Source organism: Dicentrarchus labrax, unplaced genomic scaffold (assembly GCF_905237075.1).
Source record: "Dicentrarchus labrax unplaced genomic scaffold, dlabrax2021, whole genome shotgun sequence".
In the NCBI taxonomy this organism is placed as follows: Eukaryota; Metazoa; Chordata; class Actinopteri; family Moronidae; genus Dicentrarchus; species Dicentrarchus labrax.
Genome location: NW_026136722.1, coordinates 6,332,959 through 6,452,696, shown reverse-complemented (window position 1 = coordinate 6,452,696; position 119,738 = coordinate 6,332,959). Strand labels below are relative to the sequence as shown.

General features: G+C 37.7%; 6 protein-coding genes and 1 pseudogene across 33 annotated transcripts; 6 read left to right on the top strand and 1 right to left on the bottom strand.

Moving 5' to 3' along the window:
• Window positions 1–652: 652 nt before the first annotated feature.
• LOC127356461 (interferon-induced protein 44-like) lies at window positions 653–32,598 on the bottom strand. 14 transcript variants are annotated; one of them, XM_051388223.1, is made up of 11 exons: window positions 27,860–29,176; window positions 27,375–27,441; window positions 27,154–27,257; window positions 13,676–13,749; window positions 5,161–5,244; window positions 4,991–5,024; window positions 3,846–4,044; window positions 2,000–2,149; window positions 1,464–1,635; window positions 1,242–1,342; window positions 653–1,130 (listed from the first exon to the last, which is right to left on the bottom strand). In XM_051388223.1, exons 5-11 carry the CDS (start codon window positions 5,165–5,167, stop codon window positions 969–971), a joined length of 825 nt encoding a protein of 274 aa, XP_051244183.1. In that variant the 5' UTR covers window positions 5,168–5,244; window positions 13,676–13,749; window positions 27,154–27,257; window positions 27,375–27,441; window positions 27,860–29,176; the 3' UTR covers window positions 653–968. The 14 variants fall into 14 exon arrangements, with proteins under 14 accessions (XP_051244183.1, XP_051244185.1, XP_051244186.1 ...); XM_051388225.1 differs by lacking the exons at window positions 13,676–13,749; window positions 27,154–27,257; window positions 27,375–27,441; window positions 27,860–29,176 and adding exons at window positions 7,128–7,216; window positions 7,347–7,363; XM_051388226.1 differs by lacking the exons at window positions 13,676–13,749; window positions 27,154–27,257; window positions 27,375–27,441; window positions 27,860–29,176 and adding an exon at window positions 7,347–7,371.
• LOC127356459 (interferon-induced protein 44-like) lies at window positions 9,990–12,287 on the top strand (annotated as a pseudogene).
• Window positions 14,670–17,341, top strand: LOC127356460 (interferon-induced protein 44-like). Of its 3 annotated transcripts, none has more exons than XM_051388215.1 (8): window positions 14,670–14,813; window positions 15,195–15,235; window positions 15,319–15,353; window positions 15,448–15,646; window positions 15,913–16,065; window positions 16,258–16,429; window positions 16,528–16,628; window positions 16,720–16,866. In XM_051388215.1, the coding sequence occupies exons 2-8, from the start codon at window positions 15,197–15,199 to the stop codon at window positions 16,822–16,824; spliced, it is 804 nt and encodes a 267-aa protein (XP_051244175.1). In that variant the 5' UTR covers window positions 14,670–14,813; window positions 15,195–15,196; the 3' UTR covers window positions 16,825–16,866. The 3 variants fall into 3 exon arrangements, with proteins under 3 accessions (XP_051244175.1, XP_051244176.1, XP_051244173.1); XM_051388216.1 differs by having other exon boundaries at window positions 14,671–14,813; window positions 16,528–16,656; window positions 16,700–16,734; XM_051388213.1 differs by having other exon boundaries at window positions 14,673–14,813; window positions 16,739–17,341.
• Window positions 32,599–36,869: 4,271 nt separating the features above from the next.
• LOC127356456 (interferon-induced protein 44-like) lies at window positions 36,870–45,498 on the top strand. Of its 4 annotated transcripts, none has more exons than XM_051388209.1 (9): window positions 36,870–36,967; window positions 37,351–37,418; window positions 41,765–41,831; window positions 41,935–41,968; window positions 42,882–43,080; window positions 44,190–44,333; window positions 44,521–44,692; window positions 44,808–44,908; window positions 45,094–45,498. In XM_051388209.1, the coding sequence occupies exons 2-9, from the start codon at window positions 37,353–37,355 to the stop codon at window positions 45,196–45,198; spliced, it is 888 nt and encodes a 295-aa protein (XP_051244169.1). In that variant the 5' UTR covers window positions 36,870–36,967; window positions 37,351–37,352; the 3' UTR covers window positions 45,199–45,498. The 4 variants fall into 4 exon arrangements, with proteins under 4 accessions (XP_051244169.1, XP_051244168.1, XP_051244171.1 ...); XM_051388208.1 differs by having other exon boundaries at window positions 45,037–45,498; XM_051388211.1 differs by lacking the exon at window positions 41,765–41,831 and adding an exon at window positions 42,479–42,711 and having other exon boundaries at window positions 36,951–36,967; window positions 45,037–45,498.
• Window positions 45,499–48,176: 2,678 nt separating this feature from the next.
• Window positions 48,177–71,091, top strand: LOC127356455 (interferon-induced protein 44-like). Of its 5 annotated transcripts, none has more exons than XM_051388203.1 (9): window positions 48,177–48,450; window positions 48,538–48,576; window positions 49,093–49,125; window positions 49,254–49,287; window positions 64,951–65,149; window positions 65,623–65,775; window positions 65,929–66,100; window positions 66,197–66,297; window positions 66,440–67,060. In XM_051388203.1, exons 1-9 carry the CDS (start codon window positions 48,357–48,359, stop codon window positions 66,599–66,601), a joined length of 987 nt encoding a protein of 328 aa, XP_051244163.1. In that variant the 5' UTR covers window positions 48,177–48,356; the 3' UTR covers window positions 66,602–67,060. The 5 variants fall into 5 exon arrangements, with proteins under 5 accessions (XP_051244163.1, XP_051244164.1, XP_051244166.1 ...); XM_051388204.1 differs by lacking the exon at window positions 66,440–67,060 and adding an exon at window positions 70,146–71,091 and having other exon boundaries at window positions 48,178–48,450; XM_051388206.1 differs by lacking the exons at window positions 64,951–65,149; window positions 65,623–65,775; window positions 65,929–66,100; window positions 66,197–66,297; window positions 66,440–67,060 and adding exons at window positions 56,466–56,664; window positions 69,344–69,493; window positions 69,620–69,791; window positions 69,888–69,988; window positions 70,146–70,322 and having other exon boundaries at window positions 48,337–48,450.
• Window positions 53,906–76,611, top strand: LOC127356458 (interferon-induced protein 44). Its single transcript, XM_051388212.1, has 9 exons — window positions 53,906–53,947; window positions 73,925–73,972; window positions 74,322–74,369; window positions 74,488–74,521; window positions 74,648–74,846; window positions 75,085–75,234; window positions 75,391–75,568; window positions 75,659–75,759; window positions 75,901–76,611. Exons 2-9 carry the CDS (start codon window positions 73,927–73,929, stop codon window positions 76,060–76,062), a joined length of 918 nt encoding a protein of 305 aa, XP_051244172.1. The 5' UTR covers window positions 53,906–53,947; window positions 73,925–73,926; the 3' UTR covers window positions 76,063–76,611.
• An 839-nt stretch (window positions 76,612–77,450) lies between these two features.
• Window positions 77,451–107,157, top strand: spag9a (sperm associated antigen 9a). Of its 6 annotated transcripts, none has more exons than XM_051388192.1 (32): window positions 77,451–77,992; window positions 82,165–82,285; window positions 84,793–84,863; window positions 84,979–85,067; window positions 85,433–85,583; window positions 87,813–87,899; window positions 89,040–89,175; window positions 89,331–89,424; window positions 89,514–89,635; window positions 90,574–90,585; window positions 91,013–91,027; window positions 91,319–91,376; window positions 91,492–91,644; window positions 92,131–92,182; window positions 92,334–92,464; window positions 92,964–93,020; window positions 94,304–94,468; window positions 94,698–94,827; window positions 97,063–97,152; window positions 97,275–97,382; window positions 97,543–97,729; window positions 97,846–98,061; window positions 99,319–99,529; window positions 99,975–100,091; window positions 100,689–100,769; window positions 100,993–101,060; window positions 101,216–101,367; window positions 101,538–101,709; window positions 101,943–102,056; window positions 103,131–103,307; window positions 104,419–104,556; window positions 104,784–107,157. In XM_051388192.1, exons 1-32 carry the CDS (start codon window positions 77,693–77,695, stop codon window positions 104,900–104,902), a joined length of 3,894 nt encoding a protein of 1,297 aa, XP_051244152.1. In that variant the 5' UTR covers window positions 77,451–77,692; the 3' UTR covers window positions 104,903–107,157. The 6 variants fall into 6 exon arrangements, with proteins under 6 accessions (XP_051244152.1, XP_051244151.1, XP_051244153.1 ...); XM_051388191.1 differs by having other exon boundaries at window positions 87,810–87,899; XM_051388193.1 differs by lacking the exon at window positions 90,574–90,585 and having other exon boundaries at window positions 77,452–77,992; window positions 87,810–87,899.
• Window positions 107,158–119,738: the final 12,581 nt, after the last annotated feature.

The window sequence follows — 119,738 nt, the reverse complement described above, 5'->3', positions numbered from 1 at the left end:
GAAAAAGCATTGTCAGTGGACATACATTTACAATCTTCCACAAATAAATGTTAACACTTCTATTTTTACCTCTCCAATTTCAAAATCTGTTTTTCTACTCTTGCAAAACTGATCATATCGGGCTGAGTTTTGGCTGCGGTGTGGACTTCATGGCATATTCCTTAGAGGGTTGGGTTAGGATTTGACTCAGGGGTCTGAGAGATGGCCCTAGGCATGGAGAGTGTGCTAGAGGAAACTTGTTTATTAAGAAAAACGTGAATGCAATACTTTTTCATCATGTGTCATAGAAAAAACAGAAAACAATAGAAACAAGAAAGAGAAAGAGGAGTTAATAGATAATTAAAATAGTTGGAATCAGTTATCTTTCAAACATATTCAAAAATAGGTGGAAAGTGTTTTGTTGCTTTTAACTTTAACGTAGCTTAACAAATATTACTTGGACCACAGAAAATTGTAAATTAACATTTAAAATCCAGGAATTGACATTATAGACACTACCACTGACCATACACGGTCCAGCCAATATACTAGGTTTAGACCTAGTCTTGGTTACATACATACATTAAATGCAAATTTTGCTTTTACTATCCATACAGCCATGAGGTTTTGTCCGCTGCAGCTAAAATAATAAGAAATATAGACACAAAACAAATGTTTTAACACATTTTTATTTCACATAAACAAGCATCCTTTTTGCACATCCAGGTCTTGAACATCTTACTAATACAGTACTTTATTCATCAAAGTAAAATAACAAGCAATAAGATACATTTTGAGAAAAAATTCCGATTTGACTAGGAAGGTTGTGATAAAGAATCACATGATAAAGTGAATATTATACGAATTAAATAACAATGATATGATGATATAATGATGAATTATGATAATAAAAAATCATCATAAAACCATGTAAATTACAGTTTAAAATTCTTTCAATCATGCAAGATTTGCTTCAGCAGTATGTAGGTCTACAGGTTGTCGAGGAAGTCTTCTCCAAAATTGACCATCTGTCTCAGTGCAACCAGTATCAGCACATTAATGTCATCATTCGTCTCGATTTCTGAGTTGTAGTTCTTCACAAGAAAGATGCAGTTCTCTGGAATGCCCAGTGTCTCGCTGAATTTCTCAACCTAAGTTTTAAAGTAACAGCATCTCCATTGATCAATAATTGCAAAGTGATGACCAAACGAGATTCTTGTTTCCTCTTAACCACAATCCCCAAGCCACCAACAGAAACATACCTGTTTCTTCAGGTAGTCGCTCTTGTAGACGTTGTTTATATTTTTTTTGGCCTCAGGACAGGCCAGATCAACTTTAGTGAGGACAGCCAGATGGGGAATCTCTGCCGATACAGAAACCTAGTCAGTATTTCAATCATTTATTTTGCTGGTATTTAAATTTTTTTTTCTAAAATTATTTTTAACAGTCTGAGCACAGTAATAACAACTGATGCCTGCTCTTACTCATTTTACTGGCTGCTAGTCTGATGTCTCTCATCTTCTTTATAACTTCATCAGTTAATAAAGACACCTTGTCAGCAGGACAGACAGAAACCAGAACATGAACTCTATCATCCAACGTGGGAGATGATTTGTAGTGCTGATCACTCTTCGTCAACTGGTTTTTGGGGTTGAACTAGAAAACAATAAATTAAAATAATGCAATTTTATGAATTTTTAAGTAGTTTTTAATGCATTTTTAAGTAAAAAAATGTGTTTAATGCAAAATAATAAAAACATTTTGGAGCAGTTTTTCTCTAAGTTATGCTTTTCTTGTGGACATGCAGAAGGATGTACATGCACATGGGATACACATTCCTGCCAATGATTTGAGCTTATTCCACAGGTCTATTAGGTGGTGGTAATGCACCCGAAATACAGCAATGCAAAGTCAGGAAAGATGGGGACTGCTACCTGCAGTACTAAACATGGATGCTTAGTAGTTTCAAGAAAACCCCACAGAGCCACATTAAATAATCTCAGCTTTCAAAGGATCATACCTGGTAACCCTCTTTCACATGTCCCTTCAGGACAAGTTGGATGTCTTCCACATGAATTCCATGTGTGTTGTATTTCTCAAGGCCCATGGTGTCATTGAAAATAAAGGAATAATAGCTCTCTGGATCTTTTTGGATTTTGTAGGTTGTGTACTGTAAAGAAGAAGGTACAGTTATTTCCATCATGTTAGCTAATTCCACTAACACAAATATCTACTATTTTGCTATTCATGCTCAGCTTTGAGATGTTAGTATGCGGAGGTAAACCTGGAGGCTATGAAACTTGAACATACTCAGAAAGCAATTTTCACATAATTGAATGGGTGCCACGTTTTATTCCAGTATCCAGCTCTTATAATACATCCGTGATGGTACTTACTTACTTCCTGTTTACACATTAGCCTACAATTTAACTGGATGTAAAGCTGGAAAATAAGTAAGAAACAAGGATTTGTTATTTCTGCACACATTTTATATATTGTGTAAAGTTTTTGTTAAATTTTCTGGTCTCCCCTCTCTGGTCACATTCATCAAAGAGGATCTTTTAAACACCAGACTATCCACTGGTCAACTTTTTCACTGGTTTTCATTCAAACAGAAAGTTTTACGGAGTTATTAGTTGGATGAGCAGCAGAGCTCCATGGGATTTGCCAGGGCCGCCATAGAAGCTGAGACAGTGTCACAAACTGTCAGTACATCTGGCAAATGTCCACTCCCTGGTCATCAAGATGATTGAACTGCTGCTTCTAAACAGGACATTAGAAATTCCACAAATATCTGTACGGTAGAAACACTCCTCATGGATCATAAGCCACTCCTGGCCAATCAGCAATTCCAACCCTTGCAGCATTAAGGATTCAATGCTGGGCTCTCATTCCCATATCATACAACTGCTGAAAATCAAATACAAGAAATGAGCTGATCATGAAAACGCTGATGCTTTCTCACGCCTACCCCGAGCCTTGACAGACAACATAGCAAAAGAGGGAAGCATTGTCCAATTCTCACATGTGGAGAAGCTACCAGTGTGTACCAAAAATATTAAGAGAGCTACTTTGAAAGATCCTGTACTGAGCAAGGTGTGGAGCTACACCATGAATGGATGGCCTAGTTATGTACAGGATGAAGCACTGAGGTCTTACTTCATACTAGGGCTGCCCCCTAATAGTTGACTTGATTGTTAGTGGATGTGAACAGTCTTAATCGATGCAATTGTCATTAGTCAGATACTTGCAGAAAAACAAAAACAACGATAAACTGGGACCAAAGTATCAGGGGATTGTTGCAGCAAGGATGTTTTCTTGTGTAACACAGCGGGTCAGTGGATTACAAATTTCCTGACCGACAGGAGGCAGCTGGTGAGGCTGGGGAACATCACATTCAGCATCTAGACAATTAACACTGGCACCCCCCTGGGGTGTGTGCTATCCCCACTGCTCTTCTCCCTCTACACTAATGTCAAATTCCTGAAGTTCGCAGTAGACACAACAGTCATCGGCCTCATCCAAGACGGTGGTGAGTCTGCATTCAGGCGAGAGGTTGAACAGCTGGTCCTCTGGTGGTCAGAACAACTTGGAACTTAACACGCTCAAAACTGGAGATGACATTGGACTTTAGAAGGAGTGGAGGGACTTTGTGGCTGTTGGCTCGTGGTCTTTGTTAATAATTTTTTGTGATCACCATTCACTTAATGAGCCTGCTCTTCACCGTTTTGGTTTTGTCTTTGTCTTGCTGAATGTGGTCAGACGCTTAATGCAATTTTACGTTTAAATTTATGTTCAGTTTTTGATATGTTTTAACCCCTATAAAATTCTCAAAGAATTATTAAACATTCAACAGTTATTCCTACTTCTTCTGTAAAGCTCCTCCCAGAGGTGGCATCTGTGAAAGCTCGGCCAGTAATTCTGCCTTTTAAAACACTTTCAACAGAGTTGATGAAACTGGACTTTCCGGCACCAGTTTGTCCATGAATCAGAATTCTGAGATGTTTGACATCCTTGTTTCGAGGTTGGTAAGATTTCATAAAGTCAAGATTGTCCTCGTTGTTCCTGTGAAGAAAAAAACACCCATTAATAAAACACTGCATTATTTTGATGTGTAAATGCATAATAGGCATATTGTTATTGTTGCTCTGTTCTCACACACACCAACCAGCCAAAGCAACAACAAACCATTTGAATAATGAGTTCACTCTGCATGATTTAAGCCCTGATTTTCCACTTGCCAACAATTTCTGTAGATTGACAAATCCAATGAGATCAGACGGAAATTGCTCGCTCCTGTGGGGATCATTGCTATGTGTGACCTGCTCAAAGACAAGATCAGAGGGCTTGCCGATGCCTCACAGATGCACAAAATATCTAGCAGCCTAAATATCCAGTCGTGTCGGGGAACCTTGCAATGAGCTTCAGCCAGTGAAAGCGGACACAGGTAGCCTCGAGTTTCTAGAGTTACGTGTTTTTATGGACATGTTGAGTTTGGTACAGGAGCTTTTAGTTCAGTTCAGACTCACAATATTTATGATTTTTAATGTTTTGTCACCATTATGGAAACACTGTGACTGTATGATAAAGTAGTCTGATGTTGACTTTTATTTATTAGTTTGATTAATGGTTTAATAATGTGTACTGTTTACTGACGCTGGCTAATGGCTGTATGCTGTAAAAGGTTGCTCTTCATGTGCATGTCTAGTTAATTAGAAATAATGTGCTTGTTATTAATGCATTCATTAATAACTCCTAAATCATAGTTTGGAGACCAGGCAAACTCGAGGTTATCTTGTAGTGTGTGACACCCTGTTGCTGAGCCGTCATGTAGTGTGAAAACTACAAAGACTTCTGATTACAAGACAGAAAGTGGTGTAGTGTGAACAGTACAGCAAGCTGACGACTTTAAAGGTTATGCACTGTGACCAGGCCATAATGTATTAAGGATCAGAAACACACACCAAAAGCACAATGGCACCACACTGACTTCATGTTTACTCATACTCACTCTGGCAACGTCCTCCATGGCTCACTAAATAACCCTGAGAGGCAAATGACATATGTTGACATACAGAAAGACAAATTTGGGTTTTAACTTCACCAACATCATGCATTATTTTCAAATTTTGCAATATTTAGAACATCTGCATGGTGAAAATGAGACAGGTCAAGACTTACCTCCCATAGCTGTAAAGGACAGGTTCTCAAACTATGGTCCTCTGGTGGTGCGCAAGCTCCCTCTAGTGGTATGTGGAGGAATCTCTGAAATATTAAAAAAACTATTGTTAACTATGAGATAATGATATGAGATTACTGAAATGGAATTAAAAATCAGTTTTCATTCATCCATGATTAGTTAGGAGTTAAATGTGATTTCAAGATAGTGAGTGGAGGTAAAATGAATAGTTAAAAACACAGCAATTGTAACTCCAAATGGGGACTTTTCTACAAGCTCTGGTTCTGTTCAAGATCCATTATTAACGTGTAAATGTGCATGAATTTACCCTAATTGGTGGAAAAAGTATAAAGATTGTTTACTTGATTTAAAAATACTCCATTACAATTAAAAGTTCTGCTATCGATATTCAACTTAAAGATATAATACGTTACATTTCCACATTAAAATATAAACAGTAGACCAATGTTATGTAATGAGCTGTGTACTAACATGTTCACATCCTGAGAAATCTGTAATTGTATTCAGGTAACGTTTCACTGGTCGCGTCCAGTTCCCTCATGTGTCAGCATTGCGGTTGTCTGCCACAAATTGACTTTTAATCCAGTTTTAACTATATATTTTATGTATTAAGTTGTTAGTCATTGGATGTTTGTATCTTAAGTTGTCAGAGAAACAAGTTGCATGAGCAGGACACTCACACCTTTTACTATGTTATATGAGGTTTCTGTTTTTTGTGTCTAGTGTATCTGAGTATTAAATCCCAGACTTAATTAAAACACAAAAAATATTGTTCAGGTATCTCAAAGTTATATCGAAGCATACTACATTTAAAGGTCCAGTGTGTAACATTTAGGAGAAAATGCTAAATAAAATTCATAGGTATGTTTAGTGTAAAATCACCTGAATACCTGAAATAATTATAATAAGCCATTTTTATCTATAGACACTGTGGGATGTTGAACTGTGTTTCTACTGTAGCCCAGAAGGGACAAACCAAATACTGGAGCGTTTGCATTTTTTGCATGTTTCACAGCTATTGTAGGTTCTCCTTCAGGCTTTCAACTACACTGCTGGATGCCACTAAACCTTACTCACTAGACCTTTAAATAAAATTCAAGTCAGTATCCAAGTTAAATAAATAATCAAAATAATCAAAAAAGTTCATTTCTTCAGTACATTAAACACGCCTTTCTTAAAAGTATGTTTTTGTATAAAATAAACATCAAAAGAGGCAGGCATTACATCAAATGAAATAAATAAATAAAAAGATAAAAAGTACCCAAACTAAACAAATGACATTTTGGCCCCACAATAACAATAGTGAATTTCACTTTCAATTTTGTTTTTATTTCACTGTTGCTTCTTTTAGTTAGCCAACAGTGTGACTTAAAATAAATCTACACATTTAGAGGCCCATTTTAGTGTGTGAAAGTACTAATAGTTACAGTAACAAGCCACAAACAATATTTCACTTTGAAGTGTAGTAAAAGTATAAAGCAGCATACAATTTAAATACTCAAAGTACAATTCTACCTAAATTCCGAGTAAAATTACTTTAATACTCCACCACTGATTGAACTTTGAGACCATTATTGTATTGTCAGTTTAGAACATTTATGTTTGACTAGTATTGTGAAAAATAATAAGATTATCTCCGAAGACCAAATCCAGGAAGTATATTGCAAATCTACTGTGGAACGTTACAGTGACAGCAGAGTATGACACTTACATCTTTTTTTGTATTGTGGTGATCAGTGGTGATGATACAACAATTAAATAGTTTGTTCTATATTTCTTCAATACCAAAACCATTGTAGCAAAATTGTTATCTGAGGAGAGACTGTCTGTCTGTCTGTCTGTCTGTCTGTCTGTCTGTCTGTCTGTCTGTCTCTCTCTCTCTCTCTCTCTCTCTCTCTCTCTCTCTCTCTCCTCTCACCCCAACTGGTCGAGGCAGACGACCACCCACCTAGAGCCGAAGGGTCTGTCCTAGGTTTCTCCTAGGTTTTTCCTTGCCACCGTTGCCAAGTGCTTGCTCATGGTGGTACTGTTGGGTCTCTGTAAATAATGTTGTAAGGAGTTCGGTCTAGACCTGCTCTATTTGAAAAGTGTCCTGAGATAACTTCTGTTATGAATTGGCGCTATACAAATAAAATTGAATTGAATTGAATTAATAGAAAGTCTTTACCTTTACTTGTCTCTGGACAGACTGCAATGCAACACTCCTCCTCTTTTTTTATTTGTAGCCAACCATGTGACTTAAAGGAAGTCCACACATTGTGTTAATCATTACTGACTGAATTTAACTCATTGTGCAGCATACAGGGTTATTAAAATTTGCTGAAAATACAGGATTGCTCCCCTAATAATAACTGCCAATCTATCTATAGATAAATCTTCAATTTATCAATAGATTCCTGAACTCTTCCTGTCTCTTTGGTCTATCTGCATTTGGCTCATGCCTTGACAGTAAAGTCTGTCCAAAAATGAACATAGAACTTAATGAGGTTAATCATGTCAACCTGCAATGTGCTGGTTCAGCTATAGGTGCCTCCAGCCAATGTGCTTGACAATCAAATAGCTCTGCGTCATATCAATAAAAAAATGCATGCATTGAAGCTGTTCCTTCAACTAATTATGGGGCTCCTGGATAGCTTACCTGGCAGAGCTGGCACCCCATGTATCAAAGCTGCGCCCTTGTTGCAGCAGCCCAGGGTTCAAATCCAACCATTGGTCTTTTTTCTCTTATATAATAAAAACTAAAACTGCAAAAAAATATTATTTAAGACTGCTGTTGGTTTAATTTTTTGTTTTTGTGGTTGATTTGGATTTAATACCTGATTCAAAATGTTCTTTGAATAGTTGCAAAAAAAAGAATCTGCCATTTGTGAAGGATTATCAGCCTCATAATACAGAGCTCCGACAGCTCAGAATGGTTCTGGAAAGTCCAGTTTAATTAACTCTGTCGACAGTCTTCTACAAGGCAAAATCACTGGTCGAGCTTTGGCTGGTGCAACTTTTGACCACAGCTTCACCACTGAAGTATGAATCACTTGTACCATTTTAAGGTAAATGTATTAATGTTCTGTAAATCTTCATGACATGTAACAAATCTTTCACTGTGTATTTGAATTTATTAAATATTTTATGTGCAACTGCAATGTTCATTCACATGCTGCAGGGGCAAACGTAGCTTTGTTGGCGGATGGATGGATGTAGTATTTGCATTGTGGGATACTGTCACTTGAATACAATGTATTTTCTTTATATTATACACAGTCAATCTATTGCTGTGTGCGTCATTTTGGGTAGATGTTTCATATCAACTGAGTAGTAATAAATAATTAACCTCAGAGAAGAAGATCCCTTTCAAAGAAATCATGTGACCAAAAAGAAAGTGAAAGGAAGTCAATAGGTTTTCAACATGTTTAAAAAGCTGCAGGATCACACTAGACATCAACTCAAAAGACAAAGAGTCACACCCCAGTGACTTGGTAATTCACCAGTTCAGTACCTATTTCGTTCCAGAACAAAACATTTTACTCTTTTGTGTTCAATGACATCATGGACTTTGAGGCTGAAAAAGGAGTTGGTGTGGAGGACATCAAACTGGCCACGAGGGGGAAAAAAAGCACAAAGTACAATTACTGAATTACTTCAGTTATTTATTAACTTCGTTAATCTTTGTTGTCATTATTTTAGTAACACAATCCAGCTTTGTGATCCGTTTTGAATAAACAATTGTTCACATAAAATATATTCTTATATAAAAGAAACTATTTACTTGCCCAAGGCATTCTTTAATTAAATTTCATATTGTTTTCCAGTTCAATCCTCTCTTTACAATATCTGTAGATGATCACAGCTACAACAAAATCCCCACTCTAAATGACAAAGTTCATGTTCTGGTTTGTGTCGTCTCTGCCAACACAATACATTTGCTGAGTGATGAAACTGTGAAAAAGATGAGGGATGTCAGACTTGCAGTCAGGGACATGGGTAAGGGTTAAGGTTAGTTATTGGGTTTTTAATAAGTTGAATCAAATAACCTGACAAACATGATCATCATTGACTCACATTCTGCTCTGCATCTACAGATATTCCCCAACTCGCTATTCTCACCAAAATTGATGAAGCATGTCCAGAGGTTGAAAGAGATGTAAGAACGTGTATAAGAGTGAGTCCCTGAAGAAAAAGGTAAGTTTCGGTTTGAGATATTATTCAAGTTGGAAGTTCTCCTCCTCCTCCTGGCTTTAATATAACATTGTAAGTGGACAAAGACAGTTTCTTGTCCTGATAAAATGACTTTTTTCATGCTCTAGAATGAAACATAGATGTGTTTTCTGATATGAACATCCCGGTTTGGGTTAGTGGGTACTTAGATAATTAAGAAATAATGACCTCAGAGAAGAAAGCCTTTCAAAGTAATCATGTTACCAAAAAGAAAGTGAAAGGAAGTCAAGCTATAAAGCTGCAGCATCAACTCGAAAGACAAAGAGTCACACCCGAGGAACTCTACAATTCACCAGTTCAGTACCTACTTCGTTCCAGAACAACTTTTTGAGGTAAGATTTTTTTTTTATGATATCTATCCTCAAATGCAGTAGTAAATTGCATTGTAAGAATTTTGTAATTTAAATATAGTAGCTTGAAGCTTCTTTGTTGATATGATTTTGCTTTAGTTTAATGAGCTATACATTTATTTTAAATCTTGTTTTTTTTTAAATGGGTGCTGTGCATGAGTCACTTTCTATTTTTATTTTATGTTAAGTATTTTCATTAAAAATGAATATATGCAATTTATAATATGATATATATTATCTACAACATTGTTGCACACTGAGTCTGGTTTATCAGTGATAAGTTGCAGGTCAGTCCAGTTATCTTAAATTATTGTTTGAATTATTCTCTGTTATAAATAAGTTATAAATTAAAATATCTTATTTTGTAGCAATGGGAGGAAAATCATCTCAACCTGTCAGCCCCCCTCCTGTGAGTAAGACATTTAAAACATTTGATGAATTAATTTTTCATGTTAGTTTGCTTTGTTAATGTTTTGTGCTGTTTGCTGTCAGCTTTTAGAGGACAATTGGAGGACAATACAATGGGGGTAAGTATGTGTTATTTTATCTCTTATATAATAAAAACTAAAACTTTAAAAAAATATTTGTTAAGACTACTGATTCAAAATATTCTTTGAATAGTTGCAAAGAGAACTATCTGCCATTTGTGAAGGATTATCAGCCTCATAACACAGAGCTCCTAGAGCTGAGAATTCTGCTTCATGGACCGGCTGGTTCTGGAAAGTCCAGTTTCATCAACTCTGTCGACAGTCTTTTATGAGGCAAAATCACTGGTCGAGCTTTGGTTGATGCAGTCTCTCACGACAGCTTCACCACTGAAGTATGAATCACTTGTGTGTGTGTTTTACCATTTTAGGGTCGATGTATTAATGCTCTGTAAATATTCATGATATGTAACAACTCTTTCACTGTGTATTTTGATTTATTAAATCTTTTATGTGCAACTGCAGTGTTCATTGCAGTACAGATCAGGCTAACAGCAGTGTGAAAGTAGTTAGAAAGAGACAAATTGTTATGGTCATTGATCATTATGTTGTATTTTTGTCATTATACCTGCACCTTTCTGTTTTACAGTACAAAACTAACAAAATCCAAAAAGGAGAACCAGGAACATTTTACCCTTTTGTGTTCACTGACATCATGGGCCTTGAGAAGGACACTAATAAAGGAGTTGGTGTGGAGGACATCAAACTGGCCATGAAGGGAAACATAAAAGATGGTTATAAAGTACAATTATTGAATTACTTCCATTATTTATTCACTTCATTAAACTTTGTTGGCTTTATTTCAGTAACACAATCCAGCTTTGTGATCCGTTTTGAATAAACAATTGTATTCACATAAAAATATATTCTTACATGTAATAAACTATTTACTTGCAAAAGTCATTCTTTAATTAAATTTTGTATTGTTTTCTAGTTCAAGCCTGCCTCTACAATATCTAAGGATGATCACAGCTACAACAACAACCCCACTCTAAATGACAAAGTTCATGTTCTGGTTTGTGTCGTCCCTGCCAACACAATACATTTGCTGAGTAATGAAACTGTGACAAAGATGAGGGATGTCAGACTTGCAGCCAGGGACATGGGTAAGGATTAGGGTTAGTTATTGGGTTTTTAATAAGTTGAATCAAATAACCTGACAAACATGATCATCATTGACTCACAATCTGCTCTCTATCGGCAGGGATTCCCCAACTGGCTATTCTCACCAAAATTGATGAAGCCTGTCCAGAAGTCAAAAGAGATCTAAGGAATGTGTATAAGAGCAAGTCCCTGAAGAAAAAGGTAAGTCTCGGTTTGAGTTATTATTCAAGTTGGAATATATTTTTTAACACAAAAATTCTTTGTTAAGCACTTTGTTGTAATTTCTCATTTGTCAAATTGTTCAAATTTAGATGGAGGAATTCAGTGTGTCACTGGGTATTCCACTGAACTGCATGTTTCCTGTGAAGAACTACCACTCAGAGATCACCACAGATGATAACATTGATACACTGATACTGAGTGCACTGAGACAGATGACTGATTTTGGAGAAGACTTTGTCAACAACTTATATAGACCTACATGCTGCAGGGGCAAATGTTGCTTTTTATGAGCATGAACAAAGCAAGTTTGCAAACAGGAATATGATAAAGCTGAAATTATGGCTATAAGAAGGATCTTATAACCTGTGTTCTAGTTTGCAGGATAAAGTATGGATAGACTTAAAACCTACATGTGCATATTAAACTGGCACTTTAACTATGCTTTCAGAGTTTCATTGCAGTGTTAGCTATGCTTTTTTTGATCCTGTGGTAATATCTGGCGTTGTAGTCTTACAGTCATTATGAATCTCATGATTAGCATGTCAACAGGTCAAAATGTTCGGGCTTAAACTGGGCTAAATGTGGTTGAAAAGTTAAACTTATTTAAACATCTGGTTATATATGTACACATGGCAGATATCTGTTGCTACAACAGCATCTTCTTTGAACCTGCTACATATTTAATCATTGTGCTAAAGTAGGGCTGTTAAAATAAAACCACAGTAAATAATACAATTTGTCATTTGTTTCCCTTTATTTCATTCAAGGGTTTTGGGAGGGATGCTTGTAAACGTAATCTACTGGGAACCATCACACTTAGAAAAAGAAGGCTCTGAAAGGGCTATTCACAGAGAGATTGAGTTCTACGTATAAACATTTGACTCTAGAGAACACTTTTCTCTTGGCACTTTTCTCCCCTATATCCAGAGGTGGTAGTAACGAGTTACATTTACTCAGTTACATTTACTTGAGTAACTTTTTAGATAAATTCTAATTTCAATGCAAATACTTTTTACTTTTACTTGAGTAATATTGTCCTAAAGTAACAATACTTTTACTTGAGTACAAATTTTGGCTACTCTATCCTCCTCTGCCTATATCAGAACCTTTCTATTTAAAAACACTGAACGAACCTTTTGGAAGGAAAAATACTCATTTTATACTTGTGACATGAGTCATTATTTCCACCTTGTGATCAAAATCTGCAACAACATGTTACTATGCAGCTCATTTAAAATCTGCTTCACATTATACTTATTTCACAACAATGTTATACTCAATAGAAAACAAAAAACACATTAGACAACTTTGAGAACTATCTCACACCAGTAGAACATTATATTTAAATAAATGAACTACACGGCTACATATATTTGAGTAATGAGTGCTTTGAGTTTCTGTTTATTTCTGTGAGTGAGAATGTAATGTATGTATGTACATTATTATTATGTAATTATGAGTGTTTAACATGGTATATTTTTGTAGAAAACCCACACTCATCACCGTAAGCTCCAACTGTTATGCCTGTGTGTTGCTGATAAGGAAAGGAAAGAAAACTGAAAGCATATCAACCTCTCTAAGCCTTTTATTACCCCACATACTCTGAATTGTGGCCTCAAGTGGTGCCCAGTCTGATCATTACTAGTAGTAGTAGTTTCTCCACTACAACCAAAATGACATTAGCTGGTTTAAGCTGGACACCAACTGAGCCACCAATTCAACCAGCTTGATACCAACTACATTACATATCATGAAACCTCTTATGATAAATTAAGATACATTTCTGTAACCCTTTGGTTTCAGACAAATAAAGTTTCTATTCTATTCTATTCTTACACTGGTCATAGCTGTTTTTGTTTATTTGTTTTTACGGCAAGGTTGTGTGTCCAACCTTTGCTGCAATTTAGTAGTTACCAGTATTAACTTAGGTCATATAAATCATTTTATGTCCATCTTGTGCAGGTAAATACAGGTATTATGCCATTATCAATGTCCAGATGTACATATTTATGATTCTACAGACTTACAACAACCAAATTGGACCAAAATACTTCTTCATTTGTCACTTTAGCATTGGCAGGCAATGCCTTTAACTATTGACTTAGATTATGTAGCTACTTCACCTTGTGCTCTGCCGTTCTTGCCAGGTTCTCCTCAGGAACACTCCTTTCTCTCAAGGAAACTGGTCCATGGTGATCTGTAGGATTCAACAGTAAATGCAGTCATTGTTAGCAGCTGCAACAAAGTTGTCCAATTCTTGGCCCTTACACAAAAGGGTTGTCATAGTTCTTCTGATTATTTAATAGCCACATTTTGAGTGGACCATTGTAATGCTGTGCAACAAACCATAATAATAAACACGACACATATCAAAGCACTATTAAATGAATTAATAAACTTTTAATTACGTTTCACATTACATTGCTAAGTTAGCGTTAGCCTACATTTACGTTACCTTAGCTGAAGCAGCCGGATATATAGGAGTTTGTCAGCCTCTCATCTTCTAACTGGTAGCCCCTAAACAAACCCAGTCAAGTAAACAAACCAACTTAACCGGTAGGCTACAGCTACAGCCAGTGGCTATGGAAGCCGTTCGTGGCAGCGCATTAGTTTCAAGTCAAGACTAACACATTATTAATTAATTTGTTATCACGAGAAAATGATCTTTGTTATGTCGAGATAACGAAATAATAAGTCGTTATTATTATTAATATGATATATTTCCTTTACACACAGTCAATCTATTGCTGTGTGCATCATTTTGGGTGGGTGTTTCATATCTACTGAGTAGTCTTTTAAGTTATTTACGACCAATCTCCTCATTGAACTTAGGTTAGAGACTAACCCCTGATAAAATGACTTTTTTCATGCTCTAGAATGAAACATAGAAATGTTTTCTGATATGGACATTGGCCAGACAACATAATTTGTCTGTTACAAAATCACTTTTGAAAAAAATAAGTTATGATGTGATGATGAAGGTTTGATTTATGTTAACATTATGTATCATGTTAAAAATACCGGTATGGGTTAAAGTGGGTAATTAGATTAATTAATAAATAATGACCTCAGAAGAGAAAGTCCATTTCAAAGAAATCATGTGACCAAAAAGAAAGTGAAAGCAAGTCAATAGGTTTTCAACATGTTTAAAAAGCTGCAGCATCACACTAGCCATCGACTCAAAAGAGAAAGAGAGTCACACCCCAGTGACTTAGCAATTCATGAGTTAGTACCTACTTCGTTCCAGAACAACATTTAGAGGTAAGATTTTTTGTATATCTATCCTCAAATGCAGTAGTAAACTGCATTGTAAGAATTTTGTAATTTAAATATAGTAGCTCGAAGCTTCTTTGTTGAAATGACTTTTCTTTAGTTTAATGAGCTATACATTTGTTTTAAATCTTCTTTTTTTTTAAATGGGTGCTATGCATGAGTCACTTTCTATTTTTATTTTATGTTAAGTATTGTCATTAAAAATGAATATATGCAATTTATAATATGATATATATTATCTACAACATAGTTGCACACCGAGTCTGGTTTATCAGTGATAAGTTGCAGGTCAGTCCAGTTATCTTAAATTATTGTTTGAATTATTCTCTGTTATAAATAAGTTATAAATTAAAATATCTTATTTTGTAGCAATGGGAGGAAAATCATCTCAACCTGTCAGCCCCCCTCCTGTGAGTAAGACATTTAAAACATTTGATGAATTAATTTTTCATGTTAGTTTGCTTTGTTAATGTTTCGTGCTATTTGCTGTCAGCTTTTAGAGGACAATTGGAGGACAATACAATGGGGGTAAGTATGTGTTATTTTATCTCTTATATAATAAAAACTAAAACTTCAAAAAAATATTTGTTAAGACTGCTGATTCAAAATATTCTTTGAATAGTTGCAAAGAGAACTATCTGCCATTTGTGAAGGATTATCAGCCTCATAATACAGAGCTCCTAGAGCTGAGAATTCTGCTTCATGGACCGGCTGGTTCTGGAAAGTCCAGTTTCATCAACTCTGTCGACAGTCTTCTACAAGGCAGAATCACTGGTCGAGCTTTGGTTGATGCAGTCTCTCACGACAGCTTCACCACTGAAGTATGAATCGTGTGTGTGTGTTTTACTATTTTAAGGTCAATGTATTAATGCTCTGTAAATATTCATGATATGTAGCAACTCTTTCAGTGTGTATTTTGATTTATTAAACCTTTCATGTGCAACTGCAATGTTCATTGCATAACAGATCAGGCTAACAGCAGTGTTGAGCAATTGTGATGAAAGTAGTGAGAAAGACAAATTGCTTTATGGTCATTGATCATTATGTTGTATTTTTGTCATTATACCTGCACCTTTCTGTTTTACAGTACAAAACTTACAAAATCCAAAAAGGAGAACCAGGAACATTTTACCCTTTTGCGTTCACTGACATCATGGGCCTTGAGAAGGACACTAATAAAGGAGTTGGTGTGGAGGACATCAAACTGGCCATGAGAGGACACATAAAAGATGGTTATAAAGTACAATTATTGAATTACTTCCATTATTTATTCACTTCATTAAACTTTGTTGGCTTTATTTCAGTAACACAATCCAGCTTTGTGATCCGTTTTGAATAAACAATTGTATTCACATAGAAATATATTCTTATATATAATTAACTATTAACTTGCAAAAGTCATTCTTTAATTAGATTTCATGTTGTTTTCCAGTTCAATACTCTCTCTACAATATCTGAGGATGATTGTCACTACAACAACAACCCCACTCTAAATAACAAAGTTCATGTTCTGGTTTGTGTCGTCCCTGCCAACACAATACATTTACTGAGTGATGAAACTGTGAAAAAGATGAGGGATGTCAGACTTGCAGCCAGGGACAAGGGTAAGGGTTAGGGTTAGTTATTGGGTTTTTAATAAGTTGAATCAAATAACCTGACAAACATGATCATCATTGACTCATAATCTGCTCTCTATCGGCAGAGATTCCCCAACTGGCTATTCTCACCAAAATTGATGAAGCCTGTCCAGAAGTCAAAAGAGATCTAAGGAATGTGTATAAGAGCAAGTCCCTGAAGAAAAAGGTAAGTCTTGATTTGAGTTATTATTCAAGTTGGAATATATTTTTTAACACAAAAATTCTTTGTTAAGCACTTTGTTGTAATTTCTCATTAGTCAAATTGTTCAAATTTAGATGGAGGAATTCAGCATGTCACTGGGTATTCCACTGAACTGCATCTTTCCTGTGAAGAACTACCACTCAGAGATCACCACAGATGATGACATTGATACACTGATACTGAGTGCACTGAGACAGATGACTAATTTTGGAGAAGACTTTGTCAACAACTTGTAGACCTACATGCTGCAGGGGCAAATGTTGCTTTTTCTGAGCATGAACAAAGCAACTATCAATCGGATGATCTTATAACCTGTGTTCTAGTTTGCTGAATAAAGTATGAATAGATTTAAAACCTACATGTGCATATTAAACAGGTACTTTAACTATGCTTTTGGAGTTTTATTGCAGTGTTGGCTATGCTTTTTTGATCCTGTGGTAATATGTGGCGTTGCAGTCTCACAGTAATTATGAATCTCATGATTAGCAACAGGTCAAAATGTTCGGGCTTAAACTGGGCTAAATGTGGTTGAAAAGTGAAACTTATTTAAACATCTGGTTATATATGTACACATGGGAGATATTTGTTGCTACAACAGCATCTTCTTTGAACCTGCTACATATTGAATCATTGTGCTAAAGTAGGGCTGTTAAAATAAAACCACAGTAAACATACAATTTGTCATTTGTTTCCCTTTATTTCATTCAAGGGTTTTGGGAGGGATGCTTGTAAATGTAATCTCCCCAAATAATTCTTTCTAGTCCATACGGTAGATTATATTGTAATATTGGAAGTGATTATATTTGTGATTACATTCATAGTATTCCACTGAAGTGCATCTTCCTTGTGAAGAATTATAATTAAGAAATCAACATTAATAATGACATTAATGTGTTGAGACAGATGATTACCTTTAGAGAAGATTTCCTCAATCTGAATGTGAAAAAATGATGGTTGTTTGTATCGAAAACCAAAGTGTGCAATCAAAGATTAAATATATATGACATTGTGAAATAAATAATCATATGAATTAATACACAATATATGTACAATTATATACAGTTATCCAATTATATATTATCCTACTTCAGTTTGTTATTCTGAATGTTATTTCCTCCTAAATCTTTCTCAATAACAGATTTTATGGCAGGTAGTTTAGTTATTTAATTCTAGCAGATTTTAGAAGTTATTTTTACTTTTTTTTTTTTCACAGCATTGTGATTCACAGTCACAGTTTTTTCCCCAAAATAATTTCTTCTCATCACAAATGTCTTTGTCTGTTCATCAATTCAGATGACATGTAATGTCATAAATTAGAATGGTGAAATGCAATAAGTCTGTAAATTAAAAAAATGCATTTATCATTTGTATTCAGTGGATTACTCAGCATTTTATAATGTGGGGCTTAAGGTGGGTGTTTAAGGATAATTTCATCTCTCCACCCAAAACCACATCTCTCCAACTGTATGCTTCTTTAGATGTGATACATTTTCCTACAACCAGTGGCGTATCCAGGACATTTTTACTGGGGTGGCCAAGATGGGACACAAAGCTAGTGTGGGGTGGCCATGGCATAGCGAAGTTTAATGCACTACGTACGCAGCCAACCGCGGTTCGAATCCCGGTCCTTTGCTGCATGTCACATCCCCTCTCTCTCCCATGATTTCCTGTCTCGTAACTGTGAAATAAAGGTTTCTGCTGGATCCTCCTCTGGGTGTGGCTGGTCAGCTGTGGGAATACACGGGTATCTGAGAAATCTGAGACATCAATAGGCTGGAGGTTCTGCCACACACACACACACACACACACACACACACACACACACACACACATATATATATATTTTACACTCACACAATCATACATATGTACATACATACATACATACGTGTGTGTGTGTGTGTGTGTGTGTGTGTATTTATGTATTATGCACATTTTATTATTGTTCTTCTGTCTTTTACAACTGTTTTAACTATTGTTCTTGTGTAGCGATGTTTCAGACAGTTGTAATTGTATAACTGGAGAGTGACAAACAACTTGAATGTGAGCCTACATGGTAAATTCAAACTATCCAAGCATGACTTACCATCCTGTGCAGGAGGAGCTGACTGCTCTTCATCACTACTGCTGTACCTAGGTTGCTGACTTGACTGAGCCTTTTCACTGCTGCTGGTAGAAGCTGTGGCTGGCTCTGACTCTTTTCTTTTTTTTTTTTTAAGAAACTCTGAATATCTCTGCTTCTCTTCATAACTATTCTCTTAATATCCCTGGGGGAAATGTAATTCAATCACTCAATCAATCAATCAGTCAGTCAATTCACTTTGAAGTAATAGCTATAACTACAAACGTCAAGCAGGATCATTGTCAAATTGGATTAGAATCAGTGTGCAAAATACAGGTGTTCATGGGGCTCTGGAACCCCTTAAATAACAGCTTTGACTCCATTAAAATGTCAAAAAGAAAGGAGGTGTCAACAATGTGCCTAATTATGTCTATTTATAGGATCTACAAAGGTTTATTTTTTACATAACTACCACTCTTACCACTCACTTTTAATAACACAATTAACACATATTGCATCTCAAGCATTTGTGGCATTTGAATACAATTTGCTCTGCCTCTGCCTATTTAAACGTCTAAAAATATGTGAACTGTGAAGATGAGCAAATTGATACAAACAAAAAGCCCTTCAGAGAAAAAAGTCTTTAAACAGCCCTTAAATCACAGAGCAAATAAATAAGTCACAGCTTGTTCTTGTGTTAGAGCTACTTAAATCTAGACTGTCACACTTTATTTCACACACTAGTTGTATATTGAAAAATATAACATTAGCTCTATTGAACACACACATTTGCAAAAAACACCCTCAGTCTTCAGTCCAGAAAATAGCGTTTCATATTTCATGGCGGTATCCAAATAACAATTAAAAAAACAAAATGCTAACGTTCAATGCTTAACTTGGTTTGCAGGCTGCTAAGCTAGCTAGTGCAGTGTAGTTCGACTTTGAGCTGCTACTTAGAGCTAGATAAAGTTTTCCTCCACATTCAGAGGGAACTACGATATAACTAAACATTAAATTACCATTCCTCTCAATTGACAGTTTTTATCGTTGTTGTATTGTTGATGTTGTAACTGTGACCGTCCTCCTGTTTCACGGACCAGCAGCAGCAGCAGGTGCAGCGTGCTCATCTCATGGGTCACCTGACCTGCATGGCCAAACATCCGCTGAGCAGAAATCAGCTCTCACAGCGTCAGTACGACCATTACTGTGTTAGTTAAAAATGGAAAACTGGCCCTAAATCAGTTGATCAGCTGTCATCATTGATTGACAGCATTTCTCTTGTTTCTTGTGTTGACGAACTTGACCAACTACCTATCAGATCTGGGGTGGCCAATGAGCTTTCAGTGGTGGCCCCGGCCACCCCCCAGAATCACCATTGGACGTGGTGTGTGCCAGTCTCATCATCAGTAGTCCAGAACTGCAAATGAAGGTCCATTTATTTACTCTTTGTCGTTTTATTCATGCTTTCGTCAAACATGACAACATATGGCTTCTCACTAATGCTGCACGATAGCTCCTTCCTGATGAATTACCACACCAAATGAACGAGTTCATATCTTAAGGTCTCCTTTGACCCTACAGTGTGTGTGAAAATAGAACAACAATCACAATCAGCCTATTGTGTATAAACATACAGTTCTTTAACATTTGTCCTTCAATCAACAGGAGCAACCAGGAAAATTTGGATTTTGTGAAATCTTATCGACCTCAAAACAAGGAAGTCAATCATCTCAGAATTCTTCTTCACGGACCAGTTGGTGCTGGCAAGTCCGGTTTCATCAACTCTGTAGATAGCGTGTTTCAAGGCAGGGTTACCAACAGAGCTTTGACAGATGAAACCTCTGGGAGCAGCTTTACCAAAAAAGTATGAATAACTTTTTAAAGGAAAAATGTTCTGTAATTCTTTTGCAAGTTGGTAAAACAACATCGGATGACTGGACACATTAGAGCATTTCCAGTTATAATTACTTATTTATTATTATTTATTAATCTAATATTTAGGTCATTGATCAGTCCCTCCAGAAAAACGCGATTATGCGATCGCATAATTCAATGCATAATCAGCCAAAGTCTGCATATTTATGCGGGGGCTGCATTTTTTCAAATACGCTGCACTTTCACCGCATAAATTGCCGATTTCCGTGCAAAATTGCATGATTTCATAATGCCCGCATTTTCGTTGCAAGAAGTTGAACAGAACTTGTTTGACTCGGAGTCTGGTGGGGGACTTTGCTCTCTGGTGTCACACTAACCACCTACAGCTCAACACCTCTAAGACGAAGGAGCTGGTCATTGACTTTGGGAGGTCCAGACCAAGAGCGCGACCAGTCCTGCTAGAGGGAGCTGAGGTGGAGGCTGTGGAATCATACAAATACCTCGGGCTGTGGCTGGATAATAAACACACACCAGCCACCTGTACAGGAAGACACAAAGCAGGTTGTACTTCCTGAGGAGATTGCGATCCTTCAACATCTGCAGCAAACTCCTGTGGATGTTTTATCAGTCTGTGGTTACCAGTGTCCTCTTCTACACTGTGATGTGCTGGGGGGGCAGCATATCCAAGAAGGACACCTCCAGACTGGATAAACTGATCAGGCGGGCCGGCTCTATGGTAGGCATGAAGCTGGACTCACTGGTGATGGTGGAAGAGAGGAGGACACTGGACAAACTGCTGGACATTAGTGACAATGTCAGCTCCCCCTGCACACCGTCATCAGCAACCAGAGGAGCCTGTTCACAGTGAAAGGCTGCTCCTTCCCAAGTGTAGGACCAACAGGCTCAAGAACTCCTTTGTCACTCGTGCCATCACACTCTACAACTCCTCTCTCTGGGGGAGGAGGAAATAGGGTAAAGAGGACAGAAGGAAAGGAGTGGTAGCCACTCACTGTGCAATAACTGTGCAATAACTGTGCAATAATAATAATCTACTCATACATACCTGGACACTCTTCTTACTTACTTACTTTTTTATTTTTTATTTTCTTTGTGCAATAACTTGATCCACCACTTAAGTGCAATAATTTAATTTAATTTAACTGCTAATTTCTGCTAATGTCATTTATTCACTGTTTAACAACACAATGCCATATACTGTCCTATATATTTATCTTTATCTATCTATATTTATCCTTTATACAGTTCTCTACATTCATCTTATTTAATTTCATTTTCTGTGAATTTTATCTTAATTTATTTGTATTCTTATCTCTACTTTCTATTGTCTACTTTCTATATCTAGAAAAGAGTTTATTGTTTATCTTGTACTGTATTTTTTTATACCTCTTTATTTTTCTACACTGTTTTGTAAGCTGCTGGAAATTCAATTTCCTTGCAGGAGTCATCCCAAAAGGATCAATAAAGAGAAGTCTAAGTCTAAGTCTGACTCATCAATGTTTTGTAAGTTTGAGCCATGTGTTTATTAAGGTCTGAAATAAAACAAGATGAGAACTTAAATATTTCCAGCACTTTCTGTGATGTAGTAGTATGCTTGATTATCATAGGAAGTAATAAGAAATGACTCTTTACATTAAGGTAGTAGCCTAGTGAGAACAGGGTGTTGGGGGAATAACTTTTTTTTCTCTTTTTCATCAAACCGCAGTTTTTGCAAGTTCCCGCAATTTCATCACATAAAATTGCATAAATATCCTGCATATTCCATTGCATTTTTTAAGAAAACGTGCCGCATAATCAAGGATTTTTGCCCACAACAATCACAAAAAAACTTCTGATTCTGATTGGTTTGAAGGTATGAATCAACTTTTAGAAACGGTGTATGAGATACGTTTTCTTTTGCCATTCTTGTAAAGAGTTTGGAGCTTGTAATATTTGCGTAACCACCAACAACAACCAAAAAAAAGATAAATAGTATCTCACCGAAAACTACACAAATTAGATTTTACATGTGGTATTTTTTAGGTAAGTGGACATGGTGTAAGGGACATAATATCGGTTTCACAAAATGGAGGCAAACCAACCATCATGAGCCACAGTCACGTCACACTTGTCAAGTATTATCCTTTACGTAATGCAACTTCTGCTATCATGGAAACAACAAATTGTGTAGGTTAAAACATTGTTATAATAACTGCAGTTTCTTTTTGCTATTTTCCCCAAACTTTACTTATTTGTTTTGAACATCGACATATAAAGATGGACGAAGTGACTGCTCTCCAAAAGTGAACCCAAAATATCTTGATTGCTCTGGTAAAGGTCATAACGCTGTTGCCTCCATGTTAGCAGATGGGACATGGGCCAAACTAAAATGACAATACACGTCAAATACTTTTTTCTCAAAGACAGTTTGTGGCATTAGGTAGTTCTTATCGCTGATGTAGGTTCAAGTTCAAGTTTTTTTAAGCTATAAAAAGGGGATTACACATCCTGATTGACAGCTGAGCCCAGCTTGTGGGTGAGACTTTAGTGCCAACACCGATCACGACTGTGCAGACAGAAAAATGGCAGCAGCTGTATGCGGGATATCTTGGCTTCAGTTTTGTACAGTGAGACGAGTAAATCCATCTTTTATAGGTTGATGGTTTTAAGTGACAAAAATGATATGAGTACAAATTGGAGGCAGACAGGCTCTTTACAAAAAGCTAAAATAAACTAAAAGTGTCTGCAGAATCATCAAATACTAGCAAATCTCTGACTTGCTGAATTTGCTAAAATAATACAAATACCTTCAACTCCTTCCTTACAGTATACAACTTACAAATAGTGTTGTTTTTGGCGGCCCTTTAATTTTAGTTTTAGTCTAGTCTTTGTGTCAAACTGTCATTTTAGTTTTTATTAGTTTTAGTCACGTTTATACTCTTTTTAGTCTAGTCAAGTTTCAGTCGACTAAAAGTCTGAGCAATTTAGTCTTATTTTAGTCAGATTATCAATGACTATTTACGTCTAGTTTTAGTCAATTTAAATTGTATTTTAGTCTCCTTTTAGTAAACTATTTAACCCAGTTAATATAGCACAAGTACCTAGTATAGTATAGACAAAACCAAAATGTTCTTTAAAGTCACCCATTTCACAAGTCAAACAAGGTTATCTTATTATTATATTATTGTTACCTTATAGACTCAAGAATACATTCAATTCCAGACACGGAAGACGCTCTGATTTGAATTGACAACATATGTATTTTACATGTAACATGTAAGAAGTACACACACATAAATTTAAATTAAATAAATAAAATAGCTCCAAATGACAATGCCAGAAAGAATTGACATTACATTCAAGTTTAACTTAAAGTGAAACAAGGTGCTTGATTGCTCGAGCTACAATAACATAATAACAAAATGCAAATAAAATGTATGTGTTTGTGACTAGCGTTAACGCACCACAGCTGCATCAAATAATGCCGCGAGTGGGGATTGAGGAAGTGACGCCGCCTGTGTCTGCGCTCTCAGGAAACAGAAATACTTCAAAATAATAATAGTAGCGAGATGAAATAATGTTATAACATTTCGTCTCGTCTCGTTTTGGTCAACGAAAATGAAGAGATATTTTAGCAGAGCAAACCACATTTAGTCCCGTTTTTATTCGTCAACAATATTGCATTATATATTTGATTATAGTTTTCGTCACATGACCACCATTTACGTTGCGTCTCGTCTCGTTTCCATCACGTGATAAAGGTTCGCTGACGATGATATTTAGTCATAATTTTCGTTGACGAAAGCAACACTACTTACAAATTCTCTATATATATCTATATATATAATATGAATCTGAATTCACTTGCAACTGGAACTGTATTTGAGCCTCACTAAAAATTCAACTTTTTATGTACTTTCACTTTCAGTTCTCTCAATTCAAATTCAGTTCTCTAAATTCAATTTCAATGCACAAAATTCACTTTTAAGGTCACAGAAAGGTTAAGGTCCTTGAGGAAGAAGCAATCGAGTGCAGAGTAAGCCTGCATTGTTTCCAACAGCCAGCAGAGGGCGACTTCACTGGATAAAGAAGCCCAGTTCCATCAGAAATAATGATAAAATAAGTTTCCCACTTGACTGTTATCTCATTAAACATTTTTCTTATGAGTTTTTGATCTTAATCATCAGTTTCAAGTCCTTTTCAACACAGCATGATGTTCATTTAAAGGTGTAATTTCCGATCCTATTTAGAGGAAAATAGATGATAAAGCAGGGTATGCTTTAGGGCGGGGCTACCTTGTGATTGACAAGTCTGTGGCGACCTGTCAATCAAGCTAGACTGACTCTATCTACTGCACTCTAAATTTGAGCCCCGACATAGAAAAAACTTATTAGGAGTTGGTTGTTAATTTCTTCCGGTTAGTACATTTTGTTTTAAGCACGTTTTAAAATTGTTAAAATCGCAGTTTAAGATGAATTAATCAAGCCCTACAAGCTAATGTAACGTCTTCTTTTTCTCCGGCAGACTCGGCACTGTTCAGTAGTATCGATCCAAAAAAACGTTGGTATTGATATTGATCAATACCAGTGTAATGGGATCATGCTGTCTGTCTGTCTCTGTGTAAGTGCCGCTGCTTTTGAGAGCCGCTCCTGTCACAGTGCGGAGCACAGGCACAATGCTTGTACACTGTCTTGTTGGTGTATATGTACTTGTCTAATAAACTTTCCTGCACATATAATGTTTTTTTTTTTTTTTTTTTTTTTTTTTTTTTTTTTTTTTTTTTTTTTTTTTTTTTTTTTTTTTTTTTTTTTTTTTTTATTATTTTTTTTTTTTTAAAAAAAAATAATATTATACAATATACATATACACATATAATGAGAAAGGAAATACATCTTTAATATGAGTGGGATAAAAATAACACTATGGTCGCATTCAGACTGCAGGCCAAAGTGACCCAAATTAGATTTTTTTATATGTGACAGTTTTTTTAATGACAGTGTGAACAGCACACATGGAATCTGATCATTTTCATTTCATTTCATTCATCACAAAACAGAACTGTTTTTTGCAACATGTCCTAAGTGTGAACAGTCATATCAGAATCAATGTGATTTTTAGATTTTTAGTCCCTTTAGATCAACATTTGCCACCTGGGTCACTTCAGAAGAAGAAATTATAGATAAGTAGCCAACTAATGTAACATAACATGACGCTGTGGGTTGGTTTTCCTCCTGACCCAATTTTTGCCACAGCCACCAACCACTAGTATACATGAACATTTTTTTCTTTGACCACACACTCAGAGACCCATTCAGAACAAGTAGGGTTGTAATACACCAGTTGAGAAAGCATTGTAAGATGACATTTACAATCTTCCACAAATAAACGTTACCTGAAACATAGAAAACACTTCCATTTTGAATTTTTTACTCTCCAATGTCAAAATCTGTTTTTCTACTGTAACTCTTGCAAAACTGATCAGATCGGTCTGATTTTTGGCTGAGGTGAGGACTTCATGGCATATTCCTTAGAGGGTTGGGTTAGGATTTGGCTAAGGGAGCCGAGAGCCGACCCTAGGCATGGAGAGTGTGCTAGAGGTATCTTGTTAATTAAGAAAAACAGCAGATTTTTTTTCAAGTGAATGCAATACTTTTCTATCATGTGTCATGGAAAAAAACAGGAAACAATAGAAACAAGAAAGAGAAAAGGGAGTTAATAGATAATTTAAAAAGTTAGAATAAGTTTTCTTTCAAATCAAACATCTTAAAAAATAGGTGGAAAGTGTTTCGTTGTTTTTAACCTTAAGCTTAGCTTAACCATGTTGTGATCTGCTACCCATTAAGAACAAATATTACTTGGACCACAGAAAAAAAAAAGAAAATTACAAATTATCATTTAAAATCCAGGAATTGACGTTATAGACACTACCACTGACCATACACGGTCCAGCAATATACTAGGTTTAGACCTAGTCTTGGTTACATATAAAAATGTATAGACACAAAACAAATGTTTTAACACATTTTTATTTCACATAAACAAGCATCCTTTCTGCACATCCAGGTGTTGAACAGCTTACTAATACAGTACTTCATTCATCAAAGTAAAATAACAAGCAATAAGATACATTTTGACAAAATTTCTGATTCAACTTCATGTGATAAAGAATCACATGATAAAGTGAATATTATACGAATTACATAATAATGATATAATGATATGATGATATAATGATGAATAATGATAATAAAAAGTCATCATAAAGAACCATGTAAATTACATCTACAGGTTGTCGAGGAAGTCTTCTCCAAAATTGACCATCTGTCTCAGTGCAACCAGTATCAGCACATTAATGTCATCATTCGTCTCGATTTCTGAGTTGTAGTTCTTCACAAGAAAGATGCAGTTCTCTGGAATGCCCAGTGTCTCGCTGAATTTCTCAACCTAAGTTTTAAAGTAACGGCATCTCCATTGATCAATAATTGCAAAGTGATGACCAAACGAGATTCTTGTTTCCTCTTAACCACAATCCCCAAGCCACCAACAGAAACGTACCTGTTTCTTCAGGTAGTCGCTCTTGTAGACGTTGTTTATATTTTGTTTTGCCTTAGGACAGGCCAGATCAACTTTAGTGAGGACAGCCAGATGGGGAATCTCTGCTGATACAGAAACCTAATCAGTATTTCAATCATTTATTTTGCTGGTATTTTAATTATTTTTTCAAAATAATTTTTAACAGTCCATGCACAGTAATAACAACTGATGCCTGCTCTTACTCATTTTACTGGCTGCTAGTCTGATGTCTCTCATCTTCTTTATAACTTCATCAGTTAATAAAGACACCTTGTCAGCAGGACAGACAGAAACCAGAACATGAACTCTATCATCCAACGTGGGAGATGACTTGTAGTGCTGATCACTCTTCGTCAATTGCTTTTTAGGGTTGAACTAGAAAACAATAAAATAAAATAATGTTTTTTTATGAACAATGTAATGCATTTTTAAGTGAAAATGTGTTTAATGCAAAATAGTAAAAACAGCACTTTTTCTCTAAGTTATGCTACATGGGATACACATTCCTGCCAATGATTTGAGCTTATTCCACAGGTCTATTAGGTGGTGGTAATGCACCAGAAATACTGCAATGCAAAGTCAGGAGAGATGGGGACTGCTAGCTGCAGTACTAAACATGGATGCTTAGTATTTTCAAGAAAACTCCACAGAGCCACATTAAATAATCTCAGCGTTTAAAGGATCGTACCTGGTAACCCTCTTTCACATGTCCCTTCAGGGCGAGTTTGATGTCTTCCACATGAATTCCGTTGTCATTGTCATTCTCTAGGCCCATGGTGTCATTGAAAAAAAAAGAATAAAAGTTCCCTGACTCTTTTTGGATTTTGTAGGTTGTGTACTGTAAAGGAGAAGGTACAGTTATTTACACCATGTTAGCTAATTCCACCAACACAAATATTTACTATTTTGCTATTCGTGTTATTCAGCTTTGAGATGTTAGTATGCGGAGGTAAACCTGGAAGCTATGAAAGTTGAACTCAGAAAGCAATTTTCACATAAGTGAATCGATGCCACGTTTGATTCCAGTATCCAGCTCTTATAATACATCCATGATGGTACTTACTTACTTAGTGTTATTTCTGCACACATTTTATATATTGTGTAAAGGATGATATGTTTTTGTTAAATTTTCTGCTCTCCCCTCTCTGGTCACATTCATCAAAGAGGATCTTTTAAACATCAGACTATCCACTGGTCAACTTTTTCACTGGTTTTCATTCAAACAGAAAGTTTTACGGAGTTATTAGTTGGATGAGCAGCAGAGCTCTATGGGATTTGCCAGGGCCGCCATAGAAGCTGAGACCGTGTCACTGTCAGTACATCTGGCAAATGTCCACTCCCTGGTCATCAAGATGATTGAACTGCTGCTTCTAAACAGGACATTAGAAATTCCACAAATATCTGTACGGTAGAAACACTCCTCATGGATCATAAGCCACTCCCGGCCAATCTGGGGCCAAAATAAGCAATTCCAACCCTTGCAACATTAAGGATGCAACACCTCTCATTCCCATAGCATACAACTGCTGAAATCAAATACAGGACATAAGCTGATCATGAAAAAGCTGATGCTTTCTCACGCCTACCCCGAGCCTTGACAGACAACACAGCAAAAGAGGGAAGCATTGTCCACTTCTCACATGTGGAGAAGCTACCAGTGTGTGCCAAAGACATTAAGAGAGCTACTTTGAAAGATCCTCTACTGAGCAAGGTGTGGAGCTACACCATGAATGGATGGCCTAGTTATATATACTTAGCTTAACCTGCTCAAAACTGTGAGGTAACATTAGACTTTAGGGGGAGTTCCCAAACCCTGCCCCCCCGCCTTATCACCAGCCCTGTGTCTGCAGTGGAAACCTTCAGGTTCTGCTTCTTGTGCCAGCTCAGGAAGCTCAACCTGCCTCAGGAACTGCTGATCCAGTTAGGAGAGGAAACATCTTCCTCCTGTCAAGTCCCCAGAAGTCACTGTCCCTTGATCTGCCTTTCAGCTGTCATTTTGCATCTAACTCACCAAAATGCCAATTGAACTGCTACCACTTTGTCCAGGTCAGCACAGTATTGCTCAGGCTGAAAATCATCCTTGTCTTTGATGGCCTGTGACATTTTCTCCAGGTTTGGTGGTACAAACACCCAGCTCAGCCTTGAATGGTTCTCTATGAATACAAATGTATGTACTCAGACACATGGTGGTCAAATCTCCACAGTCCCTAGCATACATTACACCCATATATATATATATCTATAAGTTTGACTTGGGTGGAGGAACTTTGTGGCTGTTGGCTCGTGGTCTTCCCCTTTGTTATTATATTATATATACACATATATACATTACATATTATAATATGTTATTATTATTTATTGTGATCACCATTCACTTAATGAGCTTGCTTTTCACTGTGTTGTTTTTGTCTTTTTCTCGCTGAATGTGGTCAGTTGTCAGATACTTGATGCTTATTTACCCACTTCGATTAAGTTTATGATATGTTTTTAAACCAATCTGAAATTCTTAAAACATTAAGAAACGTTTTGCTTAAAATCGCCACAGTCAAGAGTTATTCCTACTTCTTCGGTAAAGCTCCTCCCAGAGGTGGCATCTGTCAAAGCTCGGTTTGTAACTCTGCCTTTTAAAACACTTTCAACAGAGTTGATGAAACTGGACTTTCCGGCACCGGTTTGTCCATGAATCAGAATTCTGAGATGTTTGACATCCTTGTTTTGAGGTTGGTAAGATTTCACAAATTCAAGATTTTCCTCGTTGTTCCTGTGAAGAAAAAAAAACATTAATAAAATACTGCATTATTTTGATGTTTGAATGCACAATAGGCATATTGTTTTTGTTGCTCTGTTGTCACACACACACCAACCAGCCAAAGCAACAACAAACCATTTGAGTAATGCCAAGTGTAATGGACATTTTTAAGAACCTATACAACCCTTTGACCTGGTCATTGTAAAACCATATGCAACTGTTAAAGAGTAATAAAGAGCATATTATATGCATATAACCTTTAACCCTGTTTGTAACTACACTCTATGTCAAAGTAAACAGCAAGATGTTGAGACTCCAGACAAGAAGCCAAGGACATGATCATCTCACCACACTATCTGTCTGTTTACTGTCCCAGAACTCAGGAATGTGTAACTGTGTTGGAGTGATGCTCCAACAGGGATAAGACCATACTGCTTCTTCCAATCTGGGCCCTTTAAGACTTTCACATACGAGATTGTGTGACGGTTGCGTTGAGACCATTCATGGATGACTTGAATAAAACCTTACAGAAAGACAAGATCATACTCTGTATGCTTAATTAAACAAATTGCCGCCACACGAGTTCACTCTACATAATTTTAGCCCTGATTGTCCACTTGCCAACAATTTTTATAGGGAAATTTCTCGCTCCTATGAGGATGATCGCTATGTGTGACCTGCTCAAAGACAAGATCAGAGGGCTTGCCGATGCCTTACAGATGCCCAACAAATATCTAGCAGCCTAAATATCCAGTCGTGTCGGGGAACCATGCAATTAGGTTCAGCCAATGAGAGCAGACACGGGTAGCCTTGAGTTTCTAGAGTTACGTTTATATATATCTTTGAGTTTGTGACACCCTGTTGCTGATCCGTCATGTAGTGTGGAAACCACAAAGACTTCTGATTACATGACAGAAAGTGGTGTAGTGTGAACAGTACAGCAAGCTGACTAATTTGAAAGCTATGCAGTATGACCAGGGCATAATGTATTAACACACACCAAAGGCACAATGGCACCACACTGACTTGTTTATACATACTCACTTTGGCATCGTCCTCCATGGCTTACTAAATAACCCTGAGAGGCAAATGACATATGTTGACATACAGAAAGACAAATTCGTATTTTAACTTCACCAACATAATGCATTATTTTCTGTAGATGTTATCATTATCAAACTTTGCAATATTTAGAACATCTGCATGGTGAAATTGAGACAGTTCATGACTTACATCCCATAGCTGTAAAGGACTGGTTCTCAAACTATAGTCATCTGGTGGTATGCAAGCTCCCTTTAGTTGTATGTGGAAGAATCTCTGAAATATTAAAAGAAAATAATAATAAATAAATACATGTAAAAACATTACTATCAAAATACAACAAAAACTATGAGATAATGACATGAGATCACTGAAATTGAATTAAAAATATGTTTTCATTCATCCATGATAAGTTAGGAGTTAAATGTGATGTCAATATAGTGAGTTGAGTTAAAATTAATGGTTGAAAACACAGCAATTCTAACTTTAAATGGGGACTTTTCTACCAGATTAGCTCTGGTTCTGTTCAAGATCCATAAGTATTCATGTGTAAATGAATGGCCCAATGGTGGAAAAAGTATAAAGATTGTTTACTTGATATAAAAATACTACAATTAAAGGTTCTGCTATCAAAATTCGATAAAATTAAAGATATAATACGTAACATTTCCACATTAAAATATAAGCAGTAGACCAATGTTATGTAATGAGCTGTGTACTAACATATTCACATCCTGAGTTTCACTGGTCGCATCCAATCCCCTTTGTGCATGTGTCAGTCCTGATTGCTTTCACCTGTTTCCACTCTCACATGGTATAAATAGTCCTTGTCTCCTTTTTGTCTTTGTCAGTTTGTCTTGTTCTGTAAGTCAGTGAGTATTGTCAAATGTTGTAATTCAGAGTCCAAGTTATTCCATCCATCTTTTGGCATTTTGAAGCTCTACTTACAACTTGGTTATGTTCCACCAACGCGAAATGCGAATACTTGTCATTTTTCCCCCGGTCTTAAGATTTTGTTCAAGAGTGTATGTGTATGACCATATAAAGTCTGTTGATTCATTGTATGGCTGTATATAATTGTACATATTGTGTATTAATTCATATGATTATTTATTTCACAATGTCATATATATATAATCTTGCACACTTTGATTTTCCATACAAACCAGCATCCTTTTTTCACATTCAGGTTTTGTACATGTTGAGGAAGTCTTCTCCAAAGGTAATCATCTGCACTCGGTCTCAACACATTAATGTCATCGTTAATGTTGTTAATGTCAATGTTGTTTCTAAATCATAGTTATTCACAAGAATGATGTAGTTCAGTGGAATACTATGAATGTAATCACAAATATAATCACTTCCAATATGATAATATAATCTACCGTATGTCTCACAACCCACTCGGGTCCCTCTTACCATTTCTCCGAACCCCTCTGTCCATTCATCCATCCGCCAACAAACCCACCTTTCTTCGATGAAATCAACAATGAAATAGTTTGTTCTATATTTCTTCAATACCTAAACAATAATAGCGAAACTGTTATCTGAGGAGAGACTTAATAGTAAGGCCTTACCGTTACTTGTGTCTGGACAGACTGCAATGCAACACTCCAGTCCGTTTCAAAGAAATCATGTGACCAAAAAGAAAGTGAAAGTAAGTCAGTAGGTTGCTGCAGCATCACACTAGACACTGACTCAAAAGAGCATCACTGAGGACACTGTCAGTGACATAGCAGTTCATCAATTCAGTACCTAGCTTGAAGCTTCTTTGTTGATATGATTTTGCTTCAGTTTGATAAGGTATACATTTACTTTAAGTCTTGTTTTTTTTAAAATGGGTGCTGTGCATGAGTCACTTTCTATTTCTGATTTATGTTGAGTATTGTCACTAAAAATAAATATATGCAATTTATAATATTATGATATATATTATATACGATGTTGTTGTTGCAGCACACTGAGTCTAGTTAATCAGTGATAAGTTGCAAGTCAGTCCAGTTATCTTGAATTAATAGTTTGAATTATTCTATGTCTTTGCTACAAGTTATCAAAATATATTGTATATATATTTTATATATATATCTATATATATATATAGATATATATATAATATGGGAGGGTAGGGGGGATGAAGGTAGTGGTAGAGGGATGGGGTTAGGGGTCGAGGGATGAAGGGTATTGGAATGGAGGGATATCGGAATGAAGGGTGAGGGATGAATGGATCGAAGAAAGGTGGGTTTGTTGGCGGATGGATGAATGGACAGAGGGGTTCGGAGAAATGGTAAGAGGGACCCGAGTGGGTTGTGAGACATACGGTAGATTATATTATATTGGAAGTGATTATATTTGTGATTACATTCATAGTATTCCACTGAACTTCATCATTCTTGTGAATAACTATGATTCAGAAATCAACATTAACGATGACATTAATGTGTTGAGACCGAGTGCAGATGATTACCTTTGGAGAAGACTTCCTCAACATGTACAAAACCTGAATGTGAAAAAAGGATGCTGGTTTGTATGGAAAATCAAAGTGTGCAAGATTATATATATATATGACATTGTTAAATAAATAATCTTATGAATTAATACACAATATGTACAATTATATACAGCCATACAATGAATCAACAGACTTTATATGGTCATACATATACACTCCTGAACAAAATCTTAAGACCGGGGGAAAAATGACAAGTATTCGCATTTTGCGTTGGCGGAACATAACCAGGTTGTAAGTAGAGCTTCAAAATGCCAAAAGAAGAAACAGGAGCATGAGACAAAACAATAGCACAGGCAATTTATTGAAAATTGCATTTAAACTCAAATAGGCTGTTCATCGGCTGATCAAACGTTTAAGACCATAGCCTTAAAAAACCCAAAACAGAACTAAAAGTGTCAAAAAAAGGACTCAGTAGTGAGTAGCCCCACCATTGTTGTTGATCACTTCAAAAATTCGTTTATGCATGCTTGATGCAAGTGTTTCCAGGAGGATGGTGGGAATGTTGCTCCATGTGGTGAAGATGGCTTCACGAAGGGCATCCACAGTCTGGAACTGATCTCTGTTTTTGTAAACTTCCCTTGCCATCCATCCCCAAACTTTCTCAATGGGATTTAGATAAGGGGAACATGCGCTTATTGCGCTACAGTCAGCATCAGTAAGGGCCTTAATTTGGGTCGAGGATCGGCCTGTGTCTTTACGGACAGCCCGTTGGATCCTCCGGCTCAGTGCAGGTGAAATTTTTTTGTGCCTGCCACTTGACATTTTTGTCCCATAACCCTCAGGACCTTTTAAGAAATTTAAAATGACATGACATGCAGCGATGGCGCGTTGCGAGAGGCCTTGCTTGTGCAGCTCAACAATCCTGCCACGTTCAAAGACAGAAAGCCTTTTTGCCTTTCCCATCAGGTGGTCATGACAGTGTGAATGCCTGATAGAAAATAACATGAAAGCCAGATTTTTGCACAGATTTGGACTTTTTAAGGCTATGGTCTTAAACTTTTGATCAGCTGATGAACAGCCTGTTTAAGTTTAAATGCAATTTTCAATAAATTGTCTCCTCTATTGTTTTGTCTCTTGCTCCTGTCTCTTCTTTTGGCATTTTGAAGCTCTACTTACAACCTGGTTATGTTCCACCAACGCGAAATGCGAATACTTTTTTTTTTCCCGGTCTTAAGATTTTGTTCAGGAGTGTATAAGCCTACTTCAGTTTGTTATTCTGAATGTAATTTCATCCTACATTTTTCACAATAACAGAGTTTATTGCAGATAGTTTAGTTATTTAATTCTAGCAGATTTTATTTCCAAAGGTTAGAGTTAAGTAGTAATTTTTTCCATCCATAACACACACAATCCTAAAGTATATGTAACCAGGGTAGTTTAACCCTGCATTAATATGGTCTTACTGTCACTTTCAGTTAGGTAGACAGTTCCTGCTACATTCTGCTTCAGCATGCATAAAGTGGTAGAAGTGGTACTTTAATACTGGAAAACAGAAGTTGATTGAGGAGCTGCAACTTTGCAGAGAGATGCTTAGACTGCGAACGTTTTAAATCACGGCTGTTTTTTTTGTAGAGCTCTTCATTTGCCGTCTTATATGCTGTCATTCATCCACATCTCCATCCCTGTTGCCGTCTCATCTTCATCCACATTTCCAAAAGAACATTTAATGTGTGGAAAGATTTTTGTAAATCCACTTGGTGTCGTTGTAATATAATTAAGGTAATTGTTGCATAACAATTCTATTGCTTATTTACTGGACTTGTAGGTATTCTGGTTACTTGTAACACATTTATTTTCATTGGTTTCAACATACCACTAGTGGTATTTGCTTCATGGGATACTGTCACTTGAATACAATGTATTTCCTTTATACACAGTCAATCTATTGCTGTGTGCATCACTTTGGGTGGATGTTTCCTATCTACTGAGCAGTCTTTTAAGTTATTTACGACCAATCTCCTCATTGAACTTAGGTTAGAGACTAACCCCTGTTGTCTATGTGATGGGTAGCGTTCCCTCCCCACTCTAGTTTAGCCACACCCTGCAATCATTGATTGTCAGCAGATGAGACATATCACTTCTCAGTCCTTAAATGTAGCTGTGTAGCAGTCAGCAGTAGGTTTTGTCTCACCCTATCCTGACTCCACATTTGTTTGAGGGATGCTGTTTTCCAACTAAGGTGTAAATTGTTAATGGCTTTTGTTTTTTTTTTTTTTTTTTTTTTTTTTTTGTTTTTTTTTTTTTTTTTTTTTTTTTTCCTCCCTCTAAAAGTAGTTTGTTTTTTTTTTTTTATTTTTTTTTTTTTTTTTTTTTTTTTTTTTTTTTTTTTTTTTTTTTTTTTTTTTTTTTTTTTTTTTTTTTTTTTTTTTTTTTTTTTTTTTTTTTTTTTATTTTTTAAATATTTTTTTTTTTTTATATTTTTTTTTTTTTTTACCATATATATTATATATTTTTTTTTTGTTTTTTTTTTTTAAAAAAAATGGAAAATCTCTTCCCATGACCTAGTCCTCTGGCTAGCTTTAAAATTATTTATGTATATACCTTGTTTTACTGTGTATTTTGATAGCTGGTCTGTGTTTTCTTGGTCAATTTAGTTGTCCTATTTATTTTCTTTTATTAACCATTCTTGTGAGTTAGTGATATAGTGGGGCTCATGTGCATGCTTAAGTTTCTGTGTATTCTAATTATGTGCTTTATTGTTTTGCAGTGTGTGTGACCTCCTCTTCCCTGTACCTACTGGTGGTGGTGACCCCCCTCCCCCTTGCACTGGTAATTATCTATTTAGTGAATCATAAATATATTTTGGTAATAAATCCTAAATTTTAACCTGTCCCAAAGTTGATTACTTATGAGTCTGAAATTAAATCTGTGTAAATAAACTAAGTGGTTGAAACTGTAAATTCACATCTCTGCTCCTTTTTTCTCTGTACTATAAGAGCCTGTGAAAGTGGGTATTCTCTGGGTGAAAGTCCTAGGGTGGCGTTGTCGCACTTGCTGTCAGGGTGATTAACTGCCCAGGTCACATCTACTTAGATACCCTGTATTCCCCTTTAAAGGACAGGTCTGGAGAGGGGTTACAACAACTACTATTCCTGGATTTTATTTAATATTATAAGTGGACAAGGACAGTTTTGTGTCCTAATAAAATGACTTATTTTCGGATATGGACATTGGCAGGACAACATAATTTGTCTGTTACAAAATCACTTTTGAAGAAAAAGTGAAGGTTTGATTTATGTTAACATTACTTATTATGTTAAAAATACTGGTTTTGGGTTAAAGTGGGTACTTAATTAATAAGGACCTCAGAAGAGAGTCCATTTCAAAGAAATCATGTGACCAAAAAGAAAGTAAAAGGAAGTCAATAGGTTTTCAACATGTTTAAAAAGCTGCAGCATCACACTAGACATCGACTCAAAAGAGAGAGAGAGTCACACCCCAGTGACTTGGCAATTCACGAGTTCAGTACCTTCTTCGTTCCAGAACAACATTAAGAGGTAAGATTTATTTATTTTTTTATATCTTTCCTCAAATGCAGTAGTAAACTGCACTGTAAGAATTTAGTAATTTAAATATAGTAGCTTGAAGCTTTTTTATGATTTTGCTTCAGTTTAATAAGCTATACATTTACTTTAAATATATATTTTTTAAAATGGGTGCTGTGCATGAGTCACTTTCTATTTTTATACTTAACATTTTATGTTAAGTATTGTCATTAAAAATATATGCAATTTATTATGATATATATTATCTACAACATTGTTGCACACTGAGTCTGGTTTATCAGTGATAAATTGCAAGTCAGTCCAGTTATCTTTTATTAATAGTTTGACTTATTCTATCTTTACTATAAGTTATAAATAAAAATCTTATTTTGTAGTAATGGGAGGGAATTCATCTCAACCTGCCAGCGCCACTAAGACATCTCAACCTGCCAGCACCCCTCCTGTGAGTAAGACATTTAAGATTTTAGCTCCCAGTTTGGTGAATTCATCTTTTATGTAAGTTTGCTTTGTTAATGTTTTGTGCTGTTTGCTGTTAGCTTTAAGTGGACAATTGGAGGAAAATACAATGGGGGTAACTATGTGTTATCTGATCTCTTATATAATAAAAACTTTCTAAGGTTTAATTTCTTGTTTTTGTGGTTGATTTGGATTTAATACCTGATTCAAAATGTTCTTTGAATAGTTGCAAAGAGAACTATCTGCCATTTGTGAAGGATTATCAGCCTCATAATACAGAAGCTGGTTCTGGAAAGTCCAGTTTCATCAACTCTGTCGACAGTCTTCTACAAGGCAGAATCACTGGTCGAGCTTTGGTTGATGCAGTCTGTCACAAAAAATTTAATTTTTTTTTTTTTTTTTTTTTTTTTTTTAATTTAAATTTATTAATTTTTTTTAAAAATTTATTAAATTTATAAATTTTTTTAATATTTATTTAAATTTATTAAATTTTTTTATTTAAATTTAAATGTTTATTTGAAAAAAAAATAGGGTAAAAAGAAGAATGGAGAAATTGAGAGGAAAGGAGGGAGAAAGAAAATGCTTTATGGTATTGATCATTATGTTGTATTTTTGTCATCATAACTGCACATTTCTGTTTTACAGTACAAACTTCCAAAAGGAGAACCAGGAACATTTTACCCTTTTGCGTTCACTGACATCATGGGCCTGAGAAGGACACTAATAAAGGAGTTGGTGTGGAGGACATCAAACTGGCCATGAGGGGACACATAAAAGATGGTTACAAAGTACAATTATTGAATTACTTCAACTTTGTTGGCTTTATTTCATTAACACAATCCAGCTTTGTGATCCGTTATGAATAAACAATTGTATTCACATAAACATATATTCTTATATATAATTAACTATTAACTTGCAAAAGTCATTCTTTAATTAAATTTCACATTGTTTTCCAGTTCAATACTCTCTACAATATCGAGGATGATTGTCACACAACAACAACCCCACTCTATAACAAATTCATGTTCGGTTTGTGTCATCTCTGCCAACACAATACATTTACTGAGTGATGAAACTGTGAAAAGATAGGGATGTCAGACTTTCAGCCAGGGACATGGGTAAGGATTAGGGTTAGTTATTGGGTTTTTAATAAGTTGAATCAAATAACCTGACAAACATGATCATCATTGACTCACAATCTGCTCCTATCGGCAGGGATTCCCCAACTGGCTATTCTCACCAATATTGATGAAGCCTGTCCAGAAGTCAAAAGAGATCAAGGAATGTGATAAGAGCAAGTCCCTGAAGAAAAGGTAAGTCTTGGTTTGAGTTATTATTCAAGTTGGAATATATATTTTAACACAAAAATTCTTTGTTAAGCACTTTGTTGTAATTTCTCATTTGTCAAATTGTTCAAATTTAGATGGAGGAATTCAGTGTGTCACTGGGTATTCCACGAACTGCATCTTCCTGTGAAGAACACCACTCAGAGATCACCACAGATGATGACATATACACTTATACTGAGTGCACTGAGACAGGTGCTTGATTTGGAGAAGACTTGTCAACAACCTGTAGACCTACATGCCAGGGCAAATGTTGCTTTTTCGAGCATGAACAAACAAGTTGCAAACAGGAATATGATAAAGCTGAAATTATGGCTGTATTTCTTTGGCATGTAATACTATCAATCGGATGATCTTATAACCTGTGTTCTAGTTTGCTGAATAAAGTATGAATAGACTTAAAACCTACATGTGCATATGAAACAAGCACTTTTGGAGTTTTATTGCAGTGTTAGCTATGCTTTTTTGATCCTTTGGTAATATTTCGCATTGCAGTCCCAAAGTGATTATGAATCTCATGATTAGCAACAGGTCAAAATGTTCGGGCTTAAACTGGCAAATGTGGTTGAAAAGTTAAACTTATTTAAACATCGGTTATATATTACACATGGCAGATATCTGTTGCTACAACAGCATCTTCGAACCGCTACATATTGAATCATTGTGCTAAAGTAGGGCTGTTAAAATAAAACCACAGTAAACAATACAATTTGTCATTTGTTTCCCTTTATTTCATTCAAGGGTTTTGGGAGGGATGCTTGTAAATGTAATCTCCCCAAATAATTCTTTCTAGTCCATACGGTAGATTATATTGTCATATTGGAAGTGATTATATTTGTGATTACATTTATAGTATTCCACTGAAGTGCATCTTCCTTGTGAAGTACTATAATTACTATAATTAAGAAATCAACATTAATAATGACATTAATGTGTTGAGACAGATGATTACCTTTAGAGAAGATTTCATCAACCTGGATGTGAAAAAATTATGGTTGTTTGTATCGAAAATCAAAGTGTGCAATCAAAGATGAAATATATATGACATTGTGAAATAAATAATTATATAAATTAACACACAATATATGTACAATTATATACAGTTATTCACTTATATATTATCCTACTTCAGTTTGTTATTCTGTTATTTCTTACATGTTCTTTTTTCTTTTTTTTTTACAATAACAGTGTTTATTGCAGATAGATTTTATTTCCAAAAGTTATTCCGACAATTTTTTTTCACAGCACTGTTTTATTTCTAAAACAATTTCTTCTCATCACAGATGTCTATGTCTGTTCATCAATTCAGATGATATGTAATGGGATATATTAGAATAGTGAAATGCAATAACTCTGCAAGTAAAAAAACAATGCATTTATCATTTGTATTCAGTGGATTACTCAGCATTTTATAATGTGGGGCTTAAGGTGGGTGTTTAAGGATAATTTCATCTCTCCACACAAAACCACATCTCTCCAACTTTTTCCAGAAAAGCTTATGCTTCTTTAGATGTGATACATTTTCCTACAACTCAGGCTCATAAAACCCTTTTGTTTGTAATGCAGGCTTTCTGTCCTGTTGGGCTCGTCTTTCTAACATGTGCCTTATTTCTTACTAATGTGGGAGTGCTGCAAGAGTGTATTATGCATACACAAACTTTTTCACTTAGAACATCCTTTATGTTTTCTCCAATATACCTGCACACATCCACCAGAGGACAGCATTTATGCTGGAATCGAACAGTTTAAAAATTAAAGTCCATTCAATTGTTAAACATTATTCTTTAATAAATATTTCAATTGATATTAAGGTGCTAAATCATGTGACCACTGCTGCCAGCCTTCTACAATGTGTCCAGTCTAGCACTGTTATATAATGCATTCATTTTTTATAGCTCTGCTGTCTGTCCTGCCACAAAATTACCAACATAGAAAATATGAAACCTTCCTTATTGTGGGAAGGAAGAAGTAGGACTAGCTCTACACAATTCCTTTGATACTGATCAAAATATTTTGTGAAGCTACTCACCCATCCGGACTGTGAGTGTAACTATAAAATGCTAAATATTCTAAAGAAAATGTTAAAATACAATTATTGAAATAAACTGTGGACCTGCTGAATTTCAGTTAAGTGTGAGAGTTAAAAGAAGTTGAGATGTCAGTTGGAGTGTAATCACTGAAAGCTCCCACATACCTTGGACTGGACTGCTGTCAGAGAGGGACATTCTTTCAAATCTCATGATGCAAAAGAAACTGAAAGGATTTTAAACCATTTAAAGATATGTGTCCTTACATGATACATATCAAAGATCATCAGACTAGCTAGAGGTCGACAACATTACGAACGAAGGTATCTGTATTTGCAATTCATTAGATTAAGAACTTAAACTCATGATTATTAACTGCTTTTACAAGAAACTGTACTAAGTTATATAGTTGTGTTGTTTGTCAAAGTGAAGGAACTTGGAATAGCCTAATGTCTAATGTTTAATGTTTAACTAATATTATGGTTTGAGTTAGTCTCTTTATTTTAGACATGCTTTATGTACTGCAGAGATGAGCCTTCACTTTTCCCCTCTATCTTTTTATTTGTCTAAATATTGATCTTTAACCTGAAAATTGTTGACTTTTATTTTATATTTACTTTAATTTTTTTTAGTACACGTTGACATGACTTTGACATACTTTAATTATAGTAGTTGTCATTTGAGACTACTGTCTTGATGGTTTTATCTATGTCTCTTGTTTTCATTGTCTTATATTTTGTCATGTGTAGCACTGATTGCATAACATTGTTTATTTCCTCTTACCTACATTGCTCATAACTTTTCATTCAAATGTGTATTTTTTTTTTATATGTCCTTTTTAAAAAATATATTTACTATCTAGTGTCCAAAATATGTTAACATTTACTTTTAGGGAATTAAAAAAATAATTTCATTAAAATACATACACATTTACAAGTGAATGTCTCATTTTACAGCTATGGGAGGAGGTAAGTCCTGACCTGTCACACCTTCCTCTAAGATATTGCAAAAATGATTCAAACTGTAATAATGATAACTTTCACAGAATAAAAGGCATAATGTTGATGAACTTTAAAAATACAGCTTTGTCTTACTGTATGTCATACATGTATAATTTGCCTTTCAGCACTTTTTAGTCAGCCATGGAGGACTATCCCAAAGTAAGTACTTTACTACTGTGCTCTGTGTGTGGTTCTGCTCCTTAACACATTACTCAAATGGTTTGTTGTGGTTTTGACTGATTTGTGTTGTAGGTGCTATGATAAACACAGTGGTTTAAATGTATTAGTGTACTCAATTAATTTGGTTATCAAAGTTTATTAATTATCAAAAGATAATAGAAAATGACTTTAATTAATATTAAAGTTCCTCTGGGAACTACCCTTAAGTAAGGGAAACGATAGCCAATAATTGATTGATCAGTCTCTGCACTAAACTATTTGAAATCCGATTAATAATTGAATTAACTAGAACCAAAATCACTATTAATAGTTAAAGTGGAAGGCTTTGGTGTTCTGCATAGAAGAGGCTGGTATAACACACCCTTGTGCGAAATTAAATAAGCCAGCATGTATAAACACAAGCATTTATTAACAAGATAATACAAGCAAACTGAAGAAAATACACTATATACAATCTAACGACTCTGCATTAACGTTGTGTTGCTCCAGTAAAGTCAGCTGGCAGACTTTCTCTTTAAAGCTGCAGATGTTGACTCCCGTTAGCGGTGTGCTGACCAGGGATCGCAGGAAAAGGCAGGCTCTTATGCCGTGCTTTAATCCTTTGTTGTGAGTTCCAAAACTCACACCGGTGTAGGCGAGCGAGGTGAGAAGAAGTTTTCTCAGGAGTTTTATCACTTGGACAGCGCCCGTCATCAAGCTGCATCAGGTTACGATCACATGAGGTGACTGAATGAGGTGACAGGAAGTGACCCAGTTAACCACACCAAATGAACGAGTTCATATCTAAAGGTCTCCTTTGACCCTACAGTGTGTGTGAAAACAGAACAACAATCACAATCAGCCTATTGTGTATAAACACACAGTTCTTTAACATTTGTCCTTCAATCAACAGGAGCAACCAGGAAAATTTGGATTTTGTGAAATCTTATCGACCTCAAAACAAGGAAGTCAGTCATCTCAGAATTCTTCTTCACGGACCAGTTGGTGCTGGCAAGTCCGGTTTCATCAACTCTGTAGATAGCGTGTTTCAAGGCAGGATTACCAACAGAGCTTTGACAGATGCAACCTCTGGGAGCAGCTTTACCAAAAAAGTATGAATAACTTTTGATTGTGGGGATTTAAAAGAAAAAAATGTTCTGTAATTCTTTTGCAAGTTGGTAAAACAGCATAGGATGACTGGTCACATTAGAGCATTACTTATTTATTATTATTTATTAATGCAATATTTAGGTCATTGATCATTGAAAATTCTGGATTCTGATTGGTTTGAAGGTATGAATCAACTTTTAGAAACAGTGTATGAGATACGTTTTTGTTTGACATTCTTCTAAAGAGTTTTATTTGCGTAACCACCAACAACAACCAAAAAAAAGATAAATAGTATCTCAGCAAAAACTACACAAATAAGATTTTAGGTAAGTGGACATGGTGTAAGGGACATAATATCGGTTTCACAGAATGGAGGCAAACCAACCATCATGAGCCACAGTCACGTCACACTTGTCAAGTATTATCTCTTACATAATGCAACTTCTGCTACCATGGAAACAACAAATTGTGTAGGTTAAAACATTGTTATAATAACTGCAGTTTCTTTTTGCACTTTTTGCCAAACTTTACTTATTTGTTTTGAACATCGACATATAAAGATGGACGAAGCGACAGCTCTCCAAAAGTGAACCCAAAATATCTTGATTGCTCTGGTAAAGGTCATAACGCGGTTGCCTCCATGTTAGCAGATGGGACATGGGCCAAACTAAAAAATTACAATATACTTCAAATACTTTTTTCTCAAAGATGGTTTGTTGCATTTTAGGTAGTTCTTATCGCTGATGTACGTTCAAGTTCAAGTTTGGTTTTAACAAGTTTATAGAAACTATAAAATGGAGGTTTCACATCCTGATTGACAGCTGAGCCCAGCTTGTGAGTGAGACTTTGGTGCCAACACTGATCACGACTGTGTAGACAGAAAAATGGCAGCAGCTGTATGCGGGATACCTTGGCTTCAGTTTTGTACAGTGAGACGAGTGGAGACGCAAAATCCATCTTTTATAGGTTGATGGTTTTAAGTAACAAAAATAATATGAGTACAAATTGGAGGCAGACAGGCTCTTTACAAAAAGCTAAAATAAACTAAAAGTATCTTTGACTTGCTGAATTTGTTAAAATAATACAAGTACCTTCAACTCCTTCTTTACAGTACACAACTTACAAATTCCACAAAGATCAAGACAGCTTTTACTCTTTCATTTTCAATGACACCATGGGCCTTCAGCTAAACAATGGAGTTCATGTGGAAGACATCAAACTGGCCCTGAATGGACATGTAACAGAAGGTCACAAGGTACAAACCTTTTAACTTTTACATGATTTAAGTTTTCTGCTTTTTTTTGCTGGTTTACTGTTTTGCATTTAACACAGATTTTCACTTAAAATCCATTGCATTGCATTGCAAACAAAACATCTTAAACGCCTTTGTTTAACTGTTCAGTTAAAGAATTATTAGGTAATATTTTAAAATGTTTTTTTAGTTCAGTCTTGAACACCAATTGAAGGAGAAAGATGAGGGCTACAACTCATCTCCCACTCTGGATGACAGAGTTCATGTTCTGGTTTCTGTCGTTCCTGCTGGCTCAGTATCTTCATTAAGTGATGAAGTTTTGAAGAAGATGAGAGAAGTCAGAATGACAGCTAGTGAAATGGGTAAGAGCAGACATCATAAATGTGCTGTATGGACTAATGGTTCCATACTGGGAATCCAAATACCAGCTCAACAAATGCTTAAAATGATTGATTGATTAGGTTTCTGTATCTGCAGGTATTCCCCAACTAGGTATTCTCACCAGAGTTGATGAAGCCTGTCCTAAGGTCAAAACAGATTTAAAAAATATCTATAAGAGCAAGTACCTGAAGCAACAGGTGAGTTTCTATTGGCAACTTTTGTGATCTTTGAATGTAATTTAAGTTTTCAGTATTTCAGCACAAAAATCTCATTTGGTTTCCACTTTGCAATTACTGATTAACTGAAATCCTGTTAATTAACTTAGGTTGAGAAATTCAGTGTGTTGCTGGGTATTTCACTCAACTGCAACTTTCTTGTGAAGAACTACAATTCAGAAATCAACACCAACGATGACATTAATGTGTTGATACTGGGCGCACTGAGACAGATGATTACCTCTGGAGAAGACTTCCTCAACAGCCTGTAGACCTACGTACTACTGACACAAATCTAGCATGATTAAAGCATTAAAAAGTAATTTCAAACAGTAATCAGCATCATAGTTTAGACTGATTTCTATTATTGTGTAATTCATATTCATGTGATTCTTTCTTACATCCTTCCTAGTGGAGTTCATATTTTGTCAAAATGTATCTTATTGATAAGCTGTAAAAAAAACATGGTAATGCTGAAAGAATGCTTGTTTGTATTGAAAATCAAAGAGTGCTAACTTAAATAATACACAATATTCACAATTATACAACCATGATATAAAAATTTGGTGAAACCTGTGTGTTTTTATTTCTCTTTAATTTAGCTGCAGCTGACAAAGCTAACAGCTGCGTGAATAGTAAAATGGGTGTGAAATGTGTGATCTCAGATTGAAAATCTAGTTGGCTCCCCAGAGTGGTCATGCTTTAATTTTTCACTTCCTCCTGCAATTATTGATGAGTTTGATCAATTGGTTTTAAAAGTTCAGAAGACAAAGTTCATGGTCTTCTCTAAAGCTCGCTTGCAGTCGCTTACATATAATGCCAGGAAAATACGAGTGGAATCTACTTGTCTGTGATTGATTACAGTGACATACTGTATATGCATGCTGCTTCCTCCATTTTAAGTCCCTCACTCACCATCCTTTATGATTTGGTGGGTTGTACATCATTACCATTTGTAGGCAACAGCACTTGTACACTTTTATCTATAAAGCGATACCGGGTAAACTTCCAGTATATCTAACCTGCTCTGTCTCTGCCCGTGGTAGTTACCAGCTACATTTTTCCAAGTGATTGCTTTTTAATGTACGCCGGGTTTTGACAGATCTAGGGAAGACTGCATTTTGTCATAATGCACCTTGGGCATGGAATAATCTGCAAAAAGATCTAAAATTAGACACAGTTATATCCATTGTTAAACTTAAGCGCATCATAAAGAATATGGTGACAGAGGCATGTGGTTGTTTTTCTTTAAAAGCCATTATATTTGTTATTATGTTGTATATTAATATGTAGTGATTTTGTACGGCTGCTACCTTGGCCAGGGGCCTCATGTACTAACGTTGCGTATGCACAAAATTCGCGCATACGCCATTTTTCACATTCATGTTCGGATGTACTAAAAGTGAAATGAACGTGAGAATGTGCGGTCCTCCACGGCAGCTTCATTGCTGGCGTATGTACATATTTTGTTATGTCAGTTGTCAGTTGGCGACACTCACAGGCGTTTCATTTAAATTGCATTGCCAAAATTAATAATTGCTCTAGGGACAGTTGCACTGCATGCGAAAGTTATTATTATTTACAATCAATCAAGCAATTACACAATTTTAAAACATTTGCAGATTATTTGTGTTAAGAGGTTATTTACTGCAGCGTGCAGTCCTCTACTGCGTATGGGGGATAAGTAGAACACACTCAAATTATCTTTAGCCTCTTGGCATATTTATTTAACAGTAACAATGAAGTGCGGACCGATGTGCTGCCGTCTCATCAGCATGGCTCACACACAACAACAACTAGCGCTCACTGGGAGCGTGGTGACGTCACGTCTTGTACGTACCGTAACCCTTTCACAATACAGCAGTACAGTATATCAGTCTACCGTAATACAGGGACTCCACCACCTGTGGCCTGAAGGCTCTGGCGATGGGCAGATATGTCTTCATATCTGACCACTTCACTGCGGTGCGGTTCTCCCACCCTACCGAGTTTACTGCCTGTGCCACGCAAAATAAAATTTTTTTTTGGGCTCTACCTCCGTCAGCAGCACCTCTAATTCACACTCCGGAAAATTTCTTTTTTTCCTGGCTTTTGCCATTTTCCTAAAGATAGCACTGTCTAGGCCTATTTATGCTAATTAGCATATTCAAATCGGTGTATTTGTGGGAGGGGACAGGGTGGAGCGTTGTGCTCGTGCATGTGCGTGGGATTCTGCGTACGCACGTTTTGATACATCTGAATTTTTTTTTGCGTACGGAACTTTCACTCTTTCAGTGTACACCACATTCTAGTTGCAAATCCACGCAAGTCTTAGTACATGAGGCCCCTGGTCTCTCTGGTAAAAGAGATTTTTGATCTCAATGGTAAAATAAAGGTAAAATAAAATAAAATATGTCGAACAGCCTGAGCTCAATGGTCATTCTAATATGAAAACCTACATATTTAAAGAAAAAAATGCTGAATAGCCTCTAAACTCCACAGATAAATTTACACACAAGATAAAAGCATTTCTTGTCTGACGGCATTTTCAAAGTAAACAACCCTATTATGCATCTGTTGCTCTACATCAGTCCTTTGACACCGATTAAAACATTTTAAGGAGCATAATAATTGCGTCTTTGTATTCTGTCGCCATTCAGTTGCCTTTTCACTTTGTCAGAAAAGTGCAACTATAAAAAGCTAAATATTCTAAAGAAAATGTGTGGTTACAGTTTAAACATCTGAAATGTCTGAAATACTAAAACAATGAAAGTTAAAATGGCAGTTAAATGCAATTACTGAAAGACACTTATACCATAACATGGACGCCTTTCTACATCAAGAGCAAAACCACAACCTGGTGCAACCACAGTGCATGATGGTGGGAAGAGGACCAGAGCTGGGTTGGGTATGTCATCCCTAGATCCTTGGTCAACACTGGACACAGCGAACTGTCGAGGCCTTTATTTAGCAGCAGCTAACGCTGATAACGTACACGCTCCACTTCTCTACCTGTAACTCTCTGCTTCTCTGTGCCTCATTCTGCAGTCTCTCTCCACTCATACACAGTCCCACATAGGCAACTACTGGAGAGGAGGCGTAGCTAGTGACAGTAACAGTGTACAGCATAAACACAGATGTCAAATGCCTCTGTGTTTGTAAACACAACACAGGTGATAATATGTAATGCTGTCTGCAGCGTTCAGGTGGACAATGTGCTGCCATTGTGGTGGAGCAGGTACTGTGAATTTGCCCATCTTGAGGGATTTTCCTACAGCTTTTCAGAATTTAACAGTAGTGTTAATTTGGTCATGAGAGACTGTAAAAAAATGTGTGACACACCCAGTTGCACTCAAAGCTCACACCTAGACTGGACAGCTGCCAGAGAGGGAAATTCTTTGAAATCACATGACACAAAAGAAACTGAAAGGATTCAAAAACATTTAAAGATATGTGGCCTCAGACGATCCATACCAGTACACAACACTGGACAGACAACAACAACTATAGGACTGGACACTCATCTTTGAAATTCAGCAGGAGTAGTAAGTGATATAATCATAGAATTTGTGAAGAAAAGGATGAAAAGGAATCTGGAATACAATATATAAAGCTTAATTTCTTAATTTCAGAATCATTACTTGCACTTCTTTCCACAGGAACAACTGAAGGTGAGAATATTTTGATATTTATAAATATGTTGGTACAATTTGCTAATAAGAAGTGAAATGTTATTTGTTTTTGGGATTAAGTAACATTTCTTCTTCTGCAGTCATCTTGAGCTAGATCAGTGTGATAGATGTTTACCCAATGCCCAATGATTTGTACATTTTTGGTTTCTGTTGTAAAGCTTATTTTGATCAAGTGAAAGTTAAAAATACATGTTAAAATTTTTTTGTTGGCTTACTTTTGTACTTTCACTTTCCCTTCTTGAACACACTTACTTACCTTGTATATTTTCTGCCATTTCAATGTAATAGAATTAAAGATATTTATAAATAGTAAATGTTGTTGCAGCAAAGTTCAGTCAGTTTTACCATTGATAAGTTGCAGAAATTCAGAACTTACAAAAACATGTTCTAAATATTAAGTCCCACATTTTCTGTTGACATTTGGTTCAGTTATGTGCAATAATTAATGTGAAATAATGTTTCTTGTTTACATGTTGCCTTAATATCCTATCGTAGTCATGGGAGGATGGTTCTCCTTTTCCTCACCGCGTAAGATACTCAAAATAACACAGAAAATTGTTTAAACTTAAATAACAGATTCTTCATTTGTATATTGGAAGTTATTTACTTAAAATATGACTCATATATTACATCAACATGTGCATTTTACTTGTCAGCTTTGATTGAAGAATGGAGGAAAATACCATGGGGGTAAGTGATGTGTTACGTTTGTGGTGCCTCTGGTGTTTAATAGTTTTTCTTCAACTTACTATTTTAAAACCAAGACTTAGGTGTTCTACTGTGCGTGATTCACATCAACGTAGTGGCAGTGCTGTAATAATTGATAATCCCCCTCAAATCCGGTAAAACTAAAGTAACAAACGCATTGCAAAAAATGCAATGAGTAGAAAGTACAGATATTTGTGTAAAATGTTTTCTGAAAAAGAAATACTCAAGTACAGTACAAATACCTGAAAAAAATTAAGTACTTAATACTGTTACTGTACTTATATAGAATTCATACTTTGTTACTTCCACCATCTCGTCAATGTCACCAGTGTCAGTGACATTAACCAGAGGTTAACTAATAGCTACCACAAAATATGTGCGCCATCTGCAAAATTGACATTTTCATCTAAAATCTAATCATCTTTATTGAACAGCCACAAAGAGAAAGACCTTTAGTATGTGGAGGATTATCAGCCTCGAAATAAAGACCTCGAACAGCTCAGAATTCTGCTTCATGGACCGACTGGTTCTGGCAAGTCCAGTTTCATCAACTCTGTCGAAAGTCTTTTACGAGGCAGAATTACTCATCGAGCTTTGACTGATGCAGTCTCTCACGACAGCTTCACCACTGAAGTATGAATCACTTCTGAGATGGTTTTAACCAAAGTCATGTATTTAATGCACTGTAAAACTAAAGGACATTTTAGAAATCTTTCACCTAGTATTTTATTGTATTGTACACTTGCAATGATTAGAACTGATCAGGCTTGCAGCAATGTTGAGCAATTGTGATGAAAGTAGTAGTGAGAAATAGAACATTTGCTTTATGGTCATTGTTCATTATGCTGTACAATTGCCATTATAACTGCACCTTTTCTGTTTTACAGTACAAAACTTACAAAATCCAAAAAGAAGAATCAGGAACATTTTACCCTTTTGCCTTCACTGACATCATGGGCCTTGAGAAGGGAACTAACAAAGGAGTTGGTGTGGAGGACATCAAACTGTCCATGAGTGGAAACATAAAAGATCATTACAAAGTATAATTACTGAAATTATTAAACCTTGTTGAGTTCAATAACAAAATCTAACTTTGTGATCTGTTATGAAAAAACAAATGTATTTCATATAAAAAAATACATATAAGAAACTGTTTACACGCAAATTTACACGCACATTCTTTTTTCCAGTTCAATCCTGTCTCTACAATATCTGAGGATGATCGTCACTACAACAACAACCCCACTCTAAATGACAAAGTTCATGTTCTGGTTTGTGTCGTCCCTGCCAGCACAATACATTTACTGAGTGATGAAACTATGACAAAGATGAGGGAAGTCAGGCTTGCAGCCAGGGACATGGGTAAGGGTTAGGGTTAGTTATGGGGTTTCATAAGTTGAATCAAATAACCTGACAAACATTATATTGATTGACTCACATTCTGTTCTGTATCGACAGGGATTCCCCAACTGGCTATTCTCACCAAAATTGATGAAGCCTGTCCAGAAGTCAAAAAAGATATAAAGAATGTGTACAAGAGCAAGTTCATGAAGACAAAGGTATGTCTCTATTTGTGATTGTTTGAGTTTGACAGTTGTTATATATCATATTCATCTAACATAAAATTATCCATTGATTAATAGTTTGTTTTCATTGTTATATGCAAAATTGTTCAAATTTAGATCGAGGAACTGAATATGTCGCTGGGTATTTCACTGAACTGCATCTTTCCTGTGAAGAACTACCACTCAGAGATTGACACAGATGATGACATTGATACACTGACACTGAGCGCACTGAGACAGATGATTAACTCTGGAGAAGACTTTGTCAACAACCTGTAGACCTACATGTTGCAGAGGAAAATCTAATCTATTATTACAAATTATAATATAACCTGTTCTGTATTTTACCTTGCTGAATAAAATATGCATATCGGCTTAAAACCTGCATTTGCATGAAAACTTGTATCATTCTCACTATGCATTTTAGGTTTTGCATGATTGCACTGTTAGCTATGGTTAGGTTTGTTGATTTGTTGTGGTAATTTCTGGTGTTGTAGCCACTCAATAATCACTAATCTGGTGATCAGCATGTCCAAAGTTAAAACTGGGCTAAATGTGGTCGAAAAGGTACACTGATACTGAGCGCACTGAGACAGATAATTAACTTTGGAGAAGACCTGTAGACCTGAAGCTCCAACATAGCCACCAGCAAACATCTGTGTTATTTTAACACATTTGGCAGCATCTGCCTGAAGAGCTTGTCTCTTTTTAGTTCAAATTTTTTTCGCTTCTTGCTATTCTCCATTTTCGTGATCTCCTCTCTCTCTGTATGATTGACAGCCGAGGCCCAAGAGGGAGGGGGCATCGGCCCTCGGCTGTAATTGGTCCAGCCCAGAATCAATCATGATTAATGGGTCGATCTACCAGTTTTCTACCACAACACACAGACAGAAGACACAGGAGAGGGGGAAACACAACAAAAACACAAGGAAAAGGCAAGGGTATAGTCATGGCTATGACAGGTCTGCATTATCTGAGAATGATCAAGACTATAACAGATTCTCTACTCTCAATGACAATGTTCATGGTTTGAAATGAAACTGAAGGCGTGCCATGTACTTATTAAATCCAAATCATTTCTTGTCAGTGCTGCAGATATTATGTGGTTGCTGACATTAAACAGGATGTGAGAAAACCACAAAAAAGTAATGTCTGAATAAATAATTTTGTGCAGTTTTAGTTTTTAATTTTTCTATACAACAACAACAACAACTACAACTACAACTACTACTACTACTAGTAGTACTACTACTATTAGAAGAAGAATACACATTATGCAGTGCTTTTTGAAACATAGTTACAAAGTGCTTTGGTTGAAACAGGATTAAAAATTTTCAGCCAAAGAAAATGAGGCATTGAGAAAATGATACAATGAAAATATGTTGGCAATGAAACAAATGTCTTGGTGGGGGGCTTGCAGGTTGAGAATTCTTATAATAACATATTTACAGCTGTTTCATTGCCAACACATTTTCATTTTATCTGTTTTAATGATATAAGTATTTATTTTTAATTGCTGGGGCTATTATTCCTCTATCATTTTCTCAATGTCTTTTGTTTTTTAAAAGCACTGCATGTACTATTATTATTATTATTATTATGAAAATTGTTACAAAAAAAAAAAAAATAAACTGCACAAAAGTATTTTTTTAGACTGCTGTTGTTTTAATTTCCTTGTTTTGTGGTTCTTTCACATCCTGTTTAATGTCAGCACTGTGCAGCAACCACAAAATATCTGCAGTATTGACAAAAAATTATTTGGATTTAATAACAAATCTAAAATGTTCTTTGAATAATGAAATAATAATGAAAAGAGAAATATTTGCAGTTTGTGCGGGATTAGCAGCCTTATAAAGATCCAACAGCCCAGAATTCTGCTTTCTGGTTTCATCAGATTCTGTTCTGTATCAGCTCACTGGCTATTCTCACCAAAATTGATGAATCCGGTCCAGAAGTCAAAATGGATAAAAATAACACGTATCAAAGCTGCATGTCAAATTGTTAAAATTTGGATTGAACAATTGAGTTCGTCAAGGGTATTTGACGTTGATACACTAAGCTGAGACAGACAATTTACTTTGGAGAAGACTTTGTCAACAGCCTGTAGATCCTGAAGTTCTTTTTTTTTATTTTTATGAACAGTTTGCCTTACTTGCTCGTCTGTAATTACACAGAATTCACCTCCCTGGTAACTTTGCTGAAGCGGTATGTAGATGAGAAGGGAGATGAAGCGTTGGCAATCCTGAAGCACAGGAAAAACCAGGTTAGAACAAACAACTTTTAAAAACGAAATTGTTTCATACACACTCTGACAACACAACATTTAGAATATATATGTGCCATATTAATGGACTGCCACCATATTGAGACGCTTCCCTCTCCTTGCTGCGATCAAATTGTTGTTGATTTGTTTACTATTAATTATTTTAAGACTTAGTCATACATATTTCCAATATCCAGTTAAATTCCACAGAAAGGAGTAAATGTGCTTTTGTTTTGAAGTCATCCTCCGTGTACCTGTGTGTGACACAAACTAGTACCATAATCCACAAATAAAAAAATGAGAGTGCTTTCTGAAAATTCACAGTTCAAACATTTGTTAAAGTTGATGTTAAAATGCAATTACGGAAATAAGCTGTAAGTGGACGTGCTGAACTTCCGCTGAAGTGTGTCCCTTTTCAGCAAGTGGAAGGAAAAATGAACTCTCTGTAAAATAATACAAACTGAAACCAGTTGAACTGACATTTGGTGAATGTGAGATGAAGGTAGGTGTTGAAAAATAAAAACATATGAGTAAAATAGTGTCACATTTACATGTAACATGTGAAAACAGTTTAAGTGTTAGTAAAATTGGAAAAAGCTTTTTCAAAAACAGCAAAGAGACAACTCAAGAAACAGTTATGTGTGGCACACCTGACCACACCCTTAGTTCCTTTCTGTTTGGCAAATTCTTTCAATCACATGACACAAAAGAAACCGAAAGGATAAAACATTGAAAAATACATGATCTCACACAATACACATCAGTGTATAAAACTCCAGACAGACAACAACAACAACAACAACTACAACGGGAGGTAAGTCGTTCAAGTTCAGTAGTTTAGGAACATCAGCTCATGATTATTAACCGCTTTAATTTTGGCACAAGAAACTGTGGTTAAGTTTTATAATGTAATTTTCAAAAAGAAACTTGGAGTACTGAAGATAAAGCTTAATAACTCCATTTCAGAATCGTTTCTTGAGGTAAACCATCACCGCTTCTTCCCAGGAGCACAACTCTTGAAGTGAGTTTTCATTCTATCTTTTTTTTTTTGCATTTTCTCTAGAATTTTGATAAAGTATTTGTATTTGTAAGATAATTTTTTTGTTTCTGTCCTAAAACTATAGTGAATGTGTCATTGTCACGGCCGTTTTCCATAGGATTTTTTGGTGTTTTTTTTTGTTTTTCCTCTGTGTTTCCTGTGCTCCTCTGTATTGTATGCTCCTCTGTATGTATGTTTTCCCTCTTGGCTCCCAACTTTGCTCCGGTGCACTGCAGTCGGCTATCAGCTCATCACAGTTCCCACCCGGTTCATCTGCCCTGCATTTGCTCTTCAGCTTAGTATTTCAATCTCATTCAGTCAACAGTGGTAGTATCCACAAAAGTCTCTGCTTGTGTCCTAAGTTTTTCCTAAGTGATTTCTTAGTTTTGTTATGTTGTACTCCTGCCTAAATCGTCTCTTTTGTGCTCCAAGACCACACCTCAACTGTCTGCTTGCCAACTTTCAACCAGATATCCACCAGACACATACAGTTAGCCACGTCATTCCTCTCCACCCCGCTTCAACTACCTCCATACCCCACTACCTTTCCAGTAAACCCTTTTAATTCATCTTACTCCTGAGTCTGTGTCTGCATTTGGGTCCAACTTTGCAAAATATGACAGAAAGTGAAAAATGCATGTCCACGTTTTCATTTTTTATTCACTTACCTTTGTACTTTCACTTTCTCTTCTTGAACACACTTAATTTACTGTATATATTCTGCAATTTCAATTTTATTATTTTGTTTGTTATTTGTTTGTTTATTTGGATCCTCATTAGCTCCAGCAGAAGCATTGGCTAGTCTTCCTTCCTCGACCACACAAACAGTCATATACAGTTATACACCACAAAAAGACAACACAGATAAAACCGTGAAAAAAAAGAACAAAAGAGTTACTTGAGGTAAACCATTACCGTTTCTTTCCATGGGCACAACTCTTTTTTATTTTATATCTATACTGATAAAGATGTCTGTGTAAAATTTGCTATTAAGAAGTGAAATGTGTTTTTTAGATTAAGTAAGTTTTTTTAACCTACTGTACATCATTTCCTGCGGATTTTTTTTAAAACCAGTCTTTGAATTCTATCTTAATTTTTAATTAAGTATTTGTATTTGTGAGATAATTAATATTTTGTTTCTGTCCTAAAACTAGAGAGTGTCATGGACACAGGCATACATTTTCCATAGTGTTTTTGTGTTCCCCTGCTCTGTGTCTCCTTTGCTCCTCTGTATTTTATGCTTCTATCTATGTGTGTTTCCTCTTGGCTCCCAACTTTGCTCCTGTGCACCGCAGTCTACAACTCCCACCTGCCTCATCTGCCCGGCATTTGCTCATCAGCTTAGTATTTCAATCCCAAATACAATCAACCAGTACCAGCTCATTCAGTCAACAGTAGTAGTATCTACAACAGTCTCTGCTTGTGTCCTAAGATTAGAGTTTTCTTAGTTTCTTGTTGTACTACTGCCTAACCCTCTCCTTTTGTTCTCTAGGACCACACCTGAACTATCTGCTTGCCAACTTTCAATCAGATATCGACCAGCCACACCCAGTAAACCAAGTTATTCCTCTCCGGCCTGCTTCAGCTACCTTCATACCCCACTACGTTTCCAGTTAACCCTTTGAATTAATTTTACTCCTGAGTTTGTGTCTGCATTTGGGTCCAAAACTTTGCAAAATATGACAGAAAGTTAAAAATGCATGTCCATGTTTTCATTTTATGGTAGCTTACCTTTATACTTTCAGTTTCTATTTTGAACACAATTTATTTATTGTATATATTCAGAAATTTTAATTGAATATAATTATTAAAGACTTAGAAAGAATAAGATAGATTGCTGTTACATCACAGTTTAGTCCTGTGATAATCTGCAACATGTATGAACTATATATACTCTGAAATCTTTGGTAATAAATAATGCAGTTCATATGGAAAAATGTTTCTTTTTTACATGTTTGCTTAATATTCTATTGTAGGTATGTTCAAATGGCCCAAATCAGAACCCAATCCACCCTCTCCTGAGAGTAAGATATTCTAAATATTACATACATTGTTTATACTCATTATAACAATGAGGCCTTCTCAGTTTTGGTGATTTATTTACTTAAAATATTCTTCTGTATTACACAAACATGTACAGTTCTTATTGGTGAATGGAGGAAAATACCATGGGGGTGAGTGCGCAACAAATTGTACAACTGCATACACTTTAATTTTGAGGCTGATTGTGATGTTTGTTGTTAGTTGTGTCTGTAAAAACCAAGCAGTAAAATATTACCTCTTTATTGAACAGCCAAAAAGAGAGAGACCTTCAGTATGTGGAGGATTATCAGCCTCATAATGATGACCTTAAACAGCTCAGAATTCTGCTTTATGGACCAACTGGTTCTGGCAAGTCCAGTTTCATCAACTCTGTCGACAGTCTTTTACGAGGCAAAATCACTGGTCGAGCTTTGGCTGATGCAGTCTCCCACGAAAGCTTCACCACTGAAGTATGAATCACTTGTTGTCATGTATTTCATGCACTGTAAATCTTCATGACTCTTTCACCTGGTATTTTAATGTATTTCATTTGCACTTGCAATGATCATTGCACTATATGTCAAGCTAGGAGGAGTGCTGAGCAAAAGAGCCAAACTGCTTTATGGTCATTATTCAACATGTGGCATTATTGTCATTATAACTGCACCTTTCTGTTTTACAGTACAAAACTTACAAAATCCAAAAAGGAGAACCAGGAACATTTCACTCTTTTGCCTTCACTGACATCATGGGCCTTGAGAAAAGTGACAAAGGAGTTGGAGTGGAGGACATCAAACAGGCCATGAGGGGACACATAAAAGATGGATATAATGTAATTACTGAATTCATTAAACTTTGTCGGATATATTTCACTCATACAGTCCAGCTTTGAGATCAGTTTTGAATAAACAATTTCATTCACGTTAAAATACATATAAGAAACAATTTGCATAATCAATCTTTAATCAAATTTTACATGGTTTTCCAGTTCAAACCTCACTCTACAATATCTGAAGATGATCCCAGCTACAACAAAACCGCCGCTCTAAATGACAAAGTTCATGTTCTGGTTTGTGTCATCCCTGCCAGCACAGTAAATTTACTGAGTGCTGAAACTATGAAAAAGATGAGGGATGTCAGACTTGGAGCAAGAGATATGAGTAAGGGTTAGGGTCAGTTAATTGGTTTCATACATTCAATCAAATAACCTGACAAACATGATCATCATTGACTCACATTCTGCTTTGCATCGGCAGGGATTCCCCAACTGGCTATTCTCACCAAAATTGATGAAGCCTGTCCAGAGGTCAAAAGAGATATAAGGAACGTGTACATGAGCAAGTCCCTGAAGACAAAGGTATGTTTCTATTTGTGATTTTATGAGTTTGTAGTGTGTTGTAATTCAAGTTTTTTTTATTTATAGACAACACAACAATGCCCATTGATCAACATTTTGTTGTCATTTCTCATTTGTCAAATTGTTTAAATTCAGATGGAGGAATTGAATGTGTCGCTGGGTATTCCACTGAACTGCATCTTTCCGGTGAAGAACTACCACTCAGAGATTTACACAGATGATGACATTGATACACTGACACTGAGTGCACTGAGACGAATGATTGATTTTGGAGAAGATTTTGTCAACAACCTGTAGACCTACATACTTGCTTTATCACAGCATGACATTTGCAAACAGTAATGTGTAGAAATAAGGTGGGCAGTATCACTATTTGGTTTTCATTTGCAAGCATAGAGTATCTACTTTAATTTATCTGAGAACCTGTTCTCTATTTTACCTTGCTGAATAAAATATGCATAAAGGCTTAAAACCTGCATGTGCATAACGCAGACTTGTAACATTCTCATCATGCAGTTTAGTTTTTGCATTGTTGCATTGTTAGCTATGCTTTGTTGATTCAGGTGTTAAATTCTGGTGTTGTAGTCTCCCAGTAATCATGAATCTGGTGATTAGCAGGTCCAAAGACATCTAAATGTCAATGTTAAAACTGGGCTAAATGTGGCTGAATATTTTTTATTATTTAGACTTCTGGTTACGTATTCTGCACCTGTTGTTTTAAAAGCATACTCTGTTTCAGTGTTTGAACCTGCCACATATTGTACTTCAGTATTGCTGTTCAGGTAAAACCACAATAAAAAACTAAAATAAGGAAATGTGTCATTAGTTTTCCTTTATTTAATTCCTCCTACTCTATACAGTACATTATACTGTAATGCAATCCATTGGAATTCATTCAGGCAGGTCTGCTCCTGCACTTTCACATTCTTACAGTCTTGTGGTTTTTACAAATATTCAAATATTGTGATACAGCAGTAATAAAATGAACACTTAAAAAAAGAAAAGAAAAAGAAAGGTCAAACTCCAACTTATCAAAAAAGCTTTTTCCAATAAGCTTACACTGTGAAAGAAGTGGCTGTAATATGGTGCATACATTTTTTTGAGAGTCACAACCAATACATTTTTAAAGTCTAGAAGATTCGCAAGATTTAAATATTCATCTTCTTTCAAGTTAACGGTGAGCTAAACCAGAAGTTAGCTGGCTCTGCCAGCGGATATCTCTAGTACATATCCAGTGGCCCATAGAACATGTGTGTATTTATCTGGGTAATTTCTTTGCAGCGGGAAGTGGCTTTTTTGGTTTCATGCATCACTGAACCACTTTCATAGGAATGAAGAGAGCACCACCTCCAACACTGAGTCTACTTCTCTTTATACATCCATGTCCCAGACACTGACTTGGTTTCAGTATAGCCGTTCCCAATGTGAGACACGAAGCAAATGCTATAAAAGAGAACTGATGTTTCTATGGCAAGCATACACACAACTGAACTCTCAGCAAACATTTCTTTTGCATCATTAATGTTTTCCAGAATAACTTTTGCACATAGATGACTTTAAGAAATTGCTTACTGTAACCAGCTACCTATATTGAAACAAAACACATTTTTATATCAAATTACACGCAGAAAAGGTTTTAACGTATATGATAGTATGTATCATTTTATTTCAATATGGGGAAGTATACACTAATCTACCATAACATTATGACCACCTGGGCACCCTGGTGGTCATCATGTTATGCAGCACTAGATTGTATTGTCCCTATAAAAAAGAAAATATTAAAACATAGGAGTCTATGGTATAATCACCAAATGAAAACAAATAGCGCGGAAAATTGAACAGAAATTTCTAACTGGTAGAATCACGTTCAATCTAGAAAAATAGTCTCAAAACATATAGAAAGGCCCTCCCTAATGCCAGAGCAGCCTATTATTAACAACCCCAGGTTTATTTCACAGCTCTATTGAGCCCTGTACTCCTATAGCCCTCAGTAACAACAACTTCATGAGCTTCTCAAATGATAAAATTATTACTAATTATTACTTTTTTCAATAAAGGAACATCACAACGTCAATCGTGGACAATCCACTGCATCCACTGCACAGCACCATCTACAGGCAGAGTAGCAGCTTCAGCGACAGGCTGCTGTCACTGTGATGTTCCACTGGAAGACCGAGGAGATCGTTCCTCCCCCAAGCCATGAGGCTCTTTAACTCCACCCGGGGGAGGAAAACCGAAAAACTCTAAACTCCAATATGTCTGCCCTGTATCAACTGTATCACCCGACGCAGTGCACCCTGCATTTCGTGTCCACTACTACGTACCTTAGGCCCTTCAAGCACTGTATTAACCCATGCACCTTAGGCCCCTCACCCAATGCTTGTTATTTTTGCTTTTGATTTTATTGATTCTTTAGCATTTTGCCTCCTGTTGTTGTTGTTATTATTGTTATTATTATTAGTAGTACTTTGCATGTCTCCTTAAATTTTAAATCTTCTGTTTTATCCTAGTCTGTGGATACTGCTGGAAACTGTGAATTTCCCCTTGGGGATGAATAAAGTATCTATCTATCTATCTATCTATCTATCTATCTATCTATCTAGAGTAACAGCTCTATTGAGCCCTGAATTCCTATAGCCCTCAGTAGAGACAACTTCATGAGCTTCTCAAATGATACAATTATTACTATTAGAGACAAAATGAATCACCGCCCATCACCGCATTAACTTTCACTGTTATGCTGATATCCAGTTATACCTGTCGATCAAGCCTTGTGAAATGAATCAATTAGCCAAATTACAAAACATGCCTTAAGGACATAAAAACCTGGATGTCCTGCAATTTTCAAATGTTAAAATCAGACAAAACTACAGGTCTTGTACTCGGCGCCAAACACCTCTGAAACTCATTATCTAAAAATATAGTTACTCTAGATGGCATTACCTTGGCCTCCAGCACCACCATCAGGAATCTTGGGAGTTATCTTTGATCAGGATATGTCCTTTAACTCCCACATAAAGCAAACCTCCAGGACTTCCTTTTTTCACTTTCATAACATTCCAAAAATCCAACACATCCTGTCACAAACAGATGCAGAAAGTCCACGCATTAGTTTTTTTGTCTGTGTTGTTTAAATTTCGCTATATACACTTTGGGTTGCATGTTTGTATGAAAAAAGCTATATAAATTAAAGCTGCAAGCAGCGTTGAGCGGGACCTCGCACTCCACGCAACTCGGGGCGTGCTGTGGCCACGTCGCGTGCCATCATTACACGTGTGGACCAAAACATGAAATTTCACGTAAATCAGCTCAAAATTGCCACGCAGCGCTTACTTCCTGTTGCTGGTAGGTGGCTCTATCACTATGTCTTAATATTGTCATGTAGATAAGTTCAGGGTGGGACTGTTGTAACACACGTGAAGTTTCATTGAGATTGGACCACATACGCTGAAGTTATGAGGACGTGTTCAGGGCGAGACTGTTACAGAATATATGAAGTTTACTGGAGACTGGACATTGCGCACTGAAGTTATGAGTGCTGTTTTATGGCGAATCTGCTGAATTCCACAAGTCGTCACTGGCACGATCATTTCATGTAACTCAGCTCAAAATCGCCACGCAGCACTTACTTCCTGTTGCCAGTAGGTGGCGTTATCACTATGTCTGAATATTGTCATGTACACGTGTTCAGGGCAGGACTGTTATCAAGCATTTGAAGTGTGGAGCCGATTGGGCAATGTACACTCAAGTTACAGCGAATTCGTGTTTTGTGGCGGTCCATCAAAATTTCCCGCCACCCCACAGACACGCCCCCTCACCACAGTCAACACATATCATCAACAATATGTTTTGCATTTTATAAGTAAATTTCAGCTGGATCTGATCATCCTGCGAGGAGTAGAACATGAAAGTATAAAACGTGATACTTCCTGTTACCAGTATGTGGCGCTATCACTATGTCTGAATATTGTCATGTAGACGTTCAGGGTGGGACTGTTATCAAACACATGAAGTTTCATTGAGATTGGATCACGTACGCTAAGTTATGAGGAAGTGTTCAGGGTGGGACTGTACACTGAAGATATGTGTACTATCTGTTTGATGGCCAATCGACACGTCGTCACGGGCACACGGTTAAACATACATACACAAATAGCACAACTTTTGATAACCAATGTGTGTAGATTGAAGTGATCGAATTTGAAGTCAATCTGATAAAATCTGTAGGAGGAGTTAGTTAAAACAGAAGCCCTTAAATGCTGGAAATAGCATCACAGTTTGACATTTGATTCAACCTGGCCAACTTTGAGGGCACGCCAAGGACACGCCCTTTAATGTACATGCACAAATAGCACAACTTTTAATCAGCACCATTTTTTGACTGTACTGACCAATTTTGAAGCAGATCCGATAAATTCCCTAGGAGGAGTTTGTTCAAATACAGCGCAAAAAGTTCGCCGAAAGTGAAACTTTAAATCAAAATGGCCGACTTCCTGTGGGGTTTCGGGTATGGGTTCAAGAGGCTTTTTGTTACGTCCCGGCATGTTACACATGCCTACCGAGTTTCGTACATATCGTTGAAACATGGCGCCGGGGCTGCTGTTTTTTTATCCTGTAGGGGGCGCTACAAACACGACAAACATGATTTTTGGTATGTGAGCTTCAGGCACCACTCTACACGTGCCTTGTGAATTTCATATTCATAACTATTACGGTCTCCACACAGTGATTTACCATGCCACCAGAGCACCACCTAGTGACGGATTGTTGACACATTTTTAGCGAGCCTCAGGGAGCCATGGGGAAGCATTGTACAAAGTTAATCTTAATCACACATACCGTTGTAGAGATATAAACTTCTACATTTTAAAGAGCGCCACCTAGTGGCGATGGCCTGAAATTGTGGACGATGCTTAAGGAAGACATGTGGAACTATGGACCCAAGTTTGGTGTCAATCGGACATAGCAATGTGGAGAAATGGTCCACTTCCTTTTTTGACAAAAAATCTACAGGATGTTGGAATTTTATAGCGTTCTTATTTTTTGAAATTTCAAAAATGTTAGAAATACTCTTTTTGCCAGGGCGGTCCCCAGGTGCTAGGTGAAAATTTTCATGCGAATCAGACAAAGCGTGTAGGAGGAACATGAAAAAGTAGTTTAAGGACATTTCGCGCTCTATCGAAAAACAATTATAGGCGGAAGTGGGCGGGGCCTATATGGGGAGATTCAGCTCCATTCACCGAACGCGTGGATATAAGGTTTATGAATGTACGACACACAATGCAGAAGTTATTCGCATAAACGCACTTTTTATGATAGTAGCGCCACCTAGTGGCCAACCCGAAAGCGACCCAAAGAATATCCCCATTTTCACCAGGCCTGACAACTTCGCCAAATAAAATTGACTTTTCGTATATGTTCAGGGGGGCAAAAATGCAGTCAATGGGGCTAAAAATAATAATAGGTAAGAAGAAGAAATCGAGCAAAAACAATAGGGACCTCCAGCGGTCGCTGGCTCGGTCCCTAATAGAGTTGATTTGAGGTTTTTTGGAGAGCTGGGGTTGAGTATTGATGACTTGAATGAGACCAGGTGTGGATGAAGCCAGGCGCTGGGAAAGGTATCCATGCCCTCAACAAATACACACATACACAGGCAAACGAGGGAAGAGGAGACAGGGGAGGAATATGGACAAACAGAAATACAGCCAGCTAGAGCGCTCACACTTCATGTCTGAACAGAACTTTAAAAACAAAGTGGTTTTTTATACTTCCTGAAAACACAACACTTTGGATATACGTGTTATATGTTAATTGTTTACTAAAACTTGATTTACTTATGGTCCACTTAAGAATTAGTCATACAGATTTCTTATGTCCAGTAAAATTCAGCAGAAAGGAGTAAATGTGTTTGTTTTGACGTCATGTGTGTGACACACACTATAGTTCCATAATCCACAAATAAATTAAAATTAGGGTGCCTTCTGAAAATTCACTGTCCAAACGTTTGTTAAAGTTGATGTTAAAATGCAATTACTGAAATAAGCTGTTAGTGGACGTGTTGAATTTCAGTTCAAATGTGTGTGTGAAGCAGTTGTGTGACACACCTGACCACACCTTTAGTTCCCACATGGACAGCTTTCTGATTGGCAAATTCTTTCGGTCACATTACAAAAAAGGATGTTAAAAACAAAAAAATAGTTGGTCTCAAACAATGCCAGACAGACATCAACTATGACAGGAGGTATGTCTTTCAAGTTCAGTAGTTTAGGAACATCAATTCATGATTATTAACTGCTTTAATTTTGACACAAGAAACTGTGGTTCAGTTATATCATGTCATATTCAAAAAGAAACTTGGAGTACAGAAGATAAAGCTTAATTACTCAATTTCAGGATTGTTACTTGAGGTAAACCATCACCGCTTCTTTCCACGGGGACAACTCTTGAAGTGAGTTTTCATTCTATCTTTAGTTTGCATTTTCTCTTTTTCTTTACAAGTATTTGTATTTGTGAGGATATTTATATTTTGTTTCTGTCCTAAAACTGGTGAAAGTGTTATGGACACAAGCGTACATTTTCCATTGTGCTTTTTTTTGTTTCCCCTTCCTCTGTGTCTCCTGTGCTCCTCTGTATTGTATGCTCCTGTGTATGCGTGTTCCCTCTTGGCTCCCAACTTTGCTCCGGTGCACCACAGTCTGCTATCAGCTCATCACAACTCCGACCTGGCTCATCTGCCTGGCATCTGCTCATCAGCTTAGTGTTTCAATCCCAAATACAGTCAACCAGTACCAGCTCATTCAGTCAGCAGTGGTAGTATTCACAGCAGTCTCTGCTTGTGCCCTAAGATTAGAGTTTTCTTAGTTTCTTATGTTGTACTCCTGCCTAACAGTCTCTTTTGTGCTCCACGACCACACCTGAAATGTCTGCTTGCCAACATTCAATCAGATATCGACCAGCCACATCCAGTTAGCCACGGAATTCCTCTCCGCCCGGCTTCAGCTACTTTCATACCCCACTAACTTTCCAGTAAACCCTTTTAATTAATCTTACTCCTGAGTCTGTTTCTGCATTTGGGTACAAAACTTTTCAAAATGTAACAGAAAGTGAAAAATCCATGTTTTCATTTTTTGTTAGCTCACCTTCCTACTTTCATTTTCTCTTTTGAACACAATTTATTGTATATATTGTGCAATTTCAATTTTAGAGAATTATTGAAGACTTAAAGAATAAGATCAAGTTGGTCAGTTTTACCTGTGATGAGCTGCAACAAGTTTATTTACTTAAAATATGCTTCTATATTACATCAACATGTACAGCTCTTATTGAAGAATGGAGGAAAATACCATGGGGGTGAGTGCACAAAAATTGCACAACTGCATACACTTTTATTGAACAGCCACAAAGAGAGAGACCTTCAGTATGTGGAGGATTATCAGCCTCATAATGAAGAACTCAGACAGCTCAGAATTCTGCTTTATGGACCGGCTGGTTCTGGCAAGTCCAGTTTCGTCAACTCTGTCGACAGTCTTTTGCAAGGCAGAATCACTCGTCAGGCTTTAGTTGATGCAACCTCTGGCGACAGCTTCACTGCTGAAGTATGAATTACTTGTTGTCATGTATTTCATGCACTGTAAAACTTAAGAACATTTAACAACTATTCCACCTGTTATTTTAATGTATTTCATTTGTACTCCCAATGATCATTGCAGCATAGATTAAGCTAGGAGCAGTGCTGAGCAACAGAGCCAAACTACTTCACGGTCATTGTGTGGTGGTGCTGATTTCCCAAGTCTCAACTCAAGGAAAAGGAGCCTGATAATCAGTTTCCAACTGCTTAATAATAATAAAAGAAACACTCTTTACTTTATTTTAAGAATTAACAAATGCCTCTTCAACATCAAATAAATGTCTCTTCAACGTCTCTTCAACAACTCTTCAACAAAACAATAATGCATCTTCAGTAACAAACAACAAATGGCTCTTCATTGACTATTTAATAAGAAAATAATGTCTCTTCAATAAAGGTAAAAAAAAATGGTCATTACAACTGCACCTTTCTGTTTTACAGTACAGAACCTTCAATATCCAAAAAGGAGGACCAGGAACATTTTACCCTTTTGCCTTTACTGACATTGTGGGCCTTCAGAACGGAACTAACAGAGGAGTTGGTGTGGAGGACATCAAACAGGCCATGAGGGGACACGTAAAAGATGGATATAATGTAACTACTGAATTCATTAAACTTTGTCTGACAGTTTCAGTCATACAGTCCAGCTTTGAGATCTGTTTAGAATAAACAATTTAATTCACATAAAAATACATCATCAGAACTATTTGCATGATTGTCTTTTGATCAAATAAATTTTTTTTCCAGTTCAATCCTCTCTCTACAATATCTGAGGATGATCACAGCTACAACAAAACCCCCACTCTAAATGACAAAGTTCATGTTCTGGTTTGTGTTGTCTCTGCCAACACAGTAAATTTACTGAGTCCTGAAACTGCAAAAAAGATGAGGGATGTCAGACTCAAAGCCAGGGACATGGGTAAGGGTTAGGGTTAGTTATTTGGTTTCATAAGTTGAATCAAATAACCTGACAAACATGATCATCATTGACTCACATTCTGCTCTGCATCTACAGACATTCCCCAACTGGCTATTCTCACCAAAATTGATGACGCCTGTCTAGACGTCAAAAGAGATATAAAGAACGTGTACATGAGCAAGTCCCTGAAGAAAAAGGTATGTTTCTATTTGTGATTTTATCAGTTTGTAGAAACTTATTCAAGCTGGAATATTTCTTTACATTTCAATATTCTAAAACAAAAATGCTTTGTTCGGGACTTTTTTCTCATTTCTCATTTGTCAAATTGTTCCAATTCAGATGGAGGAATTGAGTACGTTGCTGTGTATTCCACTGAACTGCATCTTTCCTGTGAAGAACTACCACTCAGAGATTTACACAGATGATGACATTGATACACTGATACTGAACGCACTGAGACCGATGATTGACTCTGGAGAGGACTTGGTCAACAGGCTGTAGACCTACATGCTGCATTAGAAAATCTTGCTTTATTGTAACATGAACAAAGCAAATTTGCAAACAGGAATGTATAGAAATTAACAAGCTAGATGGGCATTGTTATTTAGTTTTCATTTGCGAGCGTGTAATGTATTTCGATTCCAAGTTATAACCTGTTATGTATTGTACTTTGCTGAATAAAATATGAATATAGGCTTGAAACCTGCAGGTGCATAAAGCAGACTTGTTTCATTCTAACTATGCATTTTATAATTTGCGATATTGCATTGTTAGCTATGCTTTGTTGATTCAGGTATTGGTATGGATTTATGGTGTTGTTGTCTCTCATTAAATATAAACTAAATGATTAGCAGGTCAAAAGGCATCTAAATGTCTAGTCTAAGCTCGGCTGAATGTGGTTAAAAGGTCTGGTTACATATACTGAACCTGTTGTTCCAACAGCATTTTCTGTTTCAATGTTTGAACCTGTTACATATCTAATCAATGCACTATAGAACTGCTGTTCAGGTAAAACTACAATAAAAACTAAAAATAACTAAATGTGTCATTAGTTTCCCTTTATTTAATTATTTCTTGTCCATACAGTACACTATACTATAATGCAGTCCATTGGAGGTGATTCATGCAGGCCTTCTCCTGAACATTTGAATATGTTTCAGTCTTGTGGTTTTTACAAATGTATTGTGATACAGTAGTTATGAAATAACAAACAAAAAAACAAACTGTAGCAAGTCTCTCTACTACCATGGGTTCCCTCAGCATACAATCCCACAGGTCCTTTGATAATCACAACTTTTATTAACTGTTACCTGCAACCACAGTAAACATACAACAACTCCTCACATGCTCTAACTTGTCTGTGGCAGCCAGCCCAGGTCCAGCACACTACTGCAATATAAGGAGAGAGTGATTGCTCAGTGAGTACAAGCCGTGATCATCAACTCACCTGGTGCTGCTCTCACAAGCCTTCTCCACACCTCTCTCTCTTGCAGTGTAAACCACACCCACCTCCATACAAACTAAACTGAGGAGAGACTTGGCCTCTTATAGTTACAACAGAGTATTAGGGCCATACTAAGAGAAAACAATATTTTTTTTGGGGGGGGGGGATTACGAGAATAAAGTCGTAATATAACGTGAATAAATCATAATATTGTGAGAATAAAGTCGTAATTTTATGAGAACTGTCAGCGTGTTGGCTCAGCCAGCAAAACTGTTTAACGACAAAATGATCAATACATTAGCTTACTTGTTGACTGTACTGTATGACTGAGACAGACAGCGGCTGCTGGGCTCAGGCTGAGGCTGCTGTTTGGTTGAGCTGGTCATGTCAGATCTTGATAACTCTATTGAAGCTTTTTTCCCTTTAAAACAACTTTTTTTCTTGTATTATTATTACATTATTCTTGTATTATTACGACTTTATTTTCGTAACATTATGACTTTATTCTTCTAATTTTTTTTTTCTTAGTCTGGCCCTAATACTCCGTCGTATATAGCGGCAAATAAACAAGCAATTGGAGGTGTCAATGAAAGTAAAATATATGATAAAGATGTGTTAGGCTTGAAGTGATTTGATTGACTTAATATGAAAATCTTTCTATGCTCTCTTTATGTCTTGAAATAACTCCTTTCAAGGGGTGTTTGAGGTTTTTTTCTCTTATCATACTTAAATTAAATAGTAAATCAGTAAGTAGGCTACAATACAGTGTGCAAATAACCTCATGTTATTAGCGTGATGTGACTTCATCATGTGAACTCTGGTCAACAGCTCAGCTGTTGTGATGGTGCCTTAAAGTACCGTTGGAAATGTGTGAATCACAAGGCCACGTGTCCAGTAACACTGAAAAAAAAAGAAACTCAAAGGATGTAGAAACAAATAAATAGTTTGCCTCAAATGATAACAGACAGACATCAACTGTCCTAAAACTAGTGTCATTGTCACAGCCGTTTTCCATAGGTTTTTTTTGTGTTTTCCCCTCCTCTGTGTTTCCTGTGCTCCTCTGTATTGTATGCTCCTCTGTATGTATGTTTTCCCTCTTGGCTCCCAACTTTGCTCCGGTGCACTGCAGTCGGCTATCAGCTCATCACAGTTCCCACCTGTTTCATCTGCCCTGCATTTGCTCTTCAGCTTAGTATTTCAATCTCATTCAGACAACAGTCTCTGCTTGTGTCCTAAGTTTCCTAAGTGATTTCTTAGTTTTGTTATGTTGTACTCCTGCCTAATCGTCTCTTTTGTGCTCCAAGACCACACCTCAACTGTCCGCTTGCCAACTTTCAACCAGATTAAAAATTGATACCTCTTTATTGAACAGCCACAAACAGAGAGACCTTCAGTATGTGAGGGATTATCAGCCTCATAACAAAGACCTTAACCAGCTCAGAATTCTGCTTTATGGACCAACTGGTTCTGGCAAGTCCAGTTTCATCAATTCTGTCGAAAGTGTTTTACGGGGCAAAATCACTGCTTGTCTGATGCAACCTTTGGCAACAGATTCACCAGAAACACTTCACTATTGATTGTGTTTTAACAAAGTTGATGTATTTCATGCACTGTAAATCTTCACGACATTTTAAAACTCTTTTATTGTGTACTTAAATTTATTTCATTTGCACTTGCAATGATCATTGCAGAACATATCCAACTAGGAGCAGTGCTGAGCAAAAGAGCCAAACTGCTTCATGGTCATTGTTCAACATGTGGCATTATTGTCATTATAACTGCACCTTTCTGTTTTACAGTACAAAACTTACAAAATCCAAAAAGGAGAACCAGGAACATTTTACTCTTTTGCCTTCACTGACATCATGGGCCTTGAGAAAACTGACAAAGGAGTTGGTGTGGAGGACATCAAACAGGCCATGAGGGGATACATAAAAGATGGATATTATGTAATTACTGAATTCATTAAACTTTGTTGGATATATTTCACTCGTACAGTCCAGCTTTGAGATAAAATACATATAAGAAACTATTTGCATAATCAATCTTTAATCAAATTTCAAATTGTTTTCTAGTTCAAACCTAACTCTACAATATCTGAAGATGATCGTCACTACAACAAAACCCCCACTCTAAATGACAAAGTTCATGTTCTGGTTTGTGTCATCCCTGCCAACACAGTAAATTTACTGAGTGTTGAAACTGTGAAAAAGATGAGGGATGTCAGACTTGGAGCCAGGGACATGGGTAAGGATTAGCATTAGTTATTGGGTTTAATAAGCTCATTTAAATAACCTGACAAACATGATCATCATTGACCCACATTCTGCTCTGTATCGGCAGGGATTCCCCAACTGGCTATTCTCACCAAAATTGATGAAGCCTGTCCAGAGGTCAAAAGAGATATAAGGAACGTGTACATGAGCAAGTCCCTGAAGAAAAAGGTATGTTTCTATTTGTGATTTCATGAGTTTGTACAGTTTTCAAATTAAAGTTGGAATATATTTTCACTTTACATTTTAATATTTACAGACAACACAAAAACGCCCATTGATCAACATTTTGTTGTCATTTCTCATTTGTCAATTTTTTCAAATTCAGATAGAGGAATTGAATGTGTCGCTGGGTATTCCACTGAACTGTATCTTTCCTGTGAAGAACTACCACTCAGAGATTTACACAGATGATGACATTGATACGCTGATACTGAGCGCACTGAGACGGATGATTGATTTTGGAGAAGATTTTGTCAACAACCTGTAGACCTACATACTTGCTTTATCAGAGCATGAAAAAAGCTAATTTGCAAACACAAATGTGTAGAAGTAAGGAAATACAGTAGGCAGTATCACTATTTGGATTTCATTTGCAAGCATATAGTATCCACTTTAAGTTATTTTATAACCTGTTCTCTATTTTACCTTGTTGAATAAAATATGCATAAAGGCTTAAAACCTGCATGTGCATAAAGCAGACTTGTATCATTCTCATCATGCAGTTTAGTTTTTGCATTGTTGCATTGTTAGCTATGCTTTGTTGATTCAGGTGGTAAATTCTGGAGTTGTAGTCTCCCAGTAATCATGAATCTGGTGATTAGCAGGTCCAAAGACATCTAAATGTTGAAGTTAAAACTGGGCTAAATGTGGCTGAAAATATATATTCAATTTATTTAGACATCTGGTTACATAATCTGCACCTGTTGTTTTAACAGCATATGTGTGTGTTTCAATGTTTGAACCTGTTATATATACGTACTACGGTACTGCTGTTCAGGTAAAACCACAATAAAAAACTAAATTAATGAAATGCAACATTAGTTTCCCTTTATTTAATTCCTTCTAGTCCATACAGTACACTATACTGTATTGCAAAAAGTCGAGCTTTAACTGTGGGAGCCATTGTCTCAGTGACATCCTCGGCTCCTGACTCGTTGCAACGAAGGTCATGATTGTGTCACACTGGTCAGATTTATCTGTGTACAATGTGTATGTGCACTCCTCCGTGGACTCAAAGCTGGCTTGGACATTTCAGGCCAAGACATAACACACATCTGTTCCAGCTAGATATTCTATTCCTTCAAGGGCAGGCAAGCATTTATTATCTGTTATGGATAGTCTGATATGGCTAGGGGATAGCGGGAACCATCTGGGAGTGTTGCAACTTCCAGGCGAGTTATACAGCGGGTCTTGTGAGCATTGCTACTCTGTCATGTGTTAGCTAGGTGAAGCTAACAGAATTGCTACAGTATAATAGTGTTGGGGGCCGGGCTTTGAAGCCAACTTAACATAGCGACCGAACCGTGTAAGTAAAGCAATGGCGTCCGTCACGTGATGCACACTGGTCCAAAAAAACTTTTTACTATAAGCTTACATTGGGAAAGAAGCAGCTGTTGATGTATGTGTTCATCTGGGTAATTTCTTTGCAGCGGAAACTATATACTTTATATTGCCATTTAGGTTATGGTTTACCATTTAACATTTGTGCTTCCATGGGTGCCGCTGTTGTTGTCATCAGACAACTGCTTTTTCATGAAGTTGAGGTAGATGCACTTCTTTCCACACGTACAACTAAAAGTCTTTATAATATTTATACTGATACAGTGAAATTTGGATTAAGCAATCTAACCGCTGTGGGTTTTTCTTTTTTTTTTTTTACTTTTGGTACCTCCTTTTCTGCTGATTTGCTGTCATCTCCAGGCTGACCAGAGGAGTGTGCCCTGTCCCCATTAATGCATATTCTGTAAATGACTGTAGGAGTAATTATGATGATTACACAGAATTCACCTCCCTGGTAACTTTGCTGAAGCGGTATGTAGATGAGAAGGGAGAAGAGGTGTTGGCAATCCTGAAGCACAGGAAAAACCAGGTTAGAACAAACAACTTTTAAAAACAAAATTGTTTCATACACACTCTGACAACACAACATTTAGAATATATATGTGCCATATTAATGGACTGCCACCATATTGAGACACTTCCCTCTCCTTGCTGCTTATGATTAAATTGTTGTTGATTTATTTACTATTAATTATTTTAGGACTTAGTCATACAGATTTCTAATATCTAGTAAAATTCTGCAGAACGGAGTAAATGTGCTTTTGTTTTGAAGTCATCCTCTGTGTGTCCTGTGGGCGACACACAGTATAGTACCATAATCCACAAATAAAAAAATGAGAGTTTTTGAGAGTGCTTTCTGAAAATTCACAGTTCAAACATTTGTTAAAGTTGATGTTAAAATGCAATTACGGAAATAAGCTGTAAGTGGACGTGCTGAACTTCAGCTGAAGTGTGTCCCTTGTCTAAAAAGTTGGAGTGTAAGGAAAAATGAACTCTCTGAAACATAATACAAACTGAAACCAGTTGAACTGACATTTGATGAATGTGAGATGAAGGTAGGTGTTGAAAAATAAAAACATATTTGAGTAAAATAGTCCCACATTTACATGTAACATGTGAAAACAGTTTATGTTAGTAAAATTGGAAAAAGCTTTTTCAAAAACAGCAAAGAGACAACTCAAGCAACAGTTATGTGTGGCACACCTGACCACACCCTTAGTTCCTTTCTGTTCATTTTTTTTTGTGTCAATTCTTTCAATCACATGACACAAAAGAAACCGAAAGGATAAAACATTGAAAAATACATGTCACACAATACACATCAGTGTATAAAACTCCAGACAGACAACAACAACTACAACGGGAGGTATGTCTTTCAAGTTCAGTAGTTTAGGAATATCAACTCATGGTTATTAACCACCAACTGTGGTTTAGTTTTATCATGTCATTTTCAAAAAGAAACTTGGAGTACCGAAGATAAAGCTTAATTACTCAATTTCAGAAACATTACTTGAGGTAAACCATCACCGCGTCATTCCACAAGGACAACTCTTGAAATTAGTTTTTTTAATATCTATACTGATAAATATGTGTTTAAAATTTGTTATTAAGAAGTGAAATGTGTTTTCTGGATTAAGTAAGTTTTTTAACCTACTATACCTTCTTTTCTGCAGATTTTTTTGAAACCAGTATTTGAATTTTATCTTAAGTTTGTATTTTCTCTAAAATGTTGCTAAAGTATTTGTATTTACTAGTGAAAAGTGTCATGGCCATGGTCGTACATTTTCCATCATGTTTTTCTGAGTTTTCCCCTTGTCTGTGTCTGCTGTGTTCCTCTGTATTGTATGCTCCTGTGTATGTATGTTTTACCTCTTGGCTCCCAACTTTGCTCTGGTGCACTGCAGTCTGCTATCAGCTTATCACAGCTCCCACCTGGCTAATCTAGCCTATATTTGCTCATCATCTTTCAATTCCAAATACAATCAACCAGTACCATCTCATTCAGTCAACAGTGGTAGTATCCACAGCAGTCTCTGCTTGTGTCCTAAGATTCTACTTAGTTTCTTATGTTTTACTCCTTCCTCTTTTGTGCTCCACGACCACACCTCAACTGTCCGCTTGCCAACTTTCAATCAGATATCCACCAGCCACATCCAGTAAACCATGTCATTCCTCTCGGCCCTGTTTCAGCTACCTCAATACCCCACTACCTTTCCAGTAAACCCTTTTAATTCATCTTGAGTCTGCGTCTGCATTTGGGTCCAAAACTGCAAAATGTAACAGAATGTGAAAAATGCATGCATTAATTTTTTGTTCGCTTACTTTTGTACTTTCACTTTCTCTTTTGAACACAATTTATTGTATATATTCTGCAATTTCAATTTAATAGAATTATTAAAGACTAAAAGTTTTACCTGTGATAAGCTGCAACAAGTCTGAAATCTCAAATAGATACTCTGAAATCTTTGGTTTTAGCCAATAAATAATGCAGTTTACATGGGAAAATGTTTCCTGTTTACATGTTTGCTTAATATTCTATTGTAGGTATGTTCAAATGGTCCAAATCAGAACCCCGCCCACCCTCTTCTGAGAGTAAGATATTCTAAATATTTAGATACTAATTCCACCTGACCATCATGATCCGTACAGAACTGTCTTCTGAATCATACATGTTTTAGCTTTAGGTAGCGTGAACCTTCTTTCTGTTGCATAACATATTTAATGATCATGTTGACCAAACTGAGCAAATAACCTCTCATAAAATATCTTTGGTGCTTGTGTTAAAGATTCATAAAGAATAAAATAGTTTGCTATTGCAGCACAGTTTAGTCAGTTTTTACCTGTGACAAGTTGCAACAGTCTTTGATTTTAGGCAATAAATAATGCAATTCATATAGACAAATGTTTCTTGTTTACATGTCTGCTTAATATTTTATTGTAGCTATGTTTGGATGGTTTAAATCAGAACCCAGTCCACCCCCTCCTGAGAGTAAGATATTCTAAATATTACATACATTGTTTATACTCATTATAAAAATAATGAGGCCTCCAATTGTGGTCAAGTTATTTACTTAAAATATTCTTCTATATTACATCAACATGTACAGCTCTTAATGAAGAGTGGAGGAAAATACCATGGGGGTAAGTGCACAACAAATTGTGAAACTGCATACACAGTTTTTAGGCTGATTTGTGATGTAATTCTTGTTGACAGCTGTGGGAGTCTGTGACAACCAAGCAGTAAAATGATACCTCTTTATTGAACAGCCACAAAGAGAGAGACCTTCAGTATGTGGAGGATTATCAGCCTCATCATAAAGACCTTGACCAGCTCAGAATTCTGCTTTATGGACCGACTGGTTCTGGCAAGTCCAGTTTCATCAATTCTGTCGAAAGTGTTTTACGAGGCAGAATCACTGCTCAAGCTTTGTCTGATGCAACCTTTGGCAACAGCTTCACCAGAAAAGTATGCATCACTATTGATTGTGTTTTAACAAAGTTATGTATTTCATGCACTGTAAATCTTCATGACATTTGAAAACTATTTTATTGTGTACTTAAATTTATTTCATTTGCACTTGCAATGATCATTGCACTATATATCAAGCTGGGAGCAGTGCTGAGCAAAAGAGCCAAACTGCTTCATGGTCATTGCTCAACATGTGGCATTATTGTCATTATAACTGCACCTTTCTGTTTTACAGTACAAAACTTACAAAATCCAAAAAGGAGAACCAGGAACATTTTACCGTTTTGCCTTCACTGACATCATGGGCCTTGAGCAAACTGACAGAGGAGTTGGTGTGGAGGACATCAAAGTGGCCATGATGGGAAACATAGGAGATGGATATAATGTAAATATTGAATTCATTAAACTTTGTTGGCTATATTTCACTCATACAATTCAGCTTTGAGATCTGTTTTGAATAAACAATTTCATTCACATAAAAAAACATATACAACACTATGGTACATGATTGTCCTTTGATTAAATTGATATTGTCTTCCAGTTCAATCCTGTCTCTACAATATCTAAGGATGATCGTCGCTACAACGACAACCCCACTCTAAATGACAAAGCTCATGTTCTGGTCTGTGTTGTCTCTGCCAGCAAAGTAGATATACTGAGTGATGAAACTGTGAAAAAGATGAGGGATGTCAGACTTGGAGCCAGTGACATGGATAAGGGTTAGGGTTAGTTATTGGGTTTCATAAGTTGAATCATATAACCTGACAAACACAATCTTGATTGACTCAGATTCTGTTCTGTATTGGCAGAGATTCCCCAACTGGCTATTCTCACCAACATTGATGAAGCCTGTCCAGAGGTCAAAAGAGATCTAAGGAATGTGTACATGAGCAAGTCCCTTATGAAAAAGGTAAGTTTCTATTTGTGATTTTAACAGTTTGGAGAAACTTATTAAAGCTAGGTTTTTTATTTTATTTCAATATTCTAACACAAAAATCCATTGTTAGGGACTTTGGTTTAATTTCTCATTAGTCAATTTGTTCAAATTTAGATGGAGAAATTGAGTACATCGCTGGGTATTCCACTGAACTGCATCTTTCCTGTGAAGAACTACCATTCAGAGATTGACACAGATGATGACATTGATACACTGATACTGAGCGCACTGAGACGAATGATTGATTTTGGAGAAGACTTTGTCAACAACCTGTAGACCTACATACTGCAGAGGAAAAACTTGCTTTATCATAGCCTCATCAAAGCAAGTTCGCAAACAAAAATGTGTAGAAATAATAAAATAAAGTAGGCAATCTTGCTGTTTGGTTTTCATTTGTAAGTATATAATGTATTTCGACTGCAAGTTATAATATAACCTGTTCTGTATTTACTTTGCTGGATAAAATAGGAATATAGGCTTGAAACCTGCAGGTGCATAAAGCAGACTTGTTTCATTCTCACTATGCATTTTATTTTCTGCAATATTGCATTGTTAGCTATGGTTTGTTGATTCAAGTTGTATGGGTATGGATTTATTGTGTTGTAGTCCTTCATTAATCATAAATTGGGTGATTAGCAGGTCAAATGGCATGTAAGTCAAGTTCAAACTGGGCTGAATGTGGTTAAAAAGTTCTGGTTACATATACTGAACCTGTTGTTCCAACAGCATTTTCTGTTGCAATGTTTGAACCTGTTACATATCTAATCAATGTACTACAGTACTGCTGTTCAGGTAAAACCACAATAAAAACTAAAAATAATTAAATTTGTCATTAGTTTCCCTTTATTTAATGATTTCTCGTCCATACAGTACACTATAATGTAATGCAATCCATTGGAGGTGATTCATGCAGACTTTTCCTGAAGTTTTTCAGTCTTGTGGTTCTTACAAATGCATTGTGATACACTAGTAATGAAATAACAAAAACAACAACAACAAACAAAAAAACTAAACTGAGGAGAGACTTGGCCCCTTATAGTGGCAAATGAACAAGAAAATTATTGAAGTGAAACTGAAATATATGATAAAGATGTGTTAAGTGAAGTGATTTGATTGACTTAATATGAAAACCTTTCTATGCTCTCTTTATGTCTTGAAATAACTCCTTTCAAGGTGAGATTGAGTTTCTTTTCTCTTGTTACACTTTGTAATAAATCAGTAAGTAGGCTACAATGCAGTGTGCAAATAACCTCACGTTGTTAACGTGATGTGACGTCACCACGTGATCTCTGGTCAACAACTCAGCTGTTGTGATGGCGCCTTCAAGTACCGTCGGAAATGTGTGAATCACAAGGCCATGTGATTAGAAAGACTTAAACAATCGTGTTTTTTTAATCTCCAAGGTGAGGGGATGTACATGTCATTCTGTGTATTAATACAAGCCTAAATGTAACAAATCAGATACATTCATTCTGTAGCTGTTTCTGATGTAGTCTATTCTTTATTGTGTTGCCAGGTGTGGCGCTGGGCAGATAAAAACTTATTTTTTTGACTTGTGGGAATGAAAAGTGTATATTTTATTGACACAAGATAAACATATATACATGTTTCAAGACTTCGTGGTTCAAGCTGTAAACCGTGCGATCTCGGCCCTTCATTGAAAACTGGAAAGTAAAAGCTTTGGACGAGCACCTGAAGGCAGCATGGGACAACCGAAGGGAAAAAGAGGAAGACATCCACGTAGCCTATCTTGCATCGTAATAGTGTAGCCGTGTAATGTTCCCAATGTGTACGTTTATTTAACGAAACACTGCTTCCAATTAAGCGGACAACGGTGTTCATAGTGGCGGGGTAACGCGGGACAACCATCATTTGGTCCTGTTTGCTGAAAGGGAGAGGACTAAAAATGGAGCTGGAAGACGGAGTTGTGTACCAGGACGACCCGGGGACATCAGCGATGATGTCTGAGCGGGTGTCGGGCCTGGCCAACTCCATCTACCGCGAGTTCGAGAGGCTCATCGGCAAATACGACGAGGACGTGGTGAAGGAGCTGATGCCGCTGGTCGTGGCCGTGCTGGAGAACCTGGACTCGGTGTTCGCCGAGAACCAGGAGCACGAAGTGGAGCTGGAGCTGCTGAAGGAGGACAACGAGCAGCTCATCACTCAGTACGAGCGGGAGAAAGCGCTGAGGAAAAACGCAGAGGAGGTGAGTTAAATGGGAGTTGAGAGACAAAAAAAAGAAGCCAGTATCCTTTTGTGGAGGCTTGAAGGTTGCTTCAGGTGTTTTTTTTTTTTGTCCTCCCAGCATCCTCTTTATAGTGAATTAACCTATACACGTGGCCGGGCAGCATCCAACCCGACCTGCCCTGGTGCTCAATGGGGATGTAAACAAGGCAATGTCATGGCTAACGTCAGGCAGAAATGGCCCCCTCTCTCTTTGTATTAGCTTGTAATCCCAGGATGGAGGTTCTTACTCACTGCCAACTACAACAACAACAACAAAAGGGCATCTTTCTAATAGGCAAAACATAAACCGGCCTCTCGTTATCAAACACTATAATCTCTCAGCGAGCCTATTGCATCAGATAGTGAAGTCACGTCTGAGCCCCGTGAGACCCCGACTGAAGAAACAGCAGGTGAAGTGACTCAGCATTTTGGGACATCACTGTAACATAAGTTTATAAAAGGAAACACAGTGGAAAAGAAGATGGAGACAGACCAGACAGTCAGATGGATGATAGAGTTGCTTGTAACAGGGCAAGTACAGGCATAGGAAATAATGCATGTCACAAAGTAGCCAACCACAGCTTTATCCAAGCTATACATTGTGATTATGTTACTTTATGGTTCACCACTGCTACCAGCACCCTGTACTGGCAGCAGATCATTACCCCTCACCCCTGTGCAAAACGCTTAAGCCACATCTCACCCACACAATCACTCACTCAGCCAAAAACTGCACAGTGTATCCAAGATACCCGATACACTGTAGTATACGAAAGAGTCACATTTATATACACGTACAGTCTGTCACTGTTCATTGTAGAGCTTTGTGTTGCCCACTGATCCAGAGACAGAACTCATAAAAAAGCAAGTAGATGTTGTTCTGTTTATCCAGTGACTCCCAGCTATGGTTATAAGTCAGTATCTCACACCTAAAGGAGTACTTCAGTCGTGTACTTCAGTAAAGTTGGGAGACTTGTGAGAGACAGCAGAGGCTGAGATATCCTGACTATTAGTCCTTTGAATGGATCCTACATTTCCCATAATGCTGCTTAATAACAGTTCTCAATAGACTCTGCATGACCTGGTATTGCCCAACAGGACTCTAAGTTAAGGGCATCCCACCTCTGCGGGGATGGGGAAAAAAAGAGAAAAAGATCAGGGACGATTTAAAAATACATTTGAGGACAGTTGCTACACAGAAAGTAGATCTAGCCTTTAAAAAACAAAATAAAATACAACTGCCGTTAAACATGAATCTCTGATAAAGATGTCAATGTAGAATTGCGGGAGAGAGCGTGATTCAATGTGCAAGCGGTCTGTTACACACAGCAAGAAGATAACCACTATCTGAAAGCAGTGTACCTCTTTCACTATGATCCATGGTCTTTTTATTTATGCCACACATCACTTTTAATTATCGAAATAATTTCATTCACACTGTAACAGTCTTTCTGTTATAACTAGGTGGCTTGAAAACCCAAGTTAGGATAATTATAGATTCAGTCTTTAGAAAGTGCCTCAAGAACCATAGAAGACATTGTTCACACAGGCGGAGCAGTGCTCCTCACGACAAGTGAACTGACTTCAAATCAGCGGAATGCCCCTTTTTTAAAGTAACACATGAACTCAAGTCAACGTTTGCCACTACACAAAGTTTAGAAAGTAGCAATAAATGGTTGCATTTTGTAAAAAAAAAAAAAGCTCTCCCTCATTACTTGAAGTGACAACTAAAGTGACCCCCTGATGTGTCTATTTGTGTGTGTGTGTCAGGGGTCTTGTGTTGTGGTGCCTTACATGTGTGAATGCTGCCTCCTGGCCCTGAGCCTTTTGTATGAAGGGCAATGTGATGTGACTCAGACCTTCTGTCTCAGCTTGTTTCTTTGACTCAGGGCATCAGGACAGCAGGGACACTGGCCCAATGTGCTGTGGACATGTAGACCCCTCCATACACATAGTGACACTGAGGCAGTGTGACAGCCAGGCACTCAAACACTCATACACATGCACACTGACAACACTAGTGTGTCCTTCATTGCTACATCATCATATTATATCAAATATAAATGCACATATTCACATTTATGGAGGAGTCCTGGGAAAAACTCTTTGTGGACACCCCTGAGGAGGAGTGAGCTGGGGTACGCTGAGCCTGTTGGAAAGGCAAGGTATTACTTCCAGGTCATGTGATCCTTTGTCGGAAACTAACAGAAAGGGAACATCTCCCAGATTGCATTTTCCCTTTTTATTTCTTGTGTTTAAGTGTAAAATTCTGGTTTCATCGGCTGACCCCTCCACCTTTCCAGAGTGGTGAAGGGTGTCATGTTGCTTTTTAGGAGGCTGCTCCCACGTAGGATGAATAGTTCAAGTATTGACTTTTTTTTTTTAGACCATTAAATGCTTTCCAACTAATTATAGATTTCACACAAGACACAAAACAGATAGTATCACCACCCTTCCTGCTCTGTTATTATTGCAGCCTTGTTTCTTCTAATCTCTAATGTAATTTAATAAGACATAGACATACAATTAAACAGTCTGCAATTTACTTGTGATATTGATGACTGTGTAAAAAGCACTGAAGCACTGAGGCATCTAAGCAGCTGTTCAGATCATTAAAACTTATTGTCAGCCCTTCTCCAGTTTCTCATTGGCTCCAAACCTACACTGTGACAGCTGTTTTGGTTACATGTATTTAGACCATCAATCATTGCTCTTTATCACCGTGGGATTGCCGCTGTTGATGTCATGTTGCATTATTTTAAGGCTGCAACCAACAGTTATTTTCTTTATCAATGAATTAGACTGGTAGCTTATCTTCTTCTTGTAAATGAAATGTCAGAAAATAGCCAAAAATGCCCATTACAGTCTCCCAGAGCCCAGTGATGTCTTTAGATGCTTTGTTTTGTCTGACCAACAGTGTAAAACCCAACGATATAAGGCTCATGATAATAAGAAAACCAGCTTTTGCTTAAAAAAATGAATGATTAATTGATTATCAAAATTGTTTTAAATGTTATGTTCAATGCTTAATCGATTTATTGTGTCAGCTCTACAATGCATAATTGGAATTCTTTTACACAACATTTGTGAACATATGAGTTTGGAAAACCTGAATGACAACCCCTTAGTGGCCTTTTCAAATCTGCGAAAGAATAATGTATCTGTAATGTATATGTAATGTAATCATTTGCCATTAAGTCTGAACAAAGTACATTTTTAATTTTTAGTCATACAGCACAAAATAACAGACTGCCCAGGAAGCTGAGAGTCTTTATACATCAAAGTACAATAAGACTCCATCCAGAGGAGGAAGGGCATCCACATTAGGGCCTTGGCTGTCTCAGCTGGACAGGATGTGGACGCTGACACACACACACACACACACACACACACTCTCCCGCTCAGAGGTTCGCCTAGAAGGAAGCTGGGAGCAACCGGAATTTCCGGATGAAGTTAAGATCCTGTCCCTCTAATCCTCATCATCGTGGCACATACATACTCTCACAATGGAACACGTGGTCTGTTAATATTGAATACACTGTGTGTATTGGGTTGCAGTTAACAATTATTTTAATTATTGATTAGTCTTCATACAACTTTTAATAGTTTCTATGAAATATCAAAAGGCAGTGAACAATTTCTCTTTATAACTTCCCAGATTGCAAAGTAACATCTTCAAAACATTCTGTCCTTTTATTTGAGAAGCTTCATCCAGTGAATATTTTGCATTTTTCCAGCTATTATGCCTGAAATTAAAACTAATTAGTTGAGTAATGAAATAGCAGCGTATTTCTTTCTCTGTCGATCAGTCAGTTCACACAATATGATCATTGCGTAAACTGCCAAAAATATTAAATATGTTATTATACTAATAGCCTACTGCTTATGTGTTACATACAGGTTTAGAAAAAATGCTGAACCTTGTTAACATCTAAGCACAATCATGTTTAGATACAGCATCTTAGTAGCTATGGTGAGACAGAGCTTTATGTCAGGAAATGGGGGAATAAAAAACCATCTTATCACTTTAAACTGCATCAGACAAATGATGACAAATGAGTCTGACCAAGCTCTGTTTTTGTGTGTGTGTGTGTGTGTGTGTGTGTGTGTGTGTGTGTGTGTGTCTGTCTGTCTGTCTGTGTTCCTGAGTAGAAGTTCATTGAGTTTGAGGACACTCATGAACAGGATAAGAAGGACCTGCAGAACCATGTGGACAGAATGGAGTCCCACTCCCGGCAACTGGAACTTAAGATCAAGAATTACGCAGACCAGAGTAAGCGCACGCACACTCACGCACACACACACACACACACACACACACACACACACACACACACACAAACAACACAGACACATACACAACTAAATTCACATATTTGCTGAATTCGATCACGTATTACATCATGTTATTCTTCTCACGGTCTCTGTTCTCCATTGTGATGATAATTCAATGATATCCCAGTAAGATTTTTTATTTATCAGTCTGCTCCCATGGACAGGGTTATCTTCTCCCCCCTTCTTTCTTGTTTTTTTTTACTCTCTTCATATAATCTTCCTCACTTGTTTGATGTCTCTCTCATGGCTTCTTATGCCTACTTTCTCTCTCTCCGCACACACTTACACAACCATACACACTCACGCTCTCTTTCTCCCTCTTTGCGGGGGTAACAGTAATGGGATTATAGGATTTCTGTTATTCCCATCCTCCTAATGCAGCAGTGCATTACCGCCCATCTTATTGGTGGATTAAGGAATGGAAAGTGATTGGTTCTTACATTCTGTCTCGTAGGAAATAGTGGATTCACACAGTATCTAGTGGCAAAGCATCTGGTTTCATTAATTAATTAATTACATTCATTCATTCATTCATTCACACAAAGCTGTGTGAAAACATCAATTTCTTCTATATCTCTCTTTTAGCTTTAAGTAGTTCTGTGTTTAGTTTAGCTCATAATTAACTGTTTCACCTATTTGGGGAAAAATGGAGATACTTGAGTGTACTCGCAACTAGTCAGTGGGTTCAACCAACCCTTCACCACTCCCAGCAAATAGTAAATCATTCATTCATTACTGTGTGTTGCTGCACCAGCTGATTGTGTCCTGAGGCTTCTAGGACAGAGTCCACAGCTACTGTAGTGTTAATAAGGCCAAAGTTAGTAGCAGACGATGAGCAAACAGGACTGTAGGTCACGGTTTTTAAAGTTGCGCTGCTCTCGTCTTGGCTTTATTTTCACTTGCTTAGTACTGAAGGATGATTTTTCAGTTTTGTTTTTTCAGTTGTTTAGTTTTATTTGTTGCTGTTCTGCACTCCCGTTATGGATTCTTGGAACTCTCATTTCTATTCTTTCATCTGTACCATCAGACTGAGATCTAGGCAGATTTTGTGATGTGGGACGCTCTTGTAAAAGACTGCATTGGTCAAGCAAAAGAAAAAGTATCTAACAATCTGATGATGGAGATTTATACACAGACTCTCACCTCTTCTCAGCACATATATATTTTATTAAATGGTGATAGGTGATTATGCAGCTCCCACACAGCTCAGGGAAATGACACTCTTGGCATTTCCGTGGTGTTTTGCATTACATATCCTGTTACAGTGGATATTGTCTTTTCAGTGTTAAACAGCTTTTAAGGTAAATAAATAATTAATTCAATCAGTATCATTGCCTTAATGTTCAGCTACACATTCACTTTCTCCACACAGTGATTTGTCAGATGTGCACGTCACTAATGCGAACTCACAGGAGGGATTACTTCAGACTTCAGCTGTCTCCCCTGCGTAAAGCCTTTCTCACTTTCACTTCATTACATGTCTTCATGAATTCGATGACTCACGATAGCCGAATGAAATCCCCCGGTAATGTCAACACACACATTGGCGAGAAATCATCGCACAACATGCAGAATCTTTAACTGCTGTAATTGATAGTATCCAGGATTTATACTGTGTCGCAGTAGCTCTCCTTGTGGCTTAAGCTAGACGCACTAATAGGGGATTAGTTGTTTTTGTCACTTCATAAGTCAGCCCAACATTGAAACCCATTTGAGTGAGATTACCTCTGTGCCTATTCCCAGTGCCTGCCTGTTAGAGCTACATGATTCCTTTGGATATGCACACTTTTTTTATGTACAGGCTTGTACTATAACATGAAGTACAATGAAGGTCTAAAAGATGTAAAGAGGTAGTTCTGAAATGCTGTTATTTGTTTTCTGGTAGATATTTGAGAGGATCAATACCACTCTCATGTCTGTAAAGGAAATATGAAGCTATCAGCAGGAGGTTAGCTTAGCTCAGCATAAAGACTAGAAACAGGGAAACGGGATACTAACAATAAATTGTTACATCTCGTTTGTTTATTCGGCACAAAAATCAAAGTTTGAAAACGTGAATTTTCTGTTTTACAGCTAGCAGAGACTACAGAAAGCTTTTTGTACAAACAAAATATATAATGTGTTATTAGTAGGCTCTAGAGGTGCTGGTTGGTAGATTTTATTACCTTTGGACAGAGTCAGGCTAGCTACATATTCTTCTTATAGACATGAGAGTGGTGTTAATCTTCTTATTTTACTCTTGGCAAGAAAGTGAATGAGAAAATATCAAACCTTTCATTAAAGCCTAATTAACTATTAATTATTATTGTTAGGATTTTGAATTTGTCACGCCGATTTTTGTTACTGTTAATTATAATTTTACAAATGGTTCAAAGACAAAGTATGATCCTTGTCCTGTGCCTTGTAAGTTGACTACCCACTGAGCAGTGTTGTATTCTGTTTCAGTCGGCCGGTTAGAAGAACGTGAATTAGAGCTCAAGAAGGAATACAACTCGCTCCATCAGCGACACACAGAGGTAAGGGGGAGAGGAAGGATGGGGGAGGAAGAAAGGGAAGGCAATGTTGTCAAGTTGTAATCCTTAATGACTTTCATGACTAGTTTCCTCTGGGTCTTTGGTTTGACTTCTGCAGATGATCCATAATTATATGGAGCATGTAGAGAGGATCAAACTGCAGCAGATAAGCGAGACTTCAGAGTCAAGCGCAGTTGGCCGAGTCAGGTAAAGTCATTACAGATAAGTTTGTATTAATGTTACCATATTCAGTCAAATCTGTTTGATTACATTAATTCTCTTATTTTCTTATTGCACCTAACACTACGGACAAACCTGTGAACAAGTGTATGTGACGTTAGAGGACTGATCTTTGAGAGCTCATGCAGGAAGTTTTTACAATTATCAAGAAGCATTTTTGTTTTTTGTCTTTTTTTGTATCAATTTCAACCAAAAATTTAAATACATTATGACATTAATAAAATGCACAAACATAAGGAAGGCATAGTTTCAGATTACATGTTGTGAATACATAAAGTTAATCAGTTAAAAATAGCAAAACATGATCAAAACATTTTTTTTTTGGTCTCCAGGAGAGAGCGACCTCTTTCTTTGGGGATCTTCCCGCCATCTGGTGGGGTGTCTCTGCTAACGCCAGACCCCCAGGTCAGGGCAGATACACTGGGCACAGAGGCCTGGAGGTTCACCGACCCAACACAACCAAGGTCCAATGCAAGCCTCAAGGTACCTGTGTGGATGACACCTCACCTTTTATCACAGTTGGTGGAAAATAATAACTTATTCCAGTGTGTTTTGTCTTCAAAGAATAAACTAGTGTCTGGTTCGGACTATATGATATCAGTCGTGGGGACAGACTGTAGTGTAGCGTATTGAAAGACAGATAATTCCAGTCCCAACACAAAAATCCAAAAGGCAGATTATTTTTTTGCATTGTCTTTGGTCCAAAGTGTCAGTTCCGCATCCTATATTGTGACATGTTGAATACAAGTGAGAGCTATAATGATCTTATTAATGATTAAAGAATATGGTGTAATCAGATCCCATCATTACTCAGTCTACAAAATGTTTTTCATTCATTCAAATTATGGAATAACTGAATATTAACCACTGCCCTAACACTCTCACTGCGTTAGATGTTTGATCAAAATGAGTGTCAACAGTGTACAGATGTTAAAAAATGCGTAAAATATTGATATGATCGCTTTAATCTCATTTCCTGGCTGTGTTTCCATCCCGCCTGCCAGTGCTAGAAGGTAGAAGAGTTTTGGCTTTGGATCCATTTAAAAATAGAGAGCCTTTGATTAGGCTCAGGCATGTAGGCAAATTTTAGTAGGCATCTGACAAGGCCGTCTCTGTTTTCAGACATCCTCCTTTAGCCATTGATGAATATGCAAACGTGTCTGTTGCCCTGGTGCAGCAGTCAGAGGAGATCATTGCATTTATCACATGAATATTCATAGTAGATGCAAGTGCAAAGGATAACATTGAGATTTATCATAGGAGGTGTATTTTCAGTGATTTCAATTCCTGTTAAACTGCTTTAAATATTACTGGGACATAGACATTATAATGTTCTCTCAGCTTAAATGATGCAAAACAGTGACTCGTACTGTTCAAAATGTTTTTGATGTGTGTGTTATGCTTATATCTGTGGCAGTTGGGACCTGGAGGGGGACAATGTTAATTCTTCTTCCCACTGCTGCGTTTTTTGTTAAAACTGGGACATCAGCTCTGTGGCACAATGCATGATGGGAGTGATGCCGCTGTATGGCTCGTAGCCAGTCACTGAGGGAGAAAAAGGCTAGCTGGAATGTGATTGGTTCTTATGTAATCAGTGCTACAGGATGGTTATTGTTGAGCCATGGCCTTTTGAACACGAGCAGCTTTGATATGCAGACAAGCTCTTAGAGTTAAAACAGAGGTGTCATATTTAATTATGGGAGTCATGGCATGTCAAGTAACAAAAGGGTTAATGACGTGCGTATGCCTGCATGCCAGCCATGATATAATCTCCATCAAAAGTATGAGTCATATAAGCAAGACCCATTCCATTGCCCTTTAAACTGGCTTAATTATGTTTCCTAAATCACTGCTTTTTGTTTCATTCAAAGGGGCATTTACAAAGCAATGTCACTTAAAGGGGAACTCCACCGATTTCACATATCAAACTCTGTTTACATAATAAATGATAAATGTTGGCTGGGGCTGAAGACTACAAAAATGTGAGGGTGTGAACTTATGCTACAATGGCCACCACTAGCATAACTCTCCCGAATCTCTAGCCGAAGTGTCGGCAGCCGAGTTAAATTGTGGGTAGTGTGTGCATTGATTTTGATGTTTTGTTGCATCAGTCTGATAAATGTATAGGAGTGCAATGCTAAATCAGTGGAGTACTCTTTTAAACAAATCAAAGGAGATATGTAACTGGTACGATACTGTACATGGGAATAATGTTTCAAAGGAAGTGTATCATTTTGCAAGCATTTTAGGTTGTGATGATGAAACATTTTAAACACTGTAAATATTGGTTTATATTGGTTAATATCACTTCTACTTACTTCTTTAAGTGGTAGGTTTAAAAATACTAAAATTAACTCCAGCTCTTATGCAGTCCAAGTACAACTTATTAAGGTATTTTGTCTGTAGGTTAGACCAAAGAAGCCACTTGGTTAGGGCAACTAATGATTATTGTCATAAAATAGCAAAAAATACCCATCTATATCCATACATATATTTTATAGGTATTTTATATGCAGAAAATGATAATTAAAGATGAATCTATTGCTTGTAGTCTTGACTAGACAGTCTACACACACACAAGCTTACCTGTATCTACACACTTTATCCCATACAATAGTACTTTCCCATTCACTTCCCAGACATGCGCACTTTAGGGTGTATGCATTTCTGCTGAACTGCTTCTGCCCATTTTTACTCTCCCCCCCCAAGCAGTTGGACTTTGTCGACCCCCCGAAGGAAAGGGAGGGTAAGAGTGCGCAGGACTCTACTTGGGGGAATTCACTGGCAGACGACTGCAAGGTAGTTGGATGAGTGGCGTCTGGCAGAAGTGCCAGCAGCAGCAGCAGCAGCAGCACGCCTGCATTGGCTGTGGACAGCACAGTGTTTGTGTTGTGCGTGTGTGTGGGCTTCAGTAGTCCCCTCCACTATGCTGTTTCATCTTTTTTCAAAAGCCTCTCACTTTGTGCATTTATAGACCCTCACTTCACCAGACCACCTGTGCTATAATGTGCTACATGCAACCACGTCCTGTGTACATTGGGGTCTTTCAAAATCTAAGTGCACACAACAATCCAAGTGTCACAGATGGTTAATTAATTAATCTTTTGAAATCGATAACAGCGTGGTTGCATCTGGCCTCTAATTTGTTTTTCATTTCAGTTGAAATGCATGAGTTTTATATTTCACATGTTTCTTTGTAGTTTGGATTCATTCATGCAAATCTTCAACAAAAGTTAACCTTTCTGGTCATTCATTGTATAATAGCATAACATACATTTATTATTCTGTCTTTTAATGCTGTAGCTGTGTAACATTAGATATAATATCTAGTAGATTTGTACCCTGTCTAGTTTCTTAACTGTTTTTCATGTTTGAATTGTGTGTGTGTTTGTGTTGTGTATTAGAGGTAGAATGGCAGCTCTCATTGTGGCCATGTTTAATTTTATTTGATGTTGTGTGAAGCCCTCCCCCCCTTGCAATCCGTGGAGCTGTGTGTGGACCACATTGTCTGTGTTTGTGTGCTAGCTCTGTGTTGCTCATGTTCTTTGTCTTTTGGTGTTAATTCATAGTATTTGTTTCAGATTCCCAGGTCTTTTCCCTGGCTTCCAATTTCACAAAAAACAGTAGCTTAGTATTTCAGATTATTGTGTTTAAGGGATTTTAGAGGTAGACTTTCACATGGAGATAATAATGTGCTCTACACAATGTAAGAGCTGAGAGAAATTAGACTCTTGTGTCTTCTGTTACCCTGCATGTGTAGTGTATGTAGTGATTAGCACCTTTAACCTGTCCAACCATGTTAACCTGTTTGTGAACTGTGTTGTCTAATATTGTTCTGTGTGTGGTCCCAATTTGTTCTGTATGTTTTCCCGTTGTTTCCATGTCATTTTGAACGGCCACCTAGAAATATTGCTGTAAACAAGTTACCTTCCGTTACAGGATGAGCTGTCAGACTTCACCGGCTCCAAGTCGGCCACACCAATGTCCACCACAGCCTCGGACATGGAGAAGGAAGATGGGAACAGTAAGAGCATGGAGGTGCAGGCTGCACCAGGGACCAGATCTATATCAGTAGGTAGGGTCAAACGCCATGAAACTGCCCTGGTCACATTCAAAAAAACTTTTTTTGTTACTTTAATCATTTCCTAGTCTAATGTAAACGTTTGCAGCTCTGCTCAGACATACCGTGTCATTCCTTCTCTTTATGTTCATATGCTATGTCTTATGCAGGTTTGCCTGAAAATGAGGACAGCTCAGATGTGCAGGACATTATTGAGTCCACCCCTGAGCTGGACATGGATGCCATTGGATACAAGCCCTGCAGGTAGAAAAAACAACATGCTGTCAGGCCAGCTTTTAACAACATTTCACCATTTAGCATTACATCAATCCCTGTTGTTGTTCTTCTTCTAGTACCCCTACTAAAGGCATTGAGAACATGGCATTCGACCGCAACACAGACTCTCTATTTGAAGAGTTGTCGTCTGCAGGCACTGGGCTCATAGGGGATGTTGATGAAGGGGCCGACCTGCTGGGTGAGTAAAAACTTTATCTTCACTGGAGCAGTCCTGTCAGGTCCTGTATATAGATCTAATCTGCTCATGTTGGAAATGTCTGTATGAAATGTCAGTTATGAATTGATTTATTGATTGTGAAGTGAAAAAAAAACAACCCTACTGACAGATGTCTTTCCCTGGTATTTACAATACATAGTGGGTTCTGTAGCTGCTCAGTTTCCAATGTTTTGCATGAGGTGTGAGGCATTAAAATGTATATTTGTGACAATTATACCATGGCCATGGAAAATGTGTAATTTGTAATTGGCTGGTAGTTACACAGGTCATCTTAAACATGGTGCTGATGGTGAACCATGACCAATGGACAAAACAAAACACAGAGTAGTGGTCGACTGATGAGCCGACGCCAATATTTATAGAGCAGGGCGGCCTCATATATAATGCTGATACCAAAATAAAGGAAAGTCTTCTGTGATTATTGATCCGCTATTAACTTTTTCTTATTTTGTAAGTGGCCATTGTATAATAACAGAAGTGTTTAATAATAATATTCAGTGGAGCAAAACTGAACTAAATTCGTGTTGTGATGTTCTTTGCCAAAATGTGTTGGAAAAATTATCTGACTGTTCAGTGAAACATGTTGCATACAAATGAAATGAGTAATAACCCTGAGTATTTCTTATACCTTTAATTGCCGCTTTTCTGGGTTTTTAAAAAAAATACTGATAAAGCCGTTTACTGAAGCTCTCCTGTGTTTGGCTAGCAGCTGTTGTTCTACTGATAGTACTAGGTCAAATTCATTGTAACTCCCAATTCCTTGCTGTTTGCTGCAATGCTACACCACTTGCTTTGATCCAGCTGTTGTACACAGTGTTAGCCATCTAGGCATCTACCCATGTTAACATCACCTCTCTCTCTCCCGTATCCCATCCTCTGGCTTTTGTCCATAATCCCAGTGGAGTACTCTGGTGTGTATGACCTCAAACCTTTCCTTAGTTAAACAGTCTCCTGTAATGTCCCCTTTGACCTCTACTCATTACTCACTTTCTGCCATACCCATTGCTGCAGCTCACAGCTTCTTCTTCATTATGTTTGATAACAGTTGACATCTGACAAAGTTTGGTGCATGAATGATGGAGTTCAATGCTTCCTTTGTTGGCCTAACTGTTCTTTTTACAGCAGTTTTTTTGCCCTTGTATCTAACTAGCCTTAGAGACCCAACAATATCTTTTGCTTGTGGAGCCAACAGCTACACATTTAGCTCTGGCTCGTTCATTATTTTGGTCATTCCACTGTCTCAAACTATATCCGCATTTCTCTCTTTCTCTCTCTCTCTCTCTCTCTCTCTCTCTTCCTTATTCTTTCCGCTTGACTTGGATTGCATGGTTTTCTCAGACCTTAGTTTGATTGGTAAGACCCCACCCACTCTATCCATCCTTCTCCTGTCAGTCATGTGACATGTGCTGTGGGTTTGTGTGTTGTGGTAGTGTGTTGTGCTGTGAAACCTGCAGTAAAAAATATCTCACTAGGAGATATTTCACATGCTATATAGTTACTTGTTGGATTTTACCGTAGTAAGAATACTCCACAGTAATGCACATTAATTTGTAGTGTTTATGTAGTTACTGGTATAATTTGTTGTCAGATTTGTTTATTTTTTTGTAAAATAAACGCCTAATTTCAGTCATCAATTCCATTCAGGTATGGGCCGGGAAGTTGAAAATCTCATACAGGAGAATTCACAACTGCTTGAGACAAAGTAAGCACAGAAATATTTCTTTTTTTCAGTCGTTCCTTTGATCATTTGTCCCAGTTAAAATGTGCCAGTAAGTATTTTACAAGTGTTCTTAAATGTCCTTCCCCGGTCTCTCCAGGAATGCTCTGAACGTTGTGAATAAAGACTTGATACTGAAGGTGGACGAGTTAACCTGTGAGAAGGAGATGTTGCAGGGAGAGCTGGAGGCTGTGATGCAGGCCAAGACCAAGCTGGAGGACAAGAACAGAGAGCTCGAAGAGGAATTCAAAAAGTAAGTCAACAGTCATAGCAGGTAGAAAACTCAATGATTTGAATCATCAGTCGAGAAGACCCTGAGTTGTCTCGAATTTTGTCAGTCGAATATCTCATGCACTTCTGTTTTTTAGCTGTGCCATTGTCGACAGAGCGACAGCATGGCAGGCTGTAAACTTTACAAACCGACTCAAAATGACAACAAACCACAAAACTAACTGTGAAGGAAACAGAGAAGAGTGATGGTTAACGAAGGGGAGTGTGACCGCCAACAGCGGAGCAGCGGCTGCTCCAATGCTCTCTGCCCCGGTTAATGAAGTCAGCTAAACCACGTTTGAACCATCCGGCGGTACAACCTTCTCTACTGCCGTCCGCCGGAATTGACTGATTGATTGAACAGCCAAATTCTATTCGACTGACTAAATTCAGAGTTGGGTACAGCCCTAATCCGTTTCTTTGCTTGTAAATTGTAAAATAGCAACATGATAATAACTGTCTTTTCCAGAGTGCGACTTGAGGTGGAGGAAGTGAAACACAAAACTAAAGATGAAGAAGATGTGAGTCTTTTGCACAACAGTGTTTGAGAGTGCAGACATATTACGTAATATACATACACAGCATAAACAACATGTTTGTTTCTGTTGAGATGTAGCCCATTCCCATAATAATAAATGGTTTCTGTGTGGGTTTAATTGCGTGCTACCACAGAGTGATGTACCTACAGCCCAGAGGAAGCGCTTCACCAGAGTGGAAATGGCCAGAGTACTGATGGAAAGGAACCAGTACAAAGAGAGACTAATGGAGCTACAGGAAGCGGTGCGGTGGACAGAGATGATCAGGTACAGAACAAAAGGCTGCATATTTACACACATACGTAATCACATTTTTGTTTATATCACGGTTATTATTAGAATAGTCTCTCTGACTCATGCTTAATATTGACCACATACAAACTTAATCCCACTATTGAATTGTTCTGTGGGCAATTATATCTGCTGTGTTCTTACCTCAAAGCTGAAATCCATAACTTTACACAAGTGTTGAGTTTAGCAAAATGATACAATGACCATGTAACATAATAATATAATATTGTTGTATTGTCTGAACTGATGAACTTGGATGGTATTGCTGCAATCAGACATACTTGTGCAACATGATGAACAGTTTTCAGTAACAGAGCATGCAAATGTATCCACCCTCAACAGCTTCTTAGTTATTCACCCACCAAACAGATAAACATAAACAAAATTTAAGAAACGGTAGGAGATTCTCAACCTGTGCTTGTGTGTCTTCAAACTAACAACAGATAACATGATATCATCTTGTCCTCTTCTCTAGGGCCTCAAGAGAAAATCCAACACTCACAGAAAAAAAGAAATCCAGCATCTGGCAGTTGTAAGTCCTCCCAAATTTTTAATTTTATTACAAGCTACCTCCATCAGGGATTTCGTTTTGACTGCATATTCCGAGTTAACTCCTGTGACACTTTCTCTCAAATATTCAAATACAATTTTTTTTCTCATCTTTTTCCGGGATGTGCTGTTGAATTGGCAGCATTAGGTAAAGATGGTTTAATAAACGTTTTCCCAGCCAAGCCTCTCTCTTTCCCTCCGTTGACACAGAACTTCTCCTCCATTACAAATGGATCCAACTTTGATGTGTCTTTATCCATGATATTTTCTCTCCGTGCAGTGCATCAGTTGTTGTTATCACAAACTGCTCAGACATGACTCTCCTTGTGCCCCCGGGCTTTCCTGTCTCCTGCCTGCTGTGTGTCTTTTTGATGTTTTCCTACTCTGTCTGCTCATAGGGAGCTAAACAGGGACAGAGTTCCCCCAGCAGCCTAAATACTTGTACATCTTCAGTCTTAAGTCAGGTTGTACCTGCAGACCAGTTTGCTTTTGGATTATAAATCATTTTTAATAGATTTGGTAGATATGTATAATATAGATGTCAATGAACTATTGAACAAAAACAAAGCCGTAAGCTAGAGCAAGGTTTTAGCACAAATAGTCAGTGGTGGGCACATAAATCCCTGGAGACACATCAGTGTTCAGTCTGCTATGATTTGAGTGAAATATATTAATATTGTAACAATGTTTTGCACCTTTTTTGCATGTAAGATTGATATGGAAAGAACATATTGTACAGGATAGTATGATACAAGCACTATTTTGAGATAATGAATTAGATATGAAGGTATTTTATTTGCTTTTCTTGAACTGTGCTGTTTTTATGTGTTTATTTAAGAATACCAAATGGTTTGATTAAGTATAATGTACACTGGGATATATACTACTTTTCAGATAGACTTTGCTTGTGTATTGTGCTCTTTTTTTACATTAGTGCCAATGACATATTATTCACAGTGCCCACATGCTAGACTACATTGTAATAGTTTAAAACTAAAACTATCTAACTTAGTCACTAAAGATATTGTTCCTACTTAGTGCTAAAGACACGATTTGGTCAGCATTAATTATGTATTGATGTCCCAGTTAAATGCGATAGACAGTGCTCAGCTATTCCACGACTCCCAGCATGCTTTACGTCACTGTACAGTAAATGTTGGTGGTGGTTCTTTGGTTGTCCGGTTGGTGACCCCCTACCTTGCTTTTTCCCTGCACTCCTGTCTGCTCTGTTTTCCTCTTGGCTTCCTGTAACTTCACCACCTGCAGCTTCAGCAGACTGTTTAGCTCCTCCTCCAGTTCCCCTGTCATCAAGAAGGTGGAGTCCCAGTCCAACGTGAAATACAATTCTCCGGGCACCTTGGTGAAGAGGAGTAGCACCTTCTCCCAATTCCCCACAGAGAAGTCCAAGACCTTCGACTTCCTCAATGAAGAGTGAGTAATGAAGTCAAGGGACTGTGAGTTTGATATGTTATATCAAAGGGAACATGAAATTCTGATGAGGGCTGATGAAAATGAAAATTGATATTTGAAATTCAATAATTTCATGTTAATAATAAAATTCAATAAAATCACTTTGTGGCTTGGATGAAACAATAATGTTATAATATGCATTAAATGTATCTGCAAGCTGCTCACATCTCTGTCGTTGCTCTTCTTGTAGTAAGGACCAGTGCAGTTCGCCATCACGTAAAGAGCAGAAGAGAGCCCAGTACAGACAGGTCAAGGCCCACATGCAGAAGGAGGATGGACGAGTTACTGCACACGGCTGGAGCCTGCCCAGCAAATACAAGGTAGGAAGTTCACTTGAATCAAGTAGGAGAACATATGGCTGGTAATTTATTATATCAGCGGTAATGACCAAGACTGTCAGTTTTAGTTTGGTTACAGTTCACTTTGTTCACTTTTAAAGAAACATTTATATTAATTTTTCACCAGATGGAGCCCAGCCTCATGAGATTAGACATATATGAAGGTACCACTGACATACTGATAAAATGAAGATTGAGTATTTAGGTGATTAGTGAATATTTCGCTTTCATTTCATTTACTAATGAATATAGCTGTAGTTTTTTTCTTCTGTGCCTGTATAGCAGTGTTTCCTCTATGCTGATTTTGGAGCAGCGGCCCGCCGCTGTTAAATTTCTGCCGCCACGGTATCAGAAATGGGGCAGACGCACAATGTAGTCACGGTTGCCTTTTAAATGGTGTTCGGACGGGCCTGCCCCCACTGCTAAAAAAAATCCTAGAGGAAACACTGATATAGGTTCTATGTTCTATGTTCTATGTTCATGTTAATGTCAGAAAATGTAATTTATTTACTACTGCATTGCAGTACTGTGAGCCCACCCTCAGATAGCATCAAACCAACTGCACCCCTCTACACACTCCCACCCCATCAACTTTTAGGATTTGGAATTACAGTTCCCATGATGCTTCTGTGGATGTAAACAGAAAGTAAAATGGATTCAGTGAGTTATGTTGTGGGCTACAACTTTGAGCCTCATTTATTTGTTTACATTTTTGTAAATTGGCTTCTGTAAAAGTATGCTGAATTAGTAGGGATGCACAATAACTTTTTTTTAAAACCGATACCGATTAACTTTCAGCTCCTGAAGGCCGATACCGATAACCGATAACACACACACATATACGTATATATGACCTAAGATCATGACATTAATACAATGAACAAACCCAAAAACACTTTTGAGTCTTTAAATGGAGATATTTATTTTTTCCAATGAAAAACTATTGGCAAGCCTCTCAAAAAAAAAAAGGCCCCTTGAACTGATGCAAATACATGCATCGGGATAACAAACTGAAAAGCGCATTCCAGAAGTTCAAAAAAATAAATATATATGGAAAATTGATGCACTGACACAAGTTAGATTCAAACATTTCTATGTAGACACAATCTGAAAAGGTGCATTCCTCAATAACAATAAATAAAATGTGCATAATGCACTGACACAAGTTAGACTTGTCTGTGTAAACAAACTGAAATGCATCCATAGTAACAAAATTAAGTTTAAAGGATTTTGGCTTATGGTTCCATTCAAATGAATACCTTTTCACTAAAGTAAATGAGGTTCAGTTGTTTTATCGAGAGAGAGAGAATTAATTATAATTAAACTATTGTAAATATTGTTTTCCTTTATTGTTATTATTATTAATTTTGATTTCAAACGCTTGCTTTGGCAATATGTACACTGTTACATCATGCCAATAAAGCCATTTGAATTGAGAGAGAGAGAGAGTCCGTCGAAGCGATGGCTATGTTTCAGGTGACTTATCAGGTTTGACTTATTGAAGCTCGTGCTACTTTTACCTCCTCGTGGAACTTAATTGGAACATTTGTTCCAAAGAACAAGCGACCTGTCTTCTTCAGAAACTTTGTAAAAGTCCCACACAATCGACGCCATGTTATCTGTTTTTAAACGTAAGCATGCTGTGCTGCATTCACAGTGTAACGGAAATTCCCTCTTCCCATGTTTGCCAGTCGTTCTTTCTGCCTTTTTAAGTTCATGTTTCTATTGTTTATGTGTAACATGCGGAAAAATACTGTGGATATCAATTCAAGTCAGCAACTACCAAAATTATGACCGAGTTAACGAGTTCCTTTCCGACATGAGGGGGTATTCTTGAATTATCCTGCACCCCTATGAATTAGCTATTAGCAGTTTCTATTTGCGCTGCTGAAGAAAAGGTGTTTTTAGTCATATTTATGGAAGATCTGAGATAATAATATTGCTAAGTGTGAGTCAGGCTGAATCTAAAAATATTTGTACCATATCAAATTGTGGCTCACACCTCACATCTTTGCCACTGCATCCTTCCCAAACAACCTTTCACAACAACTCAAGATGATTTCTGTAGTTCATGTAGCTGCTGCAGATGGTAAATGTGTGCAGAATGTTACAGAGAAATTCTGACTTTGGGCAGTATTGATTATGTTGCCCTAAATTTGGGTGAATCTCTGTTTTAATAGCCCATTTCCTTCGCATGTGCTGGTTATACCCCGACAGGTGGCAAATGGTGGACAGGTGGAGAACAAGATGAACTTGCCTGTACCAGTATACTTGAGACCTCTGGATCAGAAAGATGCTTCTATGAAGGTACGTAAGTGAACAACTAGTTAACACATAGACACAAGCTGCATAATATGTGCCTTTTTGTACATTTCCTTAAATTCTGAAGAAAATTACTTATTTGTAACAATTTTTCCTCTGTTCCCAAGCTGTGGTGTGCTGCCGGGGTCAACCTGTCTGGGGAAAGGACATCAGAGCTCACTAAGCAGACAAAGGGTTCTCAGAGTAGCCTGGACCAGTTGGAGCAAGAGAGTAAGGTAAGAGTAAGTCATTAAAGGAAGAGGCTGTAGTTATCATGTTGTGATGTTGTATTGTTATCATTGTTAAATGGATATTACTCTCAGTAGTTTTGTGAGCTAAGAAGGTTCTCCAAAATTTGGTTAAAGTTCTGTTTGCTGATTTTGTGTTGTCTGTCAGGATCAGGAGAAAGGGGAGCAGGAGAAGGAGCTGGTCCATCAGGACGAGATGTCAAGCAGGGTCTGGGTGTGCACCAGCACCCACTCCTCCACCAAGGTTATGGTGCTGGACGCCAGTCAGCCCTCTGACCTACTTGACAGCTTCTATGCCTGCAACACCCATGTGGTCTGCATTGCCAGTGTGCCAGGTAGGCTGAGTGTGTGTTTGTGTGGGTTTCTTTGTTTTTTCTCTATGACTGCATCCTTTCTTTTCTATTCTATCAGCACTAAGCTTTGACTGTAAGGTTTGTATTGTTTTTTTCAGGTGTGCTGGAGACTGATTTTCCGGCAGGTGAGGAGGTACCGCAAGACTCCGAGGCTGGCCAAGGTGACGGGGTGTCACTGGCTGGCAGTGTGGCCAGTGTGAGCTCAGCAGGCAGCGACAGCAACATGGCAGCAGAGGGAACCACTGCGATCCCCCAGACAGCCACCTCAGGTTCCACTGACCAGCCAGCTGAGCACAGCGGCATCTCCGGCTCAGGTAGTTCTCAGCTGAGAAAATGCTTTGTCCTTATTTGTTTTGCAGCCGTACTGCTAACGTCTGCTGGCACAAGTTTTGTGGCCACCATAGTTTCTCCTTCACATTTTGAAAGCCAAGTTCTCAGTAAGTGGCAATCTGCAGCTTGACAGCTAAATGCCAGTAAATCCTACATACTGGCCCTTTGTCTTAGGTATTATGGCTCACTCTTAATTTAGGTAGATCACATTGGTAAACTATGCTGCACGGCTAACCTGCTCTGGAGCAGATTAGCCAGATAGATTCATTTACATTCCTACAGAATCCCAACATGGACAGAGGTACTGACTTTGAGACAAAATGACAAGAAATAAAGAGCAAAAGCCTTTTTAATCTATCAGTAGAGTCTATAATTATGTCTATGTGTCCACTCTAGGTTTAAAACATAATCATTTGCCACACTAAAAGCCTAAATAACAGGGATTATAGCTGCATCTTGATTGCAAGTTTGCTCTTTCCCCAGCAGGATTCCTGACAGTGTAACATGATGTCACTTTGAGTATTGAATCTTTTTAGACTGAATGAGATGATAATTTGAAATATAAAGTAAACCTACTGTTGCTTTATATTAGAAACTATATCCACACACACAGTAATGAACTAAGTAAATTATAGATGCAACGTTTTAGTCAAATTAACCATCGGGCATTAATTTCTTTTCCTCACTTGTTTTGCACTATTTCAAGTATTTATAGTTTTCCTTTCTGCTTTGGCAGTAGATACAGCCTTCAATTATAGTTTTTATATTTGTTTATCATGTGACAAAAGAGCACCTTAATGTCTCTATGGAAATAAATGTATTATCTTTCAATAATCCACACTTACTTGAAACTAGGGCTGAAAATAAAATGTTTTGACCATGCATTTATGATTTTAATAGTTTTTTTTCTTAATAACAAACTACAAAAGACACCATATGTTTGGAAATGTGATGTCTTATCACTGGGCTCCTTCTTCTCATATGAGATACTATGGGAAAAGGATTCCACACAAGATGAGTGACTTGATTCGAGTGGGGCTTGTTTCCTTAGCTGCTGTACATCCCCACATTACAACATTGTTGTTTTTTTGCATCGTTTTAAAAATTGAATTGAACAATTCTAATTAATGGATGTTGTATGTGATCTGCTGTGATTAAGAACTCCACCTTTTTCATGTGAACATGCTCATAGTGGGACTGGATTATTTCCCCTTTGATTAACACTGTGTCAATACCTGCAGTTGAGCTGTCCAGAGAGACCAGCCCAGCAGAAGACGGCGTTCCTACAGCAGAAGAGGCAACAGAAGCGACAGAGGCTAACGCTGGTGTGGGCGAAGAAGGAGAGGAGGACCAGGGAGCGGATCAAAACCAGCCAGGAATCTACACGGAGCATGTGTTCACCGACCCACTGGGTGTGGGACCCACGGACTCCTCTCCCTCTGACGCACAGAGGTGAGCGAAAATGTTTTAGATCATCACTTCTAAAACTGTCTGCGGTTTGAGTAAAATAAAGATTTAGGAAAATAAAGCCAACAGGTTTTTATTAAAAAGAGACTTGATTTGAACATTTTAAAGTCTGCACAGCACCAAAATTAGCTACTGCAGCTAATGATAAACTGGAGTGTTGAAGTCAGTAGTCAACTTTGTTTGCATTTTACCTCTAAACCATTGACATCATGTATAGTCTGCTGTTACGTATATGTACAAAACAGTTTCAGTGTAAAATTTTTACATTACAGAATGAAAACATCGATATATTTATCATTCTGAGGAAATGTTAATAAGAGCAGCCCTGGTAACAGTGATATGTTATTTATGATATATAATGGATCAGATGTGCAAATTGTGCATTGCACTTAAAAAAACGAATGAATCTTCTGCCCCCGCTTTGATCCAGGGGCTCCGGGCAGGATGGCGTGACTTCCCTGCCAGATGACTCTGACCCATCAGAGGGGGAAGTCCTGAGGATGAGCAGCGCCCTCCCCACCATGTGGCTGGGAGCTCAGAATGGATGGTAAGCAGGACAACAGCCACTAGAGGGTGCTATTAGTGCTGAAGCAAAATGTCAGGGGTGGCAAAATAAATAGAATGTTATAAAGAGAGATTCATTCAATTGATAAAATTGTATTTGATAAACATTTTACTGTTCCTCATGAAGCTTTTCCCAATTTGTCTTTTGACATTTGTACTGGCGTGAGCACTTACTGTGCTTTTTAATATGTGCCTGCCTGTTTTAGAATAGAAGAATAGAAAAAACTTAATTGGCCCCGAGGGGAAATTTGTCTTGGGCACAGTGCAACAGTTTGTTGCTTCACAGAAACAGGCATACCTCAACAACAGACACACATCAAAAAACAATAACAAAATCAACATAAAAACATCTTAAAAACATGGAAGACACTACATTTTAACACTGACAATGTGGCAGCTTAAAAAGAGACTGTAAGAAGTTTTTGTGTAATAATGCTTATATCAAATGTCATTCTGAGTAAATGTATCCGTTCCGTTATACTATTACTTATTATTATTGTTATTATTACTTATTTTTCTCATTTAGTTTGATATCCAGTGTTGCACTCTAATCTGCCTTTCTTCATTTCTCACTCTTCAGTCTTTATGTCCACTCATCCGTGGCTCGATGGAGGAAGTGTCTCCATGCCATCAAGCTGAAAGACTCGATCCTCAGCATAGTGTGAGTACAAAGTCAGAATCAGCTTTATTGCTAATTAAGTCCTCACATACAATGAATTTGCCTTGGTATTACACAGTAACATTACACAGAGTAAGAGAAAATAGGAAAAGGAAAAACAAGTTATGTACTGCAAACGTGTATATAAATTATATAAAGTTGGTTGAGGACACACACACACACCAAATATACATGAAAAAATCTTAATGTTTATCTCTTGTTACAGGCATGTTAAAGGGAGAGTCCTTGTAGCTTTGGCTGATGGGACATTAGCAATTTTCCACAGAGGCATTGGTAAGTCTGTGGTTTGCACTCTTTGTAGTTGAGGAAGCTATAAATAACACGCTGTTTGATGTTTTTATAGTATTTACACTTTTTGTCAAAACCTCTGATGGCTATTTTATGTCACAAAGCTCATCCAGTCTAAAGTAAAGTTTGTTTCTCCTAAGCAGACGGTCAGTGGGATTTAACCAACTACCACCTGTTGGATCTGGGTCGGCCCCACCACTCTATCCGCTGTATGACGGTAGTCCATGACAAGGTGTGGTGCGGCTACAGAAACAAGATCTACGTTATTCAGCCGAAGGCAATGAGGATAGAGGTACAGCTGAGATTTTATTGAATAAATGTTGTTTCTTTTACAGTCAAACCACAACCTATTCTACCTTTTGTAATATCATTTAAACTTAGCTTTTATCTACAACATTTGAAAATCCATTTAGCACAATATTCTAACATCACAACATCTCAATCTGTCTTTTGTCTGAGAAGAAGTCGTTTGACGCTCATCCTCGTAAGGAGAGTCAGGTGCGGCAGCTGGCCTGGGTTGGAGACGGTATCTGGGTGTCCATCCGACTGGATTCAACTCTACGCTTGTTTCACGCCCACACCTACCAGCACCTCCAGGACGTGGACATCGAGCCCTACGTCAGCAAGATGTTGGGTATGCATACTTTTCTTAAATCCTTATCGCTTCTCTGACTTTTATCTGACCAGAACAGTTTTTTTTTACTCTTTAGTGTGAAATAATCACTGTCTGGAGTTTCTGTATGAAGGCAGCAAGAAATATTTTTAGACCATTATCTGTATATTTTAAGTAGTAGTAGTCCTCCAGATCTTTTGCACATGGACAGAAACAGCAAACAAGTGTGTGTTCTGTGTGTGTGTGTGTTGCAGGTACAGGTAAACTGGGCTTCTCGTTTGTGAGAATCACAGCTCTGATGGTGTCCTGCAGCCGACTGTGGGTTGGGACAGGAAACGGCGTCATCATCTCCATCCCGCTGTCTGAAGGTATCACACACCCGAAACTCTTTATTGTCTGACCTCTGTGATCTTGAGTAAGAATGAATTTATGTTTACCTGTGTTTCGTCTCTGACAGTGTGTGGCTTCAAGCAGTTCAAGCAGTCAAGTTTTCTTCTTCAGATCTAGAAATAGTCCACAACATAACCCACTTTAAAACCCCAACACGTTGTTTTACACTTTGTTGTGTGTACGAATTAAACAAACATTATGTAATATGTTAATTGGTGAGCTTTAGAGTGGTCAGTAGGCAACTTTTGTTACCTTTTGAACAGAGCGAGCCTAGCTGTTTCCTCTTATTTACAGTCTTCGTGCTAAGCTAAGCAAAACTTACCTTACCAAGACAACCAGGTTGCCATGGACGCAGGTCTCACAGTCACTGTGTAGCTTGCACATCACAGTTTGGCAGGTTCATACTGTTCTCATTTGAAATTGAGGAGTGCTGCTCTCTTTTAAATATTAAAACTTTTGTGAGCATGTAAGCTAGTTTTGGTGACTGGCAGCCTGTCCCTCGTCTCCATATTCTTTTTTCTTTTTCGTCTCTTCCGAACAGTTCGCTGTGCTTCTTGTTTTCTGTCTTGTCATGGAGTGTGAATATGTGAGAAAGAGCTGGGTCTTGTTTCTGTTTAACCTTTTAGCTTCTCTCCCACAGGCTCCACTCTGTGGTCAGAAGCACAGAGCTCTCTTTTCGCATGGATGTCTCACTTTGTTTACGCTTTCAAAAACATTGAGAGCTAACGCACTCCTCTGTTGTCAGACTGACCGCTCTGCTGTCTGTCTAAGGGACTGTGTGCAGTCATAACCCTGCTTTGTCTAATTTTCTGGATGGGAAATCAGTTTTCACACTCGGTTGTACATTTCCTGCTCTCAACCTAAGATTTGATCGTCTCACACCATGACCTTACCTTCTGTCTTGTGCTCAGTCCCCTTCCCCCACAGACCTGTTTTGAAGTCTCTCGTCTTCCCTGCTTCAATACAGCACAGCAAAATAGAGGAATGAAAGATAAAACGCACATTGTGACGTCAGTGGCTTTTATTAATTTCTTTCCTTTTTTATTCTGCAGCCAACAAGACGACGGGAATAGTGCCAAATCGGCCCGGCAGTGCTGTTCGGGTTTACGGTGATGACAGTTCAGACTGTGCCATGCCAGGCAGCTTCGTTCCATACTGCTCCATGGCCCACGCCCAGCTGTGTTTCCATGGGCATCGAGATGCTGTCAAGTTTTTTGCCACCGTGCCAGGTAAGTGACGAGAGCAGACAAATGGTGTCAGGTTGGTGGCATCAAGTGGCAGAGACGGTGACAAATGCTGCAAAATGCAAATTGCCAGGTTCACTCAAATTACTGAATTCATATTTGTGACATTTATGTAGAGCTAGAGCATTTGATCAATTGGAGAAAAATTAATGTTTAAGTCATTTTTCAAGCAAAAATACCAAAAATGGTTGGCTTTATCAGTGTAAATTGAATATCTTTGGGTTGTAGACTGCTGGTTTTACTACATTTTCACATTTCATAGACTAAAGCCCTATTCGCACGGGACTAGTATTACCTGGGGACCTCTAGTAATTTGTAATAATTGCGGAGGTCGTCTGTGATCTTAATCCCGTGCGAATCAGCCATGTCCGTAATTCGTAAAGTAAAAATTCCACCGCAAATTACCTACCATATTTCACCAAACACAGAGGTCATGTGATAATATTAGTCCCGTGCGAATCGGCATCTCTGTGATTTGGGGTCGTTTTTTGTTTTTTTTAAGGTTTTTTGTGTTTGCGGCGCCTTTTTTCTGTCTTTTTCCCGGTCGAGAATTATGAAGGCTGCGTTGGCAATTATAAATTAAAGTTTTGACAGCATTTTGATGTTTGTGGGCATGCTGGGAAAACAGCAGACGGACACTGATGTGAGAAAGATGTTCGAGCCGTTCGGCAGCATAGAGGAGTGCACGGTGTTCCGCGGGCCCGACGGTAGATCAGTAACAGACTGTTACGCATAGGTTACGCAGAGCCTTGGCATCATATCCGGGGGATAATGTCAGTAAATTCGAGTTAAAACACAGACTTCGTTTATCCCGTGCGAATGCACCACACGAAACACAGACGTGGTGGGGTAATTACTAAATCACATGAGGTCCCCAGGTAATACTAGTCCCGTGCGAATAGGGCGGAAAATAGTCACCAGATTAATTGATAATGAAAATTATTAATTGCAGCCCAAAATAAATTGATGAATGCTTTGACCTATTAAGTCAATTATGGAGTAAAAATTGCAGCTGTTCCCTAATCACAGTTTTTTCTCCGTTCTTGTTACATTAAATGAAAAATGTTTTTTGACTCTTGGTCTATTTTTGTCACAGGTCAGGCCATGCCCCCTCCAGGCAGTGCAGATTCAGGCTCTGACGACCCCGCATCTGAGTCCTCTGACACGGCGTCCTCTGAGCCCAAAACATACCTTGTCATGAGTGGAGGCGAAGGCTACATTGACTTCAGAATGGGTGAGTATATCACACCTCTGATGAAGCACAGAGGTTGTGCAAAATGGATTCACTCAGGTGGAGCATTCATCTTTCCTCTCAAAAGCAAAATATTAAAGGATTCATTTGAATCCATGTGGAAAGTAATATAGCTCTGTTACTATGCTCTAGTGTCTGACTATTAAAACTGGTTTAAAGGCCCAGTGTCTCCATCTGGAGTTTGTTTGACTCATCGTTTTCCTCCTCAGGTGATGATGTCGGTGAGTTGGACGGTTTATCAGAGCCAACGGCCAACCAGCAATCAGCACCCACCAAGGCCGAGCAGAGCCACCTCATCGTCTGGCAGGTCACAACCTCTAATGATTGAAAAAACAAAAAAAAGACTGTTGTGTTGACGCCAACAACCCCCGCATGCCCTTCTCAAAGTTTTTAATTTGATATTACTGATTGTTCTTAATGCCTGATTAATTGACTACTTTGTAAAAAAAAACAACAATTATTTTTAGTCCATTTTTTGTACAGTTTATTCTTTATGAATTTGAAATGTTAACTTAAAGAATACGTCCAAGGTCCAAGTGTAACCCTCTAATAGGTTGCATGTTGGAAAAGCTGGTGCACACAGGGAAAAAGGCCAAGTCCACGCGACTAAAGGAGTTAGTTTGATCAGGTAATGTACCGACGTTGTTCGTCTCCCAGAAAAAGGGTTTAGATGTGAAAGATAAAAGGGAAAGAAGTGCTTGAAGCATTAAAAAAAGGAAATAGGACGTTTTAAGTGGAACTGAAGTATATTTTATATTATCCACATAAGAATTTTACATTTGTAAACCACATGTCTGTATGTGTGTGAGCATCAGGTGTGTGTGTAGGCATTCACTGAAGTCTTTTCCTGTGTTGAGCATTTTTATTATCTTTTCCATTAGGGGCCAGGTGTCGAAATACCATATCCACAATTCAAAATGTATACAAAATTTCAAAAGGTTCAATTCTTTGAATGTGTTTTCTGAGGCTGATTACTCCACTGTATTGTCTGATTATTAGAAAAGCAGCTTGCACGTACCAGTGGTAAATTAAATGTGCTTTTACTCAGCAAAAGCTGTACGATGAAATATTGCTTGAGAGGGTTATATTAATAATGAATGACACCGAGCCCTGTTTGCCACAGGTTTTATGTTTAGTGATATGAATAATGTCTAAGCAGTTTGGGTACTTAAAAGGTTTCCTGTGACTAGAAGAACCAGCTTACTATACTGTAGGTTAGCATTAGCCTGCATGGGGAAATCCTGTATCCTCGTCCAAGTGTGTGCGCGTGTGTGTGCGCCTGCTCGGACGTTTTAAAGCTAAACCCCCTCGTCTGTTGTGTGAGGAAAAATCTGCCTGTGCCACCGGTGTGTGGCGCTTCCTGTTTGCTTCAGCTCATTGGCACTTTAAAATGTTACATGTTAGTCGCTTGAGGTTTGGAAGAACACCGATGGTAATATACACTACACTACTGTATGCTAATTGTGTGAAGGGAATAAAATTTACATACATTTCTAGCGAGGTGTCACCCCCAGTAACCAAAGGATGAAAAAACAAGCGCCGTGAAACTGACTGTTTCATTAGTTTCTAACTTGAAATGTCTCGTGAGTCTAATTTAAGGGGTATACATGTGTATTTTCAGGGTGTCATCTCATTGGGAAATAGGCTTGAATAAGGGAATCTGACTAAAAACATTTTTGTGTGGCACCTTCTGATGGACATGCACACAGCACTAAAGAGAGTATCTCCTGATTGCTTCATCATTCCTTATTTTATCATTACAAATACATTTGTTTTTGTCATTATTTTGGGCATCGTGTGTATTTTGTATTCATGTGCGAGACACTTTTGTTAATTAATGAGTATTTTGAGGAAGACTGTAACACCGTAGCAGGATACCAATATTAAGCAGGTGTTTTCATTTGTTTTTATATCTGAGAAGTTGGGCCAAGATTGGTCTTCTGTCCATTTCAAAATAGTAACTTTATATTGTGTTTTTTGCCATTCCAGTATTTAGTATTTATTTCCTTTTGTTATCGAGCCTATCTGGGTTCAGAATGTAACTTTCTACATGAGCAAAATATAATAGGAGGCTATTGTACACAAAATAGTCCAACGAGTTTACGTGATTGTTAATAATGGTTAAATAAAAGAAATTGATGTAATCATGTTGGAAATTTTTGACAAACCATGAGATCAAAGTGTGCAAACAGTAACTTGGTTTTCAAACAACACATTCATGTACTAAGCTATGCATGTTTTTTTTAAGAGAACACTGCTATTATTTCAGCTAAATCTCCATTTATTACCACCGTTTTGGGTGGGGTGGATGTCTATGTGTGTGTTTGTGTGTACAGTACATGTTTACATGTAGGAGTTTGAACGCAAGACACATTTGTCAGTGTGTGTTTGATTTTTGCAAATGTGCGGTGTATGTGTGCTCACTGTATGTCCATCTGTAATACCCCAGAGACTGGCCACATTTACCCGTTGTACCGGGTGTATCTGGCTGCCATAACGGTGGTTCCTCCTGGCCAATGTTTGCTAGAACAGCATCATATAGCCTTATTTTTAACAATCTATTAAACTCAGTTTCATGGAGAAGTTTCTGTTATCATGTCTCATTTTTATTAAATCCATTTATTCTTTTCACTGAAAGATGTGGCAGATTATATTAAAGGCACAGAAAACATATTTTCTCTATCAGCTTCTTATTACAAGTGATAGGGTCGAACATGAGTACAATATTTTCTGACAAAGCTAGAACAGTTTTGGTTATTTCACTGATTTAAAGTGGGCAGGGCTTCATTGAAAGGGTGATGTCACTTCTGCACACCAATCAGGAATCTGATGATGGTTTGATTATGTTGCTGTCAATCAAATCTGGTAAAACCATACCCACACAGTCCTAATAAAGCAGATTGGTTGACTTTTTGAGTGTGAAACTCTCAATAAATTATACAAAAAAATATTTTTGTATCTTCGCCATGAATAATAAATATAAAGAAATTACTGGAAGCTTTTCAGGGCCTTTAAGTGACCAAAACCATAATCCTACAGTACACTGATGTCTTTAAAAAGCTAATCTTTGACATACAAACACTGACCCAACTACATCTTCGGGAACACATGCAGAAGTATTTCTATGACTCAGCAACATGAGATCCATCCCACTACTTACTGCATCCCTTAACACAGCCAAATGACAAATCCACCCTTTAGAACTGAAAATATTCAGGTTTAGTTGATGACATTTTAATGCCCAAAATGCATAAAACAATTGACTCCCTGAAAATAATTGCCCATATTTCCACCAGATGGCGCTGTATGTGTAGTTTCCAAAATAGGCAGACGTGTCCTCTCAGTTCCACAGCGGTCATATTCAAATATGATTCTCATCTCTGGTAACAAAAGACATGATGTAGAAGAGCAAGCTTTTATTCATCTGTGTTTCATGCCATCATCCTGCTCACAGCCCATGTAGACTCTGCATGGGATTCTTAGGTTGCAGGACAACCAAATAATTAGTATAATGAAAAAAAACTGTGAATCCACTCAATATATTCTAATTATATCCTCTTGCTCCTATATGGCATATATCAGTCTGCTCAAAGAACAAAGGCTTGTCGGTGCTTAAGATGAAGAAACACTGTTGCTAAATGTAAAGTGGCAACACAAACATCAGATTTCTCTAGTTTGATACAGTCTGTGCTGTGTTCATGTGGTCTATTCCTTGGCCAGCAGGAGGCTGTGCTGTTCACTGCTTTTGTAGGATGCAGCATCACCACACATAACAATTTCCATGAAATTACATCACAGCGTAAAGCCCACCTCCCACCTCCGTCTCTCTCTTTGTCCCTCAGTCCCACCTCATCCACTCCTCCTCCTCTTAAGCCATGCGGGGGCTGACAGCGAGGCCTGCACACACATACAAAGAGGTTTTTGACGTCACGGAGTGCGTTGAAGCCCAGACAGGGGATTCTTGAGACTGTAACATGCCAAGCTTGGATAGGCTTGGATAGACATGGATAGACAATAGAACTGCGACGATAAGTCTATTATTCTATTATTTACCAACTTCGATATTTGATTAACTTAATTTTTTAAGAAAAAATGTCCAAAATCCTCTGATTTAAGCTTCTCAAATGTGACTATTTTCTGGTTTCTTTAGTACATTGAGTATCTTTAACATTTGAGGACTTCACTGTGGGTTTTGGGAAGCAGCAATCGATATTTTTCACTATTTTCTGACATTTTATAGATGAAACAACTTGTGAATTAATCAAGAAAAATGTTGGACAGATTACTATAGATGATAACGAAAATAATTGTTGCAGCCCTGTTAGACAAAGAACGGGAGATTTAACTTGTTGCGTTGTGCTCACAAGGCTCATTGGATGGAAGTACGGAAGCTCAATTTAGACATGGATGACGGTATTATATAAACCCAATGTGTCCCAAAATGCGGAGACAGGGTTCAGCTGTGTACCATTCCCAGCTGCCTCCTTTGAGTCACTGTCCCTCTCTGCTTCACAGAAGTCGATCCACACATCAGCGGTCAAATGTTTTGATGTGCTTTGTTCTCTGTTAGTTACTAGTGATCGCAGAAAATGTATCACTTAAAGCGAGGTCCCTATTTTGTGTTGGGTGCTGTTTGACATGAAAGTCATAACCTGTGTTTGGTATGCCGATATCCAGAAAGAACTTCAGAGAGGGGAAGACAAGGACGGAACATTTTCAGTGGAAAGAAAGGAGAAGGACAATGTTGCTGCTTTTTATATATATATATATATATATATATATATATATATATATTCTCTCTTCTGTATAACAACTTCATAACATGCATATCCTTATGAAGTGCATCCGTGAGGTGCAGTTCATAGATGTGATGGTTTCAAGGATATCTGTGGTATGTCAGCATAGCGGTGGTGTAGCAGTGTGTTGATTTATTTTGGAGACATTTCAAAAAAAGGGGGCTGGATGAAAGCAAAGTGAGATAGGTAAGAAATCCATGAAGGAGGAGGAGGGAGGAGGAGGGAGGAAGTCAACAGAGAGAGAGGACATACTATCGGTACTCCACCTCTGCATGCAGTGCATGGTCTCAAATATTTGATCATTAGCAGTCAGTGCTTCAGGGCTCCTATCAGTCCTCCACAAACACTATTGGCAGGGCTGTGATATCTTCCCTGGGATTTAGTATGTGAGTGCTTGTTGGTACCACTGCTTCTGTTTTGTCTGTTAAGCCGCCGTGACTCATTCCTCATCTTAACTACAGGATCTTCTTCTGTTCATTCCAAATGATGCCTGGTGCTACTGCCAGAAATGTAAAATCAATCACTTGCTCCCTGCCAGAGCAAACCAACCTGATGGAGCTGTTCTTCCAACATTCACACACACAGCCCACCAAAATGAGAGAACTACTAAATTCTACAGCTACAGAGAACACACACACACACACACACACACACAGTCAATCCCACACTCTCTGATTGAACCACAGTATGCATTTTCTCTTGTGTGTACATTCACAGGCAGTCCTTTGCTGTTTGTTATAGATATAGCAGGTCACACAATCACGTCACTGTTTCACTAACAGAGTGAAGCTTTTCTATCAGGCAATACAAAATACATTTAATATGTAGAGACAAAATGGGCAGGAAAGGGAGTTTATCAAGGATCCAACCTTTAAAAAATTAACCTTCTATATACATGTGTCTTAAGATGGCTGCTTACTGTAATACTAGGCCACGACGTCCTGAACCGTTCATACGGTAGGACAGGTGTTTTATTTTAGAAAATAGGTTCACTTAATCACACAGTACAATAACACACAGTATGTGCCTCTGTCTGTCCCTTTCTACTTGCACTACATGGGTGAGTGTGTGTGTGCACATTTGAACGCACGTGATTTAAAAGCCTCCCCCGGCCCTGGTGAGAGTGCCTTTGGCCTCCCGCGGAGGTGCGCAGTATTTCACTGTGATGGGCTGGACTAAGCATTTTCTGAGCCAATACAGGAAAGCAACACAGCATTCTTAGAGCGCGCTGTGCACACTGTAAACACAACACAAGCCTGCAGGTGAGGCCTCATCGCAGCTTAAATCTCTTTAGCTAAAAAACTAAAAGTAGACAGACAAAATGGGCTATTGGCTGTGGTGTGTGTGTATGCCTATTTATAGCAAATGACTAAAGTGCTGAGGGGGCAGAACTAGGGTTGAAAACAGGGACACAGTTCAGTGTGACACCATGTTCTTGCTAGCAGTGAGGCAGTGAGGTTATATATGGATGCAAACCAGTCAAATCCTTGTCCTCTCTTTCTCTCTCTCCTCCTTTCCTATATTTAGGGAGAGCTTTTGAAGTACACAAGTGTGCGATTTAACCTTGTTGTTGGAATGGGAGGAAACCTGAATCTTATTTCCACCCTGCTGCCCTCTGTCTCTTTCTATAGCTGCTGAAGTTAGACTCAAAATTTTAGGGAAAGGGTGGATGCCAGTGCAGCCACAGATGCAGAAAAAGAACAAAAACATATCAGGCTATAAGTGAAGCGTGCTTTGAATTATCGACCGGGTAGATCAATGAGAATCAAAGCGTGTTTGTGTGTGTATAAATACATATGTGGTGTTTTTAGTAATGAAGCATCTGCAGTTTATGTGCAGTTCTTTGTGTGTTTGTGTATGTGGAGCAGCGCGAGCGAGCCTCGCTGTCGTCTGAGTGACATCACTGCCCAGCAGAGCATGACAGGCAGCAAGGCCACAAGCTACGGGGAGATGTGGGTAATATTACCCACACTCCTCGCTCCTTTATTTATCCCCTCCTCCCCAAGGGTCTGGTTACTCTTTCACCGATGACGTAGACATACTGCTGTTATCACTCTGCCCCCTCTTTCTCCCTGTCAATTTTCTTTTTGCACTATTGTGTTTTTGCATGCACGCAGCAACTGGATGATTTCAGTCTTATGAGTCACTCTCTTTTTCCCTTTTGAATTTTATGATTCATGGTGCTGGCAGTGGGTTTCTCTCTGAAGAGGCACTTTAAGCTTTCAGGCACTCTGTACTCTTTCTGACAGTCTACTTCTATGATTCAGCTTTATATCCTTTGCACACATGTAAACAAGAGAGCTGAGTACTAGTGAGACAGACTTGGTTAATAAGGCTCTGTCTGCCTCATGAGTCACAAAATATGCATGATTTTCATTCCTAACTACTGTATAGGCTATGTACTTGTAAAACCATCTTGGCAAATTTACCTAACAATGCCTAATTAAATTAGTTTTTTTCCTGACGATAAATATAAAAGTCCAATTTACGGAAGGATTATTTGTCGAAACCAAATGGAACACAACCAGACTTTTAAAAATGTATTTTAAATTGCTTGGCCATTGGTTTTGCAGGTTGCTCTCCTTTTAAGGATTTAGTAATGTGGTTTATTGAGTAATGAGGAGTTCACGTCTGTTCCACTAATAGACTCTAGTCTGTATCATCTGGTCAAAATATCAGTTTGTCCAATATTGTGATTTATGACCAAATGCCAGATAAACTAATGTCATTCCCATCAGCTTCAGCTGCACTTTGTAATCTGATAGCATGCTTACACACAAACCTAAAAGGGTGAATATTATGCTACAACATTACCTGCTAAACTTCACCATGTTAGCATTATTAGGGAGCATGTTAGCATGCTGACGTTAGCATTTAGCTCAAAGCACCACTGTTCTTATACCCAGCCTACTGTTGCAGAGGGGTTTCTTTAAAGCTAAAACATGATTATTGCATATTGTCTTCAAACACCTTTGCAAAAGGCGGTGGTAGCCTGTAGGACGAAGCAAGTCAACAGATTACCATGACACAAAAAGTTATTTTTACAACTTTTGACAACTAGAGGGGGAAACAGTGACCCTAGCTCTGTCCAAAGGTAACAACATCCACCTACTAGCACCTCTAACATTAAGTTATTATGTAACAGGCTGCCATATTGCCTCATCAGTCTAAATCCAGCACCTTGTAATTTATAGCTCTCGAATTTGCAGCCATGTCATTCCCATGGTGCAACTGTTCAGTCATAGGCGACAAACAAACACACAGCCTATATTAGTGTGTCTATCCCTCTTGCATGCAAGTCCACTGACACCTCACCCCTTCCCATTCCTAATCAGCTGTCACAGTCTAACTGCGTCTGTGTGTGAGTTAGTGTGTCTACACCTTTCAAAGTTAATTTCACACTTGCTGTACTTCTGACATCCTCACTGAAGCAGCATCCGATCTGCACTTGACGACTCCAACTAAATAACGGACACACATTAAACCTAAAGAACTTGCTCTGATGTGGACATAGCAAACACGGGTTATGATTTGACTGTACCGTATGTCAAACATATATTTTTCCTACAGAGGTGGTATGTGAAGGTTGCGCAGTAAACCAGGCCTGAATAATAAAGCTGATGACTTACACAATGTGCCTACCTGTGCAAGGCTGCCATTTCCTGCTCAAGTCTATCATGTCTACCCTCCCTCACACAACTATCTCCTCCGCTTCTCTTTCAAGCTCACCCTCCCTTCAGGATCAGCCCTCCTTGATGCCCCGCTGCGTGGTTTCATCTGTGGGCTACATCCTCGCTTTTGATCCCTCAGTGTCGTATGTGATGTGGCCTAACCGGGGCTCTGAGCTGTGCTGACCTTTCCCAGGGGCCCTCCCATGTCACGCTCATCTGAAGACCCCTGGAGAGAGGCCCAGGAAAATATTGACATCTTCCATCATCAAAAAGCAGCTGACATCTTTCTGTGTGCAGTATGTGTGTGTATGTTTGTGTAATTGATGTATATTCATGCTTTCCTCATTGTCTTGTACCTCTTTATCTTCAGAAAATGTGTGCGTGTGTGTGTGCGTGTGTGTGTGTGTGTTTGTTTGTGTGAATATGGTGTAAGTGCGCAGCTTATTGATGGAGGTCTTGAAGAGGAGAAGTTTTGAAGTCATGCATAACAAATTAATACTGATTAGTCTAGATCTCCTTGAGGTGTTATCTTCGTGGGTCCTAAAGCTCTCAAAGCTGGTGTGTTCATCAGCTCTCTGGGTGGGAGGGAATATTGACTAATAGGGCTAATCTACGTAGGGCTACATTTTCAAAACTTTTAACATAAAGGACCTTTTCCCCAGTTAATCAATGGGATTGTAATAAGGTTCCAAGACTATATGTGCCTCAGTTCGCTTACTGACAAGGATACAACATACAAAGTAATAGTACTAAAGAATAATGAACAAGTCTACTTCATTGTATCCTGTAAGCAGTGTATTTAAATCTAGTGTCAAAAAACAAGCACTGATATAATTCATATCAATAAACACAAAAGTATATTCTTCTTCTATGAAATGTCATGCAAAGCTGCAAGAACCTCAAAACCGATGCATAAAACAAACTCAAAATGCTGCACACTGTGACTTATGTAGAAAATATTATTATCAATATAATATTATATTTTATAATATTATTATTATATCTCTGTGCTAATTGTTAGACATCAGACCTTTGGACTAATTAGTCAACAAGATACTTTGGCAACCAACAACCAATAGGGCCAGGAAATGCCTCTAGAAAATGCACAATGGCAACACAAGGAAAAAAACAATCAATACAAAGTTCCCCTGTGAATCTTTACAGAAACATGTCAAGAAAAAAAACATCCCCATTTAAACCATTAGGTGTAAGAGCATGTTAAAAATCAATCCAAAAGCTTCTCTGTGGAGTAAAAGTTCCCTCCCTGTTGGGGTATATTGACCACCTGTATGCCCATTAACCGGAGGTGGCTGACATTATGTTTATTCTCATTAAAGTCCTGAGAGACTGGAGATTTCCTGTCCATGTTGACCACGCTTCTAACAATTATCATGCTGAGGAAGGGCTCAACCTCAAACGCCCATGCATTAAATAATATTTTCTGCATAAGTGACTGTGTTTTCAGTTTGTTTAATGAACTAATGCAGCGCTTGAGAGAGAGATTATTCCCACATTTTCTCAACTGAGTACCTGCAATTGTATATATTCATTCATTCATATATTCAAAACATATTAACACAGTTCTACAGTATGTATGAAGACTCCAATGACTATGTCAGCAGAAAAATTATATAGTTTACAAAAGGCACGTTTCCTGAATTTAATAAAGAACTGCTCATTTGAACATCTATAAGTGCTTAACATGGCACAACATGTGTTATTGCAGGCCACATTAGAAATGTAATAGATGGTCTATATTCTTCCACAAGATCTATTGCATGAGTCACAGTTATGAGATGGCTCATTAAAATGCAAATTTGTTCATTTATAAAAACAACTAACAGAATGACAGTTTTAAAATGAAAATGTGAGCAAACTGTAGTTTTAGTAATAATCCAGACACATGATGTCGAATAACCTGTTGACTCTGGTTTACAAAAGTGTTTGCAACCCAGTGCGTTTTTCTTCTTCAATTAAATGGATTTATGTTGATGTCAAAGTGCAGGAAAGAACAGACATACCTCTGCAAGTGATATCTACCCCTCTGAAGACCTGAGGACTGATAATGCAAGGTTAGATGTTACTATAGGTCAAGGTAACTGGAAGACATAAAAAAGACAACTGAGTGTCTGTAAACTGTTGAGAGAGCAGTGCCTAATATATTTTTATACTTTTATATATACTTTTACTTTATATACTTTATTATATATATATCTGTTCTCATAATATAACGTTTGTATTGCATTGTGAAATCAGTTTCCAGTGCTCATCTTGTGCATCTTAGGCGTTTTCTTTTGTATGCACACAAAAAGAAAACTAATGCATTTCCCATTGTGTATCTTTGTAGCTCTCATCTCAGGATAGAACATATTTATTGTTTTTATTTAGCATGTGCTTGTCAAGATTGATACCACTGACATGTTTGTATGCTGAGTATAAAGAGCCAGCCAGCAACTGGCTAACTAAGCTTAGCATACAGACTGGAAACAGGAGGAATCAGATCTCCTCTGCTCTGTCCAAAGGTAAAACAATTAGCCAGTGGGCACACATCATGTCTTATCTTTTTAATCCGTGTAAAAAGTGTTAAAATTACAACTGGCCGGTTTGTGGAGGGTTACGTACTGGATATTTTCTAGGATTATTTCTTGGCTGTGCCCAATAACTTCCTGGAATCTCAGCTGGTTGCCTGGCAACTGGTCCTGTTTTGTGTAGTGGACCTAAAGTGGGGCCATGGTGTTCATGGTCACTGGATGATGTTTTTCATGTATTGTTCAGCAGTTGGAAAGCACCCTGATTAGTACAGGCCACTGAACATTTGCCAGCACAAGGTGGTTGGTGGTGGTTGTCTTAGAAGTCACTACATCATGTCATTTAGCTACTTTTGTGGTAAAGCATGTTGTATCACATCCAAACATATCTCATATTCATCCTCACATATCACATATTCTGTAGTTTCCCACTATCTCCCATCTAACTTATTTATATCTCTGCCACCATCCTGTATATTGTTGTTTGTCATTACCTGACAGCAATAGGCACAGAGCTACATCTGCTAGTCTGTGTGAACTCTGCGAGGGCTGAGATGACGTGATTATACAGTTTGAATTTCAGATGCTTCACGACCAAATGGAAAAGAAAGGGAGAAAGAACACATAGTGAAGAGAAACCCAAACTTCAGTATATCCTCTATGGTGTTAGTATAGATACATTATACTGTATTTCAATAAAACTGATTGAAACATAGAACAATGCTGACCATGCTTTAAAGAAAAAAAAATTAAATCATATTTCATCGAAAAAACTATTCAACATACTGTATCACTGTAAAAAGATGCTGTCGTGAGACTCAAAAAATAACTTGTCAAAGGTAGCTCCATTATACCTACTCCTGGTTTCCATAAATAACACATGGAATTGGAAATGAGGGTGTGCGTATGTATACTGGATGGAAATGCATACTTACATTGTTTTCTCCCTCTCTCTCTCTCTCTCTCTCTCTCTCTCTCTCTCTCTCTCTCCCTCTCACACACACATTAACACCGCACACATGCATAAGCAAATGTTTTGCTGTCGTGGACCATGATGTGATTACTGAGCATCTTTGGGTGCAGTGGCAGGCTTTGTGGTGAGACAGACTCATAAATCTCTGACAGGAAGACAGACAGAGAGATAGACAACCCAGCAGATGGGAGCAGAGAGACTGACTCTGCAATTAGTTTACTGTAAGAGTGCCACAAGTCTTTTGTGTGGGGGCGATTTGTCATTTTCACTTAGCAGTACAACTTTCGTAAAAAGTCGATCTTGAATGTAAACACAAATGTAGATTATGTGCTGGTTACTTCAGCACAAGTACACAGGCCTACAGTTAGACAGGAACTCAGAGTTATTCAGAGATTAGCAGCAGACAAATAAATAGAAAAAAAAGATAATAGACTTAAAAGGAGTTTTAGGTGGAGCTTTTGTATTTTTTTTCTGAATAGTTTGCTTTCTTACTGAGAGTAGTACAGGTCTCATGTTGTGTAGCTGGAGCAGCAGCTGGCTAGCTTAGCCCACAGAAAAGGTGGAAACAGGGGGTAAACAGTTAGCCTGCCTCTGTCCAAAGGTAACAAAATCCGCCTGCCAGGACCTCTAAAGCTCACTAATTAAGATACAATATCTTGTTCGTTTAATTTGTGGAGTAAAAACAACAAGTTGTTGTTTAACGGGGGATTGTGTGCCAAGTCTATTTCTTGGCTAGCACCAGTGACCTCCTGGAGTCTCTGCTGGTTGCCTGGCAACTGCTCCCGGCCAGGAAATAGATTACATGCCAAGCTAGCTATTTCCAAAAGTTTCCATTCCTTGTGCAAAGTTAAGTTAGCCTGCTGCTGACTCCAGCTAGGCTACATATTTACAGTACAGACCTGGTGGCATATAAGCGAGTAGAAAATAAAATCTGGTAGTTTGGATCAGTGGAATCAGGTAAATCCGAACTGTTGATGTGGTCACCGTCATTTACCGACCGTCCAATAACACACATACAGATAAACCACCCAGCCACAGTGTCTCCTCTGCCTCCTGGGTGACTTTCTGTGTTTTTGCTGTGAGTGAGCTGAGAAAACTGTCAAAGATGTGTTCCCATGACAACCTCCATCCAGCTTTAGCAAGATGAAGTATCAGGGCCTTTCTGAGTGTGTGTGTGCGTGTGTGTGTGTGAGAAAGGGAGAGAGCGAGAAATAGACAGTTGATGTGGGTGAAAGCAATTTCACTTGAAGCATATAGAGAAACTTGGACATAATGTGAATGTTTTTGTGGGTAAAAGGTGACCGCTGATGTGGCCAGTGTGTAGAGTTATCAGTTAGCAAATTTTTTAAAAACACCCCCCAAGAGGACACCTTTATTTCGTTTCCTCACATGAATGGGAAATACATCACAGATCACATTTATGGAAACATCCACACGCGCTTGCACACAACACATTCGGGATTACCCGCGAGCAAGATGAAGTTGTAGCAGGCTGAGGTCCCGGCAGACAGACTGTGCTGGATGTGTATGTGTTGTTATTTGCGTCACGTCCAGCTCAGAGGTGAAGGACTACTACAAGTGTTGTTATACCACAAGAATATCCTCTCTGAAAACATTATAAGAAGTCACAATTGTAAGTATACTTTATTTTTTACACACTGGGGAAAAAAAGTAAACTTTTAATCTTTCATATAACCTTACCTTGAGATTATTATCTTGGGTTTAAAAATAGGTCATGGTTAGTGATATTGGCTCTTCTTATGAAATATATCATCTTGTGACATGTTTCTGGCACCTGTCAGCTCATGGCCAGAAGTAGTCGCTCACAGGGTGCTCCTGTAACTCTTCCCTATCTCCCTATCAGCTTCTCCTTCACCGTAGGTGTTGTTTTCAATCTCGCTCTCCACTTCTATCGTCTACCTCTCATCCAACCTTCCCTCCCTGTTCCCTCACATCTTCATATCTCAGTTACATGGACCAGCACAATCTTTTTTCCATATCTGCTGTTTACGTTCTTTCACATTCAGTTTCCTTAAACAGCCCACAAAAACACCTTAAAAGTAGTTAAGTAAAAAGTAGTTTACTTAAGTAAAAAGTAGTTTGAGTAATTCTTTTTTTTTTTTTTTACACACAACTCGTGCAAGACCAAGCACATCCTCAAAGCAGCAATTTTGAGATACAATCTGGCTGAAAGTTCAATTTATAAACCTTCCCTTCGGGGGTGTAAACCTGTATTTCATACATGACACCTATGAAATACAGCGGGAGGAACAGCGGCTTTTTGGCTTTTACTGAACGATACACACGGACGCACAACTTAAAGACGGACAGCAGGGAAGAAGGGGAATTAAATCTACTAATGTATCTGCCAAGGTTGGGCTGCTGTGGTGGAACATGGCTACCTGACCTCTGGGACGCCCCGCAGGAACATCCGTCTCTTTCATGACAGGCTAGGGTGAAGAACTGGTACATCTTAGCCGAAGGGTAGAATGGCATTTCTGAGTGCACCGGCATCCATTTCTTTACGTGACATAGTACCTTGGTCTTTACGAGGGTCAAGAGTTCACGTAATAAGATTGCGCTGAATAGATTGATGACGGATTGGAAATCAATACGGTGCAGTGTCCGGTCTGGTGTTATAGGGTGTTTGGGGCTAAGAATAGTCGGATCCAGTTTCATGTGATGTCATTTTGAAAAGTGTGAAACGCATTCGTTAAGACTGCAATTGGATTTAGTTAGAAATGTGATCTACTGATGCATGAATCATATTTCGGTGTGTTTGTGTCCAAAATCACACAAAAATGCCCCGAGCTCACAGCCAGGAAACTGGAGGTTGTCAAAGATTATAATACTTCTAAATCTCCTTTTTATAATCATATTACAAACCTTCCATATCTCTAGTAAATATGGCAGCCTTCACGGGCTTCTTTTAAATGACTGTTTTGTTTTGCAGTGGGGACATCACAGTGCTTTGTCCCTCCTGTTTCTCTGTAGGAGTTTGAGTGTTTGCCCATTCCTCCTGTGTCCTGCTGGCATGTCGCACAATGCCCTTTTAGTGAAGGAGAGCTGGTTGGGTGTGAAAATGCCAGTGTTTGTGAAACTTCTTGTGCACTGAGGTGTAGGGAACACTTCCAACCCTGAGGGATATTTTACTTTTACAGGAACATGGGCACCGTTCATTTACACATTTCTAACC

Excerpts from the sequence above, each read along its gene's own strand:
- LOC127356460 (XM_051388213.1), top strand. The coding sequence starts at position 15,197 with ATGGGAGGAAAATCATCTCAACCTGTCAGCCCCCCTCCT. Across the intron at positions 15,236-15,318 it reads AACCTGTCAGCCCCCCTCCT|CTTTTAGAGGACAATTGGAG; the intron begins GTGAGTAAGACA and ends ATTTGCTGTCAG. Across the intron at positions 15,354-15,447 it reads TGGAGGACAATACAATGGGG|TTGCAAAGAGAACTATCTGC; the intron begins GTAAGTATGTGT and ends TTCTTTGAATAG.
- LOC127356461 (XM_051388218.1), bottom strand. Across the intron at positions 27,547-27,859 it reads ATGTGAAAGAGGGTTACCAG|TTCAACCCTAAAAAGCAATT; the intron begins GTACGATCCTTT and ends ATTGTTTTCTAG. Across the intron at positions 27,258-27,374 it reads ACTAGCAGCCAGTAAAATGA|CAGAGATTCCCCATCTGGCT; the intron begins GTAAGAGCAGGC and ends TTTCTGTATCAG.
- LOC127356456 (XM_051388208.1), top strand. The coding sequence starts at position 37,353 with ATGGGAGGGAATTCATCTCAACCTGCCAGCGCCACTAAGACATCTCAA. Across the intron at positions 41,832-41,934 it reads TTGCAAAAATGATTCAAACT|CACTTTTTAGTCAGCCATGG; the intron begins GTAATAATGATA and ends TTTGCCTTTCAG. Across the intron at positions 44,334-44,520 it reads ATGTAACAGAAGGTCACAAG|TTCAGTCTTGAACACCAATT; the intron begins GTACAAACCTTT and ends ATGTTTTTTTAG.
- LOC127356455 (XM_051388204.1), top strand. The coding sequence starts at position 48,357 with ATGTGGCCTCAGACGATCCATACCAGTACACAACACTGGACAGACAAC. Across the intron at positions 49,288-64,950 it reads TGGAGGAAAATACCATGGGG|CCACAAAGAGAGAGACCTTC; the intron begins GTAAGTGATGTG and ends TTTATTGAACAG. Across the intron at positions 66,101-66,196 it reads ACTCAAAGCCAGGGACATGG|ACATTCCCCAACTGGCTATT; the intron begins GTAAGGGTTAGG and ends CTGCATCTACAG.
- LOC127356458 (XM_051388212.1), top strand. The coding sequence starts at position 73,927 with ATGTTCAAATGGTCCAAATCAGAACCCCGCCCACCCTCTTCTGAGA. Across the intron at positions 74,522-74,647 it reads TGGAGGAAAATACCATGGGG|CCACAAAGAGAGAGACCTTC; the intron begins GTAAGTGCACAA and ends TTTATTGAACAG. Across the intron at positions 75,235-75,390 it reads ACATAGGAGATGGATATAAT|TTCAATCCTGTCTCTACAAT; the intron begins GTAAATATTGAA and ends ATTGTCTTCCAG.
- spag9a (XM_051388191.1), top strand. The coding sequence starts at position 77,693 with ATGGAGCTGGAAGACGGAGTTGTGTACCAGGACGACCCGGGGACATCA. Across the intron at positions 94,469-94,697 it reads TTCGACTTCCTCAATGAAGA|TAAGGACCAGTGCAGTTCGC; the intron begins GTGAGTAATGAA and ends CTCTTCTTGTAG. Across the intron at positions 100,770-100,992 it reads GACTCGATCCTCAGCATAGT|GCATGTTAAAGGGAGAGTCC; the intron begins GTGAGTACAAAG and ends CTCTTGTTACAG.